This window comes from Nicotiana tabacum, chromosome 10 (genome assembly GCF_000715075.1).
Source record: "Nicotiana tabacum cultivar K326 chromosome 10, ASM71507v2, whole genome shotgun sequence".
NCBI classification, from domain to species: Eukaryota; Viridiplantae; Streptophyta; class Magnoliopsida; order Solanales; family Solanaceae; genus Nicotiana; species Nicotiana tabacum.
Window position 1 is genome coordinate 82,901,618 of NC_134089.1, and position 144,179 is coordinate 83,045,796.

The 144,179-nt window shown below is 38.7% G+C and overlaps 5 protein-coding genes across 9 annotated transcripts; all 5 read right to left on the reverse strand.

Moving 5' to 3' along the window:
- Positions 1 to 23,900: 23,900 nt before the first annotated feature.
- Positions 23,901 to 37,209, reverse strand: LOC107779713 (dynamin-like protein ARC5). 2 transcript variants are annotated; one of them, XM_016600189.2, is made up of 18 exons: positions 36,706 to 37,209; positions 35,694 to 35,858; positions 35,489 to 35,611; positions 34,747 to 34,968; positions 33,295 to 33,428; positions 33,095 to 33,187; positions 32,841 to 32,904; positions 32,541 to 32,589; positions 28,665 to 28,747; positions 27,771 to 27,928; positions 27,596 to 27,656; positions 26,608 to 26,670; positions 26,384 to 26,484; positions 25,488 to 25,545; positions 25,160 to 25,223; positions 24,873 to 25,045; positions 24,311 to 24,475; positions 23,901 to 24,212 (listed from the first exon to the last, which is right to left on the reverse strand). In XM_016600189.2, exons 1-18 carry the CDS (start codon positions 37,060 to 37,062, stop codon positions 24,138 to 24,140), a joined length of 2,208 nt encoding a protein of 735 aa, XP_016455675.1. In that variant the 5' UTR covers positions 37,063 to 37,209; the 3' UTR covers positions 23,901 to 24,137. The 2 variants fall into 2 exon arrangements, with proteins under 2 accessions (XP_016455675.1, XP_016455673.1); XM_016600187.2 differs by having other exon boundaries at positions 24,873 to 25,223; positions 36,706 to 37,207.
- Positions 37,210 to 42,243: 5,034 nt separating this feature from the next.
- On the reverse strand, positions 42,244 to 43,335 carry LOC142165216 (uncharacterized). Its single transcript, XM_075223818.1, has 4 exons — positions 43,297 to 43,335; positions 42,884 to 43,081; positions 42,597 to 42,826; positions 42,244 to 42,478 (listed from the first exon to the last, which is right to left on the reverse strand). The coding sequence occupies exons 1-4, from the start codon at positions 43,333 to 43,335 to the stop codon at positions 42,244 to 42,246; spliced, it is 702 nt and encodes a 233-aa protein (XP_075079919.1).
- Positions 43,336 to 71,573: 28,238 nt separating this feature from the next.
- On the reverse strand, positions 71,574 to 71,909 carry LOC142165218 (uncharacterized). The gene has a single exon (XM_075223819.1). It carries the CDS (start codon positions 71,907 to 71,909, stop codon positions 71,574 to 71,576), a length of 336 nt encoding a protein of 111 aa, XP_075079920.1.
- A 1,759-nt stretch (positions 71,910 to 73,668) lies between these two features.
- Positions 73,669 to 76,341, reverse strand: LOC107764752 (uncharacterized). Of its 4 annotated transcripts, XM_016583356.2 has the most exons (5): positions 76,082 to 76,341; positions 74,932 to 75,521; positions 74,679 to 74,738; positions 74,135 to 74,557; positions 73,669 to 74,065 (listed from the first exon to the last, which is right to left on the reverse strand). In XM_016583356.2, the coding sequence occupies exons 2-4, from the start codon at positions 75,502 to 75,504 to the stop codon at positions 74,183 to 74,185; spliced, it is 1,008 nt and encodes a 335-aa protein (XP_016438842.2). In that variant the 5' UTR covers positions 75,505 to 75,521; positions 76,082 to 76,341; the 3' UTR covers positions 73,669 to 74,065; positions 74,135 to 74,182. The 4 variants fall into 4 exon arrangements, with proteins under 4 accessions (XP_016438842.2, XP_016438840.2, XP_075079121.1 ...); XM_016583354.2 differs by having other exon boundaries at positions 73,669 to 74,557; XM_075223020.1 differs by lacking the exon at positions 76,082 to 76,341 and adding an exon at positions 75,772 to 75,868 and having other exon boundaries at positions 73,669 to 74,557.
- A 3,865-nt stretch (positions 76,342 to 80,206) lies between these two features.
- On the reverse strand, positions 80,207 to 86,039 carry LOC107764751 (beta-xylosidase/alpha-L-arabinofuranosidase 2). The gene is made up of 7 exons (XM_016583353.2): positions 85,134 to 86,039; positions 82,701 to 82,988; positions 82,368 to 82,537; positions 82,185 to 82,282; positions 81,632 to 81,982; positions 81,065 to 81,475; positions 80,207 to 80,967 (listed from the first exon to the last, which is right to left on the reverse strand). The coding sequence occupies exons 1-7, from the start codon at positions 85,596 to 85,598 to the stop codon at positions 80,396 to 80,398; spliced, it is 2,355 nt and encodes a 784-aa protein (XP_016438839.1). The 5' UTR covers positions 85,599 to 86,039; the 3' UTR covers positions 80,207 to 80,395.
- Positions 86,040 to 144,179: the final 58,140 nt, after the last annotated feature.

The window sequence follows — 144,179 nt, forward strand, 5'->3', positions numbered from 1 at the left end:
GCATAATGCGCCGCAGAACTGACACTCGCAAAATTCCAAGGAGATTATTTGATGACTATGTGGCCCGCATATTGATTATGCGATCGCATAATTGGCCGCATAATTGACATCAAAATTAGCCAACATACTGTCTCACTCTGCGGCAGATATGCGGCCCGCATTGCTGTTATACGGTTTCATAATGGGTGGCAGAAATGCACCCTTCTAAAAAATATTTTCCTTAACTTTTTAATGCACAGATCAATCCAAAGGTTCCGAACCGCGGTGAGCTTTACGAATTTCTAACACATATTCCTAACTTGGCACTACGAGATCTCGGGTTTTGAGCAAAAATTTTCACGGGGCCTTACAATTAGAAATGGCTCAAGGAGTCAAGTCTTCTCAATTATAAGTGACACAGGGCTCTATTCTTAATGAATCCAAAAATTTGGTGGAAAGTTATACTTTATCAGAATTATAGCACAGAAGATTGAGGCATATGAGTGAGAGGGGGATTATGTGTTTAGCTAAAAAAGGTTTGCCTTTTGGAGTGAAACAAGCAAAACTAAAAAGGTGTATCCATTATTTAGCTTGCAAACAGAAAAGGATTTCTTTTCATATCCAATCCTCCTTCAAGAAAGCCCGATTTATTGGAGCTAGTCCATTTTGATTTGTGCGATCCTTTTAAAGTAAAGTCAAAAGATAGTGCACTTTACTTTGTGACCTTCATTGATTATCATTTTCGTACTCTGGGTGTATCCTTTGAAATCTAAATCAAAAACTTGGCATGTTTAAGGAATTTCAGGCCTTAGCTGAGAGATAGACGTGGAAGAAATTAATAATAATGGTGGTGAATATTGTGGTCCCTTTGATAACTATTGCAAGGAACAAGGAATTCGCCATTATAAAACTCCACTCAAGACACCTCAATTGAATGATTTGGCGGAGAGGATGAATAGAACTCTAGTTGAGATAGTTAGATTCTTGCTTTCAGAGGCTAAAGTTCCAAATACATTTTGGGCGGAACACTTAATGTTGTTGCTTATGTTATCAATTTGTCTTATGCTGTTGCTTTGGATGGTGATGTCCTAGATAGATATTGTTTGCTAAAGATGTTTCTTATGATCACCTATAGTTTTTGGGTATAAAGCTAGTGTGCATGTTGCTAAAGATGAGAGATCGAAACTAGATGTCAAAACTAAACAGTGCATCTTTATCGGTTATGGTCAAGATGAGTTTGGGTATCGTTTTTATGATCCATTGACAATAAACTTATTAGACATCGTGATGTAATATTATTTGAAGACCAGACTATTGAAGATATTGACAAATCTGAGAAGATAGATTCTCAGAGTAATGAAAGCTTAGTTTATATTGATCCAGTTCCTATTGTTAAGGCACCTATTGCACATGAAGGAACCTAAGACAATAATGAAGATAGTGATTAAGATAAAAATGATCATCATGGTGTAGGTGTTATGAATGCTCCAGTTGATGAAGTTATGGTTGATCAGCAACCAATTCCTGCTCAGGTAACTACTTCGAATGCTCCCGAAACCTCTCTTAAAAGATCTACAAGGGAGAAGTAAAAATCCATGTGTTATCCTCTTGATGAGTATGTACTTTTGACTGACAAGAGAGAACATGAGAACTATGATGAATCCATATAAGATACTCACAAAGATCAGTGGGTAGAAGTCACGGAAGATAAGATGAAGTCACTCCATGAGAATGCCACATATGAGTTAGTGAAATTGCCGAAAGATAAGAGAGCTTTATCTAACAAATGGATATCAGAATAAAGCAAGATAATCATACCTCTGCGTCTAGGTACAAGGCAATGTTAGTTGTTAAATATTTTGGCCAGAAGAAGGGAGTTAACTTTGATAAAATTTTCTCCCATGTTGTGAAGATGTCTTCTATTTGTGTGATTCTAGGCTTAACCGCGAGTCTAGATTTAGAGGTTGAGCAAATGAATGTAAAGATTGCTTTTCTTTATGGTGATTTAGATGAGAAAATTTATATGGAGTAGCCTGAGGACTTCGTAGTTAAGCTTGCAGATAAGCATGTGTTTTGCAGAAAATTGGCAGGCATGAAGCATGTCAATAGCTCATCTACTTGAAGACATATTTGGCCCCTTGGTTGGAGGGAGAGTTTGTTGGGCACATACCCATGTTGTCCAGCCAAAGGCCCAATGACCTAATCCTATTCTCTTTTGGTTTCCATTCCTATGCAAAATTGGATTCGATTTTTATTCTTATTTAAAGTTGGTTTTGTCTTTAAGAGAAAGCACTAGTCATTATCTATAAATAAGACAAACTTGGAAAATTATTCTATACTCATTGGTACAAGTATTTGAAAGACTTAAGCATATAAGAGGGATTTTTGAGAGAGCTTTCATCACTACGGGAAAATAAAGATACGATGAAATTTATTAAATGTCATATTAAACTTTTTAAATATCGCAAATTCGTTTATCGATATTTATTTTACATTTGCATCAAATGTCGTAAATTTCAATGTCGTTTATTTTTCGACATTTAGGTAAATGTCGTAAGAATTTTACAACATTTAGTTTACGACACTTAAGTAAATGTCGATAAGAAATTTACGACGTTTATTTTACGATATTTAGGTAAATGTCAGTAAGAAATTTATGATATTTACTTTTAACCTTTAAAAAATATTAGTAAGAAAATTTACGACATTTATGAAAATGTCGTATTTACATTTATATGACTGTCAAAAATGATTAGTGACATTTTCCACAACTTTTCAAAATGTCGTATTGAAAATTCCAACATTTAGATTAATGTGGGTACCAATTTTTTTTAAAAATGTTAATAATAATCCTCTATTTAGTTTTATCATAACGCTTTACATTCAATTTGTACATCCACAAATGTCAACCTTCAACTAACATGAAATATATATAAAACAAATGTCTTGTAATACTATAATCAAAGAGCAAAGTAACAATCTAAAAAGTACTTTGTACAAATAGATGATGCCAAATCAAATGATTTATTCTCACGTAAAACTCAAATCCAACTAAATCATAAAAGACAGTAATTTCAACATGTAACTACATTATTATCAACTTAGAATGAATTTCCTTAACTTCTAGACTAAATCCTGCAACAAAGTTTTTTGAAACCACCTCTCCATGAGTTAAGCTTTTCATTTCCAGTAATTCTCCTTCAAAAATACTGCACAAGAAGTCATACAAAAAAAATTATAACTATATAACTAAGGGAATTCTTTCCTTTTCGATTACAACAAATAAGGATACCAAAAATAACCGATTGGGATTCGAAAAAATAAACATTGTATAATGGGTATATAGCAACAACTGAAAAGAAAAAAAGAAAGAAAATAAGGCAAAAGAAAAGAGAGGAAAAGTATCTTAAAATTTTTCAACCTTACTCATTTTTTCTTTGTGCCTACTTCACTAATTTTAGTCTTCTTGATTGTGTTAACCTGAGGAGAAATATTAGATTGGTTACTTTGATAGTTTACAAAATTTAAAATTTTGCAAATTATAGAATACAAGATACAAAAATAAGACAAAACCGCATGAACTTCTACCTCAACCCTTTATCAAAATCCCTTTGTTAAGCTTGAGATTGTATAATGACAAAGGAAAAGTATAAAAAAAATAGAAAGGAAAAAGATACTTGATGCTCCAAGAATAGGTTTGCTTTATTAGAGCTCCAATAATTAACTCATGCACGTCATTGATCCTTTTCTACCCTGTTTGGACGTTTAGCTAAGCGCTTATTATCATTGTCGTATGGCTTATAACTGATTCTTTTTGCCTCATGCTTCCATTCTTTACATTTAGTCCCAACTGATATCATCAAAATATGTCTCATATCCTAAGTCGCATTAGTATTTTCCTGTAAACATAAACATATATCACACACACACACAATATATATATATATATATATATATATATATATATATATATATATATATATATATAAGCATATCGTACCTTACTTAGTATGTAATTTTTTTCTTTTTTTAAGTACCTTAATATGAGCCCATATCCTGTTCTTAAACAGATCAGGCACAAGCCTCCAATCTTTATGATTTAATGGATCTAAAATGCCATTTCGTGCTATGATTAAGCAAAATCAAACTATAGAACACCAGAATTAACATATTGAGTAAATAAAACTTTCGAAAAACTAATTTCAAACTGATATTTGATTGAACTAAATTTAGGACTATTTTATATTGAACTACTAACTAAGATCATGTTAATCTAATCCTTTTCAAATAGCACCATTCCTTCTATACAGTAAGTTTAAGTTGAAACATAATCTGCAAGCAAACTTAAAAAGCGTAAATAACTAGGGAAGAACAAGCGTAGTGAGCACTTTCAGAACACCAACAATCTTATATTTGAAATACGGCAAAGACAAAACAAATTAAAGACCTACCGAAAAAAAAACTTTCATCCATCAATTAGTCAATTATGTATCAAAATATAGCAAATTAAAGTTGCCTATAAAAATCTATGTTCCTTGTGTTTTGTTTAATAAAATCCAAACAAGTATAAATAAGAAAAAAAATTGTTAACTAAACTAGGTACCTACAAAAACTCGAATATCACATGCACAAATTCTTTTAAAAAACTATTATCTAAAAAACCTAAAAAAAAATAAAGAAAACTATTATCTAAATTGGGTACCTGCAAATATTCAAATTTGCATAATTTTGTGGAGAATTAGCGGCACTGAAAGTAATCTGAAGAAAACAAATAAAATCCTTCAAAAGTCTCAACACCAAAACCTTCTCCTTCTCAAAGTAACTGCGATAACACAACGGAAGGCAAAAAATTAGGTCTTTCGAATAATTAGAACTAATAAAGGAAGCTATATTTTTTAGAATTTGGAGGAGGGAAGCCAAAATTCTTACCGCCAAAATCTTTTCCTTTTAAATCACAGATACACTCCATACAGCTTTTTTCGGTACACTAATTTGTGGTGGGGCAATATATTCAGAGACAAAAATCAAATTTGACTAAAATTGAATTGAGTTTGATTAGAGATTGAGCCAATTTGACAAATTCCAACATCTTAGGGTCTTGAGGTGCTTCTAACAGCCCAAGGAGTAGTACGGCGAAATCCCTAATCTTTGGGCCTTTAGTTGGAAATTGTGTCTCGGTCCTACATATAGTTTAATTTTGCATTTTTATCTTTAAATTCAACATCTAGTAAATAGTAGGAATAATATTTTTTATGGAACATTGAAATTTTAGTCAAATATTTTTAAATCGGCATCCTTAATTTTAAAGGATTAGTATTTTACTTAATACGGGAATCTTTAAATTTTTAAAAAATTATAAAAATAACATAATAAAATAATATAGAAAGTACATTAAAAATTTAAGAAAATTAAAAAAGATTAAAGAAACTCATAGAAAAATAAAATATCTAGAATTTTTTTATAAGTATAAATAACACTCCACCAAAGGATGTGATGCAGTGGATGAGACTGCTCTTTCTTTAACTAGAGGCCTCGAATTCAAGCCCCGGGTATGGAAAAATCCTTGGTAGGGAGCGGTTCCCCCCGAATGAGCCCTACTCGGCGCGAATCCGAATATAGTCGGGCTCCAATGTGGATACCGGACACCGAATGGGGAACCAAAAATAAAAACACAATAGTGTTAAATTTATTATATATGAATTATCAAATAATTAAAATACTAAATATTTTTTAAAAATATTAACAAACTACATATTTAATTACCTCTCAAAAAACAAATAATCAATAAACTTTATAAGTACAATAATTTAAATAATACTCCTTCATATATAAGTATAGTTGTAGTAAAAGAATAAAAGTCTCATAATTTTGGGAGAAATAAAGAGCATTAGAAAGTGAAGATATAAATTTCGGGCTATTCATTTTCAAAAGAAATATTCAAATGATATTTACCTTCACGATATTCTCACTCGAATAGTAAAAATGCAATAGTATGACTCGATATTTAGTTAATCTCTAAATAAATATATATAAATAGAACTTTTATCATTCATTTATTAAATTATTTTGAGGGTCAATATTACTAATTAGAAACTTTGATATATGATTTACGTAGTAACTCCCGAACGCTGAGGATAGGCGTGTTCAAGATGCACAACTAGACATTTGAGGCGTAAGCCTTACAAAACTAAGCCTCTCACACGAGTTGCCGCAACAAGTGCCTCGCCCAGGAATGACATGGATGAGTCCCAAAAAGATTTTAAGACATTAATCGACAATGGCATAACTCGTCTATTCGGAGGATAAATATCATAATATTTTTAAAATATTACAATATAAATAATCTTGTTTCGATTCTAGACAAAGAATAATTTAACAATTAAAAATTTCAACATTAGATGTACATGTTTGTAATTATCGACTAATAATATGATTTAAAGTAAAACTCATTTTTTTTTACATTTGTATCAAATGTCATAACTTTTACGATATTTCGTTCAAACATCATGTTTTAACTATATTTTGTATCAAATATCATTATTTTTTTACATTTGTATCAAATATCGTTGTTTTATTGACATCTTATATCAAATGTTATTTTTTGCAACATTTAGTATCAAATGTTGTAGTTTTTACGACATTTTTTCATAAATGTTGTTTTTACGATATTTTGTATCAAATGTCATTTTTTTACAACATTTAGTATCAAATGTCATTATTTTTATGACATTCTATATCAAATATCATAATTTTGACGATATTTCTTCATTAATGTCGTTGTAATTACGACATTTTGTATCAAATGTCATATTTTGATGACACTTAGTATCAAATGTCGTTTTTTTCCTGACATTTTGTATCAAATGTCGTAGTTTTTACGATATTTGTTCATAAATGACATGAATTTCACGTTTGCTCGACGTTTATTTCAAATGTCACTAAATAAATGTCGTCCTATCCTCACTTTCTTGTAGTGCATCAAGAGATAAGAGAAAAGAAAAGCATTTGTTTGGCTGCAGATTTTTATTCTGACTAGCCAACTTCAAATCACGTTTTCCGATTCATTAACCGTTGGATCGGGCTGAAATTTGGACTGAATGTTCATAACATCTTGCCTTTGATGTGAATGGTAAAGATCGGATTTAGAGACCCGTTGCATATGATTTTGAACCCCGAACAGTAGCTCCAGTCTTGTGACTTCTCTTCATTCTTCAATTGATTTGTTGTTGCTCTTGTTGCTATTGTTGCTTCGTGTTTGGCACTTGTTATGTAGCCAATTTGGAGAACTTTATAACTCTATTATTGTTATAGTGGAGTTTCTTAGATCTTTGTAATCCCGTGGTCTTTACCTTTGATTTGAAGGGTTTTTCACACTAATATTTGGTGTTCTTTATCTTTGTTATTTTCGGGTTTGCCTCTTCCTCGAAACAGGGGGATCTACAATGATACTTATAGGTTCCTCCTCAGGGAGGAAACAGAACCCTGCGGGAGACCTAAATCAAACAAAAGGGTAGGGTTAGCAACTTTTCTTATGTAGAAAAAGTCAGTTTACCATGGTTCTTGGCCCTCCACCCCTATTTGGGGGCCAACTCCTTCCACCAACAGGTTTCTGGCTTAGTGATGTCTAGAATCTTCTGAACCTATCGGTCCAGGCCTTCAACCTTTGGTGGCATCCATCGAGTAAGAGGTAGATTCATACATAAACGATTACAAGATTCAGAGAAAGATGGAGTTATGGTCGGATGATATCCTTGGTAGCAATGACTACAACCCGCTCCATCATCCACGGTCATTGTCATCATACATGCTAGTAAGCGAAGCATGGTGGCCATGCTTGTTGAAGTTTATTACTCTCACATGGAAGATTTTGTGGGAGTAGAGATCCATCATATATTCCAGGGTGAGGGGCTCTTTCGTTTCCAGGCATAACCGCCGTAGACAGAACACCGTTCCCCACACCGAAGGGCCCACCTGAGCAAAACAGACCTGGTACCAGTGGCACAACTTTAAAATTACGCGGTCAAGTCCCCCACTCAATGAGAATGGGCCCAAAGTGAAAGGGTATGTGTAAACGTACGTGAAACCCTTCTTAGTGAAGATTACCCGCTCTACCAGATCGGGAGCAATGAAGTTTAGAGCATGGAAGTCACAATCTTCCTTCACAGCAGGAATACTGGAAGGGCGAATAGAGGAAGGATATTTACCAACATCCCAAGTTCGAGGGTTGGAACTGGGAATTTCTCTTTGAAATCTTTGGCAGTATTCAGATGCTTAGGTATGATGGTCCTCACTGTGAGAGGATCAGCATCAACATCAACCTATTTATCTTTGCTTCTCTTCGGGCATCCATCGAAGAGAAGACCAGAGTTCTCAAAAGACTCAGTAAAGGAAACCATAATAGTAAGAAGGCGGTGGAGGTTTTGAAGAAAATCGGAAAGAGATGAAAGTAGAAAAATGTTAAGTGTAAAGAAGTTACATAAGCTTATGAAGTTGTTTGAAGTGAAAAAAGAAGTATGATACGTATAAGTAAAGGTATATACGACTAAAATTGTGGTAATGATTACCTCGAGAACCGGCAAAATATTTCTAAATCGTGGGGTAACACGTGTTCGGGGTATTAAATGCAAAAAGATGTGCATCTTATCAAGCGTCAGAAACATTTCAGAAGGGTTCAGAAAATTTCCCCCGCAAGAAAGGAATCTTCACCAACTTTCCAATGACACAAATATGTGCCGCCAAAAATCAGGGGGACTATCTGTATAGGGTAAAATCGATTTATATTAAATGTTCGAATGATGGCATGCCATATGAAACTGGAGGCAGACGGAAGATGAATCAAGTGGAAACCAAGACCGATGATAATGGCTTCGGATGGTGCTGTGTAGACCCCGAAGGGAACACAATCAACAGAAGCAAACGAATGTTTGCCACCGGTTGGCATTTAATAAAATATATTCCTCAGTATTAAATATACGGTCTTTACAGAGAATTTTGGTATTCATGGCCTGCCGTTACATATTCATCCCCCATTTATTGTCATTTAAGAGGGGCTTGATCCTAGGATCTTGTTCCCAAGGTATAGCTATAAATAGTGGCTCCAACGACCATTGTAGGACACGAAATTTCTGACGAAACTTATGTTACACATTATTCTCAGCTAAATAATACTTTATTTTCTGTCTAATATTGTTCTTATCGTTGTCTTCGGAAGCCTTGCTCCCAGAACCAAGCTACATGCTGTTTATTTCGATTTCAACGCTAAAGTCTTACATTTCATTTAATTTATTTATCATTTTGGGATCAAATCAGTTCGCTTGTCTATAAATCACGTAACAAATTCAACTGTACCGTTTTACTCGTAAACAAAAGGATGCATTTACTAGTTGGTATGATATTCCTATCAACACGAACCTTTCCTATAGGAAGCTTATTACTCCATATATTCTATTTTATGTGAACCTATTACGATTAGGAGAGTCAAATAAAGTTTTTTTTTATCATAGTTTTTGTAATTATTTTTGTTTACATATTTTGAAATAATATTAATTATTGTGATTTATAATACTTTTGATGTAGTTTTTAAATATGTAATTTTATCTCAAAAAAATTTAAAAATAAATATCCCAATTCACACTGAAAGTTAATCAGTTTGACTCGGATATTCTGAAAGGGTTCACATAAACTGAACTAAGGAGTTATTAAGCCGATTTGGTGATGAAAGACCCATGAACACAAATTAGCATAGAAGTTGCAATCTCCTACAAAGATCTGAATGTGTTGCGGTAACACAAATTAAAGGAGATACTAGAAAAAGACCAAGAATTATTTGAAGAATAGATTTTTTGTCTTTCAAAGGAGCCTGAATATATAAGGTTGGTAGTTCCAGTTATTAGATTAAAGGTTGATACACTCTCCAGTACCAATATTCCAAGCAGTTCCAGCTTTGCGCGTATATATATATATAGAGAGGTTGAAATTTGGACTGGACTTAATAACTGCAAATGGACATGGTTAAGGATCAAGCCGACCACGGCACAAGGGCGAGGAGTCGTCGTAAGAGGGATTAGTGCCGAGGTCAAGCAAAAAGTGTACGGAGGCAACAGTAGAATAAGTCTAGAATAGAAAGAAAAAATATTCTATTGGATATTCTTTTTGTTGTACTTTTTAGGGTTTCTTAGGAATATTCCCTATAAATAGGAAGACATAAAGAACAAAAACGGGGATCTTCACTTTTCGGAGAAGAGCACATTGTAAAGGGTTGACTACAAAGAATATACAAAAGCTTGTCTTGTCCACTGATTACATTGTTCGATATACGCTTTTATTCACAAGATCCAAATATTCCTTGTCCAGCTTCATTTTCTATTACTCCACGTTGTTGTCAAGAAGGAGAACCATCCAAGTCATCTAACATTTGGGTGATAAATTCCTCATTATTATATTCATTGCCATTATCTACATTTATTTCATGCTTTTAGTACTACATTCATTGACAATCATTGAGCATTTGTAGTTGGTATACATCATTTTCGGATTCAGCCCTACATAATCAATACATCTAAAACGTTAGATTTAGTGTTTATTATATTTAATTAGGATTCACCCTCTATTTTCTCATTATTTTGTTTAAAGAAAAGGTTTAGCACTTTTTGGTAAAATAATTTGGCGCCGTCTGTGGGGAGGTTCTAGTTAAAATTTTAGTTTCTTCTAGATAAAAAAAAAACGACAACATTCATCTTTTTCTCATTTGCACGAACTAACAATGGCAGGAAAAGGAGATGAAAGACTGAAAGCAGTAGTGGACGTCACTGCCAACCTCGTGAACACCATCAATGAGGTTGATGGAGAAGACCAGGAGAATGTGACGCCGACTGCTACACCTAGGTGGAGAAACTCACCTCCCCCTCAGGGAAGTGTAACCGCTTCACTCGAAAAGGGAGCCTCTACGTCCACAAATGAGGAAGCATCACCAGCAGTAAAAAAAACTACCGGAGACGTGGTTGACAAGTACTCTAAACAACATACTCGACAAACCCATTCAAGGGGCGAATAGAAGCGCCGCACAAGCGGATACCACATCAACCGCCAACGAGCAACCTCTCCCAACAGGTAACACTCACACCGATGTTGACGCAGGTAATGACGCACTTGTGCCATTCTGAAGAAAATGGAAGAAATGGAGAACGAGAATAAAACGCTCTGCGACCAAATGAGGGAGCATCAAGAAAGGGTTGATAAGATATCGGGCGCCCCAAAACTGCTAACAAAATGGGCCGTCGGCCGGTTCGTTGAACAACTGTACAGCGAGGTAGGCAGCCCCACATACCATACTCAAGACCTTCAGAATGCCACCATATTTGAAGATATACGACGGCATAACAGACCCCGAAGAACACATCATTCATTACATCACAACAGTGAAAGGCAACAACCTCTCAAAAGAGCAGGTAACATCAGTGTCGTTGAAGAAGTTAGGTGAAACCCTAATATGGGGAGCCTTAACATGGTACTCACAATTACTAGCACGATCAATAATAACGTTCGAAGAAATGGACTACAAGTTCGTCACCGCCCACGCTGGGGCTAAGAAGGCGGAGGCTAGGGTGAATGATATATTCGCCGTCAGACAATCTCCTGGCAAGGGACTCAGGGACTTCCTTGCTATATGCAACAGAGTAAGAATGAGCTTGCCAAATGTATCAGAAGGGATGGCAGTGGCAGTTTTCCAAAACAGGTTGAACAGGAATGGGTTAAGGGCGACCAGAAAGTTGTTAAGCAGAGTTATGAAATACCCTCCCACCACTTGGGAAGAAATTCACAATGCCTATTGCGCAGGGGTGAGAGCAGACGAGGATGACCTCAATGGTACAACCCAACGACAAATGTCAGTCCAAACAGAGTCGAGGAAATACCTCCGTAATGACGGACAAAGAGACCATTCAGGCCCACATCCCAACCAGGACAAGCACCAACCAGATGTCAGAACGGCCATCCCACCCTCTCCTCACCATATCGAAGGGTCGTCCAGGCCACATACAAGGACTCAGCGAAATGAAAGAGGTATGCCTCCACTCTTATCTACTCGCAATTTTTGTGTTTCCCCTTCATAAATAGTGTACGCACTAGAGAAGCTCGGTTGAAGGTGAAGTGGCCACAAAAGATGAAGTCCGACCCAAGTACCAGAAAGTCAAACGCCCTCTGTGAGTTTCATCACGAGCGAGGTCACAAGACCGAAGACTGCATAGCCCTGCGGCAAGAAGTGGTGAACATACTTCACCAAGGACACCTAAGGAAGCTGATGAGCGACCGAGGAAGAGCCAACTTTGGCCGCGAATGAGAGCAAAACCAAGGCCCTCCAAAGCCACCCTCCCCCGCCCGCCCCATTCAAATGATCATTGGCGGAGGCAACGAAACACCAATCAATCACGGGAAGTTCACCATCACACATAAACTAAAGCAGTCGATCACCCATGAACGGTATGATGACCTCGAAGACAATATCATCTTCGATAAGTCAGATACCCACGGTTTGACCCTTCCTCACTTCGACGCTCTTCTCATTACTTTAAGTATTTCAGATATTGATGTAAAAAGAATAATGGTAGAAGACGGGAGCAGCACGTGTATTATTAACCCTCGAGTTCTTGCACAAATGAGGCTCGAAGACAAGATAGTACCACGCTGCATAACGCTATCATGTTTTAACAATGCAGTTGAGCGAACCTCAGGAGAGATAACGCTGCCCATTCTGGTTGGGGGCATCACCCTAGAAACAACATTCCATGTCATGAACCAGGACGGAGCTTACAACGCCATCATAGGGCGACCTTGGATACATGCCATGAGGGCCATCCCGTCCAGCTTATATCAAGTAATCAGCTACTCCGTAGGGGATATTCAGCATCCCAAGCGAACAGCGCACAACCTAAGAATGCTACCGCATCGCCCAAGATTGTACATACACTCAACAATTAAAGGGAATAGGCTCGGGAGCATAGCAATTATCAAAATCAGGGCCCGAACTCAGCGAACAAAAAGACGTCATCAAAGATCTCGACATCGTGGAGGCCACAAGGTCAATAGTAGAAGACCTCGACCCCGTCCATATAGACAATAATGACCACAGTAAAAAGTCTTACATCGGCCATAAACTCTCAGAACCAGGTAAATTTCATAAATTTTTAATTGACAACGCCGATCTGTTTGCTTTCTCCCACGTATATATGCCAGGTATACCGAAAGACATTGCCACGCATAAGTTGAATGTCGACCCACTCTACCCGCCAGTACGACAAGTAAGAAGAAAATTCAATGCTGCAATTAATGAGGCCGTCAGTGATGAGGTGGATAAACTACTCGCTAACGACTCCATCCGAGAGTTGAAATACCCCCCAATGGGTCGCCAACGTGGTCATGGTGAAAAAGGAAAACGGAAAGTGGCGGATGTGTGTGGATTTCACAGACCTAAACAAGGCCTGCCCGAAAAGACTCCTTTCCGTTGCCTCACATCGATTAACTCATCGACGCAATAGCAGGGCACGAGTTGTTAAGATTATTGGATGCCTACTCAGGTTACAACCAAATCCTCATGGAGGAGGAGGACCAGGAAAAAACCACTTTTATCACCCATCAAGGGACGTACTGTTACAGAGCCATGCCATTCAGGTTGAAGAACGCAACGGTGACTTATCAAAGGCAGGTCACCAAGATGTTCAAGGACCAACTCAGTAAAACAATGGAAGTTTACATAGGCGATATGTTGGTCAAATCAAAAAGGAAGGAAGACCACATCGACCACCTGAAGGAAGCTTTCGATATACTAAGGCGATACGGTATGAAGCTAAACCCCGAAAAATGTGCCTTCGCCGTAGCTTCGGGAAAGTTCCTCGATTTTCTGGTGTCACAAAGAGGCATCGAGGTCAACCCCAACCAGATCAAAACCATCGAGGGAATACCGAAAGTGTTGACCAGCAAGAAATAGGTACAAAAATTGACAGGCCATATAGCTACCCTGTCGAGGTTCATCTCATGATCCTCTAACAAATGCCGCAAATTCTTCAACGTGCTTAAAAAGGACAACGGACTCCAGTGGAATTCAGAATGCATCGAGAACTTAAGAGAACTAAAGGCATATTTGTCCTCGCCCCCGCTACTCGCCAAAGCAGAACTCGGTGAGCTACTTGGCCATATCAGAGGTCGCAATAAGTGTAGTGTTGGTCCGTGAAAACAAAGGTAAGCAATATCCAATCTATTACATTAGCAAAACCCTGGTCGACGCCAAAACAAGGTACCTCCACCTCAAAAAGTTGGCCTTAGCATTGGTCATAGCTTCACAAAAGCTTAGACACTATTTTCAATGCCACCCCGTATCGGTGGTCACAACCTTCCTCCCCCCCCCCAGGAGCATCCTATATAAACTTGAGTTGTCGAGGAGATTGAGCAAGCACGATATAACATATCATCCAGGAACAATAATAAAATCGCAGGTACTGGCCGACTTTGTCGCCGATTTCAGTGCCAAAATAATGCCCGAAGTCGAGCAGGAAACTTCTCGTACCTCTACCAGGTTACCCGACCTATGGGTCCTATACACCTATGGTGCTTACAACGTGTCAGGATCTGGATTGGGACTCGTACTCGAGGTCCCAACAAGCAAAGTCATCCTCCAGTCCATACGGTGCCCGATATGACTAATAACGAGGCCGAGCATGAGGTCATGATTGCAGGACTAAAGCTAGCTCTCAAGTATGGAGCACGACGAGTCGACCTCTGATGCGAATCACAACTCGTTGGCAACCAAGTTACAAGGACTTTCCAAATCAAAGAGTAGAGACTACAAAAGTACCAGGCAGAAATTCATAAACTACTACCGAAATTCGACAAATGTCAATTCAGCTAGATACCTCAAGCACAAAACATCGAGGCATATGGCCTCGCCAAGTTAGCAGCAACCACCAAAAACATGAGTAGAAAACAAAACATGGTTACCCTCTTCCACTCGTCAATAGATCAACGTGAGGTACACACTATAAATTTAACTTGGGACTACTATAACATATTTGCAGGAGGGAATACTCCTATCAGACAAAAAAGAAGCCAAAAAGCTTCGAATGCAGGCGGCAAGATATAGCATCATAACCATGACCTACATAATAGAATGCTTGGCGATCTTTTGGCGAAATGCCTAGGGCCAAACCAAACAAAAGACGCGGCCTCGAGGAAATACATGAAGGCCACTGCGGTACCCATATCGGCAACCGAGCTCTCGTCAGATGCCTCATACGAGCAAGCTATTATTGTCCCACCACGAAGAAGGAAGTCGTCGACTTCATCAAGAAGTGTGAGCAGTGCCAGAAATACGCCCATATGATACACCAAGTGGGCGAGCACCTCCACTCAGTCACATCGCCATGGTCGTTCATCAAATAGGGGATGGACATCATCGGACCCCTTCTAGAAGGACGATGTAATATACGATTTCTTTTAGTTTTAACTGAGTATTTTTCCAAGTGGGTAGAAACATGTGCATTCGCCCAAATACGCGAACAAGAAGTTATCACATTCATATGGAAGAATATCATGTGCCACTTCGGTATCCCCAAAGAAATCAGTTGCGACAACGTACCTCGGTTCACTGGGAAAAAGACCACCGAGTTCTTTGAGAAATGGCACATCAAACGAATACTCTCCACGCCATATCACCCTGCAGGAAATGGCCAAGCCGAATCCTCCAAGAAAAAAATACTAAACATCATGAAGAAGAAACTCGAAGACGCCAAGGGACTATGGCCGGAACTACTACCAGAAGTGCTATGGGCATACCGTACCATGCCAAAAATAAGCACAGGAGAAATGCCATATTCACTGGTCTATAGGACTGACGTAGTGATACCAGTCGAGGTTAGGGAACCAAGTTTGAGATACTCTAATGAGAGTGGACCAAGCAACGACGAGAATAGAAAGCAAGACCTCGATGAAGCGGAGGAGCGAAAAGACATGGCTCACATAAGAATGATAGCCCAAAAACAACAAGCAGAACGGTGTTACAACAAAAAGGCCAAAGGAAGGCTACTCAAAGTTGGGGACTATGTACTCAAGGACTAAACAAAGGCGAGCAAAAACCCAAGATAAGGTAAAATAGGAACCAATTGGGAAGGGCCATACAAAAGCACGGCAGCAGCAAACAAAGGATCATTCCAACTAGAAACAATAGAGGGAAAGCTACTACCAAACAATTGGAACGTCGCCCACCTCAAATACTTCAACTTCTGAGGACGGACACCCTCCAAGTCGTACTTTTTTTCCCTCACCCGGGTTTTATCCCAATTGGATTTTATCAGGGAGATTTTTAATGAGGTGATGAAGGGGACGTCTCGAAGTTCAAGTATAATTCATCGCCCCACCTATCGACTACTCCAGGACGAGTGATGAAGGGACTAGGTAGACTGGAACTTCTCAAATGTATGTATAGAACAAACAAAAACATGTAACAGTCTCCAATGAATGAAATAAACAAAGCAGTATGCAACATCTTTGCACAACTCCAAATCATTTTACATCCTACATAATTACTTGACATTCAACCTCGCACGAATTACTATACATTCGACCTCGCTCAAATTACTTTACATTCGACTCGCCTGAATTACGTAACATTCGACCTTGCTCGAATTACTTTACATTCAACTCGCTCGAATTATGTGACATTTGACCTCGTTCGAATTATGTGACATTCGACCTCGCTTGGATTACGTGACATTCGACTTCGTTCGAATTACGTGACATTAAACCTCGCTCGAATTACTTTACATTTGACTTACTCGAACTACGTGACATTCGACCTCATTCGAATTACGTGACATTTGAACTCGCTCGAATTACTTTACATTCGACCTCGCTCGAATTACTTTACATTCGACCTCGCTCGAATTACTTTACATTTGACTCGCTCGAATTACGTGACGTTTGACCTCATTCGAATTACGTGACATTCGACCTCGCTCGAATTACTTTACATTCGACTCGCTCGAATTACTTGACATTCGACATCGCTCGAATTACTTTACATTCAACCTTGCTCAGATTACTTTATATCGGACTCACTCGAATTATTCGATATTCGACCTTGCTCGAACTACTTTACATTCGACCTCATTCGAACTATTTGATTTTCGACCTCGTTCGAATCAATCAAACCTCGACCTTGTTTTAGTTAACTAATACTCGGCCTCAAGTCAGTCTGTTCAATTCTGCCAAAATCAACATTACGTGCAAATGACCAAAAAATCAGGGACTTCCCCACATAGCAAAAAAAAGAGAACGGGAATCCGAAAATACATAGCATAAAGGCAATTGTTCTATTTCAATTGTTGGATTGCAGTACTTTTTACAAAAGGCTCGAGGACGCCCTCACAAAAATAGAAACCAACAAAAAACTAAGTACAAAAGCTTTACGCCACATCGTCCCCATCAGCATACTCATCATCATACCAAGGATCAGAGTCAAGCCCATCCGCGGCGTCGTCATCATCATCCCCTCCAGATGTACAAGGGTCGTAACCACAAGCTTCATGAGCTGCACATGCCTTAGCATGAACGCCCTTAAGCTCCACCTCGAAAACCATCCCGAAAGCCTTCAAATACTTGTACATGTCGCATGGACCCACATTTCATACAACTCTCGCGACACACCAGGATCGGCGAAAGTATGAGATAAGACGGTTGTGCCTACTGTTGTGTCTTCTTGGCCCTCAGGACAACGACTTGCTCATTTAACTCAAACAACTCCGCCTCCAAACCCATGATCCGCTCCTATAACCTTGCCTCATTGAGCACCGACGTCTCCGCCTCGTTAGCCCGCTCGGACCTGCAAACACGAAGGGCGTCATCTAGGGTCGCCCCCTCAGCCGCAGTGGCCATTCTGAGTTTCTCAACTCAACCTAACTCTTCGATCTTGGCACTCAATTCATCGCTCAAGTCGATGGCCCTTGCCTCCTTCTGCTCGAGTTCAATCGTTAAAGATGCCACATGCGCCAGAAGGTCAACATTCTTGGCCATCACTCCCCTACTCACCTCGAGCTCGTCTTCCTTAACCTTTAGCACTCCCTCAAGCACGCTGTACCTATTGATGGCCCCCAAACGTTCCCCATCCCTCTCCCTCAGCTCTTCATTTTTCTTCTTCAGCTCTTCGTTTTTATGCTTGAGCCCATCACGGAGCGACTGAAACTGGCCATCATGGCTAAGAAAGTCGGCTAGTGTTCGGTGCTTGGAACAGTACTCTCTGTACTTAGAGGTCATCTTCTTAAAAATGGTCGTCCTCCGCTCCTCCCGTCGGTCGCGCTCAATCTCCATAATAAGGGTCTGGCATGCAAAAAAAAAGAGGAGGTCAATGCAAGAAAGTTACACATACAAAACAAACTTAACCTAACATGGGAAAAGCGAACTTATTCGTAAGGCCATGCCAGATTTACCCAGCGACAGGTCCGCATCTCTCAACGTTTGTAGCGTCCTATTCTTGGAAGCCATGCACGAGGGAGCGAAGGCCGGCATCACACATTGTGAGTTGGCCAAGAGGTCGTAATCCACAGGAATGACTATATGCCGATTAGGACCCTCCGTCCTTATCTCCATGCGAGTAGTCCTCTCCATGAAGGTCCGTACCTCCTCAGGGTCGATGTTCGAGCCAGAGGCATCATCCCCGCAGGGACAGCTCTGCCTATCCCAGTCGCTGATGACGAGCCACCTTCAGCAGCCCGCGTAAGCTCTCCGCTACCACAAACCCCCTCAACCTCAGAGGGCATATTCTCCATGACGGCACCCGCCGCAGAAACAGCCTCGACGTCTGGTGTAGCACCGATTCCACTTCCAAAGCAATGAATCCCTTCGGCTAAACATCAACGACAATGGCCTTCCCGGTCTCCGCCATTCGTATTTTCCTCGGCGATGCCTCCGCGCAACAAGACGGCTCGTCCACAAGGTTAAAGATTGGTTGACAAGAGATCTCATCCGGCATGGCAATAGTTTGAGGGGAAGAGTCCCTCATTGGCGTAACTTGAGTCCTACCTCCTCGAGCAGACTCAGCTAAAGCAAACTGCATTCCAGTCGACGCGATAGCCTAGCGAAATTCAGGCATTGGAACCTTTGCCTTTTTGGAAACTCGCTGACCTAACACCAAAAGAAGGTCGCATCAAAAGGTAATAGTGAATGGCAGTAAGTTAAGGTAGAAATAACACTTACTGGATGGATTCTTGGGTCCAAAGTGCTTGTGAAAGGATGCCCAGTCACGAATTCCCACGGTGTGGGGTAACACGCGAGCCACCCAATTTTCAATATCGAAGATGGGAGAAGGTGCACGCCTCTCAGATTAAAACAAGGAAGCCATGAGAGTTGAAAACGAAATAAGATGAGGAAGAAAGAAAATAACAAACATACGGCAAGATACTTACAATTATAGTTCCATTGCTCGGGAAACCTAGTCGGATTCGCCACCAGGTGCTCGGTCTTGATGAAGAAGTATTTATGCCAGAACCGCCGGTTCACCTTATCATCTATCCCGGTCACCAACCCTTTGATCTCACAATGTTGCAGATGAATCAACATACCTCTATAAAAGCTGGGCAAGAATGGCAAATATTGACCTTACAGCCGGCCAACTCTGCGTACTTCGCCAACATCAGGAAAACTTTGTATAAATAAGGGGAGAGCTGCGCCGGGAAGACGTTGTAAAAGCTTCAAAACTCCTCCTCTAATAGGGGGAGAGGAAGAGAATAACCAACTAGGAACGGGTAAACATAGAAAGCACAATATCCATGTCGGTGAACCTGTACTATGTTGTCTCCCGCCGGAATAATCTCGGTGTGAGAAGGAATATGATATTTGGACCGGAGGTCAGCTATTTGATGCAGCCCCGTCTCAGAAAGCTCCTGAGTTGGAGCGGGAGCAGGTTCCTTTGGGAAGTCCTTTCTGACCAAAGGATTCTTGGAAACCACCCCCTCCACGGTGGGGGAGCTTTCTCTCTCCTCAACCATGGATTCCTTACCACCATGAGGAATAGCCACCGATAAAGGAGTGGTATCGAAGACTCCATCATGAATATGAGGGGAATTTGACATATTTCCGTAGTAAAGTGTGTACAACAAAGTCGGAGAAAGAAGATATTAGCCGGGAAAGAAATCACAACAACAACCCAGGAAAATCCCACAAGTGGGGTCTGGGGAGGGTAGTATGTACGCAGACCTTACCCCTACCCCAAAGGGGTAGAGAGGCTGTTTCCGAAAGACCCTCAGCTCAAGATAATAAGAAAAACCAGAAAAACAAAAGGGGAGAATATTAGGTTCACCATAGAGATCATAGGAAAAATAGGAACCTAAAATGCATAAGAAAAATACAAGACAGAAATGATGGCTAGTAAATAGATCTAGCACCGAAAAGAGAAAATATTAAGACACGATAATGCCCCTAGTAATTTTCGATTAAAACCTTACCAGACTAGGCTCACAATGGAACAAAGTAACGCAAGACTCAACTAGCTCCTAGCCTACAACTGTAATACTCGACCTCCACAAATTTCTATCAAGTGTCATGTCTTCGAAAATCTGAAGTCTCGCCATATCCTGCCTGATCACTTCTCCCCAATACTTCTTAGGCCGCCCTCTACCTCTTCTCGTGCCCTACACAACCAGTCGCTCACACCTCCTCACTGGAGCATCTGGGCTTCTCCTCATTACATGCCCGAACCATCTGAGTCGCGTTTCTCGCATCTTGTCATCAATGGGAGCCACATGCACCTTCTCCCGAATATCATCATTTCTAATCTTGTCCATCCTGGTGTGCCCGCACATCCACCTCAACATTCTCATTTCAGCTACTTTCATCTTTTGGATATGTGAGATCTTAACAGGCCAACACTCTGCCCTATACATCATGTCCTGTCTAACCACCGCTTTATAGAACTTACCTTTGAGTATTGTTGGCACTCTTTTGTCACACAAAACTCCGGATGCTAACCTCCACTTCATCCATCCTACCCTAATACGGTGTGCGACATCTTCATCAATCTCCCTTCCCCCATGGATAAATGACCCAAGGTACTTGAAGCTTCCTCTACTTGGGATAACCTGTGATTCAAGCCTCACATCCACGCCCACTTCCCCCGGCTCAGTGCTGAAAATACACTCCAAGTATTCTGTCTTTGTTCTACTCAGCTTGAAACCTTTAGACTCAAGAGTATGTCTCCAAACTTCCAGTTTCTCGTTAACACCGGTTCGTGACTCATCGATCAGAACTATGTCATCGGCAAATAGCATGCACCATGGCACATCCCCCTGTATATGGTTTGTTAACGCATCCATCACCTGGGCGAATAAGAATGGACTGAGCGCAGAGCCTTGGTGTAACCCCATTTCAACCGAAAAGTGCTCAGAGTTGCCTCCTACCGTCCTAACCCGAGTCTTAGCCCCATCATACATGTCCATAATCGCCATAATATAGGGAATCGGCACACCTTTTGCCTCCAAGTATCTCCATAAAACTTCTCTAGGAACCTTGTCATACGCTTTCTCCAAGTCAATAAACACCATGTGCAGATCCTTCTTTCTCTCTCTGTACAGTTCCACCAACCTCCTAACAAGGTGTATAGCTTCTGTGGTTGAACGACCCGGCATGAACCCGAACTGGTTGTCTGATATAGACACTGTTATCCTCACCCTTGCTTCAACGACCCTCTCCCATACTTTTATGGTATGACTCAGTAATTTGATACCCCTATAATTATTACAACTCTGGATATCACCTTTGTTCTTGTACAATGGGACCACCGTACTCCACCTCCATTCGTCTGGACTGAAATTAAAGAAGTTGCAAGAAATCGAAGTGGAGATCAGAGAAGAAGATCAAAGAAAAACGATATGCATACAACAAGGGGAATGCTGAAAGTTTCGAAAATGAAACCCCTCTCCTCTACTTATAGGTTGGGTAACACCAAAATCGAGACAAAGAGCCGTAAACGGCACCAAAATCGAAGCGACAGCAGCACAGACACTGCATTAGAAAGATGCGTAATGATGATGCGCGTGGCATGACGTCATCCTACATCAGCCACACCAACCGCAGCCCCGCTGACATTGCCGTCAACTCGACCTCGGCCGATTCGATTCAAGCATCACGACCAAATTTCCTCTGAATGGTTGCAAACAGAATCCGCTCATCGAGGACGTCCATCATCACAACCTCAACAAGTGGAGGGACTAACTGTATTGGTCGAAATTTGGACTGGACTTAATAACTGCAAATGGACGTGGTCGAGGATCAAGCCGACCATGGCACAAGGGCGAGGAGTCGTCTTAAGAGGGATTAGTGTCGAGGTCAAGCAAAAAGTGTACGGAGGCAACGGTAGAAGAAATTTAGAATAGAAAGAAAGAATATTCTATTGGATATTCTTTCTGTTGTACTTTTTAGGGTTTCTTAGGAATATCCCCTATAAATAGGAAGAGATAAAAGAAGGATCTTCACTTTTCGGAGAAGAGCACATTGTAAAGGGTTGACTGATTACATTATTCGATATGCGCTTTTTTTTCGCAAGATCCAAAGATTCCTTGTCCATCTTCATTTTCTATTACTCCATGTTGTTGTTAGGAAGGAGAATCATCCAAGTCATCTAACATTTGGGTGATAAATTCCTCCTTATTGCATTCATTGCCATCATTGAGCATTTGTGGTTGGTTTACATCATTTTCGGATTCAGCCTTACATCATCAATACATCTAAAACATTAGATCTAGTGATTATTATATTTAACTAGGATTCACCCTCTATTTTCTCATTATTTCGTTTTAAGAAAAGGTTTAGCACTTTTATGGTAAAACAATATATATATATATATAGTCTGCCTTATAAACACTTTTTCATCAAAAAGTTTAGGCAGCAAGCATACATTCTTTGTTGGAGAATGTTAGCACAAATTAAATGGTATATATTTTTATTTCTTTTAACCCTCCAGTTGAGGTTCGTAAGAGTAGCAAGGTATCTTGTGCCTTTGATTTTATTTATTAAGTCCAAGTCATCCATTCTTTTTAGGCATGGTGAGCGTGGTGCATCCTTTTCTCATTACTGGTAATACCCCACAGGCCTCAACAAATTGAATTCTTTGGAATCGATCAATTTGGAACCTCGTTTTCTGCAGGAAGAAGATTAACTTGCATATATAACATTATTATTAGAAACTTGATAATGTGGGTCATTATCACACTTTAGGATACATGCATGTTGGATCACCCTTAGGTTTATTTCCTTTTTTACGAGAAAAGTATCATTTATTTCTTAGGATATGGTCTTACGAGAAAAGTATCATTTATTTTACTCGGGTAATTCCTGATATAGATATTTATATGGTTTTTTTTCCTTTTCACATGTCATGTCATTAAACATAGTCAATCATTGTGGGAGTAATTCCCATACTAACTAAGGACTAATTAACCAACGGTAAAGTAAGAACCATCGAATCCTTATCTGAGTCCATTTCAATTCCAGGATGGATAATAATAAAGTACTACGTGGTTTTCCCTTGCACCTGCAATAAGTTTTTCCTTTTAAGTAAAACTTTTAGGTGGCGTTTTCTTTCTAAAAGTGCTATAAAAACATCTTCGTAAAGGTAACTGCAAAATCTGAAAACACCGAAAAACTTTTCTCTATTCAATTTGAGTTTTCTCTTGTTTAATGTAGGAGATTTAAACAAAAGTTCCAAGTACAAACTACTGACCAAGAGAGCACAAGGGTGATGTTATGGTAAGAGGCTTTCATGAACAATTGAAACACGGCAAATATCCAATTAAATTAACACAACTGAATTATACATACAAAATCATTATCTAGTTATAACAAATTTTACCTCTTGCAGCCTTAACAAAGTGAAAAAAACCAACTGAAGAGCATAACTCAAGGGATTACCTAGCTTAGTTCTGGTTAAATTAACAGCCATCAGATGTGAATACAAGGGAGCGAATCACAACAAAAGTTTCAAATAAATCATGTATAGGTTTCATGTTTGGCATTTTTTCTTTCACTATAATAAAGGAAACATGCGTAGAAAAGGCATAATTACAGAATATTACTCTTCCATTTAAAACTCTTCAGGTAGGAGACCACCAACAAACTGATAATAGCTACTGCCCAAACTTGGGCTGCTGAGAATTAAGTTGCTCGTGAATGTAGCGGAATTTCTCTTTAAGCTTTTGTACCTGCAAATTTTGACAAGGTTTAAGAAACCAAAATGGAGAAATAACTCCAAGATTGACGGTTACACAAGAAGGAGAATGGAAGGAGTGTGAGTATGTACCCTTTTCAGCTCAATTTCAGTTTGCCGCTTCTGTTGCCCCACAGAATGCCGCAGGTTGGTGATGTCGAAAACATTATCTAAATCATCTTCAAAAGCAGATTCTAAGTCCTCACGAAGCATTGCAGGCAGCTTGTCAACAACAGGCATGAGTAGAAAACAGTTGAACTGCAGATAACAAGTATTTCTTACAATACGAACAAAAAGAGAAATCAGAAGCAACCAAACTTAACATGAATTGATTTCGAATAAGCAAATGAAAGACATAATTGAATAGCTCCAATATTTAAAAGATAACGCGACCTCTGAGGATGGGGTCCAAGCTGGTGTCAATTCGCAAGATGGTGATATGACTAGAAATTTAATGGCAAGATATTTATGAACAATTATCTGGATGAAGGCCTAGGCTCCATTTTCTTTTTTAAAGATTTAGATGTCTGAATAATTATTAAGATATTGTTTCTAAATCTGAAAATGCATATAACTTATCTAAATTAATTAGATCTTACCCTATTAAATATTCTCTTATGTCATGAAATATTCAGTTCAGCTGAGAAAAGCGAACCTTTAGTTCTGTTGATGCCAGGAAATACTCTCTTATGCCATGAAATATTTGTTGAACCAAGGCATAAACAATTCTTTCCGAAGAAGGAGCAAGCCTCCTGTTCCAAAGTGTGCTATCTAAAAGGTCAGCTAGTCTTGTTTCTGTTGTCTGAGTACTTGTATTTGAATCATTCCCTGAAGCCAAATGACTAAGCTTTACATCTGTCCTGGGCTTAACATCCTGCTTGTTATCACTGGCTACAGATGCAGTTGATAAATCTTGAGAAAGACCAGTAGATGTGGAATTACCAATAATGGCAGACTGTTCGGATCCGCCAAATGAATCAAGAAATTGACGTAATCCGGCCCGATTCTGAAACGATAAACAGTACAAATGCAGATATATTAGACCAGCAAAGATTTTTAGGAGGAAAACAGTGAACAAGCTGTTACCAAAGCAAATGATGCATGGCAGTCACTAGGGACTCAGTAAGATCAGGCAGAGGGCAGTCCGGTGCACTAAGCTCCCGCTATGCGCGGCGTCCGGGGAAGGGATCAACGATGGAGTATGTAAAAGATGGAATATAATTCATGGATCAACGACTAGTAAATTTTAATTTGTATGCAGTAAGCAGACCTTATTGTGGAGGGACCATGTCACGTAGCGAGTGGTGCTCACTAAATCCTCCATGCACCTGGAACACGTATAGATACCAAAATACTATACATTAATCAAATGCTGAACTGAAAGCATTTGGCTCAGCATATCAGAAACGCACACAAGAAGTATCCTTCGTGAGCAAGAGAAAAAGCAGTTTCAGACTTCATGCTGCAACAAGGTTGGTAGATACAAAACCAAGAAAGCAGAATGGGCACTAGACCCGCTTAGGTTAATATAAAATTGAAAGGATAGAGATCTTGAATGGTTGTGAAGCCATTCTAATAAACTTCTGAGCTCACTGGGTTATCTGGAAGCACACAAGTTTTAGCATGACAATGACTGAAATTTAGGTGCCGGTATTAGCAAAAGAGAAAACAGAGATAAGAAGCTTACTAAGAAAATTCTTTTACACAAAGCTGACCACTGCCTTGTGTTTATGGAACATATAGTTACAAAATAAAACTGATAGAAAGAAAACTGGGGGAGTATGGGCGGAGCTAGGGGCCGGAAGGGGGACCCCTCTTCGTCGAAAAATCACATTGTGCATATAAGGTCAAATTTTATTTTTTAGTACAAATATCAGATAATGAACCCCATTAGTGAAAATCTTGCCTCCACCACTGGGGGGAATAGAAGAGGAAATTAAGCAACTTGTCGCCAATTGTTAAAGTCAGATATCTTAGACACAGTCAATGATAACCATCCAACAACTCATAGAAACTAAAATTAAAAGAGTAAAACAGGGTAGGATCATTTGGGTTTCCAGATAGTTGGAGCAAAAGAACCTTATGAACACTACAAGCTATTCTACACAACAATAATTGGCAAAAAATAATTTGAACATGAGAGTATAGATGCAGAAAAGCATTTACTTTTCACGGCATGATTTTTCGGTGGATTCTGCAAAATTGTTGAAAGCATCTGCTACACGCCTCAGAAATACATCATGGCCACTCAGGTATTCCCCTTCTTTCTGCAGAAACAAGTCAAACATCAGAGCATTAGTTTTCAGAGGAACATTATGACATTACTAGCATGAATCTTCAAATATTGCAAGGACAGAACAGGTAACAAGCAATACAAAAATAATTTGTACCTGAAGAAGATAAACAGCAATTGGAAGTAACCGTTTCAGAATGTGTAATAGTCTGCAACCCAACTGTATGTAAACGGTGGCAAACTTGGTTAACTTACATAAATATTGTAAAGTTAAGAAGAATGAAATGACGATAAAAAGCAAGAAAAATTACTTACATAAAATAGTTAATGTAGGGATCTATATCCACACGAACTCTACCCATATGGAGAGGGTGTTTTAAAAATGAGGTGGGTTAGAAGGATGGTGATGATTGCTTTTAAATAGCCAGTGCAAATATGAGTACTGTGAAGATTTATTTACGCAACCTAAGTAACCTACCTTACCTCTAAGGTATATAAGATATTTTACTTCATTAGATATAACTTTCGACCCACTGACATTTTTCATTGTGCCACGAATATTCTCTCGTCAATTCTACCCGCATGTTCTGGATAACATGCTGGGTAGGAGAGGGTTAGATTGAAATTATTGTACCTACCATAGGTATGAGTAGCACAAGAATAGAGAAATTTCAAAAGTGGAGGGGTAAGGGTCTTTTAAGACCCAATGCATAGCCTACCCATAAACATCTTCAGTTTAATGTGCCAATGTACAAATAAAGCTCAGTAGTCGATAGAGTTGTTCAGTTGGGGCAACCTATTCACCTATTATAGTTTTCTTCTTTCTTTCTTTTTTTTTTTTTTTGACAACAACATATTATAGTCATAACTCCAACTTCTTATTTATTTTTATTTTTTTGGCAACTCATAACTCCCACATCTTATTTTCTAGACGAAACAACAAATCTCCGTCACTCTCTTGGATACAATCTCTCACAGAAAACTTAGCATATTTGCCCTACCCCACATCAAACTTAGCTGAGACTCGAGTTAATTTCACCACCTAGCATAAATCAATTACACATGATTTAACTGCATAACAGATGACAATAAGTAATGACAGCATATTCAGAAAATAATAATAAACGAACGCAACACTAAGTTACCTGATGAAGGAAAGGTTCAAATGTATCACGAGCCTTGGCAACAGCAATTACACAGGCTGTTCTAAATGCTCAATATTTCAAGACAAGGTGAAACAAGAAATTAGCGAACAGGAATCAGAAAATAAAAGGCGAACCTAGACAAAAATGTAAATCATGTTTTCACGTGTATACGCACCTAGAATAGTTAGTTCCATCATGAATGTCTTCAACTCCACATGCATTCACTATTTCTTCCCGTGTAATTGGAGGGCATTTAATTCCTCCAACAACAAAACGGAACTCAGCCATTGCACGATGATATTGGGCCCCTCCATAAAGACGCATGCCTGCATTCTGCAATGGATAACAATTTTGATTAAACTCCCGATAAAGCGTTTCACAGGAAGTCTAGCGGACTTGTCTTGGTCGATAACAGCAGAAAATCAAAGACATGTTGAAAGTGATTATCTCTCCTCTTTCAGCTTCAATTTAAACAAATACTCCTAGTAAACAGCTTAGAATATGAAAAGTTGAAAAACTTGTGTGAACAACTTAGGAACCAGCATCTAATATAACTAGGAAACAGCTAAACCAGTGTTTCAACGCTTTAAACAACACCTACAGAACAAATGATGTGGTTTAATGTATGCAATATGCTTTCCATCAGAATCAACTGTCGAAACCAATTAAAAGACTCAACCTCCCCTCTAGGATATAAGAATCACTGGCATAACAATATATGCTGTGCCTCAATCAGCTGTCACATGTGCATTGAGTGTCCTAGTATCCACTTCCCAAGTTCTCTTTTCTTTTTCCACCTAACCACAGGATCAAAAACTAATACTCCCTCCGTTTCAATTTATGTGAACCCATTTGACTGAGCACGGAGTTTAAGAAAAGAGAGAAGACTTTTGATCTTGTGGTGTAAAATGAGGCACATATATTTTGTGTGGCTATAAATCATTGTGTAAAGGTAAATTGTTTCTAAATAAGGAAAGGGGTCATTCTTTTTGGCACGGACTAAAAAGGAAATAGGTTCACATAAATTGAAACGGAGGGAGTAAAAATTTACAAATAGAGCAGTACTTACAGGTATCAGTTTGTGTGGAAACTGAAGACCATCAGATCCAATAAATGCCCCTCCATTGACCCTCTCATCTTGTAGGGTTTCACCTGCACCCAAACACAGAGTTGAGTTTGCTGAAACCGAAACATATAATAAGTAGGCTTCTGCCTCCAAAAATATTAGAATTTTTCATTTAGACTTAATCACAAAAATCACCTTTTTAGTTGGGTTAATTCAGTCAGTTTCACTTTGTTGTTACGGTTCACTTTCATCTTGTTAAATTACTTACAATACTGAAAACCCCAAATAAAATATTATAAGATAGAATAATACATCTATACAGAGTTTACAGGCACACATACATATGTGCATAGAATAACTAAGGCGGCAAGCAGCCCAGTAGGGTTTTGTTATTTCCAGCTCCATTTCTTTCTTTGGTTTCCTAGATGAAAGTTTCCATTTCCTTTTTATACAGTAATTTCACTCTGCCTCTTTAACTTTGTTTCTTTCATCTTTCAGATTTTCGGTCTTTGACTTCTTAGTTACAGTTTTTGTTTCATGCTGCTGCTGCTGCGCCTGCACTCTCTGCTAGGTACTCACCCTCATGGGCCTTGATCCTAGTGTCTAAGCCATCGGCTATGGAGCAATGGAAGCCGGCCAGCCGACCGGTCTTGTTTATTTTATGCATGCTTTTTATTTCTAATGTCACTTTCAAAATTCTTATTGCAACAAAATTGTAAAGAAAATGGATATGCTCAACCTCAAAGTTAGCTCTGTTAGATAGTTATGTGTAAATAGTCCTAGTCCCATATGTAGTAGGAGTAGAATATGTCCTAGTCCCATATATAGTAGGAGTAGAATATGTATTATATATAGGGCTCATTGTATCATTGTTAATAATAGATTTTTCTCTCGTGCATTCCCACATGGTATCAGAGCTTCAGTGAGAAAATTATCATTGTGCGTCATTCCAGCGACATCCAGGGAGAAAAATCTCATCGCCGTGCAATTTTCCGGCAACTTCGTCTTGTACTGTGCATATACCAGTACCACCATTTGAAACCCTTGTGCGACCAAACCCCAGAAATTTCAGTCCCATCGGAACAGAAAATTCAGTCACCGTGCGTCTTTCCGGTTGGTGACTCAAGATTGATTTGTGTTATCACCTCATAGGTAAGTGTTGTGTGTAAACCAATACTACCATTCTGTTCGCAAAAGTCAGGCGACAAAACCCCAGTCAATCGCTCCGGCAGAAAGTCCCTCACGCGCCTCCACTCACTGCCAAAACTAGGGTTCCGACGAGCTACAATAACTTTTCCGGCGTGCGTGAGCCATTTCGGCCACTTTTTGACAAAACTTCTTCAGGACAACTAACTCGTCCAGTGATTTCAAACCTACCCATATAAATTACATCAAATTCTGACAATTTTTATTTTTTTCGGTGTAAACAGTGCCCTTTTCCGGTGTGAAGTGATTCATGCGTGACTAGTAATTTCCAGAAAAGTTTCTGTGTTTCTGGTGGTGTTTTAGAACCTATTTTGTAGTGTGGAATTTGGCTTAGTCTCACTATTTTCAAATGTTTTCCTAACCTTTTGGCCAACTTCTGTTTATCAGCAACCACCTGATTTTGAGCACCTGGTTTTGTTGCTCAGGGGGAGTCTAGTGGCCTTGTATGTCGAATGATCAGCTTGCAGATATTTTCACCAAGTCCCTCACAGATCCTCGTATTAGTTACATATGTAACAAGCTCGGTACATGTGATTTGTATACACCGACTTGAAGGGGAGTGTTAGATAGTTATGTGTAAATAGTCCTAGTCCCATATGTAGTAGGAGTAGAATATGTCCTAGTGTGTTTTAAAACCTATTTTGTAGTGTGGAATTCGGCTTAGTCTCACTATTTTCAAATTTTTCCTGACTTTTCGGCCAACTTGTGTTTATCAGCAACCACCTAGATTTGACCACCTGGTTTTGTTGCTCAGAGGGAATCTAGTGGCCTTGTATGTCGAATGATCAGCTTGCAGATATTTTCACCAAGTCCCTCACTGATCCTCGTATTAGTTACATATGTAACAAGCTCGGTACATGTGATTTGTATGCATCGGCTTGAGGGGGAGTGTTAGATAGTTATGTGTAAATAGTCCTAGTCCCATATATAGTAGGAGTAGAATATGTCCTAGTCCCATATGTAGTAGGAGTAGAATATGTATTATATATAGGGCTCATTGTATCATTGTTAATAATAGAGTTTTCTCCCGTGCATTCTCACAAGCTCATCGGGAAATGATTGTCCAAGAGCATATAAAGAGACTACGGCTCATACCTTCAAAACTAAAACACAACCCCCCCACCCACCCAACCTCTTTGCACACTCAGGATTAGACACTCAGGAGTGGACAAAATAACATGGGGTCCAACTTTGGGTAACTTGATATCAAGGATGAGTCTGGCTCTAATACTATGTGAGTCCCACATTGGTTGAGGGTATGGACTGTCGGTCCCTTTATATGGTCATGGATAATTCTCATCTCATGAGCTAACTTTTAGGGTTAAGTCCAAGATCCATTCGTTTTACATGATCTCAAGGCAGGCAAAGGCCGTGAGTTCAAGTCACACTGTCACCCGTTATTGAAACAAATTTCTAAGTACTTAACTCATGAAAAGAATTAGACCCGCACGTGATGGGGCATATTGCACATCTAACATAAAGAAATAAATGAGTCCCCCTCTCTAACAGCGTAACCCTTAGATAAGATGGGTACACAATTCAACAAGAATTAAATTATATCCCCATCCATGGAACTTTTAACTCTGTATACTAAGTTGGCATCATAGTAAACTATCGTGTTTTATTTGCTCGTACATGTTCATTTAAGACCTTGATCATGATCGACCCCTCTTTGCTCCAACCTAGCAAGAGCTCAACAATTTATTTTGGCATGATCCAACTCATGCCCAGAATTACCAGAAACATATTCCACAGCTGCCTAGTGACCCTACAATGCAAGAAGAGGTGGCCAACTTCTTCCAAATGCTCTTCACACAATGGACATCTACTGCACAGTTGAAAGCCCCTCTTTTGGAGGTTCAATTGTGTGAGACAAGCCTCCCGAGCAACAATCCAAGAAAACAAGAAACCTTCAAAGGAGCCTTGCTTCTCCAAACCTTTTCCCAAGGACATAATACCTCGTCACTGCTAGAATCCAGCATGGATTTTATGGTTACTTTGTGATGTATTATTTTTATTTTGGTGTAGAAGTAGTTGGTCTTCGAGCTGGTATAGTTATTACACGTATTTTTCCTGTTCTCTGGGTAGGAATTAGTCGGTTGTAAAAACAAAAGTGACAAGACAATTACATTTTCAAACCCAAGAATTGCAAAGTGAAATTTGAGGCAACAACATAGAAGCTAGAAAAAGCAATCAAAACAAAACTAAATGGACCTAGCTAATACTGTCAAGTTTATGGATATTGAAAACTAAAAACTAGGTATTTAACTGAATAAGGGGACAGAAACGAAGAATGTGGTATTCGAAATAGAATAATGAATAATCCATATAGTCAGTTTAATTTGCATTTCCAACCTTCTTCATTGCTGAAAATCAACACATTTAAAATCTTCTATCTTTTGAAAATGGCATTCCAAGACGCAAAACTGCAGGCAAACTACTTTGCAGAATATGATTTGAACTTCCAATGAATTCCAGATAAAAGAATCACCTCTAAAGAAAGATAAATGATCATTGGAGAGCAGAAAAACGGAAGAGAACATATGGTCACTCTTGGACTCTTAGTTTATGTCAACACAGAAATTTTCATTTGCTAAAACTGAATACACCATCACGCAAAACTTTCAAAAGATACAGCGCCTTTATAAATCAGAAATATCAAGCATAATTTACCGAATTTGTCTGGTGGTGCAATAACCGTTCCTTTCAACAACAGTGACAGCTGAGAAATAATAAAAATTCAGTCAGGTGGCTTATCTAACAAAACGACGCAGTTCACTTTCAGAATGAGCTAACGGTAAGATAAAAGTGAACCAGTAAGAACCATTAAGCAAGCAAAAGAAACACGACTAGTGTAGAAACGACATGGGGACCACTTGAAGGACGATCTTTCCCTTAATCCATAAAAAGAAAAAGATATTATGCAATGAAGATAGAATTTCAGGCATATGTGGTGTGGGAAAAACTTTACACCTTGGTCAAAAATAGATCATGGAAAGTTCTTCCTTTCTCCTTCAGTTTTGCTTCATTCAAAGAGCTGGAACAGACAAATAGATATCAAATTGGAAAAGTATAAAAAGATTACAGAGATGCATAAAATGTTCTTGCCAGGACCAATGATAATAGATGAGTATAGATCCCTCTATGAACCGTAAAATAAAATACTCATCACTGCCATGTCAAATTATCCCTTCTTCATTATCCAGCCTAAAAGAGTAGCTGCATACCTGAGTTGTTGATCTAATTCACTCAGCTTTCTAGTGCTGCTCCGGTACTCTTTCTCGAGGAGGGGAATAATTGATGGCACACTGTCCATGTACCTGCGTAACAATACATTCGAAGGTTAAGTTTCAGAATCTAATGGCAAAAGAAATGAAAGACTTGAGGCATATAAAAAGGAGAAAAAAACAAAAAGAAAAAAGATTACCTTTTCAGGAGCAACTCCTCCAAGAATAGCCTAAGGCTGCTAACACCTATTCTGCTTCTTTCGTGCTTTGAAAGTGCTCTGCCCAACTTCTCCTCCAATGCTACTAAATCTTCCACCTCCCGTGATGAAATAGCCTGTCAATCGCAGCAGTAAAAATGTATTCCACAGGATATTGCAACCTAGCTCTATTCATCTACCTTCAACATGGAATCATAATGGTAAACCTGTCAAACAAATTCTTATGATATTTTTCCTTTTCATTTAATGATAATGGTACACCTTTAGCACATCAAGTCTTTTTGTCATTGATTCAGGCTCATGTACAAACCTTTGAACTGCAGCTAACGGGATCTAAGTAGCTCCTACAATAAGGTAATACACTTGAAGTGATACAGCAACCCTGAATTTGCTGGAACTCTAGAAGAAGGAAGAGAAGACGTAGGCCTGGGATGTTTCCCCACTAGCCATCATGTGGGCCTTGTGGAAAGAGAGAAATAAAAGAGCTTTTAAGGGGACAAAAATGATTTTGTACACTTGGAAAAGCCTTTTATTCTTAGTTACTTTTAGTGCACCAATGAAATTTCTGCCTGTATAGAAGATCGGGCGTCATTTGTAGAGAACCATACTATGTAGGTTATTTACTTTTCGGTATATGCCTTGTACATAGGAGATCTACCACATTACTAAAGCTACTTTATCAAAAAATTGCAGAAGACATTTTCCCGATAACATGCATTTGTGATATCACTACTATGTTATACAGAACCAATGGGTTTTTCCAGAATGTAATATCCCACATGCATTCTTTCTACAGATTTTCAAGTTATTGCACCACAGAACGGAAATCACACCAACATGAATGTAGATAACATACCTAGAGAATCTCTTCAAAGTAACACAAGCCACATCACAGGTTTAACATAAATGCTTGTTGTATTCCAGAAGAAATAGTTGAGATTGCATGTTAAGAGCTTTTGTGCTCTTTATTGGATTAGTTAATTGACCAACGGCATGCTCATCAATTCACAGATGTGCACTATGTTCTATATTCTGCTATAGACGATGTTATTGATACAATGAAGGAACTGAAAGTCAATTTTCCCGGTCATTGCTTTTGTAAAGAGCCAAAAAAAAAATATCAAAATCAAATGGCATAAGGTGAAATAGCGCAAGATCTCTACTAAATATTTAATCATCGATTTTTTACTCTTAGCATTCCCAACCACATGACAAGTAGTTGTTAACCTGAGGAAAGCCCGGTCACACTCACTAACTCTATGAAATGCCAAAATAAAGCGAGACTGAAATGCAATTTGTTTGGATTTCTTGCTTGTAATTCACTGAAAAAAGCAGTAGTACAAATTTCAACTAACTTTTCCCCCACTATCGTGATTTTCTCGTAGAAAAAAATAGGCATATGGCACATGGAGCTTGAGAGGTCATAAATTGAACCTGTTTGAACTCATCATTGGATCTGAAAACTGATTCAGGTCCAAAACCAACTCTCCCAGAAGGAACAGATGTAAAAAAGGGAGAATCACCCAACATAAATCCATCAAGTGTACTTGCTGGTGGTGAAAGGAAAACTTCAACATCAGAAGCTCGTGCGAACTGAGGTATTTTCGTATCAAGCTTCGTTGCAACAACCACAGTCCTTGAAAGCTCAGGATCAATCTGTATAAGGTTCAACATACCGAAAAAGTAAAGCATATGTACTAGTGGCAAAGCAAGGAATTTTTAAAAGAGGACTCAATAAAATACTAGAATGTCAAAATTGGGATTTAAACTTCTGATACCACGCAATTGTTGAATACCCTTTACCATTACACTAGATTTTTCCCGTGTCAAGGGGATTCAACAGTTTACATTTAACCAAGAAATACATTTTTACCATGTTTACACAGTACAATTTTTTAACAAAGGGGATGCAATTGAACCCCCTTCCCCTTGCTAGCTCAGCCCCTGATTCTACACAAAACTCAAGAGCACACAAACATCTGAACATGCTTTGTTTACAAGGTAACATCGAAAAGCATCTATCTTAGTTGTTTCAACCAGTTTGGCATATAAAGGGTTATTACCTTAATTTTTCCAGCACATCTCATAATATAGTCAAAACTTTGAGCAAACTTTAAGCTACAAGTTATCAGGAGCAAAAATTATAAGTAACAAACTAGGATTAAACAGGCAATACCTGCATTACGACCCTCCTCGTAGTTGCATTGCTCCAATCATTACAATCTTCCAGGCACAATATAATGAATTCCCTGTGCTGCATTTTCGCTCGCACCAATGACTCCACTGCACGAGCTTGAGCCTATATTTTATACGGTCTCAAGATTCAAATAATTATGTGTTTCCATATTTCGCAATTTTTAAAAAGATGCACAAGAATTGACCTGTAGAGCTCGATTTTTCCGACTAGGTGCTGGAGCAACAAGTCCTGGAGTGTCAATGATAGTAAGGTTGGGGCAATATTTGTATTCGATTCTGATGATTATCTCTTTTGCAGAAAACTGGCATGTTTCCTTCTCCAACCTCATGTTTTCAGCCTCAATATATGCCTACAAAAGACACAATATAATCAGTAAAAGTTTACTCCCCCTGTCCCAATGTTTGACAAGTCACAAAGTTTAAAGAAAAAAAGTTTGACACATAAACTAAATAATATGCGAAGTACCAAAATTTCCCTTACTATTGTTAGCTATAGAGTTCAACCTATATACATCGACAGTATAAAAAAGAATTACACTATTAGGTCAAATTTACCTATTATAGCAGGTAACTTGCCTAATTCGCAATATTATAAATCTCTCTTTTATGAAGGGTTACATATAGATATCTTTTGGCTGACAATGTAAAAGTTGTGTACACCATCGGTCTGTATAAGCTAAACTCTTAACTAAATAGCATGTCCTTTGATATTTTTCTCAAACTTTTATACTATGTTCTAGTTTATTTGGCACTATTTCCTTATTAGTCCCTTCCAAAAAGAATGACACATTTCTATATTTGAAAAGTTTTGACTTTAAACTTCTCATTTCACCCTTAAGAAGTTTTTATAGACACAAAAGTTATGGCACGTTCAAGACCACAAGTTTCAAAGTCTTTATTTCATTCTTAAACTCCCTGCCGATGTCACATAAATTGAAAGTAAAATGCATCAACTGTGACGATTTTTTTAGATGGGAGTATCAACTAGTCCAAAGCAGTCATCCCATTGAACGAATGATAAGATTAAATAGTTTTAAATATACAATTGTGACCATCTTTTTAGACTGATGACTAAAAAGGAAAATGCACCAATGCGACATAAAACGAAACGGAGCGATTATTAACTAGCATATGAATTTACTCAACGACTGGCATACATACAACACACATTCGTAACAACATAAGCATTTTTAATACCTGAATTTCTTGTAGCGATTTTTCATGAGAAACAGAGGGGTCAGAATCAGACAAGAGATGGCAAAGGGGAGAGTCACATTCGGGATTGTATTTCATGTGAAGAGTAATAGGGCGGCGAGTCTTGGTTCCACCACCGACGTGGTTGAATTGGAAGCCCATTAGTGCTTCCACCAGTGCGCTCTTCCCGTCCGTCTGGTGGCCCACTACCAGCACTGCTGGTGCGTCAAATGGAGTGTCGAATTCCTGAGCTAAACCGTGTAGCTCATTGTACGCCTCGTATAGCCTCCATTGCCCTTCTAAATCGTCCATCTTTTTGCTACCAGCCGCGGATTCTGGTGAACTTTCTTCGCCCGCCATTTTCAGAGAGTTGAACAGTAGAAAAAGCGTGCGAGCTCCAGGGGGCAGAAGCGGGTAGTGTGACTAGTGAGTGTGTGACTATTTGTAAAGCTTTTATCTCAAGTTTTTGGGTTGTTATGCTTTTCTTTTCTTGGATTTTGGAACCACGCAAATAATGCCGAATGGATTGGGATAAAGCCATGTTGTTTGGGCCGCGTTATTTTCAGTTGGGCCACTGAAAGAGAGTTTGTTTTGGATCTTTCCTTTTTCATTTTTTTCTTTTTTTTTTAATGGTTTTCTTCCTTTTTTTCCAAATTACATAAAAAAGGTAATGAAAAACAAATTATCCCCAAAACAAGCCACTCTTTTTCTCTTTTACTTCATGTAAACACATAGTAAGATTTTAACCTAACATCTAAGTTCTAACCTAAGTGATGTAGAGTGAAGTTGTAACCTAATATCAACAGAGGCAGATCCAGGATTTGAGGTTTATGGGTTTGTACCGTAATTTCAAATTAATATGCAATAATAACTGGGTTCACAGTCAGATATTTATCAATATTTAGTGAATTTTTTAATATAAATACAGGATCTACGCAAGAGTTACTGGGTTCCCGGGAACCCATAATCTATGCACTAGGTCCGCCTCTGAATATCAAAGTTTGTTCTAGCACATAAATTGTCATTTATGTCATGAATATGTATGTATGCAACTATGTATACATAGCTATTTCATTTGGTTAAAAACTAATCAAGCCTACAAATAATTTTTCTTGTTTTAGGTAATTACTGAAAATTGTATTTTAGTTTTTTCCTCTCACAAAGTGGGACGTATTCAAAAATATTTTCACGACCTTACACCATCTAGCACGCTCTAGTAAGAAAATTCTAAACACTCTACTCTATAATAGTAGGTTGAGCCGACTGTCTATTGGAAACAACCTCTTTATCCTCACAAAATAGCTACCCTCCCCAGACCTCACGGTGTGGGATAAGACTGGGTATGTTATTATTGTTGTTATACTACTATATGAACCAGAGTCCCTATCATCTAAGCACCTTCACCTTAACTGTGTGATGTTTGGTAAGTAATAAATTTGTTGCAGCTTGATATGGTTGACTTTTAAGTATTAGGGATCTAATTGGAAAGTTTTTGCATCAAACAGTTTTATAAAGTAGTAAATACTGGTAATATATAATTAAAATAATAGGAATCTTGCACCTGAACTTTTTATAGTATAGGCACGTTAAAACGAAAATTGGTGAGGCATGTCATGTATAGAAGATACCCGTATTGTGGGGTTCTTACTTTGGTAGCGAATTGGTTTTTGAGTAAATAAAACTTTGCCATCCTCCATTGCCATGCTTCTCTATTGATTCTGATGTTTTGGTGGTTGTAGTTCTTTTAGATTTGTTTTTCATATGCGACGAGAACATTGACATCTTGCTATTCTCTTCATTTTCTTTTCCTTGAGGAGGTAATCACTGTTTTCGTCTCAATTATCATAACTTTACAAACCATAAAAAGAGAAATTTCAAGAATTAGGATTACAGTCTAATAATTGTAACTCCGCTCTTTACATTAATTAAATGTAATATTCAAATTTTAAGAATGGTTTTTCCCTCTGCTTCCATCAGCGTTTCGCTATTCATGAGCCCACTCCTCCCATTAGAATTCAAAAAGGGAAAAGAAAGAGAAGGAGAAAAAAAATAGGCATTCAGCTTAAACCAGAGCAATGAATCCTTAATCTTAGTCTAAACATTAGTAATAAGTATTAGCAATCGGTATGCAGCAACTAAATCATTTTTTTTTTGAAATTAGTAATTTTTTTTGGTAATTAAATTTTATTATTATCAGGAAAAATATTAACAAGTATAGTAGCAACCCTATCAAATATTCACTTAGATTTGGACATGCAGCCCCAAATCTAGTGTCCTCGTTACTACACGACTACTTTGCTATAACAATCTAAAGGTAAAAATTGAAATCCTGTAATTTCCTAACTAGTTTAGAATTCAAAATTCCTCGACAATGCACCTCTTGAACTATCATTCTAGTCATCTCCACGCAGCTTCTTTGTTTTCCACGAAGTATTCGCTAGTTTCTTTCTTGCCAAATGTAGTACACAATGCAGGTTAGAAGGATTCTATATATTGTGGATATTTATTTCTTGCTTGTTGCATGCCTTACAGCCCATTGTATCTCTTCATTCCAACCCTTCACATCTTTTGTTATGCCCAGCCATTGTAGCAATTTCCTTTATATTGTTGTTGAATAATTGTATTTAAAGAAAAGGTGATCATGATTCTCTGATGCTCTTTCACATAACGAGCAATCTGAACTGACTGATATTCCCCAACCAAGGAGTCTGTCCCTCGTGTATAGTCTTCCAAGAATCGCCAAATACAAGATGAAAATCCATTTTGGGCTACTGGTGTTGTTACAAATTAGTCTCTTCCACTCAACTTTAGGTAATTCACCTATGAGTTTATCATATATGTACCTGATGGAATAGCTCTTCATATTCATCACCTCTTCCACTCTTATATTTGCTTCATTCAAGTATTTTGCAGCACCAAGAATTTTCCGAGAGAGCCAAGAAGCTTGTTTTACATTCACATTCCATATTACCTGTTGTTTGATATAGTATGTGTGTATCAACTGTATCCACAAGCGATCATTCTTCTTGTTCAGATTTCATAGTTTCTTGAGTAAAGCAGCTCTGTTCCATATTAGGATATCCGTTATGTTCAAACCACCTGCAGACTTTGGCCAACACAATTGCTTCCAGGATACTAAAGCTTTAGCCCTGCTTTCAGCTTCACCTGTCCAAAGGAATCTTTTACAAATTGTCTCAATTCCTTGAATAATCTTCTTTGGTAGAGGAAAGATTTGTGACCAAAATGATTGAATAGCAAACAATACACTCTTGATCAATTGCAACCTTCCTGCATACGATAGAAATTTTGTTGTCCAATACTTGATTCTGCCTAACGTCTTGTCCAATAGAGGTTAGCATTGAGTTATAGATAGCCTTAGTACTCAATGGAACCTCTAAATATCTGAAAGGTAGAGTGCATGTAGAGAAACTTAAGCATTAAATGATCTGTTGCTGGATTTCCTTTAAGACCCCTTCAAAGTAGATAAAGCTTTTGTCTTGGTTTGCAATCAGACCCGAGGATCTAGAAAATTGATCAAAACACTCATATAGCAGCTGAATGGATACCACATCACCCCTACAGAACAACAACAACCATTTGCAAAACTGATTTTGACTATATTCAGCTTCTCACACCTGGGATGGTAGTTAAAATCAGGTTTCTCCTTGAGAGTCTTTAAAATTATGGTTAGGTACTCCATGGCTAGAACAAAGAGATATGGTGACAATGGATCTCCTTGTCTAACTCCTCTTTTGGCATCAAAAGGACTTGTTGGCTTTCCATTGACAACTATAGAATAGGACACTGTAGTGACACATGTCATGATCCATGAGAGAAACTTTCCTGGAATACTCATTTTTGTGAGAACTTGCTCAAGAAAACTTCATTCTATAGAATCATACACTTTTTGCATATCAATCTTGACCATACATCTGGGTGGTACACCTTTTCTCCCATAACCTTTAACAAGCTCATTCCCCAATAGAATATTATCATTCAACACTCTACCTGGTACAAATGTTGCTTGACTCATATCTACTAGGGATCCCATTACTGGTTGTAGCCTGCTTGTGAGCATTTTGAAATAATATTATATATAATAGTACAACAGGATATTGGCCTGAACTGGTTGATAGAAGAAGGGTTCTTCACTTTAGGGATCAGAGTAATTGATGTACTGTTTACTGGCTTGTACGTTAATCCTTCATCAAAGAATTTCAACATAGCCTAAGTAATATCCTCACCAACTATGTGCCAAGTCATTTTGTAAAAATATGCATTAAAGTCATCCATACCTGGTGCCTTAGAATCTCCTATCCCATGCAGTGCTTGCTAGGGGTGGGCATCGGTCGGTTCGGTTCACTTATGAATCTTATTGGTTTTGCCTATCGGTTATCGGTTTACAAATATCATAACTTGATAACCAAACCGATAAGATATTAGTTATCAGTTATCGGTTAATCGGTTATCGATCATTATCGGTTTACCCGATAAGATAAAACAACTAAAACAGTTTCGCAATGTATAAAACCGTTTCGGTAAAATCAGTGTTCTTAAGATCTTCTTTGTTCAAACGACTAGCAGTAACTCTTTGTACATATATATCTATTTTTTTACTATAGTACAGAATTATGTATATAGATTAAAAAGTTTATTAGTTATGAAATACAAATTTTATAACAACTGACACAAGATAACTTTGTAACAGCTCAACAATTAAAGCACACGACAAATCTCACTTCAGCTTTCAAATAAACTAAGAAAAATCCAAAGCTAGAATGCTTTCAAACAAGCTAAGAAAAAAAATGAAGATGAAGCAACTAAAAACTTACACGAAGAATCAAGATAAAGCTGAAGAATACGGCGGAGAAATGCGCCTGAAGAGTGAAGTGAAGATGCGACTGAAGAATCTGATGGATCTGAGAAATGAAGTGAAGATGCAACTGAAGAGTGAAAGAAAGAAGCTGAGAAATACGACTGACGCTGGCCTGAGTCTTGACGGGCTGACTGGTGAGGGCGTGAGGCAGAGAAACTAAGAAAGAATAGGGAAATCAAAGAGTGAACTATGAATTATGAAACCTAGTATGTATATACTTAAGGGTAAACTAGTAAATTAGTTAATCCTTATTGGGTTATCGGTTTTACCCAATAACAGAATTACCAAACCAAGCCCGAACCGATAACCCAATATTAAAAAAAATTTAACCCGTTACCGAACCGTTAACTCAATAACCCAATACCGATAACCCAATAAATAATTAACGGTTCGGAGTATCGGTTTTACCCTATATATGCATACCCCTAGTGCTTGCAACACATCTTCTTTAGTGAAAGGAGCAATAAGTTGTAACTGCTGAGATCTTGTAAGCCCTGGTCCTTTCCTCATTATACTAGGATTAATAGCAGGTATGTTATTAGTTGATCTTCCTAGCAATCCTCTATAGAACCCCACTACTTCTTTCTCAATACCTTCTGGAGTGTTGATCAATCTACCATCTTCAGCTATTAGGAATTTGAGTTGATTCTGTGCTACTCTTCCTTTCATGCTTGCAAAGAAAAAGCTATATTGGAGTCTCCCAATTGGAGCCATTGAATTCTAGATCTTTGTATGTATATGCTCTCCTCTATCTTGCTCCATTTTTTCAATTGTTGCTTTGTGTTTCTCTCTATTTCAAACATGTCTTCAGGTGTTGTAGTGGTTCTCATCTGAGCTTGTATGTTAGCTAAAGTTTCCCTTAGTTGTTGCACCTTACTTGTTGTACTGACAAACTCCTTCCTGTTCAGAATTTTAAGAACCAGTTTGACATTCTTCAAATTGTACCAGGTACCTTTCATATTCCTGTTATCCTTGCCCCATCTGTCTCTATTTATATTTTCAAATCTGGATGATCGGCCAGGCAGTTGAAAAACTTGAAAGGTTTCCCTTTAGAATCCATTTCTGATCCAGCTCTATACACAATGGAGAGTGATCAGAAAATTGAGGATCCATCACATTAACTTGCATTGGTGGCATGCTCATCATCCAGTGTGCATTAACAATGGCTCTGTCAATTCTGCTATAGACATGGTTGTTTGTCCATGTATAGGATCTATCCACATTATTAAGTTCATTCAGTTTGCAATCCTACATCAGAGATCTGAAGTCCTTGATCTCATTTTCATGCACTATTGTACCATTTACCCTGTCCTCAATATCCATTACTGCATTAAAATCTCCCATGATTAACCAAAAGTTAGCCATCTGGGAGTCTATTCTCCTTAATGCTTCCCACATATCACACATGTGAGCAATTGTATGTAATCCATAAATAGCTGTAAAAGCAAACTGCTTGCTAGAACTGCTATTTTGAACTATGTCATGAATGTACTGAGTATGAGTCTGAATCAAAGTAAACTGAATACTATTTGGATCCCAAAGAATCCATATTCTTCCCTTATCACCTGCTGATCTATTTAAGCACTAATTCCACCCTAGTGCACATTTATTAATAATCTCTTTTTCTTTATTATCCTGCACTCTATGTTCTACTATTGCTATAAGACTAATTTTTTTTTATTTTTCAAGAAAATTTTCATCTCATTCTGCTTATATACCTTATTGAAACCCCTCACATTCCATATAACTATCTTCATATAGATTTTGGATTGGGTGGTGCTTTTCCTTCAACTGCTCCCATACTACTTCCAGCATTGTCTTCATCTGCCCATCTTGGATTTCCTTCCAGTGCTTCCTCTCTTAATGGAGAGAAACCATTGTTAGTAGTGCGAACTTGTTGAATTGGACTTGTCAGTCCTCCTCTACCTTTAGCTTTTGTCCACACTTGTTGATTACCTTTTAACTCCTGAAGTTCAATCTGCTGCACTTGAACTATTTGCTTACCTGTTTCCTTTCCTGCTTACTTTACTGGCCCTATTGCAACCCACTGAGCTGCTGGTTTTGCATTCTTTGCCTGCTGCATATTTTCATTTACGATATTACTTCTTCCTTGTTGTTTAAGCATTACTGGTCTTTGTTGTTGCTGTAAGCACGTGATTTTTGCCCTATATGAGAATTACTCCCAAAAAAAAAATTCAAAAATAAAATGAATTTTCTTGGTGTGCCATTTTGTGATATTTTGTGACATTTTGAATAATTATTTGTATTTGTTTATGCATGTTTATTTGCTAAATTAATAAAAAATACAAAAATATGTCACATTTGCATGTAGGATTTAATTCTATAATTGTTACTAATTAAATTTGTTTACAAAAAATTAAAAATTACAAAAATAGGCATCGTTTGCATTTTTAGCATTTAATGACCAAATATACAATTTTATGCTTAATTAATACTTAATTGTGCGTTAATTATTATTAGGAGTTAATTTGCGATTAATTTAGTTCTTAATAATAGTTTAAGTATTTTTATAATTTAGTTTTAGAAAAATAAAAGAAGAAAAGAGAGCGAAAATATAAAGAAAGTCGGAATTAGGCCTCTTCTTCAACTAATGCTGCTCGGTGGGCCGGGCCTGAACCGGACCGGACCGGGCCCGCGGTCCTAACGGGCCTGGTGGGCCTGGTGGGCCGGTCCTGGGTGGGCCGGTCTTGGTGGGCCTCTGAGCCCGTCACGGGCTGGTCTCCATGGTTGAGCCCACGAGCCCGGGACCGTTTGGCCCGGGACCGGCAGGCGGGCCTGGGCCGGTCCTGGCGGGCCTGGCGGGCCCAACGGCTATTTTAAAAAAAAAAAAAAAAAAAAAAAAATCAAACGGCCATATTTAAAATCTAGCCGTTTGGGCTGAAAATATGACCGTTTTTTAAGTTAAAAAAATGGCCATTTGGCCCCCAAACTTTATTTTAACCCCAAACTTTATATAATTACACTTTTCCCCATTTCTCAACTATAAATACCCCCTCATTCTTTCATTTTTATTCACCAATTCATCAATATCTCTCAATATCTCTCAATCTCTCTCAATCTCTCTACTACAATTACTTAATTTATTGTTGAAATTTCGTGAAAAATTGTGAAGTTGTTGAATTGAAGTTTTCAAGTGTTCAACGATTTTCAATTTTCAAGAAGTTGTTCGGCAATCCGGTAAACTCGTTTCAACTCTTACGTTTTTATAATATATTTTTGTGTGGTTTAGTTTGCATAATTATAATTAATATGGCATTTACTTTGAAAAAAATGTTTGGTAAAGGAAAAGATAAAACCGGTGAAAGTAGTGGCCAACCAACTACCCTTCCCCCGGCTCCCCGACCTAGAAAAGATAAGCAAGTTGAAAGTAGTCGCCAACCTAGACGTCCTCCTCCTTCCGTAATTCTTGATAGTGATCACCCTTGTTTTCAATTTACCGATAGTGAATTTTATCATAATGTTGCACCAGGTGATAGATTAGATGATGAAATTATGAATGCTCTTTATCCTAATGAAACCATCTTAGAAAATAATGAGGAAAATGAGGATGATGATGAAACTCAAGCACCGGATTTAGATGATACACCTACTAGTCCTCTTAATAACCCAAGTGATGCACCGGTCGACCCACCTGTAGAAACTCCTACTTTTAATAGAGAACCTGCTAAACGCTTAGAAACATCATTAGTTTGGAATTTTTTTACTCAAGTAAGAGAAAAAAATAAGGCTAAGTGTAAAACTTGTGGGAAATTAATGTCGCATAAATATGTAGGAGACCGTAGCGGCACAGGTAGTTTGACTAGGCACATAAAAACACACCCTAGAGATAAGGCTAGATTTTTTCAAATGAAAGCGCATCTAGAGGGGACAAGTGTAGATTCTGCGATTAACCCTAGTACAGGTTCAAATCTAGTTCAACCAGGAATTAACACTGTCACTGGAGGTATTTTATATTACGATCCAAATAGAGATCGTGAAGAATTAGCAAAGATGATTACTGTTATGTGCTTACCTTATACTTTTGCTTCTAATCCTAATTGGGTTCATTATATTAGAAGAGTGTTTAATCCTACTTATAAAGGTTGGCCTCGCGCAACAGTTAAGAGTGATATTTATAAATTCAAACATGAATATGAACAATATTTGCGTTATTTATTTACTCATATACCTAATCGGATTTCTATTACTACTGATATTGGTAGAAGTGGTAATGATTGTGATTACCTAACTGTTACAAGTCATTGGATAGATGAAGAATGGATAATGCAAAAACGCATAATTGCATATAGAATAATTAATTCGCGTCACACAGGTAAATTTATAGCTAACACTGTTGCAGATATTTGTAGATATTTTTGCTTTAGCGATAAAATAATGGCAATTTCAATGGATAATGCTTCTAGTAACACCAGTGCTATAGGCATGCTTACAACAACACTAAATCCTGCATTTACTAATATTTTCCATGTTAGATGTATTTGTCATATTTATCATTTAATTGTCGGTGATGGTATGCGAATATTAAACATAGAAATTGAAAAGGTTAGAATGGCTCTTAATTGGCTTTTTTATTCAAACCGTAGAAGTAGACTTAGAGAGTATTTTAAAAAATGTGATGAATATGGCCTTAGAGAAAGAAAGGTTCCTAAACCTTGCCCGACTAGATGGAATTGTATGTACGAAAGTTTAGTAGTAGCATATGAATATAGAAACCCAATTAATGCAACGTTTAATTCTCGGGTAGGTGGTGAAGATGATGATGAAATGCTTACCACTCAAGATTGGACTAATGTTAAAATTCTTTTAGATTTTTTAGAACATTTTCAAATTGCAACAAATGCATTTTCTGGGCAATATTATCCTACTATTTCAAACTGTTTAGTTTATATTGCAGCACTATCTGATTTGTTTGTTGAATTTAGTGAGGGTGGGGATATTTATGAACTTGCTATAAATGAAATGAAACAAAAGTTTAAAAAATATTTTTTCCTATCCCTCCTATTTATGGTCTTGCTGCAATGCTAAATCCTACAATGAAATTGGGAGGTCCTCATTTTTGGTATTCAAATATTTATAAGGCTTTAGATCTTTCAAATGAGGAAATTGCGACACTTGCAGATGCAAAAGCTTCAATTAAGATTAACGCTCAAACAGTTTATAATGCTTATCAACTTGCCTTAGAGCATGCTAGGCCAACTATTCCAACCCCTACTTCGTCTAGCTCACAATCCTCTAAAAGAGTTGCGGGCTTAAAAGCTCTTAAATCTTGGACGGAGTTCAGGGGGTCTCAAGGTGAAAATTATGATGAAACTTCACATCTAAATGAGCTTCAAGTTTATTTGTCTCAGGGACTTGAAAAGGAGAATCCAGACGGCTCTTTTGATCTTTTGGAATGGTGGAAGGCAAGGGAAAAACATTTTCCTGTTCTTGCAAGGATGGCTCGGGATATTTTATCAATTCAAGCTTCAACTGTTGCATCAGAGAGCGCTTTCAGTCAAGCAAGACTGCAAATAGGTGATCATAGAGCGTCTATGAGGGATAGCTTGGAAAAATCAGTATTGTTTAGAGATTGGATCCGCTCGGAAAGAAGAAACTTTGGAATTGCAGAAGCACAACCGGCGATAGATGAAGCTTATGAAGAAATGATAGCGGAACTTACGGAGGATTCGGCTTCGCCCGGAAGTGGTGATGAACAAGCTTCTTTTCCACCACCACCAACGCAACCTCCTCCGAACCTTGAAGGATTTATGAGATTTGTTAGAGATAATACATAGAATAATATGTAACTTGTATTTTGGCACATCTTCCTTAGTTTTTTCCTTCTAATGGTGGTATTAGTACCTTGTTGTGCTCATTCCATTGGGGGAAGGATGACTAAGAAAGATATGTCATTTTTTGGTAATAAAATTTATTGCTTCTACCCATGAGCTTCTTTTCGCAATATTTCTTTGTCTATACTTAGAATTATTTATATGCTACAATATATACATAATATACAATATATATACTACAAGAAAATATATTTATAAGATACAATATATACATAAGATACAATATATATACTACAAGAAAATATATAAGAGAATATATATACATAAGATACAATATAATATACTACAAGAAAATATATTATGCTACAATATATACATAATATACAATATATATACTACAAGAAAATATATAAGAGAATATATATACATAAGATACAATATAATATACTACAAGAAAATATATTATGCTACAATATATACATAATATACAATATATATACTACAAGAAAATATATTTATAAGCTACAATATATACATAAGATACAATATATATACTACAAGAAAATATATAAGAGAATATATATACATAAGATACAATATAATATACTACAAGCAAATATATAAGAGAATATATATACATAAGATACAATATAATATACTACAAGCAAATATATTATGCTACAATATATACATAATATACAATATATATACTACAAGAAAATATATTTATAAGCTACAATATATACATAATATACAATATATATACTACAAGAAAATATATAAGAGAATATATATACATAAGATACAATATATATACTACAAGAAAATATATTATGCTACAATATATACATAATATACAATATATATACTACAAGAAAATATATAAGAGAATATATATACATAAGATACAATATAATATACTACAAGAAAATATATTATGCTACAATATATACATAATATACAATATATATACTACAAGAAAATATATTTATAAGCTACAATATATACATAAGATACAATATATATACTAAAAGAAAATATATAAGAGAATATATATACATAAGATACAATATAATATCAAGAAGTGATATTTATGCATGACAATTTAGTGTTTTACTATTGTTTTGTTATTTTCTTTTTCGTCAAGCACTTTAATAATTAGATATACATATATACTACATATTAATATAGCCATGATACTACAAGAAATTGTCTTTAAAAAAAAAAAAAAAACCCGCTAGGCCCGCGAAGCCCACGAGCCCGGCCCGTTAAGCACAGGACCATGTGGGCTTAGGCCCGTCACGGGCCGGTTCCACCCATTAGGCCCACGAAGACCGGGACCGCCAGGCCCGGGACCGCCAGAGCCCGGGACCACGAAGCCCGGGACCGCGAGGCCCGGCCCGTTAGGCCCACTAAGGCCCGGGCCCGGGACAAAATACAGCCCTACGCGAGAGCAAGGAAAACAAAATGCAAAAGCAAAAGAGAAAATATAAGAGGAAGATCTGGATCTGGTAAGTGATAGCGACCTCCTATTATTTTACAAACAAAATAAAACAAAAAAAAAAAGAAAAGCCCTAAAAACGCCTAAGCATCCGCCCCCCCCATTTCTCCTTCTTCTTCCTCAAAAAACTCCATTCCAACCATGGCTGCCCCTCTCCCATTCCCTTTATCCCCACATCACACTCACACACACACTCACCAAACACCTCCAAGCTGACCTCCCATGAACTGATGAACGACCTCAAACTCCATAAACGACCTCAAGAAAACTCCATCGCTGCTGTTTTTTTTTTCTTCTTCTTCCTCCCCCTTGCGTCCCATGAACGACCATCTGTTGGATGACCTCATCGCCGGACAGAATCCCAGACGAACCCAGTCGCCAGGTTACCGCCCAGGCATGAGCTATTGCTGTCACGCGATATAGCTAGTCGCGAGCTACGTGAACTGCTGGCCGCGTATAACTTTGTTGTTATCTTCGTCGTCGTCACGTCCAAACGACCAGAGGCGTCCATGCTTCTTCAGCTCGTTTTGCTGCTGTTTCTTCTCCTCCGAGCTGCTGCTTCTCCGCCATGGACGAGCACGCACAGGTGCGTCGAACAGCTCTACGGTGAAGCGATGTTACTTCCTCCGTTTCTGCCGCGTCAACTACTGTTGCTGCTTCGGCGCGGCTTCATTTGTTCATGTTCGTCGTCGTTTGGTCAAGCTTTGATCGAGGTCTGTCAAAACAGTCCGTACACCTTCGTTTCAATCCGGTTGGTAGATTTTGAGTTTTATTTTATCCGTATTTTGTTTTGATATTTCTCGAATCTAAAAACGGCAAATGTTTGTTTTGTTCATGTCTATCGTTTGAATTAATTTTTTTAGTTTGTTCATATGTTTTGTTAAATTAATTTTTCAGATTTCAAATAAACGATTAATTAGTTGTTTTCATGTTTATTTCATGTTTGTATTATTGTTTAAGTGAATATTTGTTAGTTTGTTGTTTGTTAGATTCAAATTGAAATTTAATTAACTATTTCTTCAATTTGTTTCATGTGTTTATGAATTGTTAGAAATTGTTAGTATTGTTAAGTTCAAGTTTAAGTTAATAATTGTTTCTTCGTCGATCTTGTTATTTGTTTAAAGAATTTAGTTGTGTTAAAGGAATATATTGATTTAATCGTTTAATCCGTCATGTTTGTTGTGTTAAAATAGATTCACTCATGTTCATACTTTGTTTAGATGATCTTGAATCCGAATTTTGTATAGTTTGATTTCTTGTTTATCACTTATGATTATTTTTTTAAATTTGTCTCATAATCTTGTTTAAGTTTACTATAAGAATTGTTTGTTGTAATGTTGTTAGAGTTGATTTTAAGTTCAATATGATTGAATTTAGAAATCTTCATACTTTGTTTGTTGTTGGTGTTGAATCCGAAAATAGGATTGTTTGTTGCTAAAATATTGTTCAATCAAATTTTAGTTGTTCTTGGTTGTTCAATTTGTGTTCATGTGATTTGTTGTTGAAATGTTGTTAAAATCATGTTCATATGATATTGTTGTTATGATGTTCATCCGTGTTCATATTGTTGTTTGAACATTGTTAGAAATTGATCATATTGTCTATATTTTGGTTAAGTTTGATTAATTGATGTGTTATACCTGATGGGTAGTTTGGTAAATTTGTAATACGTTCAGGGGTAGTTTGGTAATTTCAGTAAGATCGGAAGGGGTAGTTTAGGAATTGTACATTTTTGTAATTGTTTATTTGAAGCATGGGGGACAAAATGAAATGGGGTGGGTTGTGATATGATTATTTAATATAAAGGGGGGACAAGATTTAAATTAAAGGGGAATCTTGCATTATTTTAAATAAGGCATGGGGGACAAAATATAATGGGGTGGTGTGATATATTTATTTAATGTAATGGGGATGAGTGGGAAGATAATGGGTTTGGTAGAGAAAGGGATTGGTTTTAATTGATTTATGGGATGAGATATATATATGTGAAGTCTTGAACACAAGAGGAAAAATACAGACAGAAAAAAAAAGATTGAAAAAAAAAGCTGAACATTTATTCCGAAAAAAAAAAATTGAAACTCTCAAGAAAAGAAAAACATACAAAGAAAAAAAATTGAAAATTAGAAGAGAAAGTAGTACACACCTGATAAATATTCTGGTATACAGGTGTAGAAATTAAGGGTTGAAGATTAACTAGCCTGTCAAAAATCTGAAAATTTCCCTTGGTTTCTGTCCGTTATTTTCGGCATTCCTGGATTTTATTTTGAATTTTTCAAAGCTGTCACTGGGATTTTCGTTGACTGGTTATTGCTGGTTATTGTTGCTGTTGCTGTGTTACGTATTACGTTGCTGACTTTCTTCTTCTTATATTGACAATATCAGGTACACAACTGTAATTTTGGCATTTTGTAAGCTGAAATGAAGAATGGAGTGTTAAATTTTTAATTTAGTTTAATTTAATTTTTTGTATTGTATTTAGGTTATTCATGTATTATTATTCCGTAAATCACTGTCATCGGCATCACTAGGCATATTATAGCGAAATATTAAATAACGTCTTTACCAGATTATTAGGAAATATATTTAAACCTGATTATTAATTAAAATTGTTTAATAAAAAAAATAGAAGAAATAACGTAAAAATGACGTTATTGAATCAGTTTGGCAAAAATTAACTAAGTTCCTTATTCATAAGGTTTTTTCGTCAACGATAAGTTAATCTGAATCATGTAGTCAATTTCAGTTATAACATGAATTAGTTTGCAAACAAGTATTAGGACATGATGAATTAAAACAAAGTTAGTTAATGTTAAATTGTTTAATTTTTTAGAAATATGATTTAGTACTCAAGTTTTTATTTTTATTTCTTTCAATTTTCAGTATTTGTAAATAATTAGTTTCAATAAGCTTAAGTCTTACTAATAATTTGAATTTTAATCCAACTATGGGATAATTAGTTTTTTTTATTTTTTTTTACTTTTCAATAATTCCATGTTGTATCTATGATTATAATTTTATTACTTTCTGCTAATATTTGTTTTTCTCTTCTATTTAATATGTCATTTTCAAGAATGTAGATATTGATTTTATATTTATAAAAAAAAAACTTAGTAATAATAAAAAGGTAGTCATTAAAGGATATTATTAAAGGATTTCGCTAAAAATAAATAGATGTAAATAATACAAATGTATAGGATTCTCCAATCTCATTTATTTATTTAATTATTAAAAAAAATTACTTAGAATTTGGGATGGATTGTTTAGTGAATTTCACTTCCTTCCCCAAAGATAATGACGCGTTAAACTCTTTAGGCGCGATTTAATTAATTTTACCTTCTTAAACTCGGATGCGCATTTCATGCGACCCAAATCTAAATCCTAAAACATCAAATAAAATATGTTTCGTATTGTGGGTGCATTTCATGTGACACAATCCAAAGATATGTTTTAAGCGATGTTCACATTCCTAAAAAATAATAATTATAATAATAAAGCGGTAAAAGATAAAATTTGCACATGGTTCATAATTGTATTAAAAATCAGATAAATAAGCCGAATATAACAGTTGAGCGACCGTGCTAGAACCACGGAACTCGGGAATGCCTAACACCTTCTCCCGGGTTAACAGAATTCCTTATCTGGATTTCTGGTACGCAGACTGTAATATAGAGTCATTCTTTTCCTCGATTCGGGATTAAAATTGGTGACTTGGGACACCCTAAATCTCCCAAGTGGCGACTCTGAAATAATTAAACCAATCCCGTTTCGACTGTCCTTTAATTGGAAAAACTCCCTACGCACCTCGCGGTGCCGGAAAAAGGAGGTGTGACAGCTCTGGCGACTCTGCTGGGGATATTTTAACCCAGAACCAGTGGTTCAGGGTTAGAAATTCGAGCTCATATAAATTGTTATATTTGGTTTTATCTGATTTTTACATGTTTGAGCCTAATGTGCTAAATGCTGCTTTTACCGCTTTGATATTACATGAACTGTGTATAAACTGTGCCGAAACCCATCTCCTCTCTGAGTCTTCTAAATCATGAAGAAGGGTGTACTTCGTACGACTTCTTTTCTGTATAGTGTAAAATCCCAATTTAGAACGAGGTTCGGACAAGTTGCTAAGCCGGTGAAGCTTCTGTATTCCCGGTACGCTACCCCCCTCGGCTCGAGTTGTCCGCTCGGGTAAGCCAGGTCTAGAACAAACACCCAGGTTCTGAACCTAGTATAACAAAACCACGTGTCGGATCCCTAGTAGGAACGTTTGTTTGCATCACGTGCATCTGACTTTGGAGGCTCAACACAGGGGTTGGGTCTGTCTAGGACAGGTGCACCAAAAATGAAAATGACCATCCTGATGCATCTTATTTGTTTTATGTGCATTTATTTGCTCGGTCTTGCATGTTGACCGGCTTCTGAGTCTCGGGAGTGTAAAAAATAAAATAAAATAAAAATAGCAAGTGAAAAGTTATTTGATTAATTTAGAAAAATCAGTGTCCAAGTACTGTCGAAGTGCTGCCGAATTTTTTTTTAAAAAAAAACATATATATTTTTACTTTTAGAATTGTTGGTTTGCCTAGAAAGCAGAAAGTGTGTAGGAATAAGTCTTTTATTTTAATTTGCTTTATTTAAAAAAAAATGAAAAAGGAAAATAGTTTTTTTTTTTGATATAAAAGGAAAAGGAAAAATTTGTTTGTTTTCAAAAAAAATTAGTTAGTTTATAGCCTGAACTACGCGGGTATGATTCTCACCGGATGTGAGATCAGAGGCAAACCTCTTTGGTTTCGGCTCACCATATTCAAAAAAAAAAAATCCAAAAATATTTAACATTACTCACTTCTTTAGAAAGTTTTTCTTTTAGACCTCAATTTTTTTTAAAAAAAAAAAATATATTTCCTTTTAATCTCAAAATCCCAATTATTTGTTTAAAAGATATTCAAAATAAAATTCAAAAATATTTTTTCTGTAGTATTTCTTTCATAAATTCAGAATATTGGTTCAAAAATATTTCCTTTCTCCTTAAAAGTTTTTTTTTCAAGAAAAAAAAATTATTAAAATCCAAAAAATATTTCTTTAGAATATAGATAGTTTTTAAGTCAAATAAAAGTTTTTCCTTCTTTAATCACTATAATAAATGTGCAGGATGAGCACAAGTCAAAATGAACCATTCTCAGTGTGTAGCGAGGTCCCTTCGCAACTCCACATGTGGTGGAATGATATGGGAAAGGATAGTATAAAGATAGTGGAAAGAGTTTTGGGAGGTTTTGTCGATCTGTTGAATATCAAGCCAAGGACAGATATCATCGAGGCTCTAATACCGTTCTGGGACCCAACACGCAACGTGTTTCGTTTTGCTGACTGTGAACTTTCACCTACACTAGAGGAAGTCGCCGGATATGCGGGGTTGAATGGGAAACTAAGAGGGCAGTATTTACTTTCACCAAGACCAGTATCTCCGCACGCGTTCTTGGATCTGCTAAGCATTAGTCGGAAGGTACAGAATGATGATTTGTCGAAGGGATGTTGTACTCTCCAATTCTTGTATCAACGGTACGGAATTCCTCAGGGTTTGGAAGAACCAAACCTCGGATTAATTCACACTGGGAACAGAATCAAGTGGGAAGCAAGACGTACTTTGGCATTTATCACAGCATTTCTGGGAGTTGTGGTCTGTCCCTGCAAAGATAAAAAAATAGAGATAGGCCTTGTAGGGATGGCCGATGTTGCAATCAAAAGAACCGACAGTACTGTGGTTCCTTTGATTTTGTCTGAAATCTACCGAGCTTTAACTATATGCCGAGAAGGAGGCAAGTTCTTTCAGGGATGCAATCTGTTACTCCAGCTGTGGATGCAAGAACACCTCCATCACCGAGTGGGATACATGAACCACGGGTTGACTGAGAAAAACTGCATTAGCGGCTTTGAGAAACGAATGACAGGCGTCATATTTCCCGAAGGCGTCGAAGCATGGCTTGCACAATTGAAGTCAACAACAGCCGACCAAGTTGAATGGGCATTTGGGTGGTTGAATGATACTGAGGTAATATACATGGCGGCCGAGGAATGTCATGTTCTTTTGATGGGACTTCGTAGCATCCAACCATATGCTCCTCATCGGGTACTGCGCCAACTAGGAAGATTTCAGGTAATTCCCACCGATGAGGATCTAAGCAAGCACGCCATTGAGTTGAGTCCAGGAGTCGTGTTCCCCGAAGGAAAAATTAGAAAGTTGTGGCACGAATGTAGATTCCTTGAACCCAAGACTATGGTTCGAGAGCTGGCTAAGGGTGAGGTAGACCCAAAATACGATGTTTGGTTCGGGAAAAGGTTCCAGATTCGTCAGAGGCCTGCCAAAAGAGCTCACATCCAACAATTTACGGATGATTCGCAGGAACAGTGGGGCTGGTTAGTGAGAGAGGAAGGCTACCGGGTTGAAATCGGGCAGCTGAAGCGACAAATTGAAAGGCTTATGTTTGAAAACAACGTTCAAGTAGCCTCAGAGCAGGGTGAGAAGAACAAATTAGCCAAAGAAAACCAGGCACTGAAAGCCCGAATTCGCCGAGTCAGTAAGAGTGATAGCGACCGACAGAAACGTCTATCTGATGAAAGGTTGATAGCGGAATTGAGAAATCAAGTCAGCCAAAGCCGAGAAGACTTGGAGAGATCCCAGGCTTGTATAACAAGAATGCGGGTCAGATGGGCTACAGTTACAACATCACGGAGAGAGCACCTATGGCAAGTAAAAAGGGACTACGAAATGAGTGTCGCGACATTGAGAGAGATAAACTCCATTCTCAATAATCGGGTCCTCAAACAAGCCCAGGATGCTAGAACATATAGAGAACACTACCATGAGTCGATAGCCCGGATGGAAGAACAAATGGAGAGGTTCCAAGAGCAGCTCATTGACAATACTCGAATATTGGGACTAAAGAATCAACGGATAGAACAACTGTGCATAGAGAGGGATAGAATCAGGGGTAGGATCAATGATATAGGGCGCTATATCACCACAAAGTGCCTAACATGTGAAGAGATGCCTCGTGATGTCCTATTTGCCTCAATCATGGGTTATGTCCATCAGATCATGGAGGAACTAAAAAGCTTGCAAAGAAGCCTGGCCCCCAAGCCCGCGGAAAGGCCGAATGATGCCTCGCGGGCACCAAAATTCAAAGCTTTAATGTATCCCTAGTTCAATCTTGCACTTGTTTGTTTTTCGAGTCTGTTGTCTACCCATATGTTTTTTTTTCAAACATTCTCAAAAAAAAAAAATTATATATATATATGAAGTCTGTATTTTTTTGTGATGGCTTTTAATAGCATTATTTTGAAAAAAAAAAAAAAATATATTTGGTCTTATGGCACGAACTACGCTTGGTCTGATTCGTGCGGGGTCACGATACGTAGGCAATCTCTATAGGATTCGACCGTAATTAAAAAGAAAAAAAAAAGAAGAAAAAAAAAAAAAAGAGGAAGAATATATATTTGTCAGAGCAAAAATAAGCCGGGATGATGCATGCGGATCGGAGCAAAAGCATGTTAGAAATGATTAACTGCCTAGGAGCATTGCATCCCCCTAACGTGCAATTACAATATCTGTTAAGACTCTAACACTGACAAGTTTGTTGTTTTTCCAATCAATATCAGTTAGTTGTTAGAGCGTACTGGCACCGTACCATTATCAGACAAGATCAAAAGGTCCTATACCAGAAAGCATGACTGGGTCAGACAACAGCGTTGAGTCAGAAAAAACGGCCAATCAGATGCTGAAGGAAGCCCTGGAGAAAATGGAAAAAATGAGGCTAGAAATGAATGAAATGTAGATAGCCTTAGCTAGAGCCCAGAAGGGGCAAGAACTACCCGTTACTCCTACCCTCCAACCAACACACACGCCGGAATACCCCTCTCCCGGTCCTTCAACAAGTTTCCCAAGCCATCACTATTATCAGGGAAGAGAGGCTTATGATTCCCAAGCTCCACCACCCACTCAAAACCCTCCTCCACCAAATGTTCCCGTCTTTGTGGCACCTCCCCCAGCCCCATTGCACAGATCATCTAGTGAGCCACTGTTTCAGGCTCACGATACACAATACTACCCCCTGAACTCACATTCAAAGCACCCGAGCCACATACCTATAATCCCCACTTTGAGGTCCCGGCGGAGATTGAAAAGCCGGCTAAGAGCCCAGAGCAGGACGAGGTGATGCGGAAATTTAAAAGCCTGGAGCAATCCTTCAGGAACATACACGGGTTAGGTAACCAGGTCAGCGTGGCTTACAAGGATCTATGCCCTTTCCCTGACGTTCAATTACCAGCAGGGTTCAAAATGCCCAAGTTCGATTTATACGAAGGGCATGGTGATCCTATGGCACATCTACGAGGTTTTTGTAGCAAAATGAGGGGAGCAGGGGGCAAAGATGAGCTATTAATAGCTTACTTTGGCCAGAGTTTGAGCGGGTCGGCGTTAGAGTGGTATACAAGACAAGATCCGAACAGGTGGTACACCTGGGATGACTTGGCACAGGCTTTCGCAGGACATTTCCAATACAACCTTGAGATAGTCCCAGACCGTCTCACATTGCTAAAGCTCGAGAAGAAACCCGGAGAGAGCTTCCGGGAATTTGGGTTCCGATGGAGAGAACAGGCAGCCAGAGTTGATCCCCCAATGAGAGAAGGAGAAATGGTGGATTACTTCTTACAAACTCTCGAGCCAACTTACTTTGGTCACTTGGTGACGTCAGTTGGCAAATCATTTAATGAAGTTGTGAAAATGGGAGGTATGATAGAAGAGGGACTTAAGTCCAATAAGATCCTGAGTTATTCAGCAATTAAGGCAACAACTCAGGCCATTCAGAGCGGCACGGGAGGTGCGCTAGGGAAGAAAAGGAGAGAGGAGGTCACGACATTAGAGGCCGACAATTGGTCCAGATCTAGAGGTCCTTCCCCTCATTACCAACCCAGACCCCATCGTCTGAACTACCCACACATTCCAAATTACCCTCCACAACCCTACTACCAACCACAAGAACAACATTTCACCGTCCATCAAGCCCAGACATACACCCAACCTCCGGTTCGCCCACAATGGCGCACGCCGGTTCCCCACAATACATACCCACCTCCACATAACACATACCCACCTCCACATAACACATACCCACCACCACAAAACACCTATCCACCACCAAGAGCCTACAGGAACCCTCCAGGGATGGGTTTCAGGGGAAATCCGGCCGCCAGAAATGAAAGATTGCAGAGGCAAAGAACTTTTACTGAGTTGGGGGAAACTTATATTGCCTTGTTCCACAAATTGAGGCAGTTGGGTTTATTAAATCCTGTTGAGCCTAGATTACCAAATCCCTTACCCCAAAATATGGATCACTCGGTAAGATGTGAATATTGTTCGGGAGCTCCCGGACATGATACCGAGAAATGTTGGAGGCTGAAACATGCAATACAAGATCTTATTGATACCAACAAGATCGAGGTACAGGCACCGGAGGCACCTAATATTAACCAGAACCCATTGCCAAAGCACCCTGAAGCCCACATGATCGAGCTTGTGCACGAAGTAGGGGAGCCGAAGAAACCCCCACAGACAGTAATGATGATCCGTGCCACTCCAAAAGAAAAATCGATCAATGAGGAAGCAGGGGTAAAGTTGAAAGGGGAAGATGTCAAGCCAGTGGTGATATTGGGGAAGAATCCATCTGCCGCTACAAGGAAACCAGAACCAGCCAAGTTGGTAATAACGGGAGCATCATCTACACCCGTGGTTGTTGTGAAAGGGGTCTGCAGGGAACTGGTCATCATAAAACCAGTAGTCCAAACACCAATGATTGATAGCAAGGCTGTGCCTTGGAAGTATGAAAAGGCAGTGGTGATGTACAAGGGACAACAAGTGGAGGAGAATAGTTGTGAGGCGCAGGGACTGACTCGATCAGGACGGTGTTTTGCTCCGGCGGAATTGAGAAGACCCAATCCAGCTGCAATAAAGAAACCTGTGTCAGAAGAAGAAGCTGAGGATTTCTTAAAGAAGATGAAAGTGCAGGATTACTCTGTGGTCGAACAGTTGAAGAAAACACCGGCCCAGATCTCACTGCTATCATTATTAATCCATTCGGATGAACATCGTCGGGCCCTGATGAAGATACTGAATGAAGCTTATGTGCCCAATGAAATTTCTGTAAATCACCTGGAAACGATTGCCAACAAAATTTTCGAGGTGAACAGGGTAACATTTTCAGATGATGATCTGCCAGTGGAGGGCACGGAGCATAATAAAGCTCTCTACCTAACTGTCAAATGTGAAGATTCGGCAGTTACTCGGGCATTAGTGGATAACGGCTCAAGTGCCAATATTTGTCCATTATCCACCCTGAACCAATTGAAGATCGACCACAAAAGAATCCAAAAGAATAGCATTTGCGTCCGAGGATTTGACGGAAATGGAACAGCCACCGTGGGGGATATTATACTTGAGTTGACCATCGGTCCAGTCCAGTTTACCATGGAATTCCAGGTATTAGATGCTACGGTATCTTATAACTTTCTGTTGGGACGTCCGTGGATCCATGCAGCCAAAGCAGTGCCATCCACCTTGCATCAGATGGTCAAGTTCGAGTGGGATAGACAAGAGGTCGTATTGCACGGCGAGGACACTGCGTGCACCGTAGGAGGCGCCATTGTACCCTTCATAGAGACTAATGATGACAAAGGTCCCTGGGTCTACCAGATTTTTGATGCAGTGTCGGCAAACAAGATCCCCGAGGGTGAAATCATTCAGCATCCTAGGATAGCTTCCGCAACGGTTATGATGGTTTCAGAAATGCTAGGTAATGGGTTTATGCCAGGAAAAGGCTTGGGAGCTGAACTTCAGGGAATTGTTCAACCTATTTCCTTGCCCAAGAATTTGGAGACCTTTGGGTTGGGGTTCAAACCGACTGCGGCAGATGTAAAACGAGCTCGGAAAATGAAGAAGAAAGTTTGGTTTCTTCCCAAACCTGTGCCACGTCTCTCAAGATCTTTTGTTAGAGCAAGCGCCAAGGGGTCACCAGTCCCGAAAGTTCTCGGGCGATTGATTGGGATTGACGGGGATCTGAATCAGAGTTTCGAAAGATTGTTCACTAATGTCAATATGGTAGAAGTCGGAGAGGGTTCCAGTGGAACAGACATACAGTTTATGGGGCCTGAAGCCAAAACCAACAATTGGACGGTTACTCCTCTTCCTACTCGGGGAGAGTCCTGGTAGTAGGCTTTGATTTTTGCTTTTTTATTTTTCGGATTATTCAGGGTGTAATCCAAATCTCATTTTATCTTGTAAAAGTGTGAACCCTGTTATCCCGCATTTTAATAAAACTCTTTTCTTGTCTCATTTTAATTTTGTTTTATTCTTTTCTCTTTCTGAACAGTTCTCTTTTTACTGGTTCTAATGACATGGCATGCACGACGGATCTTCGACCTAGTCTAATAAATCAATCTGACTCTGATTTAATGATACAAGAGATCGATTATGAGTCTGAATATGATGAGGATAAAGCCTTCGAGGAAATAAACCGAGAACTATGCCAATTTGAAGAGAAACCCAAGCCTAATCTGAATGACACCGAGGCTGTAAATCTAGGGGATGCGGATAATGTCCGAGAAACCAAAATCAGCATCCACATTGAGCCTGGCATCAGGGAAGAATTAATCAAAGCACTCATTGAGTTTAAAGATATTTTTGCATGGTCATATGACGACATGCCGGGTTTAAGCACCAAGCTAGTGGTTCACAAATTGCCCATTGACCCGGCCTGTCTTCCTGTCAAGCAGAAACTGAGGAAGTTCAAAACAGATATGAGTGTGAAGATTAAAGAAGAAGTAACCAAGCAGCTGCAAAGCAAAGGTTATTCGGGTCTCTCGATATCCTGATTGGTTGGCTAATGTAGTGCCAGTACCAAAGAAAGATGGGAAGATCAGGGTATGCGTCGACTACCGTAATCTGAACAGGGCAAGCCCAAAGGATAACTTTCCATTGCCCAATATCCATATCTTGATCGACAATTGCGCCGGGAAAGAAATCGGCTCCTTTGTGGATTGCTACGCTGGGTATCATCAGATTTTGATGGATGAAGAAGATGCAGAGAAAACAGCTTTCATTACGCCATGGGGGACTTATTGTTATCGGGTAATGCCATTCGGTTTAAAGAACGCTGGGGCAACATACATGAGAGCAATGACTACTGTGTTCCATGATATGATACACAAAGAGATCGAAGTGTACGTAGATGATGTGATCATCAAATCCAAGCGTCAGGAAGACCACGTAGCAGACCTTAGGAAGTTTTTCCAAAGACTTCGAAGGTACGACATTAAGCTCAACCCAGCCAAATGTGCATTTGGTGTTCCATCTGGAAAGCTGTTAGGATTTATCGTCAGTCGGCGAGGCATTGAGTTGGATCCGTCAAAGATCAAATCCATCCAGGAATTGCCGCCACCAAGGAATAAAACAGAAGTAATGAGTCTGTTGGGAAGATTGAACTATATCAGCAGATTCATCGCTCAGCTCACAACAACTTGTGAACCCATCTTTCGATTGCTGAGGAAAGATGCTGCGATAGAATGGACGGCAGAATGTCAGGAGGCATTTGACCAGATCAAAGGTTATTTATCCAATCCACCTGTATTGGTTCCACCTGAGTCGGGGAGGCCATTAATCCTTTATCTAACGGTCCTGGATCATTCGTTTGGTTGCGTGTTGGGTCAACACGACATCACAGGAAGAAAAGAGCAAGCCATCTATTATCTCAGCAAGAAGTTTACAGTCTATGAGAATAAGTACACTCAACTTGAGAAAACATGTTGTGCTCTAACTTGGGTAGCACAGAAGTTTAAGCATTATCTGTCGTCACATACTACTTACCTTATTTCGCGTCTGGATCCATTAAAGTATATTTTCCAGAAGCCTATGCCCACAGGAAGATTGGCAAAATGGCAGATATTACTCACAGAGTTCGACATTGTCTATGTGACGAGGACGGCCATGAAAGCTCAAGCATTGGCCGATCACTTGGCTGAGAATCCTATTGATGAAGAATACGAGCCTTTGAGGACGTATTTTCCAGATGAAGAAGTGATACATATAGAGGAGTTAGAACTTAATGAGAAACCAGGGTGGAAGCTTTTCTTTGACGGGGCTGCTAATGCAAAAGGAGTTGGAGTAGGAGCAGTACTTATTTCAGAAACAGGACATCACTATCCTGTTACAGCTCAGCTACGTTTCTATTGTACCAACAACATGGCTGAATATGAGGCATGTATTTTGGGCCTACGATTGGCTGCAGACATGGATGTTCAGGATGTCTTGGTCTTGGGAGACTCAGACCTCCTAGTACATCAGATCCAGGGTGAATGGGAAACACGGGATTTGAAGCTTATACCATACCGACAATGTTTGCACGATTTGAGCAAGCGATTTCGATCAGTGGAGTTCAGACACATCCCGAGAGTTCACAATGAGGTTGCCGATGCTTTGGCCACTTTAGCATCGATGTTGCACCATCCAGACAAAATCCATGTTGACCCATTGTATATTCAGGTTCGTGATCAGCATGCCTACTGCAACATAATAGAAGAAGAAATGGATGGCGAGCCATGGTTTTATGATATCAAGGAATACCTCAGGATGGGGATTTACCCGGAGCAGGCAACCGGAGATCAAAAGAGAGCCATTCGACGACTGGCAAATGGATTTTTCCTCAGTGGAGGAATGTTGTACAAAAGAACCCCAGATCTGGGATTGCTGAGATGTATTGATGCAGGTCAAGCCACGATAGTGATGACAGAGGTACATGCTGGAGTCTGTGGGCCCCATATGAGCGGATATGTGTTGGCAAAGAAGATTCTGCGAGCGGGATATTATTGGCTCACTATGGAGCATGATTGTATCAGTTTCGTACGAAAATGCCATCAGTGTCAGATACACGGAGATCTGATTCATTCTCCACCAACGGAATTGCATACAATGTCCGCACCATGGCCATTTGTAGCATGGGGCATGGATGTCATTGGGCCTATCGAGCCGGCAGCTTCGAACGGTCACAGGTTCATTCTGGTAGCCATCGATTATTTCACTAAGTGGGTTGAAGCCAAAACTTTTAAGTCTGTAACCAAGAAGGCAGTGGTGGATTTCGTCCATTCCCATATCATTTGTAGATTTGGGATCCCAAATATAATAATCACGGACAATGGTGCTAATCTTAACAGCAACTTGATGAGAGAAGTATGTGAACAGTTTACGATTACACACCATAATTCCACTCCGTATCGGCCCAAGGCGAATGGAGCAGTTGAGGCAGCCAACAAAAATATAAAGAAAATATTGAGGAAAATGATTGAAGGATCCAGACAATGGCATGAAAAGCTACCATTTGCGTTGTTAGGATACCGCACTACTGTTCGTACTTCAATAGGTGCGACTCCTTATTTGTTGGTATACGGAACCGAAGCAGTAATACCAGCAGAAGTTGAAATTCCTTCCCTTCGAATTATCGCTGAGGCCGGGATTGACGATGATGAATGGGTCAAAACCCGACTAGAGCAGCTGAGTTTAATGGATGAAAAAAGATTGGCAGCAGTATGTCATGGCCAGTTGTATCAAAAGAGAATGGCAAGAGCATACAATAAGAAGGTGCGCCCCAGAAAATTTGAAGTAGGGCAACAAGTATTGAAACGGATCCTCCCACATCAGATTGAGGCAAAAGGCAAGTTCGCCCCGAATTGGCAAGGGCCGTATATTGTGACCAGAGTATTATCCAATGGCGCTTTACGTCTGACGGATGTTGAAGGAAGATGCGTCGACATGGCTATCAATTCTGATGCAGTCAAAAGATATTATGTGTAATTTCTTTTGTTGTTTATTTGTTTGTTTATACTTAGTGCTTATCGGATAATGAAATGACGGAGGCAATTCTTTCTTCTATCCAAACACTTTTAACCTTTGCTTTACCCCTTTGAGCCATACTTATCTTTTTATACCCCTCTCTTGGAATCATTAATGAAAAAATGTATGAAAAAAAAACTTTTTGAAGGTCGCAAGAAAACAAAGGAGTCAGTGAACTACGTTCGACCTGATTCCTCAAAGAGGATACGTAGGCGCCTCACGGCTCGGTCATAAGGTAATAAAATAAAAAAAAAAAAAAAAAAATCAAAAGAAAAATCCCCAAGTAAGAAAACTGGGGCAGAAATTATGTTTCTAAATTTTGAAAAAAAAAAAAGAAAAAAAAAAGAGTTTGATTCCAAGAGTTGTAATACTTTACCCATCAAAGTTATTTTGAATTTTATATCCTTTTCTTCTAAAACCTATATTAATATCCAAAAAAGACCTCCCGATCAGTATCCGAGAGGTGTTAAGATAGGCAAATGAAAACCAAGAATAAAACATCGGTCCCTGACTGAATGAGGATCATGAATTGAAAGAATTTTTAGCCAAAAGAATTCCCGGCAGAGATAAATCTTATCGGCAACACTCCAATCCCAAGCTGAGAAAATAAGATGAGAGAGTCTTATCGGCGAAAACCTTCACAGGCGCCATAAGGCGACGTAAGCTGAGAAATACAAAATGAGAGAGTCTTATCGGTGAAAACCTTCACAGGCACCATAAGGCGATGGGAGTTATGAGAAATGAGAGAGCCTTGTTAGTGAAAACCCCGCGAAGGGCACTATAAGGCGACAAGATAGATTGACGGAAAAGATCCGTATTTTTGCAAAGAATTGGGCACCTATTTATCCCCAGCAAGTGAAGACATCAGAAAGTTTGATCGACACAAATAGACTGGGTTGATTAATCCGGAATGCACAACATGATCATTGGAATCGGTTGTATCACCCAGATAAGTTCATTTTTTTGTTCAGAAAGATTTTCTCATTTTTCTATCTTTTCATTTCTTTGTTTAAAAGAATTTTTCTAGAAATTTATGTTTTAAGGAAGGTCTTTCAGAGCTTACTACCAGTTGCCAAAATGGTACAACATAAAAAGTGAAAAGGGCAGGCAAGAGACAAGGCAATAAGGCAAAAGACGTCGGTTGCTAGGCCGAATAATACTGTCCTAAAATGGCAAGGAAAGTACGGGGAAGAGCCGAAAAAAAACATGTTGAGGAAATTGTAAGCCAAGTTCCAAGACGATCCCCAGAGTACTTCGACCGAATATCGACCAAGCTACGAGGTGGTCGGACAACACAGAAGGGGAAGGGAAGAAAGGAAAATTCATCTTCGACAAAATAACCTCCAGAAATTTTTGAGATACAAAATGGTGAAGGGATAAATGGAAAAACCATCCCCAGTAGAATGTTATCCCCAGCAAATAACATCATCCCCAACAAGTTTTGAGAACGCCGAACAAGAATAAGGGAAAGGGAACAATCATCCCCTTCAGGAGTGACATGACCATTCGCCATATTTCAAAAAAAAAAAAAAAAAAAAAAAACTAACTAAATTTTCTTTGATTTGAACAGGAAAATAAAGTGTTGATGATGGCCTAAAGATACGCCATAAGAAAGATCGCCAGAATTGGGGCATAAAATTTTCTGCCACAAGTGGAAATTTTCTCGGAGAATCGAGGAAACAAATTCAAATTATTCTTTACCAATTAGGCGCCCGCCAGTAAAATGCGGGAATACTTTTCAGTTCTAGGTCGCCCACCAGTAAAATGCGGGAATACTTTTCAGTTCTAGGTCGCCCACCAGTAAAATGCGGGAATACTTTTAAGTTCTAGGTCACCCACCAGTATAATGCGGGTATGCATTTATGTTTTCATTTCATGCTCTAGGTCACCCACCAGTATAATGCGGGCATACATTTCAGTTTTTCAGTTCTAGGTCGCCCACCAGTAAAATGCGGGAATACATTTAAGTTCTAGGTCGCCCACCAGTATAATGCGGGAATACTTTTAAGTTCTAGGTCGCCCACCAGTAAAATGCGGGAATACATTTAAGTTCTAGGTCGCCCACCAGTATAATGCGGGAATACTTTTAAGTTCTAGGTCGCCCACCAGTATAATGCGGGAATACATTTCTGTCTTTTCATTTCTGTTCTAGGTCACCCACCAGTATAATGCGGGTATGCATTTATGTTTTCATTTCATGTTCTAGGTCGCCCACCAGTATAATGCGGGAATACTTTTCAGTTCTAGGTCGCCCACCAGTAAAATGCGGGAATACATTTAAGTTCTAGGTCGCCCACCAGTAAAATGCGGGAATACATTTAAGTTCTAGGTTGCCCCCCAGTATAATGCGGGAATACATTTCAGTTCTAGGTCGCCCACCAGTATAATGAGGGAATACATTTTGTCTGTTCATTCCATATTCTAGGTCGCCCACCAGTATTATGCGGGCATACATTTCAGTTTTCCATTTCCAGGTCGCCCACCAGTATAATGCGGGCATACATTTCATTTTTCCATTTCCAGGTCGCCCACCAGTATACTGCGGGTATACATTTTCATTTCATGTCCAGGCGCCCACCTGTATAACGAGAGGAATACTTTTCAGTCTTATACTGCAGATTTTGAAGTCAGTAACCCCACCGGAAGGCAGAAGGTTACAACAAGAATCCCCAGCAGGAAACAATAAAAATCCCAACACCGGAAGGCAGAAGGTGGCAACAAGAAGTCCCAGCGCAAATTCAAGCGCATGAGTCAAAAGAAAGAAAAGACGCGTCTTGATGAATCTGATGAAGAAAATCGTGTCCCAAGAGGAACAACCAAAAAGCTTAATGAAGAAAGCCATGTCCCCAGCGGACCGAACAAAATGACGAAAACTGGTATTTAAAAAAAAAAAAAAAAACCAAGGGCCAGAAGTCTTGGTAAAAAGGCACCAGAGGAAACACAAACCGACAAAAAGCAAGGCAACCGGAGCAAGGGGGAAAACAGATAAGATTCTGTAATTTCTAGCTTAGTCTAGCTTCTTTTTTTTTTTAGCATGGTGTAATAAGGAGGTCAGCAAACAGTAAAAGTAGCATGCAACAGCAGTAACTTTGCAGTCCCATGGTAGTCCGAGCTACCAAGACTTCCCGAACTACATTGACCTGATTCCTGTTTAGCCCAGGATATGTAGGAAACCTTTGAAGCAAAGGTTCGGTCAAATCTTTTTCAAAAAAATGCTTCAACGGAGTACGCGAATGGGCAAAAATCGCTCGCTTTATCTTTGCACGAAAACCCTTCGTGTATCCGGGCAAAGAGGGGCAGCTGTAAGCACGTGATTTTTGCCCTATATGAGAATTACTCCCAAAAAAAAAATTCAAAAATAAAATGAATTTTCTTGGTGTGCCATTTTGTGATATTTTGTGACATTTTGAATAATTATTTGTATTTGTTTATGCATGTTTATTTGCTAAATTAATAAAAAATACAAAAATATGTCACATTTGCATGTAGGATTTAATTCTATAATTGTTACTAATTAAATTTGTTTACAAAAAATTAAAAATTACAAAAATAGGCATCGTTTGCATTTTTAGCATTTAATGACCAAATATACAATTTTATGCTTAATTAATACTTAATTGTGCGTTAATTATTATTAGGAGTTAATTTGCGATTAATTTAGTTCTTAATAATAGTTTAAGTATTTTTATAATTTAGTTTTAGAAAAATAAAAGAAGAAAAGAGAGCGAAAATATAAAGAAAGTCGGAATTAGGCCTCTTCTTCAACTTCAAGCCACAGGCCCAAAAAATGGCCCAATCTTCCCTACGACCCAGTCCATTTCGAACTGGGTCGACCCAGTCCATAACCCAACACCCCTATTATTTTACAAACAAAATAAAACAAAAAAAAAAAGAAAAACCCTAAAAACGCCTAAGCATCCGCCCCCCCCCCCCCATTTCTCCTTCTTCTTCCTCAAAAAACTCCATTCCAACCATGGCTGCCCCTCTCCCATTCCCTTTATCCCCACATCACACTCACACACACACTCACCAAACACCTCCAAGCTGACCTCCCATGAACTGATGAACGACCTCAAACTCCATAAACGACCTCAAGAAAACTCCATCGCTGCTGTTTTTTTTTCTTCTTCTTCCTCCCCCTTGCGTCCCATGAACGACCATCTGTTGGATGACCTCATCGCCGGACAGAATCCCAGACGAACCCAGTCGCCAGGTTACCGCCCAGGCATGAGCTATTGCTGTCACGCGATATAGCTAGTCGCGAGCTACGTGAACTGCTGGCCGCGTATAACTTTGTTGTTATCTTCGTCGTCGTCACGTCCAAACGACCAGAGGCGTCCATGCTTCTTCAGCTCGTTTTGCTGCTGTTTCTTCTCCTCCGAGCTGCTGCTTCTCCGCCATGGACGAGCACGCACAGGTGCGTCGAACAGCTCTACGGTGAAGCGATGTTACTTCCTCCGTTTCTGCCGCGTCAACTACTGTTGCTGCTTCGGCGCGGCTTCATTTGTTCATGTTCGTCGTCGTTTGGTCAAGCTTTGATCGAGGTCTGTCAAAACAGTCCGTACACCTTCGTTTCAATCCGGTTGGTAGATTTTGAGTTTTATTTTATCCGTATTTTGTTTTGATATTTCTCGAATCTAAAAACGGCAAATGTTTGTTTTGTTCATGTCTATCGTTTGAATTAATTTTTTTAGTTTGTTCATATGTTTTGTTAAATTAATTTTTCAGATTTCAAATAAACGATTAATTAGTTGTTTTCATGTTTATTTCATGTTTGTATTATTGTTTAAGTGAATATTTGTTAGTTTGTTGTTTGTTAGATTCAAATTGAAATTTAATTAACTATTTCTTCAATTTGTTTCATGTGTTTATGAATTGTTAGAAATTGTTAGTATTGTTAAGTTCAAGTTTAAGTTAATAATTGTTTCTTCGTCGATCTTGTTATTTGTTTAAAGAATTTAGTTGTGTTAAAGGAATATATTGATTTAATCGTTTAATCCGTCATGTTTGTTGTGTTAAAATAGATTCACTCATGTTCATACTTTGTTTAGATGATCTTGAATCCGAATTTTGTATAGTTTGATTTCTTGTTTATCACTTATGATTATTTTTTTAAATTTGTCTCATAATCTTGTTTAAGTTTACTATAAGAATTGTTTGTTGTAATGTTGTTAGAGTTGATTTTAAGTTCAATATGATTGAATTTAGAAATCTTCATACTTTGTTTGTTGTTGGTGTTGAATCCGAAAATAGGATTGTTTGTTGCTAAAATATTGTTCAATCAAATTTTAGTTGTTCTTGGTTGTTCAATTTGTGTTCATGTGATTTGTTGTTGAAATGTTGTTAAAATCATGTTCATATGATATTGTTGTTATGATGTTCATCCGTGTTCATATTGTTGTTTGAACATTGTTAGAAATTGATCATATTGTCTATATTTTGGTTAAGTTTGATTAATTGATGTGTTATACCTGATGGGTAGTTTGGTAAATTTGTAATACGTTCAGGGGTAGTTTGGTAATTTCAGTAAGATCGGAAGGGGTAGTTTAGGAATTGTACATTTTTGTAATTGTTTATTTGAAGCATGGGGGACAAAATGAAATGGGGTGGGTTGTGATATGATTATTTAATATAAAGGGGGGACAAGATTTAAATTAAAGGGGAATCTTGCATTATTTTAAATAAGGCATGGGGGACAAAATATAATGGGGTGGTGTGATATATTTATTTAATGTAATGGGGATGAGTGGGAAGATAATGGGTTTGGTAGAGAAAGGGATTGGTTTTAATTGATTTATGGGATGAGATATATATATGTGAAGTCTTGAACACAAGAGGAAAAATACAGACAGAAAAAAAAAGATTGAAAAAAAAAAGCTGAACATTTATTCCGAAAAAAAAAATTGAAACTCTCAAGAAAAGAAAAACATACAAAGAAAAAAAATTGAAAATTAGAAGAGAAAGTAGTACACACCTGATAAATATTCTGGTATACAGGTGTAGAAATTAAGGGTTGAAGATTAACTAGCCTGTCAAAAATCTGAAAATTTCCCTTGGTTTCTGTCCGTTATTTTCGGCATTCCTGGATTTTATTTTGAATTTTTCAAAGCTGTCACTGGGATTTTCGTTGACTGGTTATTGCTGGTTATTGTTGCTGTTGCTGTGTTACGTATTACGTTGCTGACTTTCTTCTTCTTATATTGACAATATCAGGTACACAACTGTAATTTTGGCATTTTGTAAGCTGAAATGAAGAATGGAGTGTTAAATTTTTAATTTAGTTTAATTTAATTTTTTGTATTGTATTTAGGTTATTCATGTATTATTATTCCGTAAATCACTGTCATCGGCATCACTAGGCATATTATAGCGAAATATTAAATAACGTCTTTACCAGATTATTAGGAAATATATTTAAACCTGATTATTAATTAAAATTGTTTAATAAAAAAAAATAGAAGAAATAACGTAAAAATGACGTTATTGAATCAGTTTGGCAAAAATTAACTAAGTTCCTTATTCATAAGGTTTTTTCGTCAACGATAAGTTAATCTGAATCATGTAGTCAATTTCAGTTATAACATGAATTAGTTTGCAAACAAGTATTAGGACATGATGAATTAAAACAAAGTTAGTTAATGTTAAATTGTTTAATTTTTTAGAAATATGATTTAGTACTCAAGTTTTTATTTTTATTTCTTTCAATTTTCAGTATTTGTAAATAATTAGTTTCAATAAGCTTAAGTCTTACTAATAATTTGAATTTTAATCCAACTATGGGATAATTAGTTTTTTTTATTTTTTTACTTTTCGAATAATTCCATGTTGTATCTATGATTATAATTTTATTACTTTCTGCTAATATTTGTTTTTCTCTTCTATTTAATATGTCATTTTCAAGAATGTAGATATTGATTTTATATTTATAAAAAAAACTTAGTAATAATAAAAAGGTAGTCATTAAAGGATATTATTAAAGGATTTCGCTAAAAATAAATAGATGTAAATAATACAAATGTATAGGATTCTCCAATCTCATTTATTTATTTAATTATTAAAAAAAATTACTTAGAATTTGGGATGGATTGTTTAGTGAATTTCACTTCCTTCCCCAAAGATAATGACGCGTTAAACTCTTTAGGCGCGATTTAATTAATTTTACCTTCTTAAACTCGGATGCGCATTTCATGCGACCCAAATCTAAATCCTAAAACATCAAATAAAATATGTTTCGTATTGTGGGTGCATTTCATGTGACACAATCCAAAGATATGTTTTAAGCGATGTTCACATTCCTAAAAAATAATAATTATAATAATAAAGCGGTAAAAGATAAAATTTGCACATGGTTCATAATTGTATTAAAAATCAGATAAATAAGCCGAATATAACAGTTGAGCGACCGTGCTAGAACCACGGAACTCGGGAATGCCTAACACCTTCTCCCGGGTTAACAGAATTCCTTATCTGGATTTCTGGTACGCAGACTGTAATATAGAGTCATTCTTTTCCTCGATTCGGGATTAAAATTGGTGACTTGGGACACCCTAAATCTCCCAAGTGGCGACTCTGAAATAATTAAACCAATCCCGTTTCGACTGTCCTTTAATTGGAAAAAACTCCCTACGCACCTCGCGGTGCCGGAAAAAGGAGGTGTGACAGTTGCTGCTCTCCTTGAAAATTCTTCCTAGCTACCCCAGCTTTGCCTTGCTCTCCATCACAATCATGTCCCACCATCAAGCATTTCTTACAATATTGTGGCACCCAGTCATATTCCACCAACTATTCAAACTCCTTCCCTGCAGGATCTTGTATTTTAATACATTTAGGTAGCTCTTTACTGATATCCATTTCAATAAGGACTCGGGCATAAAAGATCTTGGATGTATTGGTTGTGCATTCATCAGCATAGATAGGGCAGCCCAATCCACTAGCAATTCTGCTTAGAGTCATCCTTCCCCAACAATTCAAAGGAAGATTAGGAAAACTAACCCATAATGGTATAGTCTTAAGAACTTCATTATACAAATCAAAATCTGCCGACCATGATTTCAAAATTAATGGCTTTGCTCCCATGGTATGTGGCCCTGAATACAACACTTCATTCTTATCATCCATGCTATTGAATAGTATAACAAAATACCCTTCGTTATGATAAAAATACTTTTGGTTTAGCAGCAAAGTTTCATTGTGCTGCTATGAATCTCTCCATGGCTCCTATTGAAGCTGAATCTCCAATAACATACAAGATCATAGCCTTCTACCATTTCGCATTTTCCACCTCCATCTCCTCCTGTTGTAACTGCACTTTCTTTACTCCATCATGAATGGTAGGTGGTATGAACACTAGATCCATTCCTTTTGTAGCCGGTTTGTTGCTAGTGAATAGATTTGCCCAATTTTTCTCAGTTTTCCCCAACTCTGGTTTTACTGCCTCTTCACCTAGTGCCTTTGTAGTATTCTGATTCTTACCTTGTTGCTCCTCCATGTGCTTTGTGTTGCTTGTAGTACATGTATTACTTGATTTTGTTACTTCTTCTACTATTGTACTTTTCTCCTTTTGCTTCTTCACTGTTTCCATTAATGGAATAGTATCGACCAATGGAACAATGATTTCTTCTGAATTTCCCATACCAGTCTTCACAACAGCTGATTGAGGTGTAGAATTCCTCACATTAGGACTCAAACTCCCCAGATCATGCGTTAGCTTCGTCTGCATGGTGCTCAATCCTACAGAATTGGATGATATCACCGGTGTTCCTTTGCCGCAAGTTAGGGTTCCTAATTGTGAATCATTTCCACAGTTCCTTCCCAAATTCCTACTTCTACTACCTGATGCTATGAATTCTGCTAATTGAACCTTTGTTACATTCTTTTTTAGTCGTCCTCTCCCCTTTTTCGATCAGCGCAAGATAGCATGCACGCTCAACCGTGCGCCGAGAGAGAAAGTCTAGAGAGAGAATGTCAAGAGGCGGGGCCTTTTTACAACTACTAAATCATTTATTTATTATGTAGTTGCCTGAACCTCAAAAAAAATCATTCCAGCCACTTTGGTGACATAAAGTGCCATGCCATTTTACTGTGGTAAAAATTCAGGTTATTTTCGTTTCGTAGATTAAATATAGAAATTTCGACGCAGAGAAAAATAGGAAAATAAAAACATCAACTCCTCTTTCTCCTACCACCCGGCACTGGCGAAAACCAACGTCCAGACTTCCTTCCCCACTTGCAATCACCCCATCACGGTAGAAATTTGTTGAGCCAACCAATCTAATTGGTAGATGTGAGTGGAGATTCAGGTTCATCACAAATTATTGAACAGATGAGAATAATATTCCTTAAAAGGACACGTTAACTTGCTACGCACAACAGCGAAATTCAAATGCCTGATTCATAGATTGACTAAAACCAAGGCAAACACATAAAATCTGATCCTCTTTTTCCCATAAGTAAATAACTTTCAGAACTGTTTTGTAGCGAACACACCTTAAGGACGACCAGCATTTCTTTATAAACCTACGCGCTTGAGCTACTAAAACCAAGGAAATTTGATTTTATTATCAACACACTTTACAAATTTAGAGCTACAAGTGGTGAACCTTATACTGGTTCTCAAACACTAGCACGATAAATTTCTGCTAAGACATTAAAATGGTCAGGCTGTCACAATTCGAATAGAATTTAAATCCTTGTACTCTCTTTTATAGCCAAGACGTCAAAATTTGAATAATTTATTACGAATTTCAGTCCTAGTGTTATCCTGTACCTCAAGTAAGTTATTTCTCTCACCTGCTTACTGGGTGAAATGAAAAATACTAGCACAACAAAAGAAACTGTACAATTGCGCAGTTATACCTAAAAACAATCATGGCAAGGATCAAGGCAAATTTAGTACCTCTCACTTTGATTGATTGGTAAAGTTGAACCTAATTGCCTTAAGCAAACAGTTCTCAGAGTATTCAGGGACTATCCGCTGCGATATGTAGGTGATGTTATGTTGATTTTTTATACAAAAGCTCAACATTCAGGAAGCAAATTTACAAAAAAGAATATCGAACATCTTGATTTTGGTAAACTGAGATCATTTGGGGCAAGACCCCTGCAACCCTGCACTTCATATCAGCTATTAGTATGTTTCCAGTTTTATTCTGTATCAGCCAAAAACACTAAGCAATTCAATGTTGTATGATCCATGTCCAATTGTCCATTCATATCCTAGATATTATTTGACAATAGTCTTTGTTATGATAGTACTACTCCAGAAGTTGTCAAATCTGCAACGCAACAAAAGCAGTTACAATCCTTTTGAAATTTGAAGGAAGTAACTAACAGCTCTTGATTACCTTATTGGTAGTTGATGGCAAGAAGGGAGACTTGGGAATATGGCACAGCTACTCCTCAGAAAATTCAACACATACTGGCAATCTCTTCCTTCCAGAAAGACCATAGAGAACAGTCTGTATATGAGCATCAACATCTTCCCTAGAAGGACATTTTTCACCAGAAGGCAAAGAAACTTCGATATTATCATCCAAGGGAGACCAGTCAGTGCCAGAGATACCAATTGTGGAGGTGGTGGAACTGGGGCTACTGTCGCTGCTTGGGGGCTCTTTGTCTTTAGTTGACACAATTTTTTTGACAGCAGTAGGCGTGGCCATTGCTGCTGATTCTGTTGAAGACGCGGCTGAGTTGACCTGGTGATGAGCAGATCGGCCCCTCGGTCCATATGCACATGATCCTGAACTGTATGACCTGCTGCTCGGTGCCTACAAACATAACCATGTGAAGATGATCACAATGATTTTTCACAATGAACTTTAATTGATACATTATAATCCTAAAAAAGATAAATTCAGCGGTAAATACATTTAGTTAAAATGTTAATACCTCAGAATGATTCCAGGTGGCGAAAGCAGTTGGGCGTAAATCTTCTTTTCCGTGCACAAACTGTTTAATTGAAGGGATAAATGTTTTGAGTTGTGCATTTTAGTAAAGTTGACTATGAATGAGAAAATTTGTGGTTGAGATCAATGTCAAAACTAGAAAGTTGATCTCAACCGTTCAATGAGTGCAAGAATATTCCAGAAGCATTGGATCATATTCCTTTGAGAAAGAGAGAGAAGAAAGAGAAGAGAGAGACCCGGCATTTGGAACCAAAGCGGCACGTGCCGGTATCCCCCCACCACCGACAAACTTCCGACATGTGAGAGCTATTTTCACTTCCTGATGTTGACGACGACCACCTTCCACCGGAATCTGACGTTGACGGCGAAGATTTAGCTCTTGCGCCATGTTTCGGCTCAACGAGAATGCCGTCCATGACTACCACATCCTCTTCGACTTTCACCGGAGTCCTGAACGCCGGCAGAATCTCGATATTCTCAATCGAAGCTAGAGGCGAACGGAAAACGCCGCCGCTGCCGGAACCGCTTCTGCTTCCGCTGCTAGTATTTACTAGAGAACGACGCTCCGGCGAATCGCTGGCAAACGACACCGGCGAGCTGGAATGAAGGTACCGGGCTAGCGGAGAGAGTACTCTATTGGAAGAACTACCAGAACTATCTGAAGACGTGTAAGGGTCGAGGATCCGAGTTTTTGGTCCAGGATAAAAACGGCCACGGCCGATGAAGTTTTGAGAGTTGATTGGTGAAACATCCAAGGACTGGACTTTGGAAGCTTGCGAATCGTTACTGTTACCGCAAAACAAATCCATGCTTTCTTCGAATTCTTCTGCAATCACAAACCACAAGCATATAAAATCAAAAGGAAACCCTAATTTAAATCGAATAGTATTAATTAAGCATCTTTACACTAAAGTTTGATCGCTCTGACTTTCGATCTCGATTTTTGAGTATGAGCTCCCGCCAAATTTTCAAACTTTATTGTTAGAAGAAATCAAGTCGGAATATTGGATAATATACATGAGAATGATAAATTCATGCGGAAATTTAGGATAAATACGATTAATTAAGAAGAGAACCTCAGTATTATCTGAGTTTTTCTAATCATTACCGCTACCGTAAGTTCATCCAAATTCAAGCAATCACAATTCAGAAGCACATAAAATTCAAAAAATTTAACTGATTAACAACAAGATAGAATGTCAAATGAACATATTAAAACCTAAAATCAGTTTGCTCACTTTCGAGATTTGAGTTTTGAGTTTGACCTCTCACCAAATGTTCAAACTTTACTGAATCGGAATCGAGGCGTAAAAATCGGATAACATATATGAAAAAGAGAAATTAATGCGGAAATTAACGATAAATTCAATCAACTGAGAAGAGAACCTCAAAGAGATGTGAATGCATTCATGCAGATTCGTGAATGTTCTTCGAACTTTGAATGCGAAACCGTATGCGTGCGATTTCCGAGTATTTTGAACTTCAGAGAATGTTTGTGATGCGTATTTTCAGAGTTCGTCTAGGTGTAGAAGCAGAAGAGTTCTACTGATAGTGATTTTATGAACCCTAATTCTTAGTTATGAAGAAGACGTGGTATTTATAGGATCCGTCAACAGTCTTCTCTTTGGAGGGACACCGCCAAAACAGAGTCTTCATTTTCCGGTTACCTGCAATAGCTTCCCTATTTAGCCTTCGTCCTAATAATAACTACCCAAATGGACTACAGTGAATTTAAAATTTAAAACGTAATAACGCTATAGCCAAATTCAGTTATTATGTCAACTACTTTTATTCAAGTAATTATCCTTCACTTTAGAAAGCATGTGATTGTCTGAACAAACAAGTCCACGCTTAACCAATATTCCAAACTTGTCTTGTTACAAACAGTTCAAGGTATCTTTTCTGAAATTAAAGCTTTTATTTGTGTCGTTTCTTTCAATTCCCAGGCAAGAGGTCAGTGGCGGAGCTAGAAGGTCGAATGCTGGTTCGGCCGAACCCAGTAGCTTTTGCTCAAACAGTGTATTTATGTTAAAAAATTTATTAAATACGTACAAATATTAAATTTAGAACCCAATTAATAGCTCTTAAAATCGTTGTTCTGAAATCCAGAACCCATAAAGTTAAAATTCTGGCTCCGCTTCTGCAAGAGGTTCTGTCATCCTGCTTCTATGAATGCAAGGGACCGGAAGTAGATGATGAAACCTTCATCGACAAGAGAACCAATACCTGTATGTATGAGTCGTTGCCTTTTAGCGTACTTCTCGAGTGAATGAATTGAATCTGAGTCCATGTTTGCTAAGGAGGAAGAATGAGTCGCTGCCTTTTAGTGCATTAGTCGTTGCCTTTTAGTGCATCCTGGCAGCACACCTCTTCCCACCCCTGTGAGAAACACAAAAACTTGTGCCTCCATGTTCACTCTTGGGGCATATCCCACCACCATCAGAGAGACAATGGTTTCCACCACCATGGGCCTTGCAAAGAGGTGTGGTCGGTCCCATTAGCTCCTTTTTTGCAGCCAGCAAACATGCAACGTTTTTCACCACCATGGGCTTTGCAAAATAAGGTGTTTCCTCGTGCACTCTTTGAACAACTAGGGAATTGGCAACAATGTCCACCACCTAGAGATGTGCATAAGACAACTTGGCCCTCAATACTACGAGTGTATCCTTCTACCTTGCATCTCTTAACCCCACAATGCCTGATCGGCCCACGTGCTTCTTTAGTGCAACCTCCAAAAAAATCATATCATTTCCCACCACTATGTACTTTGCAGTAGTTTGTTCCCCCTTTCGCACTTTTGGTACATCCCAGGTGCTGGCACCTCCTCCATCCACCATGCGCTTTACAGTATACAGTCCTGCTCTCAGCACCTTTTTTATTGCAGCCAGGCTTCTGGCATCTCTATCCGCCCCCATGCCCAATACAAGGACTCTTTTCCCGGCCTCGGGCTCCTTTTGTACATCCTACAAACTCACATCTCTTGAAATTGCTAGTCCTATGCTCCGAGGATGTAGCCTTTGTAGTTGGCTCAGAGATGGTATTCCTTGAATAGTCAGAGATAACATAAGGTTTAGAGCTCAGCTCAGGGAAATGGCAACGTTTTGCATCCTTCTCTAACATATCTGCAGCTTGCAAGGATATAGAGTTGTTTCCCATTCTTGGTGCCAGAAGAAGTGATGGCATGTATCTACCTGACTTCTTTGCCGGTGTAGAACCTTTATCGACAATAGGAACTGTACGCCTATCATCTGAAGATAATTGATAAAAATGACTAGGTTGACCAGAATTACGCTGAGTGGCAGTAGAAAACTCAAGCATGTCAGAAATTTCATTAGTCCTCTCAGATAGCCCAAGTTTGAGAATTGAATCACCCTCAGATAGCAATCCCTGATTCAATGAAGTAGTAATCCCTTTATTTTTATTACCTCCAACAGGATAATAGTCATTAGATTACATAGTATGTGTTGGGCCCAAACCAAGAACCAACTTATACCCATTATCAATAACATTGTTGTGCATATCATGGTTTCCCTTTTTGGTTCCCCTACCTGTTAAAAGACCAACTCCAGCCTTTTGATTTTCAGTTTAACACTAAGTCTTTAGTTATTAGTCTGATATTTCCCTGTAACTAACCTGATTCTTAGCATGTAATGCCACTATTATTCTTAGTGGTCATGGGAAGTTAATCCTCGCAAGGTAGGGGTAAGGTGTGCGTACACACTAGCCTTCCCAGACCCCACGGTATGAGATAATATTGGGTATGTTGTTGTTGTTGTTGTTGGTCAGGGGAAGTTAGTAGAAGTAATTTTCAGTTTTATAGCTATTGGATTTGTTGTGTTAGTGGGCAAGTATGATGTAATATACATGGTCTTGGATGCCTATATAAAGGCCTCATCTACCTTGAATGTTACCTACTTCCAAGAAAATTTATTAGGTTTGTTTTGTCTCTGCTTTTACAGATATAATCTTGCTTTTGAGTATTTATTTTAGAACAAGAAAAGCTTCTATATCCTTTAGTAACAGCCTGAAAGATTGTTGTGTCTTAGCCCTTATGTTTTTCAATAGCTTTGGGAGATCATCTATTGTAGTTTCCTTTATTATGAGATTTTTTGTTGTCGACAAACTGTTGGCGGAATGAAAAAGCTCAACAACAGTAACTACAATACATGCTCAACTTGCATGATTGTCTTTTATGCAAGGGCAAGATATGTGGGAGGTGTTATTGGTAGCAAGGAACCAGAAGCAGAAGATGCAAACGGCACATTGAGGAAATGGAAGATAAAAGCGGGCAAAGGTATGTGTGCTTTGAAGGCGACGGCTGAAGAGGATGTGCTAGAGCATATGCGAGATGTCACCACCCCTAAGAAAGCTGGTGATACGTTCGCCAAGCTATTTTCAAAGAAAAATGATACGAGGCTTCAACTCTTAGAGAGTGAATTACTCTCGATAGCACAATACAACATGACATTTGCAGAATAATTTCATAAGGTAAATGTACTATGCTGAGAGATCTCAGAGTTAGGTACACAAGCTCCAATTGGAGAGACGAAGATGAAGCGGATCATCATCCATGGTCTAAAGCCTGAATACTGAGGCTTTGTTGCTTCTGTACAAGGATGGAAAAATGGCCATCACTTAGCTGATTTATTTGCATATTTTCCCGTATATGCTAGCTTGTTGTCTTAGCAACGCACTTTAAGAAAATTGTGTGCACCAAGATAGTTTTATCTGTGATTTCATGATTTGATCATATTATTGTTCTGTACTTGTTGGAATTTATGAATTGTGCAGGTGAATGACGAGTGTCATTTATAATTTTTGCTTCTATTATCTCGCCGAGGTTAGTTATGATACTTGCTGAGTACTTGGGGTCGGTTGTACTCATACTACACTTCTGCACCTTGTGTGCAGATCTTGGAGCTGAGATGATGTGGATGACGGGAGCTGGCACTGAAGATGTACTTGCTTTTCCGGATATAGCTATCATTTATCCTTGGTAGTTTTAGATTGTAATATGTTTATGTACATTCCAAACATATGTTGTATTTATTTCATACTAGCTTTGTAGATCTATATTTTAGTGGCTCATGACTTGTCCAACCAATCATTGGGTTATTGTGTAGAAATTCGGTTATTTCACTTATTAATTTCATAGGAGTTGTGTTGACTGTTATTTGGCTTAACTAGCGGGTTAAGTTAGGTGTCATCACGACTAGGTGAATTTTCGGTCGTGACAATTATTTTGGAGGGTAACTATACTATGTAGATTTATTTTGCCTCCTAAAGTTTGTTTAAATGCTAAAATGATCAATGTATTTGAGTACTGTCTCTTTATGAGCAGGGGCGAAGGTACATAGGCCTAAGGGTGGTCAGTTGACCATCCTTCGTCGAAAAATTACGCTGTATATATAGGTAAAATATTAGATTGTAATGATATATAACATATATTGAACACCCTATATCGGAGTTTTTGAGGTAACAATAATATATATGATATCTGGAAGAAATATACAAGAATTTGTAGATAGCTTCATTTCACTTCAAGATTTTGATTCCTCTAGTTAAGATTAATAAATCGGCAAAAAAACAAGAAACTTGTTACAGTTGTCTCAATTCATTCAATGTTTGGATTTTTTCATCTTGTCATATTTCTCTTTTTCTCTTTTGAGAGAAAAAGAAAATGAAGTTATCTTGAGTTCTTCAAATCCTCACAGTGAAGGAATGTTTCAAATCTCCTATATGAAGAACATGTTGTCCTAATGCAACTTTCTTATTTCCAAGCTCATCATGTACACTCAAATGCTTGCAAACATCTACATTGAACTTAACAACCCCTTCTTCTTGTGCTGTCAAATGGACTTTCTTAAACCCCAACAAATGCTTCTGAGGTGCATTATGGACTGAGGGAGGTGAATTGAATAAGAAAATTGTATGGCTTCCACTAATCTTCCCCATATTTTTAACTCTAAGATGAACATTAAATCCCACATTGCTGCAACTTTGCTCAACAGTATCAATAGACTTGCACTTTGTTGAACGACAAGTATGTTTTTCCTCGAGGGGGATGGATACAAATGTTGGCGCTTGATCTAGGCGGTGTTTGAACTGAGAGTAGCTTAGTCCATGACCAAATGTGAAAACAGTTGGACCGGTATAGAACCTATAAGTCCTGCCAGGGTAGTTTGTGGCAGGATCAGGCCTCATGTTCATAATAGTCATTGGAACCGCGTCTGCATATGATTGTGGATACCATGTCATTGGTAGTCTTCCACCTACAAGATTCAATAATTTAAGCTATTTAGTCAATATAGAGAAAATAGAGATCTTAATTTGATGTAACTTTCTTGAAAATGGAAATGAGAGGCAGACTTGGATTGTAATATCCAAATATGACGTCTGCTAAGGCAGCACCACCGGCTTCTCCAGGGAAACCAACCCAAAGAATGCTAGTTATCTTAGGATTATCGACTGCAAATTGTACGTCCATGCCACCTCCAGACATGATAACAAGAATTACAGGACCCTTGGCAACTTTAGCAACCTCTGCTATTAGAACTGATTGTTGTCCTGGAAGCGTTATATTAACTCTGTCCAGGCTTTCTCTTTCGATAGATTGATCAGATCCCATTACCATGACCACAGCATCAGCTGTGGATGCTATTTTCTTAGCATCGTCAAGTTGGGCAGTGTTGCAAGACACATCAGAACATCCAGGCTTGTAAATTGTGGCAACTGAGGCTGTTAGGCCTTGCAAGGGAGTTGTGTACTTGCATGGGGTTCCTGCAAAAGTCGGAAATGATTTGAGAAAAAACAAGACTTAGGAAGAGTCTAAGTTCTGTGCACTGACAGTGTAAAGAATATTTATAGCATCAAGTTAAATTGACCTATAATAACAGGTGAGTAACTCTTCATAGCAAGTCTGATATGTCAATGTACCTTCATAATTGCCAATCATGGTTTTGGTTACATTGGCATTAGGACCAATGACCGCTAAGGACTTGATGGCGGAGGGAGTTAAAGGTAGCGATCCAGCAGTGTTTTTCAGCAAGACAATCCCTTGCCTTGCAGCTTCACGAGCAAGCTCTTGGTTTTCCGGTGTGCAGACATCTTTAGGGCCAAGGTTTCCATAAATGTGGTTTCTTGGATTACCATCAAAGAATCCAAGTCTCATTAGTGTTGCAAAGTTGTTTGAGATAGCTCTGTCAATAACTGATTCATTCACAAGTTTTTGGTTAACAGCACCTTGAGTGTATTTACTCAGCCAAGATCCACAATTCAGGTCCACCCCTGTCACATTCAAGATACATACCACATTCTTGGCTTAGTAATATGAAGATCGAACCTCAGTAGAGGTCAATGGTACGATAATACTCCCTCCGTCCCAGTTTATGTCATGATGTTATACTGGACATGGAATTGTGACAGAAGGAACATATATATGATTGAAATGCATTATTCCCTAAACATAAAGAGATAGAAAATAGTTCACCTGAATTTAGACCCAAAGCTGCAGTCTCCTCTGGTGTTTTGGTGTAGTGTTGAGAATTAAATATCTCATTCAATGAATCACAATCCGTAACTATATATCTGTTTTAGGCATACTTGTATAAGTAGTATAGATTCTTCTAACTCATTTGAAAAGCAAAAAAATGAAGAAAACATAATATTATACCCATTTAAATTCCATTCTCCTCTGATAATCCCAGCAAGAAGGTCCGGATCACCGCATGTTGGCTTGCCATTAACTTGGTTATATGAACACATCACACTCGCGACATTTCCTTCAAGAACACAACTCTTGAATGGGGGTTGAAATGTATCATCCATATCTTGTTGTGTTACCTACTCACAAAGGAAGCAAAACATTTCACTTATGTACACTAAAGTGTAAAGAATGTTTACATCATTAGCATAATTGCAGCACTCATACTATTAAACTTGACCAAAAGATATGGCTAAATGACTAGATGTTTCAAGTGAAATAGCACAAGGAGAGAGAACTAACCACAGCATTGAAATTGTATCTTTGGATTCCTTTCCAATTATCAACATCATAAGCTGTGTAATGCTTACAACAAGCTGCAACCTTGAGCTTATCTTTGCTACCATCATCTGTTTGTTGCAAGCCTCTAACATAGGCTGCACCATACTTGCTGGTGAGTGTTGGATCTTCTCCTGGAGTTTCTTGGCCTCTTCCCCATCTCGGGTCGCGGAAAATATTGATATTGGGAGACCAATATGTCAATCCTGCTAAACCAACATTATACATTGCCCTAGCCTCGGTAGATACCACCTGCAAGCAGCGACGGATCCAGTATTTAATCTTTATTTGTTCAAAATTCTGAAGAGGAGTCTTGGTGTAACTATTAAAGCTGTTGCCATGGTTCGAGCCATGGAAACAACCTCTAGCAGAAATGCAAGGTAAGACTGCGTACAATATAATAGACCCTTGTGGTCCAGTCCTTCCAGGACCTCGCGTAGCGCGAGGTTAATATCACCGGGCTGCCCTTTTTGGTTCAAAATTCTGAATTTGTAAAAGATATAGGTTCTAATATAAATATTTATGCTATGTCTAAGAATTACTCACACATATACATCTATGGTCTATGTCGAAAATGATGGGTTCAATTAAATTCACTCCTAACACTCAAGGTCCATTTCTAATTAAGAATTAATTTGTTTGATATGTGATTCGCAATTGATTTCTATGAGATTTAAGTAATAAGTACAAGAAAATGTAACTAAAGCCTCATATTTCCTATCAAGAGTTTGATTTCACATAGAGAAAAGGAAAATTCTGCTGTACAAATTTTGAAAAATTAAATGTAGTAGCTTTTCTACTAATATCCCTGTCATTACCATTTGGTGAATGGGCTATTCAGGCATAACTGTTTAATAAATAACCGAAATGTTTGTTTCATGCATTTGACACTGATGGTCTGAAAGATTTAACCATCTTAACCAAAATTCAGAAGCTAATGCAATTTAACCTGACTAAGCAAACCACATTACAAGCTGGAATCATTCTGATATATACATTTGCATAAAGTTTAAGTTTTATATAATACTAGTATATAAGAAAATCTATACTATCAGATCACCTAAAAAATAAAAGTAGACTAATAATCTAGAATATAAGACATTACCTACTACAGCATGTTAAGATACATAGATAATGTAAACTTGCCATTTCATTATTTCTGTTTAATTAATAAAGAAAGTACTAGCTCTGATGATTAAGATTCCTTTAGCCAAAAATGTTTACCTTAGTTCCAAAGTAAAATAATAATAATAATAATAATAATAATAATAATAATAATAATAATAATAATAATAATAATAATAATAATAATAATAATAATAATAATAATAATAATAATGTTTTTTGTGGCAATCAACTTAGCGTCGATAAGACGAAACCTAAGCATGCATTAGCCATAAAACTGGACAAAGGACTCTTTAATAGGAAAAAAGAAGAAGGTGGTTTTGAAAATAATGGTGCGTCGGCAACGTACGTCGAGAATTAAACTTCACTTTCTATCAACATTCATGAAAGAAATTTCATCCCTTTTTCCAAAAAAATCCAAACAGAATTCTAATCAATTTGAACTCCTTAAGAAAATACAGATTAAAAAAATACTCCTAATGTCTTTGGATAAAAATACTAGACAAAGAAACATATAGAAGGAAGATGGAGCTCAGTATCATCAGGGCGTACGCAGAATTTTTTGTAAGCGATATCGTATCTACATAAATAAATAGAAAATAATATTATTTAATATCATTTTTTCACAAGTTGAAGACCTTTGCCATTTAGTTGAATATAATTGCAAATGAGGTGTAAGTTCAATTCTCCTTAGCCTCAAATTTTTAACAAAAATATTCGCTCAAAGATATTCAAAAAAATAGAAAAGTAGGTCCTAATTCGAATCTACGAACTTTACAAGCCCAAATACGAGCTTCACCAGGGGACCAAGAAGTACTCTATGGCAAGAAGTGATGTCATTGCTATATCTTACTTCATTTTTACAGAATATTAGTAAACACATTTAATATTTTTTCCGGAACCCATGTGCATCCCCTGTGTGTCATCAAGAAACTAAAGATTTAAGTTACATGTACCGATAATGTAAAAAAAAATTATAGCAGGCCATTTGTCTTATTTTTTAGATAACTAATCCACTCATATCATAGTCGTAATCATAGGCGGATCTACATTATGATGGAACCAATAAACACTAGTTATTTATTATGAAAAACAAGAAATTTTTTACAAATATATTAACCGAGCACCCAGCCTTAGTAGCAATTTTGAGATAAAAATAATTAAGTATTTATGATTTAACAATCCTGGATCGTCGTAGTTATCTCTTATTTAAGCTGATTGTATAAAATATTAAAAGCTGAAGAAATGGAATCAAAGCAATCTAAGATTTACCTTTCCAATGGTTTCAAACAAGGTGACATTGAAAGAAGCAGCAGTTAGAATGACTTGAGGGAAACTAGTAGCACCAGGAACCAAACCAGAAAAATGTACTCCTGGACCAGTATATGAAACTCCATGTAATGCCTCTGACCACCACTCGTAGCGTGGAATCCCGAGCCTACTCACACCACCTGCACCACTCACTAAGAATCCAATCTTTTCAGACAATGTCAATCTCTGCACCAGATCACTCACCCTTGTTTCCACCGTCAAAGACGCGTCGCAGAATGTTAAATTCGCCAGTCCAGGATTGCTCGTGATATCACAAGCGAAAACGGGCGAATTCTGAGCCAAAACCGGCTTGAATTCTAACAGAGAATGACTAAACATGAAGCCAAGAATGTAGAAGAAACAGAGGAAAACAGAGTAGTGGCTATTTTTGCCATTACATGAAAAGGCCAGCCCTCTGTTCTTCATGACCTCTCTATAAAAATCTAAGAGAATACTAGAAGAAATATATGAAAAGAGAGGCAAATTTTAGTGTTAGAGGAGGGTGGTTTTTTATAGAGAGGAAACTTGCATAATTAGGGTGGAAGTAATTAAAAACAAATATTGTTTTGTAGTAACCCGTGATGGATAAATGCAAAGAAAAATCATTAATTGTGACTTGTTTTATTTACCATACAAGTACAAGAATCTGCCCACTTGAACACTTTCTCTTCTCCAATAAAATTCTGCAAGATGAGAAAATGGGGTCCGTGAAAGATTTCTACTTTTAGTGGCCTTTTTCTTGTTTTCGAATTTCTATAACAACTTTTTGTTTGTTTGGAAGTTCCTAACAGAGTCTGTAGACAGTGACTTTTTTAGTGCGTAAAACCATAAAAACATAAAGAATTGGATACACAATTTGCATGGATTGATTAGGAAGTTGATGTGTATGTGCATTATATAACAGTAATATTGAGCCAAGAGAGAGAGGTCAATGCGGTTTTGTATTATTTGAATCTGTAAGTCTCCTGAAAGATAGAGGGCGGCTCTTTTTTCGGCTTTGTAGTGGATATAAAATAGCCAAGCCATGGAGAATAAAATGATTGCTTTACACAAGGTCAAAGTGTAAATGAAGAAAGTAAAAAGTAAGAAAAACAAACACTTCCATCTCTTTTACACAATCAACATAATTTAATATGTTATTAGGGGTCTCTGTTTTAATTTAGATGATATAGTTTGACTTGACACAAAATTTAAGAAGAAAAAAAAAAGATTTTTGAAATATGTGGTCCTCAAAGCTTAAGGGGCAAAAGCTTTGTGAGGCCATGACATTTATATGACTATAAAAGCTTCTTATAAAAGATAAGAATGGTAAAATAAAAAGTTTAAAGTTGAATTATTTCCAAATATAAAAAATGTGTCATTGATTCTAAAACGGACTAATTACGAAAGTATGTCATTTAAATTGAAACGAAGGAAGTACATATTAAATAAGAGTTTCTTGAAAACTTAAACTTGCCGGTATATGATCTAATTAATTTCTATTTATACGTGATTTAGTTGCTAAAGAAGGTTTGACGAGAGGTTTTAGGTTTCTCGTGTAGCAACTTAGCCAAGAAGAAGAAAAATTTATTCGTCAGTCCGTCACTTTGTGAGTTTTCTATCATCCACAATTGAAGTGAAGAGTTCAAACTCGATCAATAGCGTAATATCTCTTTTTCCGTCTCTTTATGTGATAAAAGAATGTAACCAATAATCAAATGGGTCCCCACAATGTCCTAGTGTACTCCATATAGTCCATGTAGGTTGATGACACTAAAAAGTACAAGTTGCACTAAGCTCCCTTTAGGTGTGGAATCAACAAAAAATCGGACCACAAAGATCTACGGTAAGTCGCTTTACAAAAGGCCCGTGAATTTGATTACGCTATGAGCTAACTCTGGTCATTTTCTTCACCCAGCGTTCAGTCCCTTATAAAGGAGCTTTTTTTTACCGCCACTAAATATATCCAATACGCGCCAGAATTGCAGCTGTTCAGCAATTGAATGGCTTTCGTCTAAACTCTCATTAATAGGCTGGTGTAGAGGCAACATTGCTTCGTCAAAAATTATAGTATTATATATATATATATATATATATATATATATATATATATATATATATATATATATAATAATGTATAAATAAATATCAAATAAATATAAAAATGACATTGCTTGTTATATTATAATAATTTATTCATTTATTCACTTCTTTAAATATTGATATTATTTATGAAAAATCATGTGTACGTCACTGTGCTGGTATATCATTAACTGCAATAATTTACCTTAATAGCGTACGAAATTAATTTCTCCTATTTAACAAGTTATTTTCTTATTCATTCTCAGTTTATGACAAATAAAAAGAGTAGTAAATTCTCACGAATTTGTCCTCATGCAAATACTCCAAAAACTTGATATTCCCCTTTTATTGTGCAAAAATACTCCAAACTTATAACTTACAATATCAGATCCAAGACTTTCTCACGTCGCTCTATACTCACCATTCAGGACTCTCTCTAAAAACAGAAAAATTTGACTGCCGAGTGTTGCTACTACACTTTTATCAACAATTTCTGTACTCTTTTGTAAAATTGCAGTGTATAGGAACAACAATATGCAGGCGTATTATAAAAAAAAATTTATTGGAATAATTTAATCATTCCCGTCGAAAATTAGGATCCAGCTAAACTTTTCTTTTCGTCTTCCTCAGTTTCCTTTTTGTCATATATATCCTTGGAGTTCTTCCATATGTACTTATCTGCTTATCCATATTAATATTCTTTCCCTTTTGTTTTATAGAATTAAAATCATTTGATGATCCTTATATATATTTTCGGAGTATTTATGCTGTTATTATTTATACTTCTTAAATGTTAATTGAGTTGTTTATGAAATTAAATTTGTTTATGAATTTAAGCTTTTGATGCACACCGCATTTGGCTTAGAGGTAACGCATGTATAACATTTAAAGATAAAGTTATTTTTGTTTTTTCTTTTAGAACTTTGTATTTGATAGAATTACACAAGAAAGTATTAGTGACAATTTTGAAACTCCAGTAGATATAAAAATTCTAGTAAAGTATGCTTTATATAATAAGCATCCCCATTCGATATCGGATTTTCTTATTGCAAGACCATGAATTTCAAGTTTAAATTCTATATATAAACCAAATTCGAATAATATATACGAGCGAAAGGTTCGACAATCGCTTAATTATACATTTGGCATTATCTACACTTGAGCTAAATTCTTTTGGCAGAACTGAATACGAGTCCCAATCTTTAATTTAGTGATCTTGCTGAAGTCATCTTTCGTATATATTGTCTAAAATTTTCATATCAGTCCAAAGTCATTATCAGAATAATGACCCTGAAAATTTGCTTTGTTCATAAAGCATCATTTGATAACAATAAATGAAAAACATCAATCTGACGAATATAATTGACAAAATTCATCGGATTAGGGAATGCTACGCGCCGTACACCGGGTCATGACAAGTACTAAAAAATTCCTTATATATCAAAGGGATTTAACAGTTTCTATATACACAAAATAATTATTATATTTATCTTATAATTTGTATAATATAAATTTTCGACTAAAGAGATTCAGCTGATATCATAAATTTTATTAGTGAGTTTATTAATTGACCATCTTAGTAGCGGTGCCACCCCTGAGATCATTGTAGCTAAGGGGCGCATGATGCTACGAGCCTTCAATTGAATTCCTTTAGCCGAACAATTACAATATCAACAAAAGTAAATAATATATATATATATATATATATATATATATATATATATATATATATATATATATATATATATAACTGTTCTTGTTCTTGATTTGGACTCGAGTAAGAAAACCAGAACATACTTTATATATGTATATATAGCAACAACAAAAATGATGTTCATTCGCTCCATCGTATATACCACGATTGAACTACACGATGATTTGAAACATCGTATTGATGGGAATTGAAGAATTTGTGTTGAGATTGAAGTTTCAGTTGCAATTTTGCACAATTGACGCAGGAGACAAATCTCACCAAAAATCCTTTCCTTTTCTACCATTCTTTAATTTTCCCACATTCATAGTTCAATCCAAAGAGAAAAAGGAAGAAATAAGTTCTGCGTTCATCTCATTTTACGTGAAGGTATTTAAGTATGCATGAAGTTTAAGAATAAAGAAAATGCTTAACACTCATACAACCAACATATATACAAAGTATCAAAATTATTCTTTTAAATGAGCGGTGGTGCAAATATGAGAATTCGGCATGATCTTTTCCCATTTTTCTGCTGCATATAAAATTTAAAAATATGAACTTTTATACCAAGTGGGTCCCGACAAGTCATGTCATTTTGTGTAAAATATGAATGTTAAGATCAGAAAGTTCCCAAATAACTAAAAATATCATTCTTTTTACCACAAACTAAAAAAAACAAACTGCGATAAAGGGAGCAATAGAGTAAAAGGAAGTAGTATTCATTAAGTCATTATTGTTTGAACATTATCGTTTTGAGAAAATAAAAAAGTGAACTCATTCTACAACATTTTCAGCAATAATGAGTCCTAATAATTACTTTCAGAAATAGTAGTTAAGCTGTTTTCTCACAAATAAAAATAATACCCTTTACATTCATTTGGAGAAGGAATAAACAAGAAAAAGAAACTAAAGAAGCTCGTGTGTCATTCTTGTTTAAACATTATCATTGTGAGAAAATGTAAGTTTAAAGCAACCAACAGCATTTTCAGCAAAGGACCCTAGTTACTTTCAGAAATATTGAGCTGGTTCTTTACGAAAAATGATATCCTCGGGATACCTTTTACTTTCATTTGGAGAGCGGCAATTTTGTACGTGAAATGCAAGCTATAATAATTTCCTATTTAATTTCATGCAGTGAAAATTATAAAGGCCAGAAATTAAGGGGATTCAATATAGAAGGCAATTCAATGAGTTAAGATCATGTGATGATCCGATAGGTCATTTTATGATTTAAAATAAAATTCTGTGTTCCGAGGCCTTTAAAACCTTATTTATCCCTCTTAGATTTGTGTGCACAGTCCGGGTGTATTTCCGAAAAGCTTTTGTGTTGAAAGTTAATAAAAATAAGAATTTTTGCTTAAAAACTTCATTTGAGTTGACTTCGGTCAACATTTTTGATAAACGGATCCGAATTCGTATTTTGACAGTCTCTGTAGGTCCGTTTCAAAACATGGGACCTGGGCGTATGCCCGGAATCGGATTCGGAGATCCCTAGCTCGAGTTATGAATTTTTAATGAAAATTGAAAGTCTAAAAATTTAATGGTTTTTAGGAAATTATTAATGTTTGATCTTTTTGGTATCGGGTCCATATTTTGGTTCCGAAGTCTGATACAGGCTCATTATAATATTTAAGACTTGTACATGAAATTTGGTGAGAAACAGAGTTGGTTTGTGGTGATTCGGACGTCTGGTTGTGAAAATAGGAATTTTAAAGTGTGCTTGAGAATTTCATTTGATTTGGTGCTAAATTCATAGTTCTACGTGTTATTTTCGCGATTTGATCGCACGAGCAAGTTCGTATGATGTCTTAAGACTTGTGTACATGTTTGGTTTGGAGCCACGAGGGCTCGGGTAAGTTTCAAATAGGCTACGAAGTAAAAATAGGACTTAGAACATTGCTGGTGCATCAGATTTTTGTTGCAGGCCTCAGACCTCGCAAATGTAAGGTCAAGCATCACATTTGCGACCACTGATGGGTTCACATTTGTGATCCACTCATCACATTTGCGAGGAGTGGCTGGGAAGGCCAGTATTCGCATTTGCGAATTGGGACGGGCCGGGGGAAGGCAGTGATCGCATTTGTGATCACATGATCGCATTTGCGGAAAGGGTCAGGCTCGCATTTGCGATGCAAGCAGGAATGAGGAGACCTTCGCATTTGCGATAGGTTCTTTGCATTTGCGGGGTTTGCATTTACGAACCCCAGGTCGCAAATGCGACACCTACAACTGATCAAAATGACTTTTGGACAAGATTTTTCTCCTATTCTTCAAAATTTCAAAACCTAAAACACAAGAGGTAATTTTCAAAAGAACCTTTCCTCCTCAAATCATAAGTAAGTGATTCTAAACTAGTTTTTTTTAATCTTTTACTTCATTTTACAAGATTTCAACCTAGAATCTAAGGTTTTCATGGAATTGGGAATTTTTCGGTAGAAACTAGGGATTTTGAAATGTGAGGATTTAGACCTCAAATTGAGGTCGGATTCCAAAACTAATTGTATATCCGGACTCGGAAGTGAATGGGTAATCGGGTTTTGGTCGAAATTTCGAATTTAGACCAAGCGGTCCCGGGTATTGACTTTTGTTGACTTTTTCAATAATGACTTAAATCGAATTTTGTTATTGTGGGTGATTCCTAAGGCTTAATTTGAAATGTTTGGTTGGTAATTTTCTAGATAACGTTGGTTCGGAGGCTACTTTGAAGGGCAAGGCTGTGAATGAGCTTTGAGTGATATTTGGAGCGAGGTAAGTGTTATGTCTAACCTTGGCTTGAGGGAATTAGGGACCTTCGGACTATGTGTTATGTGAATTTCATGTGAGCGGCGGATATGCAAGGTGACGAGTGCTTATATGCCGCCGAATTATCTGTTTTCCCTAATTTACTGCTTTACTTTACCTGTTTCCTTCTCTGTCTTAATTGTTATATGCTCTAAATGTTTTTCATGCTTAACTGTTACGTGTTAATCAATATCTTCTTCTGTTAACCATGTTAGCTCTCTTCATAGTTTCCCCAATCCCCGCTATCTGCCTAATTTGACTTGTTTGCACCTTCTAACTGTAAATTGCTAGTTTGGTCTCGATGTGCAGTATTATTTGTGTAGATTCTATAATGAACAAGGTTTCTTTTTCTTGGTTCAATTTGGTATTTATTTATCATAAGGGCCTTGTGATTTAGATTGTTAATTTGACTGTGTACATTGAGTGTATGGTACTGATATGGTGGGATCGGGCTGCACACCGCAACAAGTGTATTAAGGGAGGATTGATATGGTGGAAGGTGAATATGTATATTTGGTGGGATCGAGTTACATGCCGCAACAGGTGGAATAATGGTGGATTGATATGGTGAATAATGGTGAATTATGATTTTGATATTGATATGGTGGGATCGGGTTGCGCGCCACAATAAATATATGTTATTTACTGATATTGTTATTAATATGGTGGAATAAGGGAGGATTATGTATTGTCTGGTGAGATTGGGTTGTGCGCCGCAATAATATACATATTTCTATTTCCTGAGCTGCGTTGTTTTTTAGATATACTTTTGTTTGAACTAGTAAAGATTGGCAATTCTGGGCAACACTGGTTTATTTTCGAGGATGTAGTTATCATTCTTTGTTGACTGTTTAAATTCTGTTCGGTATTTCCATTATTTCTATCATTATTATATATTGCGCACAAGTTATAGTGTAGGTGACGCACCTTAGCCTCGTCACTACTTCGTCGAGGTTAGGCTCGGCACTTATCAATACATGGGGTCGGTTGTACTGATACTACACTCTGCACACTATGTAGATTTTGGAGTCGGTCCTGGCGGTGGCTACTAGAGAGCTCGGATCGGACAGCTTACGGATACTTGAGGTACAGCTGCCCAGCGCTCGCAGCTCCTGAAGTCCCCTTCTTGTTCTTATTTAGTTTTGTATCTTCTTTTCGGACAGTTTTATGTTATTTCAGACCTTTGTATGTAGTATTCTAGCAGCTCGTGCACTTGTGACACTAGGTTCAGAGAATCTTAATAGACGTTTGGTAGTTTCATCTTCCGCATTGTTATTTCAGTTATTCCAATTATATTTCGTTGTTTATTTCAATTGTTAAAAATGGAGAACTGTTCTAACGTTGGCTTGCCTAGCAAGTGAAATGTTAGGCACTATCACAGTCCCGACGGTGGAAATTCTGGGTCGTGATAAATTTGTATCAAAGCACTAGAGGTGGAGGTCAGACCACTAGAGGTGGAGGTCAGGCACTAGAGGTGGAGGTCAGGCCATTAGATATGGAGGCCAGGCCGCTAGAGGTGGAGGCCAGCCAACAGGAGACCGTCCTAGAGATATGGTTCAGAGTGGTGGGGCCTAGCCCCGATGTTATGCTTTTCCAGTGAGGCGTGAGGTTGAGTCATCTGACGCGATTATCATAGGTACGGTTTCAATTTGCTGTAGAGATGCCTCAGTTCTATTTGATCTGGGTTCTACTTATTCCTACGTGTCATCCCATTTTGCTTCATATTTGGTTGTGCCTCGTGATTCTTTGAGTGCTCCCGTGTATATGTCCACCCCTGTGGGGGATGCTATTGTTGTAGATCACGTTTATCATTCATGTGTGGTTACCATTGGGAGTCCTGAGACCCGTGTAGATCTCCCACTTCTCGATATGGTCGATTTTGATGTCATTTTGGGGATGGATTGGTTGTCACCTTATCATGTTATATTAGACGGTCACATCAAGATAGTGACCTTAGCCTTGCTGGGGTTGCTCGATTAGATTGTAAAGGGATTCTAGGCCATTCTACCAGCAGGGTTATCTCATATGTGAATGATCGACATATGATCGAGAAGGGGTATTTATCTTATTTGGCTTATGTCTGTGATTCTAGTACGGAGGTTCCTTCTATGGATTATGTGCCAGTTGTTCATTAGTTTCCAGAGGTATTTCCTGTAGACTTGCCAGGGATACCACCCGATAGAGATATCGACTTCTGTATAGATTTGGCTCTGGGCACTCAGCCCATTTCTATTCCTCCATACCGTATGGCCCCGCCAGAGTTGAAAGAATTGAAGGAGTAGTTGCAAGACTTGCTTGATAAGGGCTTCATTAGACCTAGTGTCTCGCCCTGGGGTACACCCGTGATGTTTGTAAAAAAGAAGGATGGATCGACGAGGATGTGAATAGATTATCGGTAGTTGAATAAAGTCAATATCAAGAACAAGTATCCACTGCCAAGGATTGATGATATATTTGATCAGCTTTAGAGTGCCAAAGTGTTTTCGAAGTTTGATTTGAGGTCTGGCTACCATCAGTTGAGGATTAGGGCATCCGATGTCCCTAAGACATCTTTTCAAACTCGGTATGGGCATTATGAGTTTCTAGTGATGTCATTTGGGCTAACCAATGCCCTAACAACATTCATGGATTTGATGAACCGGGTGTTCAAGCCCTATCTGGATTCCTTTATGATTGTGTTTATTGATGATATCTTGATCTACTCCCGCAGCCGAGAGGAGCATGAGCAACACCTTCGGATCGTTCTTCAAACTCTGTGAGTCAGCCAATTATATGCTAAGTTTTCAAAATACAAGTTTTAGTTGAGCTCAGTCACCTTCTTGGGGCACGTTGTATCAGTAGAGGGTATTCAGGTGGATCCTAAGAAGATTGAGGCAGTCAAGAACTAGCCTAGACCCACGTCAGCTACAGAGATCCAGAGTTTCTTGGGATTGGCGGGCTACTACCATCGGTTTGTGGAGGGGTTTTCATCTATAGCATCCTAGTTGACCAGGTTGACCTAGAAGGATGCCCCGTTCAGATGGTCAGACAAGTGTGAGGCGAGCTTTCAGAAGCTCAAGACTGCTTTGACTACAACACTGGTGTTGGTGTTACCCACATGTTCAGGGTCTTATACATTATATTGTGACGCATCTCGTATTGGACTTGGTGCGGTATTGATGCGGGGTGGCAAGGTAATTGTATATGCTTCACGGTAGCTGAAGGTTCACGAGAAGAATTACCCTGTTCATGACTTAGAGTTAGCAACCATTATTTATGCGCTGAAGATTTGGAGGCACTACCTTTATGGCATATCGTGTGAGGTATTCACAAATCATCAGAGTTTGCAGTATTTGTTCAAGCAAAAAGATCTCAATTTGAAGAAGAGGAGGTGGTTAGAGATATTGAAAGACTATGATATCACCATCTTATATCATCTTGGGAATGCCAATGTAGTGGCCGGTGCTTTGAGTAGGAAATCAGCTAATATGGAAAGTCTTGCGTATATTCTAGTCGGTGATATACCGTTTGCATTAGATGTTCAGACCTTGGCCAATCAGTTAATGAGGTTGGATGTTTATGAGCCCAGTTGTGTTCTACCTTATACAGTCTCTCGGTCTTCATTGTTTTGAGCGTATCAGGGCGCGGTAGTATGATGACCCTCATTTACTTGTCCTTAGGGATACAGTGCGAGATAGCGATGCCAAGCAGGTTACAGTTAGAGATGATGGATTTTTGAGAATGCAGGGTCGTGTTTATGTGCCTAATGTGAATGGACTTTGTGAGTTGATTCTAGAGGAGGCCCACAGTTCCCAGTATTCTATTCATCCGGGCACCGCCAAGATGTATCAGGATTTGTGGTAGCATTATTGGTGGAGAAGAATGAAGAAAGATATAGTGGCATATGTTGCTCGGTGTCTAAATTGTAGAGGTGTTTAACGGGCGGGCTGGGACGGGCTGAACAAAAAAAAACCAACCCGTTCGTTAACAGACTGGGTTGGTTAGTGGGCTGGGGATAATAGGTTGATAGCGGGTTGGGAATTTTCGGGTTTTTGTTGTCCCGTCCGGGTTCGGGCTTAACGGGCTCGGGCGGGCTGTGCTAATATTTTTTTTAATTAAATTTTTTTAGCAACGATGCGCAAATTAAAAAAAATTGCAAAAAATAAAATTTTTAACCCGTTAACGGGCTGAACCGGGCTGCAGCCTGTTAACAACCTATTAATGGGTTAGCGGGCTTAGCGGGTTTTGGTGCACCGGTATTCAAAATGTATTCATCTAAAACCCGCTCCCTGTATAACCCATCCCAGCCCGATTAACAGGTTTACTAAATTGTCAGCAAGTAAAGTACGAACATCAGAGACCTGGTAGTTTGCTTCAGAAGATAGAGATTCCTGAGTGGAAGTGGGAGCGTATCACTATGGATTTTGTTGTTGGACTCCCACGGACATAGATGAAGTTCGATGCAGTTTAGGTTATTGTGGATAAAACTGACCAAGTCAGCGCATTTCATCCCGGCGGCAGTTACCTATTTGTCAGAGCGGTTGACAGAGATTTATATTCGCGAAAATTGTTCGTCTTCACGGTATGCCCATGTCTATCATTTCTGATCGAGGTACGCGGTTTACCTCGCATTTCTTTTGGGTAGTGCAGCATGTGTTGGGCACGCGGGTTGAGCTAAGCACAACATTTCATCCTCAGACGGACGGACACTCTGAGCACACTATTCAAATATTAGAAGATATGCTTCGCGCTTGTCTTATTGACTTCGGAGGCTCATGGGATTAGTTCTTGTCACTAGCGGAGTTTGCCTACAACAACAACTATCAGTCAAGTATTTAGATGGCTCCCTATGAGGCATTATATGGTAGACGGTATCGATCGCCGGTTGGATGTTTTGAGCTGGGGGAGGCTCTGTTATTGGGTACATATTTGGTGCAGGATGCTTTAGATAAGGTTAAGATCATTCAGAATAGACTTCACGCAACTCAGTCCAGGTAGAAGAGTTATGCCAAGCGTAAGGTTCATGATGTTACATTCATAGTCGGAGAGAGAGTGTTGTTCCGTGTGTCACCCATGAAGGGTGTAATGAGGTTTGGAAAGAAGGGCAAGTCGAGCCCTAGGTACATCGGGCGTTTTGAGATTCTTGAGCGAGTGGGAGAGGTGGCTTACAGACTTGCGTTGCCACTTGGCTTATCATCAGTCCACCCAATATTCCATGTGTCCATGCTTCGGAAGTATCACGGAGATCCATCACACGTGTTAGACTTTAGCACTGTCCAGCTGGATAAGGATTTCACCTATGAGGAGGAGCCGATAGCTATTATAGACCTGCAGATTCGCCAGTTGAGATCGAAGAGTTATCCTTCAGTTCGAGTGCAGTGGAGAGGTCAGCCCGTTGAGGCAGCTACCTGGGAGTCCGAGTCAGATATGCAGAGTAGATATCCGTACCTTTTTCCAAGCTCAGGTACTTTTTTATGTCCGTTCGAGGACGAATGATTGTTTTAGAGGTGGAGAATGTGATGACCCGATAGGTAATCTTATGATTTAAAACAAAATTCTATGTTCTGAGAAAGTTCAAAACTCATTTTATCCCTCCTCAATTTGCGTGCGCAGTCCAGACGTATTTCCGGAAAGCTTTTGTGTTGAAATTTGATAAAAATAAGGATTTTGCTTAAAACTTCATTTGAGTTGACTTCGGTTAATATTTTTGGTAAACGAACCCGGATTCATATTTTAATAGTCCCAGTGGGTTCGTATGGAAATATGAGATCTGGGCGTATGCCCGGAATCGGATTCGGAGGTCCCTAGCTCGAGTTATGAATTTTTGATAAAAATTGAAAGTTTTAAAATTTAATGGGTTTTTAAGAAATTATAAATATTTGATCTTGTTGGTATCGAGTCCGTATTTTGGTTCTGGAGCCCGGTACAGGTTCATTATAATATTTAAGACTTGTACATGAAATTTGGTGAGAAACAGAGTTGGTTTGACGTAATTCGGACATCCGATTTTGAAAATAGGAATTTTAAAGTATTCTTGAGAATTTCATTTTATTTGGTGCTATATTTGTAGTTCTAGGTGTTATTTTATCAATTTGATCGCGCGAACAAGTTCCTATGATATTTTAAGACTTGTGTGCATGTTTGGTTTGGAGCCCTGATGGCTCGGGTGAGTTTCAGATAGGCTACAAAGTGAAAATAGGTCTTAGAACACTGCTGATGCATCAAATTTTTGTTGTAGGCCTCAAACCTTGCAAATGCGAGATCAAGCATCGCATTTGCGACCACAGTTGGGTTCACATTTGTGATCCACTCATCGCATTTGGGAAGGGTGGCTGGGAAGGCCAACATTCGCATTTGAGAACTGGGAAGTGGGAAGGCAGTGATCACATTTGCGATCACATGGTCGCATTTGCGAAAAGGGTCAGGCTAGCATTTGCGAGGTTTTCTTTGCATTTACAATGCAAGCAGGAATGGGGAGATGCGATAGGTTCTTCGCATTTGCGAACCACAGGTCACAAATACGGCACCAACAACCGATCAAAATGATTTTTAGATGGGATTTTTCTCCCATTCTTCAAAATTTCAAAACCTAAAACACAAGATATGATTTTCTAGAGAACCTTTCTTCCCCAAATCATAGGTAAGTAATTTTAAACTAGTTTCTTTCAATCTTTCACTTTATTTTACATGATTTCAACCTAGAATCTAAGGTTTTCATGGTGGAATTGGGGACTTTTGGGTAGAAACTAGGGATTTTAAAATTTGGGGATTTAGACCTCAAATTGAGGTCGGATCCCAAAACCAATTGTATATCCGGGCTCGGGGGTGAATGGGTAATTAGATTTTGGTCCGAATTTCGAATTTGGACCAAGCGGGCCCGGATGTTGACTTTTGTTGACTTTTTCAATAATGACCTAAATCGAATTTTTGTTATCGTGGGTGATTCCTAAGGCTTAATTTGAAATGTTTGGTTGGTAATTTGCTAGATATTGTTGGTTTGGAGGCTAATTTGAAGGGCAAGGCTATGATTGAGCTTTGCGTGATATTAGGAGCGAGGTAAGTGTTGTGTCTAACCTTAGCTTGAGGGAATTAGGGACCCTCGGACTATGTGTTATGTGAATTTCATGTGAGCGACATATATGCAAGGTGATGAGTGCTTATACGCCGCCGAATTATCTGTTCCCTAATTTACTGCTTTACCTTAACTATTTCTTTCCCTGTCTTAATTGTTATATGCTCTAAATGCTTTCCGTGCTTAACTACTACGTGTTAATCAATATCTTCTTTAGTTAACCATATTAGCTCTCTTCATAGTTCCCCCAATCCCTGCTATCTGCTTAATTTGACTTGTTTGCATCTTCTAACTGTAAATTACTTGTTTGATCTTGCTGTATAGTATTATTTGTGTAGATTCTATAATGAACAAGGTTTCCTTTTCTTGGTTCAGTTTGGTATTTATTTATCGTAAGAACCTTGCGATTTAGATTGTTGATTTGACTGTGTACATTGAGTATTTGGTACTGATATGGTGGGATCGGGCTGCACGCTGCAGCAAGTGTAATAAGGGAGGATTAATATGGTGGGATAAGGGTAAATATGTATATTTGGTGGGATCGGGTTGCCCGCCGCAATAAGTGGAATAAGGGTGGATTGATATGGTGAAATAAGGGTGAATTATGATTTTGATATTGATATGGTGGGATCAGATTCCGTGCCGCAACAAATATGTGTTATTTACTGATATTGTTATTGATATGGTGGAATAAGGGAGGATTATGTGTTGTCTGGTGGGATCGGGTCGCGCACCGCAACAATATACATATTTTTATTTCCTGAACTGCGTTGTTTTTCAGATATACTTTTATTTCTGCAACAATATACTGGTTTATTTTCGAGGATGTAGTTATCATTGTCTGGTGACTGTTTAAATTTTGTTCGGTATTTCCTTTATTTCTGTCATTATTATATATTACGCACAAGTTATAGTGTAGATGACCTGCCTTAGCCTCGCCATTACTTCGTCGAGGTTAGGCTCGGCATTTACTAGTACATGGGATCGGTTGTACTGATACTATACTCTGCACACTGTGCTGATTTTGGAGTCGGTCACAGCAGCGGCTACTAGAGAGCTCAGATCGGACAACTTACGGAGACTTGAGGTACAACTGCTCAGCTCTCGCAGTGTGTATCTTCTTTTCGAACAACTTTATGTTATTTCAGACTTTGTATGACATATTCTAACAGCTCGTGCACTTGTGACACCAGGTTCAGGGAATTGTAATAGACGTTTGGTAGTTCCATCTTCCGCATTGTTATTTTAGTTATTCAAGTTATATTTCATTGTTTATTTCAATTGTTAAAAATGGAGAACTGTTTTAACGTTGGCTTGCCTAATAAGTGAAATGTTAGGTGTCATCACGATTCCGACAGTGGAAATTCTGGATCGTGACAGATCACTATACTCAGCTTTTCGTTTTATTAAGCTTCCTGAGCTAATCAATTTTGTAATCCCAGGAAAAACAACAAGATGTCTGGGAAAACTATATTGAAACAATAAAGAGTAATGATACATCTGTTGGCCTAAGAACTTTAATACTTATGTTATTGTATGTTTATGTTATTGTTTTCATTTTTCGAACTTTTCTGCACCATGTATGAGATGGTAATTTAAAGGTTTATAGCATTTTATGGAAATAACTTTGAGAAGCTATCACAATAAAATTAGTTGATTGAAGATCAGCGTGTAAACAAAATGAAAGAAACAAAAGGATAAGGAATAGTATATTTTATGGAAAAGCCACTTTGACTGGATCATCTCATTGTGAATCTTAACTTTATTCAATAAAGGAAAAAAAAGGGAGCATATCAATATCATATATGCATGGCCTTGAAAAAAGATAAGGACCAACCTACACCTTTATTATCAATTAATTGTATGTAAAACTTTAAACGAATCAAGCAATTCCTATTTTTATTGAATTATCATTTATCTATAGATATTCAAATTTAAAAATTGTAAGTATACCCTGATTACAGTATATATATTAATGGAAGAAGGTTATCTAAATAAAACTTTTTCGAGATATAATATATAGGGTTAACTTCTTGGTTTAACAATGCTAGCTAGTCTCAACTCTTGGTTAACTTTTTCAAGATATAATATATAGGGTGGTTGTCCTTTATGAAGTGTAGAAAGGTAAAAAATTATCACAAAACAGTCAGATTAGGAAAATGCAAGGGAAAATAAGAACAGGTGAAATATCACATATAAATGTTCACACCTCTTTGCTAATTGCAACCTCAATTCTTTTTGTCCAACTAAGAATAGTTCACCTCATTTCTTCTTTCTTTCTTTCTTTAATTTCTTGGGATGAATGGTTTGTTAGCCAGTCAACTTCATTCTTTTGATATTCTTATTCATACCTATCGTTTGGTTGAAAGGGATTGGTTCAAATTCAGCCAACTAAAAATAAGGAATCTTAATGTATGTTCCAACTTTATGTATGTTCCAAGCAAAGGTCACTTCTTTTTTCATTGAAAATGGACCATGATATATAGTGGAGAGCCCGACTTCACTCTTCTTAGGCTGATTTACGCAAATGTCTCTTTTTTAAAAAGTTATGCAAATATAAGTGTTTACCCTAAAATTCGAGTAATAATTAAACTTACATTCTGGTTTTAAGGATATGTGATTTAATCCAATACTAATTGATAAATAAGGAATTAAATATATAAATTGAAGAATAAAATAAGTCAAATCAGTGCGCAAGCCAAATCTCGACCTCGAGCTATGACAATCTCAAGGTGGAATGTGGGAATAGCAAGTTACAAAGCAACTCTGATGAACAGTGAATAAAATAGCTAGAGAATAAAGTGTATGTATTATCTTATCAGTCAAAAAACGTGTCTTACAAATGAATGGGCTCCCCTTTATATAATAGGGGAGTCCTAAATAAGGTACACTTCTAATTACAGTAAGAAATTATATTTGACAGCTGTCTAACCACCAAGGGTCAATCCATTCCGCAATTTACGCCATGATCTTCGGGCCGTTGCGGGTGTCCCACTCTTTCTGTTACTAAATCATAACGGTATTATCTCGAGGTATGCCTTCTTTCGACCTCGATAAATGATTTCGACCTCAACCTCGATATTAGAAAGGAACCTCGACCCCGAGCTCGGCGTCCTGGCCTCTCGACGTGATGTCACCTTTTCCATCGAAGAACAAAATCGGGCAACCCCGATTTCCACCGTATACAGATAGTCCTCTCGTTTCTTAGAATAAAATAATAAGAAACGACTTGAACCTCAATTTTCTGGAGACTATGATGATGATATCATCCTTGTGACGTAAGCGCTCGAGGTGACCGAAACGTCCTATCGGTTCGTTTCCCCAAAACATTAAATGATTGCCAGTGGCGGTAGGCCACTAGCGTCGCCGAACCGTCACCGTGTGCCTATAAATACGGGGCTTCTTATTTGAATCAAAAACTTTGCTTCCACCTTCAAACTTCTCTAATCTCTTCCTATCTTCATCTCTCCCTTTCACTACCTGTTGATACAACCCTTTTAGCGCCAAAAAATACCAACTCCACCTCTTTCCGCTTTCTCTAACCTGAATCAATGGCAAAAACCTCCAAAACCGTTCCTCAAAAGGAGAAACCTTCCTCCTCTTCTTCCCGGCCGGCCGGTGATAAAGCGTCGGCCCTTCATGAGATTGTCCCCATCCCCTGTGTCATAAATAACGACTTCAAAGTCGAGAATCCCCCGGTGATCCCTGGCCGATGTGAGCACGTATCGAGATATATTTGCTCGATAATGGAGAAACACCTCGAGTCCATGAAGAGAGATTGTGGCTGGGGGGGGATGAGGTTGTGATACATATCCCCTCCCCTGAGGAGAGTATCACCACTTATGTGGAGGGGTTCCTAAGTGTCTACACTTACCTCTTCACACTAGGTCCCATTGATCCAATCGTAATCGATTTTTACAAGAGGTACCAGGTCACCCTCAGCCAGATCCATCCTTCTTTCTGGCGCATAGTAATCATGTTCTGTTTCTTTTCTAGCAAGGCCAAGGGTCTGGAGTAAGCCTGTTAATCAGGACGGGCTGACCCATTTTCAACCCGGTTCGGCCCAGGTCAGCCCGACACTGTAGCATATAAGGTGGGCTGGGATGGGTTGGACTGGGAGCGGGTTTAGACGAACACATTTTGGATACCGGTGCACCGGAACGCGCTAAGCCTGCTAACCTCGTTAACAGGCTGCAGCCCGGTTCAACTCGTTAACGGATTAATTTTTTTTTTAATTTGTGTACCGTTGCTAACAAAATTTAATTAAAAAAATTATCACAGCCCGCCCGAGCCCGTTAAGCCTGAACCCGAACGGGCCCACAAAAACTCGCAAATTCCGAACCCGCTATTAGCCTGCTATCCCCAATCCACTACCAACCCGCTCCGTTAATGAACGGTTTTTTTTTGTTCAGCTCGCCCGTTAAACACCTCTAGTCTGGAGTTCACCCTCAACCATCTCATTCGACTATATCGACCTCATCTTTTTCGAAGGTTGATCAAGCTCCAACATGGGGCGACCAAGGCCTTTTTTGCTAGCAACGACGAGGATAAAGATCGGGATTGGATGAGCCGGTTTGTGCGAGTGAGGACCTACGACATCATCCCAGTGGAGAAGATACCGTTCTCAGAGAAGTTGAACCCCAAACGTAACTGAAGTTTTTTACCCATTAGCCTTCGTACTCCGCTTTTGCATTATGTGATGCCTTCATCTATTTCACAGCGGTCACTTGGATGCCCCATGCGGTTACCGACCTCGAAGACTAGGTCCGAAGACAAGCCTCGACCTTATCATATAACGAGCGCCGCTGGCGTGACTTGGCGAGGGGCAGATGGGAAGTCAAACACCATGGTAAGCTCATCTTGTAAGCTTTTGATGCTTTCCTCTTTATCGTAGATGTCTCTTTACTCATACTTGATTCTCCTTCATGCAGGCATTGGAGATGTCTCTGAAATGAGGGCGGCCCCGTCTGGGAAAAAGACTGAGTCCCTGATTCCGAAATCGCGGAAAGATAATAAGAGGAAAAGGGTCTCGAAGCCCGAAGACCCCCAAGATAAAAAAGCTCCAGCTCGAAGACACAGGAGAAACCTCATTCCTATGGATATAGACTCGGTCTACCAGCTGAATGAAGAAGAAGAAGACGAGGGTGAAGATTCAGCACCGGCAGCTCGAGCCAGGAAGCCAGTTGAAGCTGCCAAGACCTTCGAGCCGGAGACCCTTCCTCGTGATGAGGAGGCTTCGATGAAAGATGCGGGCAAAACCCCTAATTCGCTCGAGGTCGAGATTGTTCCTCGACCATCGACAAGCACACCGGAGGGGGCAGGTTCCGAGATCCCCAGGGCTGAATAGAGCGCCCCGAATGATTTGCTCGGGGCCATGACAATAGGTCACTCTCCCTCTCTACCAGCTTATTCTAAGGAGGGCATAAGTGAGGCTTGGGCTCTGCAGATGCCTGACTTAGGCGGAGTCCCCAGTGAAGAGGATCCCTTCCGGGATTGCTTTACCAGGGTCGATGACGCCGCTGATCTCAACGATGCATCTACCCTTTTTGAAGAAGCTCAATGCCTTTTATCTCGAGTAAGCATTAATTCCTCGCATTGAAATTTTCTTTTCCTCATTCTCCCTTTACCCTAACTAGTATTTTTCTTTCTGTGTAGGCTTTCACCAAGTTTAGGGCCGACCTGAGCCAATGCGAGGTCGAGCTCCAGAAGACCTCGGATGAGAGGAACGCCTTGAAGCGTCTTTGCAGTCAAAAGGAGGAGGAGCTTAAGGACCTTCGGACAGATATGCTCGTAAGGATGAGGACGAGCTAGACAAGCAGGTAACTGTCATTTTGAAAGAGTATGGTCTACTCGACCCAACTATAGAGTATAATACTTCAGTGTCTCAGCTACAGCAAAAATTGGAGAGGATCGAGCTGCTTCGAGGGGAGGTCGATCTGATCAAGTCCGATTGCGACCGGTGGAAGGAGAACATGGAACGCCTTGCTGCAGAGAAAGAGGCTGCTTTGGCCAAACTGGCATCGGCCGAGGCTCAACTTCGGGGAGCTAAAGAGAAAAAATTGGCCCAGGTCAAAAGAATCGACGAGCTTGAGATCAAGCTTGCTGAGGCCAAGGCAGAGGTCGGGGAGACGAAGATCGCGGTCAACAAAACCATTGCTGTATATTTTGTCGATACTGAGGCTAATCAAACACAACTAAGGGAAGCCTCCGACCAAGAGCGGCGGAGCAATGATTTGGCTAAGTGCGAATCCCAGAGGGAGACCCTCGAGGAAATACACGCTCGAGGTTACGACCTCTCTGAAGAGATAGATCAAGCAAAGGCGCTTGAAGCTGATGCCAGATTTCTCGTCTCCTCCGATGATGATGATGAAGGCAGCCAAGGCGGGTCTGACAATGACGAGGGGTCCAAAGGAGAAGCCGCTCCCGATGGAGAAACCAGCCCCGAGCATAGTTAGGATTTTTTTTCTTTTTCTTTTTGTAAGACCTCTGTTGGTCTCTTGTACATATTTTCAAATATATTAAAGGAAGTTTCTCTTGAATGCTTTCTTGATCTTTATAAGCATGTTTTTCCTTGTAAATATTTATCACAATCTTATGCTTTGAATGGTGTATTCGAGACTTTGTCTCGGGTAGCTTCCTCAAAGTTACTATGGTCGATTTCGAGTAAGGTTCAAACTTTTAGGCATAGACACTTAAGGGTTTGTGTCGAATAACGGTGAGTCCCCGAGCCATAATCAAGTTGTTGTTTATTTGGGCTCGGGATAATCGGACCCTTGGGTTTGGACTGAGTGAGAATATGATCCCGAACTCTAAGTGTATTGTCCCTTAGGCTCTTTCAAATCGGATCGTTATGGCCTCTAAAAGATGGCAATTATTCCCCTCTTTTGGCTTAAAATACTTAATGAAAATTTCTTTATGCCTTAGCATGTATTTTTTACCCATTGGGTTTTTTGAGGGTTTGATGTTGATTGAAACCCTTCTATTTTTATGCCTTAGCACATTTGTGTTAAGATAAATTTGATACCTCTTAAGGTTTTTCGAGGGATAATTTTATCGAAGCCCTTTTATTATTTGCCGAGGGTTGCCTTTTATAACCATTTTTTCAAAGAACTTGAAGGCCTATTTTGATTGCGGGGTTCAGACATCTACAATCCGCATAATTTGGCCGTAGCCTTTGGGTATGCCTCTTGGGATTATTACCCAATAACACTTCGAACTTGTTCGAGTTGTTAGTCCCCGAGAAAGATGGACTTTGCCTATAGATCGACGGGCGCCTCATTGTGGTCTTATGAATTCGAGTTTAGATAACTCAAATATGTCGTTTGTCGATGACAGTCCCCGAGTGTTCGAGGTATATTCGTGCTTGGCCCTTGAGCCATTTTTCACAAAATCATAAGTATGAAGCTCGTATAGTAGCATATTTTCTTTGAGATACAAAGTGTTTGATATAAAAAGGATGCTTCTTTGAATAATTTATACATGCGTACATGTTTTGCCATTGGGGCTTGACTAATCTATGCGGACACGGTTTACTCGACCGTTTGGCCCATTACAAGGTTTCCTTATCAAGACCCTTTGACATAAAGTATTTTTCTCGAAAATATTACCTATGAGGATGATGCCCCTAGTATTCGAGGTTGATTGAAAAGAAGGCTTGGATACTATTGAATTTTCCTCAGGTAGCACATAATTGTTGCCTCGTTAAAAACCTTGCCAAAAAAACCCATTCGGAATAAAAACCGATCTGAGGGAAAAGAGTGCAACGCGTGCTTTAAAACCTAAGATCCTCGTGTTGAAGAGTTTTATTGAAGCCTTGATCGAACACATGTAATAAGTTAGTATCAAATACAAATGGAAAAGGAAGAAAGTCATACCTCAACAATAATATCATTTGAGTAGTAATACATTCCAATTGTTTGGCAATTATTCGCCCTCCATCGTACCAAGTTTGTAAGATCCCTTTCCGATGACACTGATGACTCGATATGGTCCTTCCCAATTTAGGCCTACTTTCCCTTCATTTGGGTCTCGAGTATTGAGGGTGACTTTCCTTAGAACTAAGTCCCCGATTCTGAAGTGGCGAAGGTTGGATCTTTTATTGTAATATCTCATGATTCTTTCTGTGCATCCATCCGAACAAGCACAACTTCTCATTTTTCATCCAATAGTTCAAGGCTAGTATTCATGCCTCGTGATTTGATTCCTTCGTTGCATGTTGAAATCTGGCGCTAGGTTCCTCGACCTCAACTAGAATTAAGGCCTCGGAGCCATATACTAAGGAGAACGGGGTTGCCCCCGTGCTGGACTTCGATGTCGTTCAATACGCCCAAAGAACTTTGGATAGAACTTCTCTCCATTTTCCCTTAGCGTCGCTCAACCTTTTCTTTAAGTTTTGAATGATAGTCTTGATCGTCGATTCGGCCTGTCCATTTCCACTTGGGTGATACGGCTTCGATAAGATCATTTTATTTTGTGTTCTTCGAGGAAGTCCGTTACCTTGCTACCGATGAATTGCTTTCCATTGTCGCATACGATTTCAGCAGGTATCCTGAATCGACACACGATGTGGTCTCAGATGAAGTCTATAACTTCTTTTTCTCTGACCTTCTTGAAGGCATGTGCTTCCACCCATTTAGAAAAGTAGTTAGTCATAAACAAAATGAATTTAGCTTTACCTGGGGCCATTGGTAGAGGGTCGACGATATCCATCCCCCATTTCATGAATGACCATGGGGATATGACTGAATAAAGTTGTTCTCCGGGTTGATGGATCATCGGTGCAAACCTTTGACATTTATCACATTTTTGAATAAACTCCTTAGTGTCATTTTCCATGCTATCCTAGTAGTACCCTGCTCTAATGATTTTGTGAATCAAAGATTCAGCGCTGGAGTGGTTCCCACAAGTGCCTTCACGGATCTATCGTAAAACATAATTGGTGTCCCCTGGCCCTAAGCATACCGCCAATGGTCCATCGAACGTCCTTCTATATAATGTTCCATCTTCATTCAATGTGAATCGAGCGGCTTTGGTTCGTAGGGCCCTAGACTCTTTAGGGTCTGATTGGAGCTTTTTGTTCTTTAGATATTCAATATATTTATTCCTCCAATCCCAGGTCAAGCTTGTAGAGTTTATCTCGGCATGACGTTCCTCGACCACAGATCTCGATAATTGGACGACAATCCCCGGGATAATATCGTCTTCCTCAACTGATGATCCCAAATTTGCAAGTGCATCGGCCTTGTTGTTTTGTTCTCGAGGTACGTGATATAGAGTTCACTCCTTGAAGCGGTGCAAAGTTACCTATAGCTTGTCCAAATACCTTTTGCATTCTATCCTCTCGAACTTTGAAGCTTTTGTTTACTTGGTTCACCACCAATAAAGAGTTGCAGTTGGCTTCATTTCTGCCCCCAAGATTTCAGCTAGCTCGAAGACCTGCAATCATGGCCTCATACTCGGCCTCATTGTTATCCAGCCTAGAAGTTTTGATAGACTGCCTAATAGTGCTACCTGTGGGTGGCTTCAAAACGATGCCTAGACCGGACCTCTTCATATTAGAAGCGTTGTCTGTGAAAAGGGTCCATACCCCCGATGATGTACCCGATTTTAACAAGAGTTCCTTTTCAACTTTGGGTACGAGGGTTGTCATGAAATTGGCCATAAAGTCCACTTAAATTTGAGACTTGATGGTCGTTCGGGGTTGATACTCGATATCGTACCCACTGAGTTCGACGACCCGTTTGTCCAATTGATTCAAAAGTTCGGGTTTGTGAAAAATATTACGAAGTGGGTAAGTGGTTAACACACATATGGGATGATATTGAAAGTATGGTTTCAACTTTCTGGAAGCGCTTATTAGTGCAAGTGCTAATTTCTCTAAGTGTGGATATCTAGTTTCTGCTTCCCCTAAGGTTAGACTTACATAGTAAAGAGGAAATTGCGTACCTTGGTCTTCTTGAACTAGGACACAACTTACCGTGATTTCCGACACTGCCAAGTATAAGTAAAGTTTCACATCTGCCTTCGGGGTGTGAAATAATGGTGGGCTCGATAGGTTTCGTTTTAATTTTTCTAATGCTTGTTAACACTCCGGGGTCCAAGTGAAATCGTTCTCCTTCTTGAGTAAAGAGAAAAGTCTGTGGCTTCGATACGGTGACCTTGAGATAAATCGGCCTAAATCAGTTATCCACCCAGTTATCCTCTGCACGGCTTTTATGTTGTCCACGACGGTGATTTCTTCGATGGCCTTGATTTTATCGGAGTTGATCTCGATACCCTAATTTGACACCATGAAGCCTAGAAACTTGCCCGAGTGACCCTGAAAGCACATTTCTCGGGGTTGAGTTTCATGTTATATTTCCTCAAAATCTCGAATGTTTCCTGCAAATGAGCCAAATGGTCCTCTGCGCTCAGGGACTTAACTAGTAGGTCATCAATATAAACATCCATTGACTTACCTATTTGTTCTTCAAACATCTTATTTGTCACACCTCCTTTTTTTTACCCCCGGAAAGGGGTAGAAGGGAGTTTTTTCTAATTTAAGTGACAATCGAAACGAGATTATTTTATTTAAAAATCAGAGTCGCCACTTGGGATGATTTATGGTGTCCCAAGTCATCGGTTTAAAATCTCGAATCGAGGAAATTGACTCTATTTACGGTCTGCAAACATAGAAATCCGGGTAAGGAATTCTGTTAACCCGGGAGAAGGTGTTAGGAATTTCCGGATTCTGTGGTTCTAGCACAGTCACTTTGATCATACTCGGCTTGTTAAATTGTCCAATTAATCATTTTAGAACATATGTGCATTGCCTCTTTTAATTAAGAAATTATCTTAAAACGGGTCACGCGCACGTGTACCATTTTGTTTGGCGCGTCAAAAATCATGTCACGCGAACATGTCCACAATTAATAACGCTTTATTATTATTAAGAATGTGTAGTCGAAATTGCGCGAACGCATACTCCGATTTTGTTTTTAAAAATTGTAACCACGTCACGAGGACATGTACGCGATCACGATAGATATATTAAGAACATGCCCAAAAGCATTCAAACGGTGTTCATTCTTCATAAACTTCAATACACAATCCATTTCCACACGGTCCATTTAAATTGCAACTTCAAACTTCTAGTCCGAGTGAAATACTATGAATTAATTTTAACCCCTATGTTAAAGGCTAAAAAAATTGAAACAACATTCACTACAAGATCGATTTTAATAATTATATCACATCCATAATATTCATAAAAAAACAGCATGATCCAAATGGCATTTAAAACCAAACAAAACAAATGGTAACAATGACATATTCCGGAAAAATCAATTATCCAAAGTAGCATAAAAGAAATAATGACAAGAGGAGAAGATGGAACCTTCACTAACATAGTTTTCCAAAAACAACAAAATGAGCCTTCATCTCAGGACCACAAAATGAGCCGGTTGACGGAACCTCACCGGCGACCTCTGACTTACCCGGATCTCAACTCAATGTAGATCCAAGATTTGAAGAAACAGACAATGATAGTAGTGGGCACATTATAGGTGAGATCTTTGAAACGGCGACTACAACAAACGACCAGAAAACTTGAACTAGATGTACGGGGATATCGAACCAAGACCGAAACTTGAATGATGGCGACGAACTCGACTTGATCCAGACAGAATACTGCCGCAAACAAACTTGACAAGGCCTATTTTATGACAGGTTTTGAAGAACGCCTATTGATGGTCGCTACTTTTCATTTTTGAGAGGAGGGAGCTTGGTGGCTATGGAGGAATTCCGACGAGTTTGGGTTGAATCGCCGGCTGGTTGTGTGTAGGGGTGTGGTGGGGACAACGTTAGGCTGCTGCTGCTTAGAGGTCTTGGTTGCTGAATGTTTGGTCAGTGAAAAGGGGTGGAGAAGAAGCAACACCGATAGGAGGGGGTGAAGAAGACGGATTTCAGGGGGGTGGGGTCTTCTATTGATGAAAAACGGCGCCTTAGAGTGTATTAGGCATCTAGGTCTAGGAAATTAGGTCCTCATATTTGTGTATTTGGTTGATGTCTTAGGGATCTAGGTTTTGTTTGTTGTCCAATCTGTATGGAAATGGCTGATCAGATCTCTAGGGGTCTAGGTTACTTTTGTAGGGTTTTTTAGGTTAAGGGGTATGAGCCTAGGAATTATGGGCTAGATCTAAAAATTAGGCTTAAAAATGGTTTTTTGAGCCCAAATTATATTCTTTCTCCGTGAACAAGATTAAAAATACGACCTCATTTACCAATTAATCTTACTTAAGTAAAATAACTATTAAGATAAGGCTAATCGTTAAAACAAACCCTTTTTGGTATTTTCAAATATCATATTATAATAAAAATAAGGTATTATTTTTTTAGTTTTACGAAAGGTATATAAACTAACAGAAACTAAAAAGAAGAAATATTTTTGCAATTTTTATTTTTTGATAAAATAAAGTAAAAGAGTCAAAACTAATTGAAATATCGATATTAGGCCTAAACTAAATATTTTACGCTAAAATGGGTGAAATTTCGGGGAGGGTCAAAAATCACATGTCTACAGTTGCCCCTCTTTGACTGGAAACATGAATTATTTTCAGATAAAGAATGACTAGACAGGTTTTTTGACCCGACCCTTATTTTGGGAGACCAAAAACTAAGAGAAAGGAGAATGTGACCGAACCTTGGTATCTGAGCTGCCTATATATCCTTGGCTATAAAGGAATCAGGCCACGTATAGTTCAGAAGTAGAAATAGTGATGGAGTATACTGAGGTAGAGAGCCGGTCGAGGTGCCGTTCCGCCGAGGTTCCAGTCCGCAATCCTGTTATTACATCAAAATCAAAAAATAAAAATGACTAACTAAGCCTGTCAACTATAAGTCACAAGATTCCTATCTATAAGTCTTCTAAAACTTGATCTTGAGTCTTGTATGGTTCTTCATGTAGACTTTAGATTTGAACCTTGATGCTTGCTAGCTGCAGGTGCTAGTTCATTCTTCTTCGGATCAAGACCGGACACACTGTGCTTGTGACTTCAGTCATGTCTTGAGCAATCCACCTCTTGTCTTAGCTTCTGCATTTTGGATTCACTTTCCTTTTCTTTTTTCTTTCTTTCTTTTTATTCTGGATTGTTACTTCTGTTGATCATCTCGGATTGTTGACTTGCATTCTTGCCGCGAGTTTCTGCTACTTTTAGCTTGAATGGAATTCTGAAATGACTTCCCTTGTTCTCCAGGTGGGCGCCTGCTACTGACTTGAAACTTGAGATAATTCCAAAACGAATTCCCTTGTTCTCCAGGTGGGTGCCTGCAATCAAAACAACAAAACAAACAAAATTTTCTTCCCCAGTTTGCACTCGAAAGATTTGTGAGTTGTTAGCAAAACTATAAACCACTTATGTTATTGATGCAATGATGAAAGTAAACTAAAGACTCGACTAGGATGTGCATCTCCTGTGAGTAAAGCCAAGAAACTTTGACCAGCAAATGCGTCTGCTAAAAATAAAAACCGAATGACCCAGATCAGGAAATGTGTCTCCTACAGGTGATACTTAAATGAACCAAACTAGGAAGTGCATCTCCTAGGGGAGGAATCTCAATTTAGGAAGTGCGTCTCCTAAAACAAAATATAACTTGAAAGACCCTGACTAGGAAATGCGTCTCCTAATGAGTAGAACTTAAATGACTCAAACTAGGAAGTGCGTCTCCTAGGGGTAAAATCTCAATTTAGGAAGTGTGTCTCCTAAAACAAAAATATAACCTGAAAGACCCGGACTAGGAAGTGCGTCTCCTAAGGGTGAAATCTCAATTTAGGAAGTGCGTCTCCTAGGGTGTATCCTGAAAAACCCGGACTAGGAAGTGCATCTCCTAAGGGTGAAATCTCAATTTAGGAAGTGCGTCTCCTAGGGTGTATACTGAAAGACCCAGACTAGGAAGTGCGTCTCCTAGGGGTGAAACTTCAATGACTCAAACAAACTAGGAAGTGTGTCTCCTATGAATGAACTCTCAATTTAGGAAGTACATCTCCTAAAAGTATATCCTGAAAGACCCAAACTAGGAAGTGTTTCTCTTAGTGGTGATGTGTGATTTTCTCAATAGCCTTTGCGTAGGCAGAATTGGGGCATTACACCTGAAAATTTCAAGCTTCCGAGCTTTGATATGAACATAGCTTTCGTCCCTGTTTCAGACAAAGAAAACTTGTGAGTTTAAACATGGTGGTTGGTTTGTAGCCTTGACTTTGAAGGCGATTGCTCCTTCACTTGCCATAATAACTTTGATTTCACCTTGAAAGACATAGCTTGCTTATTGACTAACCAATTTCTCTGTCACCCTTATCACAAAAAAATACCTCTGATTTATTCAAACTCAATATCCTCTATCCGTTGCATTTTGCTCATGAATTGACATTTATCGAACCTTTGTATTTCTCATGAATCCCAAAGTACGCCGATTGTTATCCATTCAGTGCGCCTATTGTTCTTTCCTGACTTATGCCACTTGATGTGCTGGCTAGACTACGTTTTGTGCAATTGAAAAGCTGGTAGCAAATTTTGAAGTCAGTTCTCACTTGTTCTGACCAACAAACTCAGGAAGAGGGAGTAAACAAGACAAAAGGAATAGATTAAAGGACAATGGAAAGAGATGATTCCTAACAAGAAAACTACAAAGTAGAAACTTATCAGATGTGGATACCAACTCTAATGACCATGACATGCACCTTTGGATTAAGTGGCCTAATCTGTCAAGAAAGTCTAATGTTCAACTCTTGTTGTACCTCTTCGCCGTGAAACTGGGCTTCAATGCTCCGATTATCCCATTTGATTCACGGTCCTTATTCGACTTGTAGTGCCCGAAGGATTTTCACCATCAAGCCTCTCTCATTTTGTTCTTTCTCTCAACTTACAGTTGTCTTATGGTGCCTGTGAAGGTTTTCACCGATAAGACTCTCATTTTTTTCTTTTCTTCTTTTTTCCTCCGATTATGTAGATGACAAGGCATTGACCATAGTGAAAACATCATACGCTCCTGGCATGGCTAACTCAACACTCTCAAAGGTTATTTGGGAGGTCTTTTTGGACTGTAGTGTAGCTTTTGGACAAGGTTAGAAAGAGAGGATATCATAAAGGCTCAAAACAACTAAGATAACAGGGTTAATTTAATTACGACTTTTGGAATCCATTTCAAAACTTTGCCCCAATTTTTAAAACAAGAGAATTTGATCCCTTTTTTTCTTTTTTTTTTTGATATGGAATTTCTAAGAAAGACCGCCCCACTCTCAACTTCGTGGGATTATGAAATGTTATATTTGGTATGACCGAACCGTAAGGCTGCCTACGTATCTTCAAAATTGTTTCATTGCTTCATGATTAGGCTAACTTTTAAGACCAGGCCTAGAATTATGTGTGCATGTCATGTCACTAGAGTCAGCAGGAAAAGAACTATAAAAGGAAAAGAGAACAAAACAAACACTGGCTAGAAATAACAAAAAATAGGAAATTGCATTAGACAGATGTTGAAAGGGTTTGAACAACAAAACAAGTAAAATAAGCTGGGGTAAAACCCTGGAACAAAACTAGACAACACTAAATGAGCTACTACGACTAAACAAAATAGGCAAAATAAAAGGATAGAAGAGTTTGAGTCACAAGACAACATCCGGATTATAATCCTGAAAATAACATGGACAACAGAAATGACTACAAAATAAACTACCAAGACTCCTCCCCGGCTAGCAAAGAGATGGAGCGTCTTTCCAATTAACAAGCACGACATCTTAGCCACTGAGTTTCGCATCAACATTACTAGGACCTTCACAAGTCTCCATCACATTGACCTTAGCAAATTGCTTTTGGGTCCCTTTTGCCAACTCGTTCTTAAGATCAACTTCTGGAACCGAGACTGATAGCGCTGAAAATTTTACAGCAAGTGGCTTTCCAAGGAACTCAGAAGAGTTTTCATATTCATTTTTAACACAAATCATGCCCACCTTATGCGTCACATTATGAAAAGGCAATGGGCTTTGGCTAGTATATGCTGCATCTGGATTTTGCACGGTAATGTCACCAGCATCGACAAGCTTCTAGAATGCTCTTTTCAGATTCCAACACTTTTCTATGTTGTGCCCCGGGGCATTAGAGCAATATGCGCACCTTTGAGAATAATCAAAATTCTTTGGAAGAGGGTTCAACATTTTTATCTGAATCGGCTCAACATGTCCAATTGCCTCAACCTTTGGAACAGACTGGCATATGATTCACCAATAGGAGTGAAAGTCTTTTCTTTTTCCTTTTGCCTTTTCATTTTGTACTCTGGCCTCGGTTGGAACCTTTTGCAAGTAGGTGGTTGATATGCTTGAGGAGCCGGGTAAGATATTTGCGGAAATGGTGCAGGCCATCGCTGCTCTCGTGGGTGTGGAGCATATGGTGGTGCATTGTAGATAGAGTACTAGGAAGGTGAGGTATGACCTTGGGGATTTTGTGGAGGAAAGTAGCATTGGTGAGGATTGTATGGAGTACGAGGATATTCATGGGGTCGGTATTGACGCTGAGAGCGTTTAGCAGGAATGCCCACTGGATCTCGTCGTTGGCGGGGCTCAGCAACATCTTTTCTATCAATCAGAGAGCTGACCTAGCAACTTGTTCGTTCCATCTGAGCCAAAACTTCCCCCAGGTTTCTTTTCCATCTGAGATAGGGAGGAGCGGTTTGGGATAATGTCTAGATTGTACTGAAAGTGTCGAATAAAATCTTGAGCCATGTCATCCCATGTATGCCACTTATTGACATCTTGACGAGTATACCATTCCAAAGCTGCCCCAGTCAAGCTCTCACTGAAATACGCCATCAACAAATAGTCTTTCCCGCCAACACTTCTCATTTCACTGTAGTAACCTCTCAGATGGGCTACTGGATCTCCACGTCCATCATATAAATTAAGCTTTGGATTATACCCTTTCAGCTTTCTGGATAACTCATCTTTCTCCACTGTCTTAGCAGGCTTTACAGTTCACTGGTAGGCTCAAAATGAGGAGCGTAAGAATACGGACCCGAGGCCTTGAAAATTGGTTCTGGAGCACAGTGTTGGACATCGAGGACTTTGAACACAGTCTCGCTAGAGGATCGAGGAAGAGTAGCTGGAGGAGGAGATACAAGAGCATGAGTGGCCAAAGGAGCGGGATATGAGGTGGTTTTGGCGGGTAGAGTGTGAAAAGGTTGTGGGGATATATCAGCAGCAATGAGAATCTGGATTTGTGATAGTGGCAGGATAATTGCAGGGTTTTTAGTGTAGTTAGTGGAGAATGAAGGTGGAGGATTCCCCCTAATCCAAGACTAATACATTTTTGCCATCTGCTGTTTCAACATTTGAACCTCCCCTTTCAATTTAGACTTTGACTCCACAAACTCCCTCGATGGGTCAACAACTCTTGTGTCCAAGTCTTTGCTAGCCATGGTTACCTTGCTCTTTGAACTTGTGTTGTATGGAAGAGTTACCAGTTTAAGAACCACAAACCAACCACCCTTCTGCTCAATGAAGGTAACAAAAGGACAAAATGGGGACATCCTGTTAGCATTAGGGCATTTAACAGCTAAAATATCACACTGTGTGCAATGCACCTAGCAACAATTAACGGTTCTAGAATGACTTCTAGGGTCACAAGGTCACTTGGCATCATCCCAATTTTGTTCATTTCAATCTTCTCTTTTCTTTCTTTTCTAGCACTTCTTGGCTTGCTCATTTTCCTTCCCCCTTTTTTTCTTTCTAATTATCACTCTTTTCTTTCCTCTCATTTCTCACATCCCATAATTTCATCTCTTTTTTTTTTCTGTTTTTTTTCTTTTTTTTTCTCCTTTTCTTTTAATAATAAAAAAAATGATTCGATCGAACCCTATGTAGGTTGTTTACGTATCATGACGCCGCATGAATCAGATCTTTGCGTAATTCGGGAAGATCGAGAATAAAGTAAACAAACTAACATTCTCTTTTTCTTTTTCTTCTTTTATTTTTACCTTAATGACTACTCTGATGAGAAAAGAGAAACAAAAGAAGCAAATCTTCTTTTTTTTAAATTTTTTTTCTAAACTGAATATTCTATAACCTATTCTAAACTCAAGCTTAACGAGCATATATTTTTTTCTCTCCTTTTTTCTTTTTGAAATAAATACTCTATGGGAAATTATTAAGGAAAACCCCTAGAAGAGAAAAATATTTTTTGATTGTTTTTCTTCTTCTTTTTCTTTTTTTTTAAGGAAGGAAATCTAAAGAATAAACCAAAGAAAAATATTCTGAATTTTCGTTTGATATCCTTGAAGAAATATTTTAAAACGAGAAATGAACAAGATAAAAAAATGTTTCTGGATTTCAGTTTTGATTACCTAAGGAAGAAACTCTAAAGATAAACAAAAGATAAAATATGTATTTTTTTTCTATGTACAATATCCTAAAGTTCTAGTGAAAATAAAAAGAATATTTTTTTCTTATATACATATATATATTTCCCAAAGAAGAACCTCAAAAAAAAAAATCTTTTTTTTTTGAATTTTGGAATTAATATCTTAAAGAAAACTTTTAAAGAGGTACTAAAAGATATTTTTTTTGAATTTTTAGTCTTAATATACTAAAGGAAATATAAAAGCAATCTTTTTTATTTTTATTTTGAGTTCTAGATATTAATATTCTAAAGAAAACTTCTAACGGAAATATAAAACGCAAAATCCCTTTTTTTTTGTTTTGGATTTTTGAGTTATAACAACTTTTTCAAATACAAAATAGAAAGTACAATAACAAAAGACTCGACATTACTGTACAAAATTAGAAGGTAAAAGATGAATGAGCGAGTCTGACAGGATGGTCCTAGGGCGTCTGTCATGCCCAAACTCCGGTGAGCAGATCCACACCTGTATGAGAAAATTAAGACCAAATAAAGTTAAAGACCTAGAACACTATGTGAGACAATAACACTTCATGTTGAACAACTGTCACGACCCAAAATCCCAACCCGGTCGTGATGGCACCTCCCGTGAGGACAAGGCCATCCAATCAACAAAACAGTACATCTCTTTATAATTACTTAGCATGCATAAGTCTAAATCATGGGCAATATAATCTTAAATGCGAAATAAACGTGATAGAACAAGGAAAATCATCCCAACTCAGCCCGAAATTGGGGTGTCACGAGTCATGAGCTACTACAGAGTTTAATAATATTTTACAAAGTCTGGAATTATCATAAATAACAAAGATAAGGGAGAAAACGGGGCTGCGGACGTCAACAGCTACCTCGTTACTCCTAGTCACCGCCTGGTCTGGAAAGAATCAGCGCTCAGGAGCGAACTCAGCTCTGCCTGTATCTGCACACATGGTGCAGGGAGTAATGTGAGTACTCCGACCCAGTGAGTAATAAAAATAAATAACGACCTGAAAATATGAAATCTCATAACGACACAATATAGCGCTATCCCAAGCAGTAAAATCAGTTATACAGTAAAACAATGAGTATCAAATAATTCTTCTTTTAAAACAGTGAAGCCAATTAATTTCCACAGTAAGGATAAATCAAAGGCTTGCCCCTCAGGCTCAATATGTAAATCTCAGTATAGTATCAGCCCCTCGGGCTCACTCCCAACTCACCAGCACACAACATCAGCCTCTCGTGCTCACTCCCAGCTCACCAGCACACAACATCAGCCCCTCGGGCTCACTCCCAACTCACCACACACAAGCAACGGCCTCTCGGGCCCACTCCCAACTCACCTGGGTACCCTGCTCTCACTGGGGGTGTGTATAGACTCCGGAGGGGCTCCTACAGCCCAAGCGCATTATCAATAGGTCTGAAAGCCTTCACACATCACACACGAGGCCTGAAAGCCTCCTCATATAACACTCGAGGCCTGAAAGCCTCCTCATATAACACTCGAGGCCTAAAAGCCTCCTCATATAACACTCGAGGCCTGAAAGCCTCCTCACATCACTCAACATATCCTCACGTATGACCCTCGGCCTCAATCAGTTCAGAAAATAATTATAAGCCTCTTGGCCATCAGTAAAACAATAGTGCTCAGCCCAACAACATTATGAATATCATTAAATCTCGAGTTGAGTATAAATGTAGCTGAGTTCACAAAATAATATAATTCAATTGGACTGAATTCAAATAATATTTCAATTCGTGAGGAAAATAGTGATGTAAATTCACAAAAGATTTCAAATAATTGGCACGAAGCCCAAATATGGCAATAAGCCCCAATCATTATGAAAAACAATAAATCTTTATCAATTACGCGGTAAAAATATCAACTGGGATGGACCAAGTCACAATCCCCAATAGTAAATGACCCCGCGCTCGTCATACAATGCGTGTCTCATCTCAACATAGCAGTATGTTGTGCAATCCGGGGTTTCAAACCCTCAGTGCATCATTTAAAATCATTACTCACCTCTAGCTCGCTATGCCCTTGCCTCTCTAATTGGCCTCCTCGTGTGACGAATCTGCCAAAAATCACACAAACATCGATGAAGTTCGATTTCTAAAAGACGGGGTTTTAACCATACATATCTGAAATTCTCCCCTTAATGATACTATAATGATCCCATACAGTTATGTAACTTCAATCTACAATACAACACTCAATAGGGCCAATATTAGTACTAGATCTCATAAATTATGCCATTTAGGCATATTATCAAACATCTTGTAGGCATAAATATTTACACCTCTTAACTATAGCATTGGTTCCTCCAACTATCACCATTAACCAACAATTCATCCCACTATTATTCTTTAACAATTTATACTCCTAACATCACATGTGTGATCAACCATTCACACCCAAACCAACAAAAATTCCATCAAATAAACACCTTTAAATCCCTACCATGTTCATGTATTTAAATTGGGAATTTATGGCTTCCAACCACCATACAATAAGTTGTAATACTTGATTCATACTCATATTTCCATAATATATGTGAGTCTAAGGTGTAGGATTTACCTTTTGGAAGAAATCTTGCAAAACCCTTCTTTGAGTTCTTGAAGGAATTTCTTGAAAATATAAGGATTTTCCAGATCAATCCATGTTAATATAAATATTTAGGAGTAGTAATCAACTCAAAGTACTCCAAAAATCTTACCTTGGATCATAGAAATGAAGAGTGGGACGAAATCCCCTTGAGAGAGCAAGCCCTTGCTCCAAAAATGGCTTGGGAACTCTCTATTCCCTGTCTTGGGGTATTTAGGGGCCTGTTACTAGCGCCGCCGCGCATCTGGGCGCGCTAGTTTGCCCAGTGTTCTGTCTTGGGCGCGCATATTTTAGCGCGGGCGCGCATCTGGGCGCGCTAGTCACACATGCCCAGTAAAATGGTCATAACTTTCTGTATACACCTCCAAATGACAAACGGTTTGTTGCGTTGGAAACTAGACTCAAAGGTATTTAATTTGATAGGTTGTGTGTCACACAACTCCTTGTATAACAGGAGATATGAGCGTCCAAAGTGAGGTCTTACGTGCACTCATTTACAACTTTCGTCTATTATGAAATCTTTCCAACTTCAAAAGTTTCCGATGCCGAAACCTATCAAATCACGTCCGATTGACTTCAAATTTTGCACAAAAGTCCAAAATGACATAACGAAGCTACAGAAATTCTCGGAATTGAATTCCGACCGTCGGATCAAAATTTCACCTATCAACTGGAAATCGCTAAAATACTAACTTCGCCAAAATGAGCTAATTTCTTCACCGGACCTCCAAAATTAATTCTGATTGCGCTCCTAGGCCTTAAATCATCCCCAGAAACTAACCGAATCATCAGAATTAAATTCCGAGCCCTCTAACTCACAAGTCAACGTCCGGTTGACTTTTCCAAACTAATTCTTCCTTAAAAAGACTAATTGTCCCATTTCATACCAAACTCGATCCGAATTGACTCAAATTCACCAAGTACACATATTGAAACATGAATAAGCATTTAACGGGGAATACGGGATGAAAATATAGGAAACAACGGTTCGGGTCATTACATTCTCCCCAACTAAAAAACGCTCGTCCTCGAGCGAGTTAAGAAACCTACCTGGAGTTTCAAATAGGTGCGGGTACCTGCTCCGCATCTCCTGCTCGGTCTCCCAAGTAGCCTCCTCCACGGGCCGACCTCTCCACTGTACTTTCACTGATGCTATATCTTTTGATCTCAATTTTTGAACCTGTCGACTCAAAATAGCCACTGGCTCCACATTATAAGTCAAATTTTCATCTAACTGTACTGTACTGAAATCTAAAATATGAGACGGGTCCCCAATGTACTTCCGAAGCATGGACACATGGAATACCGAATGAACACCCGACAATCTAGGCGGCAAAGCAAGCTCGTAAGGCACCTCTCCAATCCTCCTAAGTACCTCAAATGGTCCAACAAACCGCGGACTCAACTTCCCTTTCTTTCCGAACCTCATAACACCCCTTATCAGCGAAACCTTCAGCAAAACCTTCTCGCCCTCCATAAATGACACATCTCGGACCTTCCGGTCCGCATAACTCTTCTGACATGACTGAGCTATGCGAAGTCTTTCCTGAATCACCTTCACCTTTTCTATGGCATCCTGGACCAAATCTATCCCCAACAACCTAGCCTCACCGGGCTCAAACCAACCCACTGGAGTTCTACACCGCCTCCCATATAAGGCCTCATACGGTGCCATCTGAATACTGGACTGATAGCTGTTGTTGTAGACAAACTCTGCAAGTGGTAAAAATTCAACCCAAGAACCTCCAAAATCAATCACGCAGGCACGCAACATATCCTCCAATATCTGAATAGTACGCTCGGACTGTTCGTCCGTCTGAGGATGAAATGCTGAACTCAACTCCACCTGAGTGCCCAACTCGTGCTGAAAAGTCCTCCAAAACTGAGAAGTGAACTGAGTACCTCTATCCGAAATAATAGTAACTGGAACACCATGCAACCGCACAATCTCCTGAATAAAGATCCTAGCCAGCCACTCCACAGAATATGTGGCACACACCGGAATGAAATGCGCTGACTTGGTCAGCATATCCACAATGACCCAAATCGAATCAAAATTCTTCAAAGTCCGAGGAAGGCAACTCTCGAAATCCATAGTAACTTTCTCCCATTTCCACTTAGGAATAATCATGTGCTGAAGCAAACCGTTCGGTCTTTGATGCTCATATTTCACCTGCTGACAGTTGAAACACCGAGCCACATATCCCACAATGTCTTTCCTCATTCTCCTCCACCAGTAATGTTGTCTCAAGTCCTGATACATCTTCGCAGCACCCGGATGGATGGAATACCACGAAATGTGGGCCTCCTTAAGAATCAAATATCTAAGCCTATCAATATCGGGCACACAAATACGGCCCTGCATCCTCAATACGCCATCATCACCTATAGTCACATCTTTAGCATTATCATGCTGAACTCTGTCCTTAAGGACAAGCAAATGCGGATCATCATACTGGTGCTCTCTAATGCGATCATATAAGGAAGATCGAGAAACCACACTAGCCAATACCCGGCTAGGCTCAGGAATATCTAACCACACCAACTGATTGGCCAAGGTCTGAACATCAACTGCAAGAGGCCTCTCCCTAACTGGGATGTAAGCCAAACTCCCCATACTGACTGCCTTTCGGCTCAACGCATCGGCCACTACATTGGCCTTTCCCGGATGATATAGAATGGTAATATCATAGTCTTTAAGTAACTCAAGCCATCTCCGCTGCCTCAAATTAAGATCTTTTTGTTTAAATAAATGCTAAAGACTGCGATGATCAGTGAATACCTCACAAGATATGCCATATAAATAGTGCCTCCAAATTTTTAAGGCATTAACTATAGCAGCCAACTCCAAATCATGAACAGGGTTGTTCTTCTCATGGGGCTTCAACTGACGAGAAGCATAAACAATAACTCTACCCTCCTGCATTAGCACACAACCAATCCCAACTCTTGAAGCATCACAATATACCACGTATGAACCTGTAGCTGATGGTAACACCAACACTGGAGCTGTGGTCAGAAGTGCCCTGAGCTTCTGAAAGCTCTCCTCACACTCGCCAGACCATACAAATGGGGCACCTTTCTGAGTCAACTTGGTCAAAGGCGATGCAATAGAAGAAAACCCCAAAACAAATCGGCGATAATAACCTGCTAGCCCAAGAAAACTCTGAATCTCTGTGACTGAGGACGGTCTAGACCAACCCTACACTGCTTCTATCTTCCTTGGATCAACCTGTATACCCTCGCTGGACACTATGTGTCCCAAAAATGCCACAGAACTTAGCCAAAATTCACATTTGTAGAATTTTGCATAAAGCTTCTCCTCTCTCAATCTCTGCAACACTACACGCAAATGCTGGGCATGCTCCTCCTTGCTACACGAGTACACCAGGATATCATCAATGAATACAATAACAAATGCATCCAGGTAAGGTTGAAATACACTGTTCAACAAATGCATGAACGCTGCTGGGGCATTGGTCATCCCGAAAGACATAACTAAAAATTCATAGTGACCATATCTAGTCCTGAAAGCCGTCTTGGGAATATCCGACTCCCTGATTTTCAACTGGTGATAGCCCTGTAAGCACGTGATTTTTGACCCTCCCCGAGAATTTTCACGTTTTTGGCGTGAATATGTGAAATTGGGTCTAGTATAGCTATTTTAACTATTTTTACTTTATTTCGTTGCAAAAAAAATCACAAAAAATATATATATAATTTTAGTTTATGTATTTCTCATAAACTTGAAAAATACAAAAAAAAAATTGTACTTTATTTTTGGTACTTTATATAAATTCGAAAATTACAAAAAAATATATAGTTCTATTAATGTTTGCAGTCATTATAATTTTGAAAAATACAAAAATATTACCCCGTATTTTTGTCTTTATTAAAGAACGAAAATTACAAAAAAAATAGTTTTATTAATATTCTATAGTCATTTTAGCTTTGAAAAATACAAAAATATTACCCCGTATTTTATCTTAATGTTTAAAAACGAAAATTACAAAAATAGTTTTATTAATATTTTGTAGCTATTTTAAATCCTTAAAAAATATTTAAAAGATATAGTTTTGTTAAATACTAGTCTTATTTTGGTAGTTATTTTGCTTATATAGGACTAGTTAAGCAACGTCGTTTTCTATTTCTCGGGTCCGGGCAAAAGAATAATATTCGGGTTCAAACTACCCGATTTTAGGCCTAATTTTCGGACCTAACCCATAATAAACCGTGTCCAGGACCCGTGGGGAACCCCACCACGCGTGGGGGACATATGCCTCGAACCCCACCACGCGCGGGGCTCATTTTCATGGGCATTGTATTACAAAAACACGGACTGGGAATTTGAAAAGCAGGATTTGGAAATTTTTGGGGGAGGGGATACTGTTCACGCATCTTCTTCTTTGAGAAGAAGAAGAAAAACCCTACCCTTAAAAACCCCATTTCCGGACCACCCCAAACGGACAAAACCAGTCGACCTCCATCACCGACAACCACCCCTCCTCCTCCTAAGCTTCCCACCGGAAAAACCAGACCCGACCAACTCCCCCGTCACCTCCACTCCAAAAACCACCAGCCCAGCTCCTCCCATCGTCCAAACACCCCCACGTACCAGCTCCGTCGAGCTGCTACTCGCTGCACCGGACCAACACCCCCTACTGCCCAAAACCTCCGTCAACGATGCCCAGCTCCATCACACCCGTTGCAACCCAAAAACCAGTAGCGACGCCATTCCCTCACGTCCGAACGACCATCGCTTCCATCCTCCATTAAATCCGGCGAGTACTGCTGCTTCGCCTTCGTCGTCACTGCCCCCCAGCTTCACTCCCTCATCGTCAAACAACCTATCCTCCCCATCCAACAAGCTCTACTGCTCGTCGACCCTACGGCTGTCACCATTGTTGCGCTGTTCGAGCAGCAGCCATTGCTGCTGTGGTTCGGGTTCATCACTGCCCGTCGACGCTACATCTAAACCACCAGCCCACGGCCATTTCTTCTCCTTCGTCGTAACCAAAAAAAAACTAGTCCGACGATCCTCCATTGACTCCGGTCCTCGCTGCTGTTCCGTTCAGCTCCCCCACGCCCAAGTGACCGCCTGGAAAAGTCAGTTGTAGCCTTGACTCATTGTTAGTCCGTTCGTGTTCGAGTTTCTGGCGCGGGCTATTCCGTCCGAGCTTTGATAACCTTTTCTATGGTTTCCCGGTCGAGGTTATTCGTTGAAGTCGATGTTGAGGTTTGGTCCATGGCTCTGTCTGTCTCTGTCTGTCCAGGTTAGTAAACTTCAAGCATTAGACAAGGAAATGTTACGTTAAATGTTCGAAGATGCAATATAGAAATTGGTATGATAATTTTCTGCTTATGTTTTCATCGTATGCATTTTTGCTCATTTTGCGTTATGTGATTCTTGTTTGTTTGATGTCATGTAATTAAGTTTGACTAGTTGTTCTATGACACAAGTTTGACGTTAATTTGTTCGTCCTTTACTTCGCTTAGTTCATTCAAAAATTTTATTATTAGTACATGTAATTACTAATCCCGAAATACTCATTCGCTTAACTTCTTTTATCAAATCTTGACAAGTTATGAGATTGTAGTTGTAAAGAAGCCGTAAGGTTTAGTATTGCTAAAGGCGTAAAAATGGCATCCTTTTAAAACATAAAAAAAAAAATAATAAAAAATAAAAAAAGGGACAAGCTTCGCCAAAAATAAAAAATGTACAAATTGCGGGGCCCTCACAAAATATATGTATTAAATACTTAGATTCCGGGACGGGCCGTTTAGCAAATTTCACGGCCCTATCCAAAAATAATAATGCGCTAGTTGCTTTAGGCGCGCCTTTAATAATGTTATCTCCCTAAACTCGGGTGCACATTTATGTGACCCAAATCCAAATCTCAACGGAGTCGAAATATGTCTTTAGTTACGGGCGCATTGATTGTGGCGTGGCCCGAGATGCATTTCCATGACGTTGTAAATTCCTTTTAATAATAAATGAGACGAGCCTCGACAAACAAAAATGTAGAAGCTGCGGGGCCCTCTAAATGCATATATATTAAAAATACTTAGAATTCGGGACATGCCGTTTAGCAAATTTTACGGCCTTCCCCAAAACAACCATACGTTAGTTGCTTTAGGCGCGTCTTAAATAATCTATGTTTCTTAATTCGGGTGCACATTTATGTGACCCAAATCCAAATCTCAACCGAGTCGAGATATATCAATAACCACGGGTGCATTGATGTAACGTGGTTCGAGATATGTTTTCACGACGTTGCAAGTCCTATAAAAATAACAGTGAATGATAAAAGCGGTTAAAAGATAAAATTGGCACATAAGTTCATACTTGTATAAAATCAGATAATCAAGCCGAATATAACAATTGAGCGACCGTGCTAGAACCACGGAACTCGGGAATGCCTAACACCTTCTCCCGAGTTAACAGAATTCCTTATCCGGATTTCTGGTACGCAGACCATAATATAGAGTCATTCTTTTCCTCGATTCGGGATTAAAATTGGTGACTTGGGACACCCTAAATCTCCCAAGTGGCGACTCTGAAATAAATAAATAAATCCCGTTTCGATTGTCCTTTAATTGGAAAAAACTCCCCTGCGCCCCCTCGGGTGCGGAAAAAGGAGGTGTGACAGCTCTGGCGACTCTGCTGGGGACATGACACCCAGAACCACTGGTTCAGGGTTAAGAATTCGAGCTTAGAATAATTGTTATTATTTGGCTTTATTTATTATCTGATTATTACATGTTTTGAGCCTAATGTGCTAAATGCTGCTTTTACCGCTTTGATATTATTTGAACTGTATATAAACTGTGCCGAAACCTTTCTCTTCTTACCTCCGGGGATGTGCTTACTGGTTGAGACTCCCTATTCTGTTAGTGTCATACCCTAAATGAAAGAGGCTCGGAAAGTTTCTAAGCCGGCTGGCCTTTTGGTTCCCGGAAAGGAGCTCCTTCCTCAGCTCGAGTTGTCCGCTCGGGTACACTGTCTAGAACACCGACCCAGGTTTTTGAACCTAGTATAACAAAGCCACATGCCGGATCCCTAGTAGGAACGTTTATTTGCATCATGTGCATTTGACTTAGGGGACTCAACATAGGGGTTGGGTCCGTCTAGGACAAGCAACCTGAAAATAATAGACAATCTTTCGGCATCCTACGTGCTACATGTTGAATTTAGTCAAGGGCGTATGGGTCATTTGGTCATTTCCAGCATGATGTTATTTTAATCAAAGCATGAGGAATATTTGTGGAATCCAAGAAGCCTTGGAATTCCCTATGTCCCCCACGCTTGCTTTTTGGGAAAGCACATGGGGAACATTTGTGGAATCCAAGAAGTCTTGGAATTCTCATATGTCCCCCACGCTTCATATGTTGGGAAAAGCGCATGGGGAGCATTTGCGGAATCCAAGAAGTCTTGGAAATCATTATGTCTCCCATGCCACATTTTTGAAAGAAACAATAAATATAAAGAAATAAAAATACAAATAAAAACAAAGCATGAAAAATCAAAAAGATTTTGTATGTTGTCATCATTTTCCACATATAAGAAAATCGTGAAAAAAGGAAAAAATAACAGCATAGAAGTCCGAGTAGAGTCGAAACTCTGCCGAAATTTTGAAAATGAAAAAATGTCTTGTTAGTTTGTTATATTAAAAGCAAAGGAAAAATAAAAAAAATCATCATTGTTCTGTCTTGTTTTTAAAAAAAATATAGAAAAGAAAATAGTTTGTTTTGCCATAAAAATGAAAATAAAAAAAAAAGGTTTTGTTTTAAAATGGGATTTTATTTATTTATCTATTTATGAAAATGTCAAAATAAAAATAATAAAAAGAGTTGGGCGTTGAAAGTAGTTTTATTATTTGTTGCAAATATATATATATATATACATAAAAAATCCAAAAAGTTTTTCTTTATATGTATATATATCTTTATCTGTTGCAAGAACATTTGTCTTACCAAGAGTTTTTAGAATCCAAATAATCCAAAAATATTTTCCATCATTGACTTCTTTAGAAAGTCTTTCTAGTTGTTTCTTTAAAAAATAAAATAGAAAAAAAAAATATATAAAAAAAAAACAAATCCGAAAATATTTTGATTCTTCTTTCAAAAATTGAAAAGAAAATTCAAAATTCAAAAAAAAAAAACATTTTAGAAGCATTTCTTATATTAAAGGTAAAATTCCGAGAAATATTTTCTTCTTTTCTTTAGAATAATAAAAAAAAATGAAAATTCAAAAAATATTAGTCTTTCTTTTAAAAGGAAAACCAATCAAAAAATAATATTTCCTTGCTTCTTTTAAAGTAGTTCTTTTAAACGAAAATTCAAAAAAAAAAAGTTAGTTCATCTGCTTATTATTATTTGCCTACTTATTCTTATTTGCCCGAACTACGCGGGTTTGATTCTCACCGGATGTGAGATACGTAGGCAACCCTCATCGGGTCCAACCCCACCTTTTGCTAAAAAAGCCAAAAAAAAACAAATAATAATAATAATAACAAAAAATACATGTCAAATTTTAGTTTTTGTCATAAAGAAGTCGGGTGACGCTGTTTTATCAAGACATAGCCGAATGTTCCCGAAAGGGACGCCGGAAGGCTGACTTTGCATAAATAGCCACCTTCGGGTCATGTTTAGAATTTTTGGTCTAAGTTGACCCACACAGCCTTATAAATCTTCGTCCCCGAGGCGCTGAAGGGTCGTGTTTACAACGCCAAATCTTTTACTGTAATCTGGAAAGAAAAAAAATCAAAGAGTCAGCGGTCATGTGAATGCCGTCTTTTGTCATAATAAGCCGAGCCAGCTTCGGCCGCGTCTTAAACCGTTCTTGCCGAAATAGCCTTAGAGTATCTTTCAGTTGTCGAAAGGTTATTTTCGTAAAAGAATGGACAAGTTTGTAAAGTGTCGAAATAATCCTCCTCGGCCTCAAAATTCATGTGAGAGTTGGAAAGGGCCACGTTTGCAAAAAACAACCATCTGGTTAAAATTAGCAAATGGAAGAAGGAAGTTGGCCATTTGTTTTGAAGTTTGTAAACCTTTTGATTAAAATAGGTGGTTTGTTTGATTTTCAAATTTGTAGGTCATCTTTAAACCTTTGAAACCCAGTTTGTTTTAATATGAAAGTGAAAAGAAAAAATGTTTATTATTGTTTATTTTTATTGGCACGAACTACGCAAGGTCTGATTCATGCGGGGTCATGATACGTAGGCAATCTCCATAAGATTCGACCACAACAAAAAAAAGAATGAAAAAAAAGAGAATGAAAAAAAATGAAAAAAAACGAAATGAAAAAAAAATGAAAAAAATGAAAAGAAAAAAATGGAAAAAAAAGAAAGAAAAAAGAAAAGAAAAGATGTTGTCAATAATGAGGACCGACTGAGTCCATTCTAACCCGTTTGTTTTGCAAATAAGTTAAGGTGGTTGGTTTGTGGTAAGCCGGACAATGACACCCAGAATCCTTTACTTGCACCTCCTGATGCACACTCTGCGGGAATCAGGCCTGATGACGGAAGCATTCGAGTCCTATTGGGAACTTGTTGACTAAGGGCAATGATATTGAAGTTGGCAATGGTCATTGCAATACTAATGCAAAGCTCAGTGGCTACGATGCCAAGTTTGATAAAATGGGAGGAAGCTCCGTTCCTTGGTTAACAAGAAAGAAGCAGTTGGTGGCTTATTTTGTTGTCATTTCTGTTGTTCGGATTATTAGGGTTATAAGTCGGATGTTGTCTTGTCCAGTTTGTTTTTAGGATTTTGTTCTGGATTGTTTTGTTTATTTTGTTATTTAAACCATTTCACCGGTAGTCTAATACAAAGTCCGGTCTTTTATTATTTCCAGTCATCCTTTTGTTTAGTCCTTTTACCATTTTTTGTTCGATGCCGATTCTAGGGACATGACATGCGCGCCCAGTTTGGTCCTAATCTTAAAAGTTAATCATAAAACCCAGAAAAGGTGATCAGACCATTTAAAGGAAATAAGGGCGGTTGAGATTATTCAGAGCTCGAGTCATATGGAACTGGGGCAAGTAAAATATGAAGAAAAACCGTTAAAAGCAAGATTCGCCAAATTGGCATGAGGGGCGTTCATGATAATGAGAGTATCGCCCAACGGTGCTTTAGAAAGGACCAATGAAAAAGCAAATGTTGAATATAATTGTCAAGTCCAGCACCCTCAAAAGAGACTACAAATTTAAATTGTGTTGTTTGCACTTGGCATGTTTTGAAGACTGGAATGACGAAGGCATTTTGTTCTGCTACCCAAACACTTTATCCTTCGCTACCCCTTTTTGAGCCTTATTTATTTTCTTTCATACCCCTCGTTCGGAATTAGTAGCAACGAATAAAATATGCGAGCATGGCAGGTAAGAGAAAAGAAAGAAAACAACAAAATGGAAAAAGAAGAATAAAAGAAAAAAGAGAGAAAGAAAAAACGACAAAAAGAAAGGAGAAATGAAAAAAGAAGAGAAAAGAAAATGGTAACAAAGAAAAAAAAGAAGAAAATCAAATGAAAAGAGGAATTGGGAACTACGTTTGACCTGATTCCTCAAAGAGGATACGTAGGCGCTTCACGGCTCGGTCATAGTTTTGAAAAATGAAAAAATTTTAATTAAGATATCCCCAAGCAAGAAACTGGGGCAGAGGTTGCGTCCGTTGTAAATAAATCTAATTCCGAAGGTTGTAATTAATAACCCAAAATTAATGCATTTTTTTAGCCTTTTACACCCTTTCTTTCTAGCCCTATCCAAAACCCACATTACGGTCCAAAGAAAGACCTTCCGATCAGTCTTCAAAAGATGCCAAGTCAGACAAATGAGAGTCTTACCGGCGAACATAACATTCTGTTCCACAGCAGAAAAGACTCTAATCTCCAACAGAAAGAGTCATACCGGTGACACTCCAAACTCCCCAGCTGGAAAGTGATACAAATGAGAGAGTCTTATCGGTGAAAACCTTCACAGGCACCATAAGGCGATGAAAGCTGAGAGAAAAGCCAAAAATGAGAGAGACTTGATAGTGAAAACCCTTCGGGCACTGCAAGTCGAATAAGATCAAGAATCAGATGGGGAATCACCAATTGAAGATCTTGAAAGATGATTGACGGTAAAGGATAGGCCACATACGCATGTCATGACCATTAGAGTCGGTATCTGCATTTGATATATTTTTATTTATAGTTCTTTTGTAAAAGAGTCATCGTTTCCTTTGTCTTTTATTTTGTTTCTGTTATCTTTCTCATTTCATAAAAAATTTCCCCAATAGAGTCTGTCCGGTCAGAACAAGTATGAAATGACTTCAAAATATGCCATCAGCTTTCCAAGATGAGATCTGACTAGTATACCCAAATGGTATAGTCGTCAAGGAACAAGCGCGAGGCCAGTGTCAAAAAGATATCCCCAAAAGGGAGTTGACAAAAAGATTGACAAGTGTCAAGAGGGATACCATCGCCTTTACCAAAAGTTATAAACCTCAAGGCCAAGGCCCATGAACAAAGCAAGGAAAGCAGTGTACATGATTTGGGGAAATTCATGCTAGACTAAAAGGTCGGGGAAATGCCAGTTTCCGAGCTATGCCACGAAAGAAGAGGGATATCCCCAGCAGGAAGGGATTATCCCCAGCACATAATATCATCCCCAACAAGTTGTGGAGCACAGAGCAAGGAAGAGAGAAAGGGAAAGCCATCCCAGTAGGAGTATCACAACCAACCACCATGTTTTAAACTAACAATTTTGTTTGATTTGAAACAGGTAAAGGAAATGGCATTGATGCCAGAACTGCGTGCCACAAGAGATATTATCAAACTGGGGCAGAAAATTTTCCTTCCATTTAGAAAATTTTCTGGAAGTCAGGTACCCCCAGCTGATAACATTTTACCCCCCAACAGGTAAGTAAATCAAGGGAGGTAGTCTTTGAAGGAAGAAGCTATGCAAAAACAAAACAAAAAAGGAATAAAAAAAAAGAATAATAATAAAAAATCGGGGAAGGTAGAAAAGGAAAATTCATCCCAATCCCCAGCAAGTATTCGAGGTAAGACATTTTCAAGTCTTAAAGATATTTTGGGTTCATCCGCCCTCGAATAGGATCTTTCGGGTTCATCCGCCCTCAAATAGGATATGTTGGGTTCATCCGCCCTCGAATAGGATCTGTTGGGTTCATCCGCCCTCAAACAGGATATGTCGGGTTCATCCGCCCTCAAATAGGATATGTTGGGTTCATCCGCCCTCAAATGGGATATGTCGGGTTCATCCGCCCTCAAATAGGAGCTGTCGGGTTCATCCGCCCTCAAATAGGATATGTTGGGTTCATCCGCCCTCAAATAGGATCTGTTGGGTTCATCCGCCCTCAAATAGGATATGTTGGGTTCATCCGCCCTCAAATGGGATATGTTGGGTTCATCCGCCCTCAAATAGGATATGTTGGGTTCATCCGCCCTCAAATAGGATATGTCGGGTTCATCCGCCCTCAAACAGGATATGTTGGGTTCATCCGCCCTCAAATAGGATATGTTGGGTTCATCCGCCCTCAAATAGGATATGTCGGGTTCATCCGCCCTCAAATAGGATATGTTGGGATCATCCGCCCTCAAATAGGATCTTATTTTCAAAATTATTATTGAAGACAAGCGCCCACCTGAATAACGAGAGGAATACATTTTTGTCTTTTCATTGTTATGCTAGGTCACCCACCAGTATAATGCGGGAATACATTTCTGTCTTTTCATTTCTGTTCTAGGTCACCCACCAGTATAATGCGGGCATATCATTTTTCATATCTTTACCACCAGGCGTCCACCTGAATAACGAGAGGAATACATTTCTGTCTTTTCATTTCTGTTCTAGGTCACCCACCAGTATAATGCGGGAATATACTTGTGTCTGTTCATTTCATATTCTAGGTCACCCACCAGTATAATGCGGGCATATCATTTTTCATATCTTTACCACCAGGCGCCCACCTGAATAACGAGAGGAATGCTTTTATGTTTTAGTTCGATCAGGCGCCCACCTGTATAACGAGAGGCATACATTTAGTCTTTTTACTTTTAGGTGTTGAAATTGGGAGCCCGCCCATAATAACAGAGGAATACATTCAGTCTTTATTTTTAAGTGTTGAAGTTGGGAGCCCGCCCAGATAACAGAGGCATACATCCAGTCTTTTTATTTTAAGTGTTGAAGTTGGGAGCCCGCCCAGATAACAGAGGCATAAATTCAGTCTTTACTTTTCAATGTTGAAGTTGGGAGCCCGCCCAGATAACAGAGGCATAAATTCAGTCTTTACTTTTCAAGTGTTGAAATTGGGAGCCCGCCCAGATAACAGAGGCATACATTCCACGTCTTTACCCATAGAAGATGCATTTCCTCCTAAGTTAAGTTCAGTTTACCATTAGGAGACGCACTTCCTAAGAATAGGTTCACCAATAGGAGACGCACTTCCTAAGTTCAGTTTCACTAATAGGAGACGCACTTCCTAAGTCCATTGTACCAATAGGAGACGCACTTCCTAAAAAGTTTCACAAGTAGGAGACGCACTTCCTAAAATGTTTCACAAGTAGGAGACGCACTTCCTAAAAAGTTTCACCAGTAGGAGACGCACTTCCTAAGTCAGTTTCACCATAGGAGACGCACTTCCTAAAGTTCAGTTTCACCATAGGAGACGCACTTCCTAAAGCAAGTTTCACCAATAGGAGACGCACTTCCTAAGCAAGTTTCATCAATAGGAGACGCACTTCCTAAGTCAGTTTCACCATAGGAGACGCACTTCCTAAAGTTCAGTTTCACCATAGGAGACGCACTTCCTAAAGCAAGTTTCACCAATAGGAGACGCACTTCCTAAGCAAGTTTCATCAATAGGAGACGCACTTCCTAAGTCAGTTTCACCATAGGAGACGCACTTCCTAAAGTTCAGTTTCACCATAGGAGACGCACTTCCTAAGTTCATTTCACCCATAGGAGACGCACTTCCTAAGTTTAGTTCTACCAATAGGAGACGCACTTCCTAAGTTCAGTTTTACCATTAGGAGACGCACTTCCTAAGAATAGGTTCACCAATAGGAGACGCACTTCCTAAGTTCAGTTTCACCAATAGGAGACGCACTTCCTAAGTCCATTGTACCAATAGGAGACGCACTTCCTAACCTAAGTTTCACAAGTAGGAGACGCACTTCCTAAAAAGTTTCACAAGTAGGAGACGCACTTCCTAAAAAGTTTCACCAGTAGGAGACGCACTTCCTAAGTCAGTTTCACCATAGGAGACGCACTTCCTAAAGTTCAGTTTCACCATAGGAGACGCACTTCCTAAGTTCATTTCACCCATAGGAGACGCACTTCCTAAGTTCAGTTCTACCAAGAGGAGACGCACTTCCTAAGTTTAATTTCATGCACAGGAAACGCACTTCCTGAATTAAGTTTTCATTATTAGGAGACACACTTCCTAGTCTGGTTCACTCAGGTTATACTTTTGCTTTAGGGGACGCACTCCCGAGTTTGGCTTTTTAGATTATATTTTATTTCAGGAGACGCACTTCCGGAATTGAGATTTCACCCCTAGGAGATGCACTTCCAAGTTTGATTCATTTTAAGTCCGACCATAGGAGACACAATTCCTAGTCCAGTTTTTTTGAAGTTTACCCGTAGGAGACGCACTTCCTAATCGAGATTTTATTCATAAGAGACGCACTTCCTAGTTCTAGTCACTGAAGTTTTCACCCTTAGGAGACGCGCTTCCTAGTTTAGCTCATTCCGATTCAACCATAGAAGACACACTTTCTAGTTTGAGTCATTGAGGTTTTTATTTTAGCAGACACATTTGCTAGCAAGAGTTTTGGTTTTACTCATAGGAGATGCACATCCTAGCCTTTAGTTTACTCTCATCATTGCATCAGTAGTGTAAGTGAGTTAAAATTTTGCTAACGACTCACGAATCTTCCCAGTACAAACTGGGTTAGAAAATTTTGTTTGTTTTGTTTGTTTTGATTGTCAGGGACCCGCCCGTAGAACGGAGGTTGTTGCGTGTCGCAGATAGAAGAAGTCAGGAGTCCGCCTGTAGAACGGAGAAACATTTTTCAAGATCAAGCAGTGACCCACTGGAAAGCAGAAGGTTACAACAAAAATCCCCAGCACTCAATCCAAGATAGAAGCAACAAGAAGCTCGCCCCAAGAATGCAAGTCAACAGTCTGGGGTGATCGACAGAAGCTGGTCACCAAAAAAAAAAAAAAAGAAAGAAGAAAAAGAGAAAAAAAAAGAAAAAAAGAAAAAGAACCCAAATTACGGAAGTGGAGAACAAATGTGGTCTGCTCAAGAACTAGCACCTACAACTAGCAAGTATCAAGGTTCAGATCCAAAGTCTGTATGAAGCACCATTCAAGACTCAAGACCAAGTTTCAGAAGACTTAAGAGATAGGAATCCTTGTAACTAGTAGCTGATAGGCTTAGTTAGTCTTTTTCAGTTTTCATTTTTGTTGTAATGACAGGACCGCGGACCGGAACCTCAACGGAACGACACCTCGATCGGCTCTTCACCTCGGTACACTTCACTATCTCTCTCATTCCCGAACTACACGTGGCCTGATTCCTGTATAACCAAGGATATGTAGGCAGCTCAGATACCAGGGCTCGGTCACATTCCCTCCCTTTCCTTAAGTGTAGTCCGTCCAAGTAATGGTCGGGTCAAAAACACGTCTAGTCGTTCTTTGTCGGAAAACTCTTTGTGTTTCCAGTCAAAGAGGGGCAGCTGTAAGCACGTGATTTTTGACCCTCCCCGAGAATTTTCACGTTTTTGGCGTGAATATGTGAAATTGGGTCTAGTATAGCTATTTTAACTATTTTTACTTTATTTCGTTGCAAAAAAGAAATCACAAAAAATATATATATAATTTTAGTTTATGTATTTCTCATAAACTTGAAAAATACAAAAAAAAATTGTACTTTATTTTTGGTACTTTATATAAATTCGAAAATTACAAAAAAATATATAGTTCTATTAATGTTTGCAGTCATTATAATTTTGAAAAATACGAAAATATTACCCCGTATTTTTGTCTTTATTAAAGAACGAAAATTACAAAAAAAATAGTTTTATTAATATTCTATAGTCATTTTAGCTTTGAAAAATACAAAAATATTACCCCGTATTTTATCTTAATGTTTAAAAACGAAAATTACAAAAATAGTTTTATTAATATTTTGTAGCTATTTTAAATCCTTAAAAAATATTTAAAAGATATAGTTTTGTTAAATACTAGTCTTATTTTGGTAGTTATTTTGCTTATATAGGACTAGTTAAGCAACGTCGTTTTCTATTTCTCGGGTCCGGGCAAAAGAATAATATTCGGGTTCAAACTACCCGGTTTTAGGCCTAATTTTCGGACCTAACCCATAATAAACCGTGTCCAGGACCCGTGGGGAACCCCACCACGCGTGGGGGACATATGCCTCGAACCCCACCACGCGTGGGGCTCATTTTCATGGGCATTGTATTACAAAAACACGGACTGGGAATTTGAAAAGCAGGATTTGGAAATTTTTGGGGGAGGGGATACTGTTCACGCATCTTCTTCTTTGAGAAGAAGAAGAAAAACCCTACCCTTAAAAACCCCATTTCCGGACCACCCCAAACGGACAAAACTAGTCGACCTCCATCACCGGCAACCACCCCTCCTCCTCCTAAGCTTCCCACTGGAAAAACCAGACCTGACCAACTCCCCCGTCACCTCCACTCCAAAAACCACCAGCCCAGCTCCTCCCATCGTCCAAACACCCCCACGTACCAGCTCCGTCGAGCTGCTGCTCGCTGCACCGGACCAACACCCCCTACTGCCCAAAACCTCCGTCAACGATGCCCAGCTCCATCACACCCGTTTCAACCCAAAAACCAGTAGCGACGCCATTCCCTCACGTCCGAACGACCATCGCTTCCATCCTCCATTAAATCTGGCGAGTACTGCTGCTTCGCCTTCGTCGTCACTGCCCCCCAGCTTCACTCCCTCATCATCAAACAACCTATCCTCCCCATCCAACAAGCTCTACTACTCGTCGACCTTACGGCTGTCACCATTGTTGCGCTGTTCGAGCAGCAGCCATTGCTGCTGTGGTTCGGGTTCATCACTGCCCGTCGACGCTACATCTAAACCACCAGCCCACGGCCATTTCTTCTCCTTCGTCGTAACCAAAAAAAAACTAGTCCGACGATCCTCCATTGACTCCGGCCCTCGCTGCTGTTCCGTTCAGCTCCCCCACGCCCAAGTGACCGCCTAGAAAAGTCAGTTGTAGCCATGACTCATTGTTAGTCCGTTCGTGTTCGAGTTTCTGGCGCGGGCTATTCCGTCCGAGCTTTGATAACCTTTTCTATGGTTTCCCGGTCGAGGTTATTCGTTGAAGTCGATGTTGAGGTTTGGTCCATGGCTCTGTCTGTCTCTGTCTGTCCAGGTTAGTAAACTTCAAGCATTAGACAAGGAAATGTTACGTTAAATGTTCGAAGATGCAATATAGAAATTGGTATGATAATTTTCTGCTTATGTTTTCATCGTATGCATTTTTGCTCATTTTGCGTTATGTGATTCTTGTTTGTTTGATGTCATGTAATTAAGTTTGACTAGTTGTTCTATGACACAAGTTTGACGTTAATTTGTTCGTCCTTTACTTCGCTTAGTTCATTCAAAAATTTTATTATTAGTACATGTTATTACTAATCCCGAAATACTCATTCGCTTAACTTCTTTTATCAAATCTTGACAAGTTATGAGATTGTAGTTGTAAAGAAGCCGTAAGGTTTAGTATTGCTAAAGGCGTAAAAATGGCATCCTTTTAAAACATAAATAATAATAATAATAATAATAATAAAAAATAAAAAAAACGGGACAAGCTTCGCCAAAAATAAAAAATGTACAAATTGCGGGGCCCTCACAAAATATATGTATTAAATACTTAGATTCCGGGACGGGCCGTTTAGCAAATTTCACGGCCCTATCCAAAAATAATAATGCGCTAGTTGCTTTAGGCGCGCCTTTAATAATGTTATCTCCCTAAACTCGGGTGCACATTTATGTGACCCAAATCCAAATCTCAACGGAGTCGAAATATGTCTTTAGTTACGGGCGCATTGATTGTGGCGTGGCCCGAGATGCATTTTCATGACGTTATAAATTCCTTTTAATAATAAATGAGACGAGCCTCGACAAACAAAAATGTAGAAGCTGCGGGGCCCTCTAAATGCATATATATTAAAAATACTTAGAATTCGGGACATGCCGTTTAGCAAATTTTACGGCCTTCCCCAAAACAACCATACGTTAGTTGCTTTAGGCGCGTCTTAAATAATCTATTTTTCTTAATTCGGGTGCACATTTATGTGACCCAAATCCAAATCTCAACCGAGTCGAGATATATCAATAACCACGGGTGCATTGATGTAACGTGGTTCGAGATATGTTTTCACGACGTTGCAAGTCCTATAAAAATAACAGTGAATGATAAAAGCGGTTAAAAGATAAAATTGGCACATAAGTTCATACTTGTATAAAATCAGATAATCAAGCCGAATATAACAATTGAGCGACCGTGCTAGAACCACGGAACTCGGGAATGCCTAACACCTTCTCCCGAGTTAATAGAATTCCTTATCCGGATTTCTGGTACGCAGACCATAATATAGAGTCATTCTTTTCCTCGATTCGGGATTAAAATTGGTGACTTGGGACACCCTAAATCTCCCAAGTGGCGACTCTGAAATAAATAAATAAATCCCGTTTCGATTGTCCTTTAATTGGAAAAACTCCCCTGCGCCCCCTCGGGTGCGGAAAAAGGAGGTGTGACAGCTCTGACGACTCTGCTGGGGAAGATTTCAAGATTTCTCTCTTTCCTCTTTACTCTGAAACACCATCAAATGATACTTGTTCTTCACTATTACCTTATTCAACTGCCTATAATCAATGCACATTCTCATTGTGCCATCTTTCTTCTTCACAAATAAAACAGGTGCACCCCACGAGGACACGCTAGGCCGAATGAACCCCTTATCTAGGAGTTCCTGAAGCTGCTTCTTCAATTCTTTCAGCTCTGCTGGTGCCATACGATATGGCGGAATAGAAATGGGCTGAGTGTCCGGCACTAAGTCAATGCCAAAATCAATATCCCTGTCCGGCGGCATGCCCGACAGGTCTGTAGGAAATACATCAGGAAAGTCCCTCACAACTGGGACAGAATCAATACTAGGAGTCTCAGCTCCAACATCCCGCACAAAAGCCAGATATGATAGACAACCCGTCCCAACCATACGCTGGGCTTTCAAGAAAGAAATTACTCTGCTAGAGACATAATCAGTCATGTCACGCCACTCGATCCTCGGAACACCCGGAATAGCCAAAGTAACTGTCTTAGCATGACGGTCTAGAATAGCATGATATGGAGATAACCAATCCATGCCCAGAATAATATCAAAATCTACCATTCTCAACAGCAGTAGATCAACTCGGGTCTCCAGACCCCCATTCACAGCACATGACCGATACACACGGTCCACAACAATAGTATCGCCCACCGGGGTAGACACATGAACAGGTAAAGCAAGAGACTCCCAGGGCATACTCAAATGACGGGCAAAATATGAAGACACATAAGAATAGGTGGATCCCGGATCAAATAAGACAGAGGCATCTGTGTGGCAGACTGAGATAATACCATAGTGAGATTAAACTCACTCCTTCATAAGCTTGTGGAAACACAATTCATCTGAAATTTTAACTCTTCCACGTTTTTTGCATTCACTCACATAATAGTTAATCCTACTCTCTAGGGGACCAAATTTTTACTAAGTCCCAAATTTTTTAAAAATTTCGGCAGAGTCTCCTTTGTAATTGGGCCTATCCACCTGCCAGAGAATCACCAAAACCATCCTAACAACACATCCACAACTTGACAAAGCATCACAACATATATCAATTACATTAATATCAATATTACATGTATTATACTATCAAAATTGATCCATGGACATGTGTTGCACCTATTTGAATCATAACACATAGAAAATACCTTTCAATCCTCCATTATTGGGCTATTCAACCGAGTAAGAACATATTCTTTCTTTAATGTTTTAGACCTTCAAGGTGGTCTCCTTGACTTAACGATTTCGTCATAATACATTTACATAAGCGATCTCAGCTCCCAGACTTATCTAACTAGTATGACAAATAGCTTCCCCTCATAAGCCAATTACCCACTAGCTTTACCTTTAGTTAATATTTTTGTATACCTTCCACTGCCATACACATTACACCATCACTTAATCTTCCTGAGTCTAAACTCATACCGTAACATGAAATTTACTTCACTTCAAATAGGAGACATAAAAAGATCCTTCACGCACCCATAACTTGGGACTACACATCCTATCACAATGGAAATCATACACTCAATAGTTCATCTATCATCCAGTAGACCTTCCTCGTCACTTCCAAGTCATATAGATACATATCGCAGTACTATCATACTCCTCACGTAGCTATCCAGCCATGATTCCCACTAATAGAGGTAATACCGAACATATAAGTTCAAAATACTTGCTCACACAATAAGTACCTCGGTGCTAAAGCCATTGGCAAAGACCCGGCCTCAAGTCCTCCAGACTGGCCTAACATCAAACTCAAAACGACCACGTCTCGCCCTTCGATCGGGGAATTACAAGCCATCAAGGCACATCTAATACTGAGCATTCGTTCGCGCATACGAATACGTGGAAGGAATTGTAAAAGTTACTTTTTCAAGCTGAATCAAGGACGCACGATAAGAATTCAAGAATATGAAGTTTTTCCTAAAGGTTCTGCAGCCTCTCGAGGATAAATACAGATGTCTCCGTACAGAAAATCCCAACCCGGTCGTGATGACGCCTCTCGTGAGGACAAGGCTAGCCAATCAACAAAACAGTACAACTCTTTATAATTATTTAGCAGGAATAAGTCTAAATCATGGGCAATATAATCTTAAATGCGAAATAAACGTGATAGAACAAGGAAAATCATCCCAACTCAGCCCGAAATCGGGGTGTCACGAATCATGAGCTACTACAGTGTTTACTAATATTTTATAAAGTCTGGAATCATCATAAATAACAAAGATAAGGGAGAAAATGGGGCTGCAGACGTCAACAACTACCTCGTTACTCCTAGTTACCGCCTGGTCTAGAAATAATCAGCGCTTAGGAACGAACTCAGCTCTGCCTGTATCTGCACACATGGTGCAGGGAGTAATGTGAGTACTCTGACCCAGTGAGTAATAAAAATAAATAACGATTGAAAACATGAAATCTCATAACGGCACTATATAGCGCTATCCCAAGCAGTAAAATCAGTTATACGGTAAAATAGTGAGTATCAGATAATTCTTCTTTTAAAATAGTAAAGACAAATAATTTCCACAGTAAGGATAAATCAAAAGCTTGCCCCTCGGGCTCAATATGTAAATCTCAGTATAGTATCAGCCCCTCGGGCTCACTCCCAACTCACCAGCACACAACATCAGCCCCTCGGGCTCACTCCCAACTCACCACACACAAGCAACGGCCTCTCGGGCCCACTCCCAACTCACCTGGGTACCCTGCGCTCACTAGGGGTGTGTACAGACTCCGGAGGGGCTCCTACAGCCCAAGCGCAATATCAATAGGCCTGAAAGCCTTCACACATCACACACGAGGCCTGAAAGCCTCCTCATATAACACTCGAGGCCTGAAAGCCTCCTCACATCACTCAACATATCCTCACGTATGGCCCTCGGCCTCAATCAGTCCAGAAAATAATCATAAGCCTTCTCATATAACACTCGAGGCCTGAAAGCCTCCTCACATCACTCAACATATCCTCACGTATGGCCCTCGGCCTCAATCAATCCAGAAAATAATCATAAGCCTCTTGGCCATCAGTAAAAAACAATAGTGCTCAGCTCAACAGCATTATGAATATCATTAAATCTCGAGTTGAGTATAAATGTAGCTGAGTTCACAAAATAATATAATTCAATTGGACTGAGTTCAAATAATATTTCAATTTGTGAGGAAAATAGTGATGTAAATTCACAAAAGATTTCAGATAATTGGCACGAAGCCCAAATATGGCAATAAGCCCCAATCATAATGAAAAACAATAAATATTTATCAATTACGCGGTAAAAATATCAACTGGGATGGACCAAGTCACAATCCCCAATAGTAAATGACCCCGCGCTCGTCATACAACGCGTGTCTCATCTCAACATAGCAGTATGTTGTGCAATCCGGGGTTTCAAACCCTCAGTGCATCATTTAAAATCATTACTCACCTCTAGCTCGCTATGCCCTTGCCTCTCTAATTGGCCTCCTCGTGTGACGAATCTACCAAAAATCACACAAACATCGATGAAGTTCGATTTCTAAAAGACGGGGTTTTAACCATACACATCTGAAATTCTCCCCTTAATGAATAATGATCCCATACAGTTATGTAACTTCAAACTACAATACAACACTCAATAGGGCCAATATTAGTACTAGATCCCATAAATTATGCCATTTAGGCATATTATCAAACATCTTGTAGGCATAAATTTTTACACCTCTTAACTATAGCATTGGTTCCTCCAACTATCACCATTAACCAACAATTCATCCCACTATTATTCTTTAACAATTTATACTCCTAACATCACATGTGTGATCAACCCATTCACACCCAAACCAACAAAAATTCCATCAAATAAATACCTTTAAATCCCTACCATGTTCATGTATTTAAATTGGGAATTTATGGCTTCCAACCACTATACAATAAGTTGTAATACTTGATTCATACTCATATTTCCATAATATATGTGAGTCTAAGGTGTAGGATTTACCTTTTGGAAGAAATCTTGCAAAACCCTTCTTTAAGTTCTTGAAGGAATTTCTTGAAAATCTAAGGATTTTCAAGATCAATCCATGTTAATATAAGTGTTTAGGAGTAGTAATCAACTCAAAGTACTCCAAAAATCTTACCTTGGATCATAGAAATGAAGAGTGGGACGAAATTCCCTTGAGAGAGCAAGCCCTTACTCCAAAAATGGCTTGGGAACTCTCTATTCCCAGTCTTGGGGTATTTAGGGGCCTGCTACTAGCGCGGCCGCGCATCTGGGCACGCTAGTTTGCCCAGTGTTCTGTCTTGGGCGCGCATATTTTAGCGCGGGCGCGCATCTGGGCGCGCTAGTGACACATGCCCAGTAAAATGGTCATAACTTTCTGTATACACCTCCAAATGACAAACAGATTGTTGCGTTGGAAACTAGACTCAAAGAGATTTAATTTGATAGGTATTTAACTTTCTTACGTGCACTCATTTACAACTTTCGTCTATTATTAAAATTTTTCCAACTTCAAAAGTTTCCGATGCCGAAACCTATCAAATCACGTCCGATTGACTTCAAAACATGTCCAAAATGACATAACAAAGCTACAGAAATTCTCGGAATTCCATTCCGACCGTCGGATCAAAATTTCACCTATCAACCGGAAATCGCCAAAATACTAACTTCGCCAAAATGAGCTAATTTCTTCACCGGACCTCCAAAATTAATTCCGATTGCGCTCCTAGGCCTTAAATCATCCCCCGAAACTAACTGAATCATCGGAATTAAATTCCGAGCCCTCTAACTCACAAGTCAACGTCCGGTTGACTTTTCCAAGCTAATTCTTCCTTAAAGAGACTAATTGTCCCATTTCATACCAAACTCGATCCGAATTGACTCAAATTCACCAAGTACACATATTGAAACATGAATAAGCATTTAACGGGGAATACGGAACGAAAATACAGGAAACGACGGTTCGGGTCGTTACAACAACATGCAAGACATGATTGAGGCTATTTTTGCAAAATGGCTTATGCGGCCTAAAGACCGCTAGAAGTGCAAAATTTGGCTAAGACCCCGCAGAGCTAAGAACCTAAGATTTACTAGGAAGACCGGACCCTATGTGAGTTGCCTACGTATCTCGCTTCGAAAGACGAGAATCAGGTATGCATAGTTCGGGCAGATTGGATACGGGCGAGAATAAAAAAAATAACTAATTTAGAGAAAATATATTTTTTGTCATTTTTTTTTGAAAAATGATGAAACATGTAAACTCTTTTTGGATTTTATTTTCCTTTTTTTTATTTTGATTTTTGGAAAATGATGAGAAAGTGCAAAATCTTTAAGGATTTTTCATAATAATTTTTTTTTTGTCTTTTTCTTAAAAAAATGTGAAAGAAAAACATAACTTCACCCTACTTGCTTTATTTTCACACTTCACCCTCTTTTCTTTCTCATTTACCCTCAGCCATCATTGGTCCGCCAAATGACCCTTTACCCTTGAAGAAATACAACATATAGCACATAGGATGCATCAGGATGGTCTTTTATTTTT

Excerpts from the sequence above, each read along its gene's own strand:
- LOC107779713 (XM_016600187.2), bottom strand. The coding sequence starts at position 37,062 with ATGGCGGGCGAAGAAAGTTCACCAGAATCCGCGGCTGGTAGCAAAAAG. Across the intron at positions 34,969-35,488 it reads CGAGGAGGGTCGTAATGCAG|ATTGATCCTGAGCTTTCAAG; the intron begins GTATTGCCTGTT and ends AACCTTATACAG. Across the intron at positions 27,657-27,770 it reads GATGGAACTAACTATTCTAG|AACAGCCTGTGTAATTGCTG; the intron begins GTGCGTATACAC and ends TTGAGCATTTAG.
- LOC142165216 (XM_075223818.1), bottom strand. The coding sequence starts at position 43,335 with ATGAAGATAGTTATATGGAATGTGAGGGGTTTCAATAAG. Across the intron at positions 42,827-42,883 it reads TAATGGATATTGAGGACAGG|GATTGCAAACTGAATGAACT; the intron begins GTAAATGGTACA and ends TCTCTGATGTAG. Across the intron at positions 42,479-42,596 it reads TCAAGTTTTTCAACTGCCTG|GAAGGAGTTTGTCAGTACAA; the intron begins GCCGATCATCCA and ends AATTCTGAACAG.
- LOC142165218 (XM_075223819.1), bottom strand. The coding sequence starts at position 71,909 with ATGGATGATAAGAATGAAGTGTTGTATTCAGGGCCACATACCATGGGA.
- LOC107764752 (XM_016583356.2), bottom strand. The coding sequence starts at position 75,504 with ATGGATTTGTTTTGCGGTAACAGTAACGATTCGCAAGCTTCCAAAGTC. Across the intron at positions 74,739-74,931 it reads GCTTTGGTTCCAAATGCCGG|TTTGTGCACGGAAAAGAAGA; the intron begins GTCTCTCTCTTC and ends TCAATTAAACAG. Across the intron at positions 74,558-74,678 it reads CCACCTGGAATCATTCTGAG|GCACCGAGCAGCAGGTCATA; the intron begins GTATTAACATTT and ends TTATGTTTGTAG.
- LOC107764751 (XM_016583353.2), bottom strand. The coding sequence starts at position 85,598 with ATGAAGAACAGAGGGCTGGCCTTTTCATGTAATGGCAAAAATAGCCAC. Across the intron at positions 82,989-85,133 it reads TGTTTGAAACCATTGGAAAG|GTGGTATCTACCGAGGCTAG; the intron begins GTAAATCTTAGA and ends CGCTGCTTGCAG. Across the intron at positions 81,476-81,631 it reads CATGATTGGCAATTATGAAG|GAACCCCATGCAAGTACACA; the intron begins GTACATTGACAT and ends CGACTTTTGCAG.